We start from the raw sequence: 116,451 nt of genomic DNA on the forward strand, positions 1-116,451 counted from the left end.
GATTTGGGTACCGCGGCGCATCCCCTCCGTGCTGCTGCCACAGCCAGAAGGGCAGGTGGCAGGGGCGCAGAGCAGCAGCGGGCTGGCCACCCCGTGGGGCGCTCACCGAGCCGCTCCGGCACGTCCCCCCGCGGCGCCCGGCCACGAGCACCCCAGCGCCGGCCGGCCGGGGTGCTGCTGCCTGCCGATGGTAGCACCCTTCCCAGATTCCAGACCATTCCCTGCTGTTCCCATGGCAACCTGTGACCTCACTAAATTCCTTGGAGATCTTCCAACATTTTCAGCCGAAACAAAGCTAATTAACACCATTTTCCTGGTTCCCCCCCTGCTCTGCAGAGGCTCTCCTCGTGCCAGTCCCTGGCTACTCGCTGCTCCGTGGCAGCAGCTCCGCGATGCGGGCAGGCATCAGGCTCACCCGCAGGTCTCACGCGCACCCATCACTGTGGCCTCTGACCAACTCCTGCTGGGCTCCTGCTGCTGCCAGCGGCGCCCAACTGGGACATCTAGGCACGGCAGCGGCCTTACCAGGGTACCCTGAAGAGGAGAGGGTCGGGAGAGGGAGGGTGCTGCCGAAGGGTGCCAATACCTCGGTGTGCAGATCGGGGACTGCGGTGTGCGAGGACTAGGAGGTCGGCCCGCGCCGCACGGCAGGGAGGGCCAACGTTCGGCACTGGGCCGGGCATGGAGGGAACCTCCCAGGGACAGCAGGGCAGCAGGGGTCCCGCGGAGGAAGGGGGTGCCCAGGGGTGGCTGGGTGCGCCTGGCCCCTGCGCTGCGCAGTGCCGAACCAGCGCGGCTGGGAGGCCCCGGCCAGCTGGGCGTCCCACCAGGTCCAGGAGCCGGCCTGGCCCGGGGGTCCCCCTTGGCCTGGGGGGGGTGCCTCATTCAGGGGTCCCATCCAGCCCAGAGGTCACACTCGGCCTGGGTCCTGCTTGGCTCAGGCATCCCTCCTGACATGGGAGTCATGTTCGAGCCAGCAGTCCTGCTCAGACCAGGGTCTCCCCCAGCCCAGGGGTCCTGCTCAGCCCTGGGTTCCTGCTCGGCCCAAGGGTCTCGTGCGGCCTGGAGACCTGCTTGGTCCAGGGACCCCACTCAGTCCGGAGTCCTGCCTGGTGCGGGGTCTCGCCCGACCTGGGCGTCCCTCTGGACCTGGTGTCCCTCTCCACCCAGAGGTCCTGCTTGGCCCAGTGTCCCACCCAACCTGGAGGTCCCTCCCGGACGGGGGGCTCCGCTTGTCCTGGAACCCTGCTTGCCCCGGGGATCCCGTTTGGCCAATGTCCCTCCCGGCGCGGGGGTCCCCCCCGGCTCCCGGTGCGCGGAGCGGGCGAGCGGCGCTCGGCGGCAGCGCGTGTCTGCGAGCGGCAGCGCCGACCCCGCCGGCCGCGCGGTGCGGAGCGGTGCGGAGCGGTGCGGAGCGGAGCCGCCGCCGCCCGCTGTGCCCCGGGGGGGGGGGGGGCGCGGCGGGGCCGCCCCCGCAGCCGGCGGCACGGCGAGCCCCGGCGCGGAGGGGCGCCCGGCGCCGCCGTCCGCGGTGCCGGCGTTGGCTCCGGCGGGGCGGCACCACATGACCCGCCGGGCGGGGGACGGGGCTGCCCCGGCAGAGCCGCCGCCGCCGCCGCGGGGGGCGAGCGCTGCGCGGGCGCCGCGGCGGGGCTCGGCCGCGGCACGAGCGGCGCCGGCGGCCGCCGGCTCTGCGGGCGCGGCTGATGCGGGCGCGGGCGCGGGGGCTGCGGCTGCTCGCCAGGGACCCGCCCGCCGGCTCCGCGGCGGCGACCATGTGAGGCGCTGGCGGTGCCCACCACGATGCAGAAAGGGATGCGGCTCAATGACGGGCACGTCACCTACCTGGGGCTGCTGGCGAAGAAGGACGGCGCCAGGAAGGGCTATCTGAGCAAGAGGAGCTCCGACAACACAAAATGGCACACCAAGTGGTTCGCGCTGCTGCAGAACATGCTCTTCTACTTCGAGACCGACTCCAGCTCCAGGCCCTCCGGGCTCTACCTGCTCGAGGGCTGCGTCTGCGACCGGGCACCCTCTCCCAAGCCCTCCCTCTCGGCCAAAGACTCCCTGGAGAAGCAGGTACGTGGGACGGGGCCCCGCCACACGGAGGGGGGAAGCCCTGGCCGCGACCCCGCTCTCCCCCTCCCCCGCACCGCAGCCGAGGGGCACCGCGCTGCCGGCGCCCGCGGCCCCTTTCCCCACCGCTCCGGGGTCTCGCTGCAGCCCCGCCCGCCGCCGGGACCTTCCCCACGCGTGACCGGGGCCGAGGGCGAGCCGGGGCCGCGCCGCGAGGATGCCGCGGCCCGCGGAGGGGCTCTCCGCGCGGCCCGTGCGCCGCGCTCCCCCCGCGCCGGCGACCTCCCTAGTTAGCGGGGAGCCGGGCACTGCCCGGGGAGGCCCCCCCCGGCCCCCCATCACGGCTAATTAGCCGCGGTTAATTAGGCGGCTCGGTGCGGCGCGGGGGCGCCCCCCGGCGGCCGCGGGCCGCGCCGTTCCGCAGCGGAGCCGGTTGCCCCACGCGTGTCCGCGGCGCAGCCCCGTGGGAGCGGGTTCCCCGCGCGGCGCTGCGGCCCGGCAAGTTTTACCCCGCGAGGCCGCGGGGGGAGACGGGGCTGTGGCGTGGACGGGGCCGCCGGGCCGCAGCAGGATGGCTGGCGAGTTGGCTTTCAGGATTTCACGGCCGAAGCAAAGTCCTTAAATAGGTGTTTGCGCGTGTGGACGAGGGGGTGGGAGTTTTCTCCTCCGTGGCAGCAGGCTCAGCTCGGCCCCGGTGTTTATGAAGATGCTGGCAGGGAAATGCGAATCCCCAAACACCGCGCAGCGCCCGCAGCTTCGGAAATGGATATGCTGGGCGCAGCACAGGGGGAGGCGCGGGGCCTTGTTTCCACCCGGATTTTGCTCAGGTCGTGCTTCTTGCCCATGCCATTTAGTGCTTGGGTCACGGGCACGGCTGGAAGAGCAGCACTTCTGGCTGCCCAGGTCGTGGGGAGAGCAGAGCCTAGTGCTCCACATGCCACATGCAACGTTTTACTTGTCTGCAGTGCTTACCGCCAGATGCTAATATCTGCAGGTGGAAATTGCACTGAAAATCAAATGCGTTAGGAGACCCTTGCAGAATGCAGGTCCCCCTGGGCTCCCTCGCTGTGCCTCAGGACCGGGCAGCCCAGAAGGCAATACGTAACAGACCTCGGAGCAGATTTCTGCACCTGCATACACCTTTCGCAAGTGTGCGGGGTGGCACCGAGCAGCATTGCCTGAAATGTTAGAAACCTCTGGTCGGTCTGTCTAGGTGTCATTTGCTGGCGTTTTGGGTGCATCTAAATGCTCGGGCAGTAGAGATATGTATGCCAGGTGACAGTGGGATAGGAAGGACAGGTTTTCAGCCTGGGAATGCAAATAAATCTCTGCCCGTCACTGCCGTAGTTTCCAAAATCACCTCCAGTCTAATGAACGTAGACAGGAGCTGGCTTATTGCAGCTGAATTCACCCCTCAAACGCTGCACCTTGAGTGCAGCAGCACACCAAGCTGAATGCCCGTGCCCGAGAAGGTACAGTAAAGCCCTTTGTGAAGATTAGCTAGTGTTGTTTTCTCATCGCTCAAAGCCCAGGCTGTGTGCTTGTAGGAGTCACACATTTTGGGTCCAGCTCTGCAGCTCTTGCATAATTTTTGCCTAAGCAGAACTCCCCGTGAAATGCTTGCGAGCACTGCCTGAAGGACTGCAGGACAGGACCCCAGAGAGACCGGTGGAGCCAAGTGACTGGATATAGGGATATGAGCCACTTTTAATTAATTGACGCTGGCTAACCATGGCATGCTCAGCTCTCTGAAAAGCCCTGCTGTGACAGCAAGGCAGTGCAATACCACCAGGATCACTGGACTATTTCACTATGCAGATTGAAATACCCTTTTTTTGGCAACAGCTGTGCCTTCTAGCAGCCCTAGTCTTGCACTGGAGCAGCCTCCCGCTACTTACCTGAGCGCTTACCAGAGCAGCCACGGGTGCGCGTCTGCACGGGTGGGGGCCACCGCTGCCCTGTGCTGGCACACGCATCCCTTCAGATAGCAGCGCAATAGATGCTGTTCGGCGTTCCTTGCCGGGCTTAAATCAAGCTCGCCAGCCCCATTCTCACTCTTCCTGTTGATACAGGAGGAATTTTACATCACGTAAACATTACAGGGAGGATGTCACAATCTCTTCTGATTTCTGAGTGCACCTGGAAGAATTATCCTCAGTGTAAATGGGGGATTGCTGTCACAACGCAGTAAGATCCTGCCAGATCTTCCTTCACACTAAATATTTACAAGGCCATTGATCTGCACTGATTTACAAAGGTTTAGCATCTGGCTCATAATTTTCTATAATTCATTGGGACAAATTTAAATGAAAGTGCTCAAGCACTTGAATGCCCATTGCTTTGCAAACTAATTAATTGCATACCAGATGAGATAAGCAGCAGAATATTTATGGTGCAGATCTGCAACACTGTCTGTCCAGGACAGTGAGAGCAAGAAAATGGCTAGCAAAGCCTGCAGGTTTCAGAAAGAAAGGTGTCACAGTTCTGCAAAACAATGTTTTCTTCCAACTCACCTGGCACAGAGACATGTTTAGCATCGCCGCTCTTTGAAAGGAAGGTTCTGAGGAAATTTCTAGCAATGCCACTGATCACCATTAATTGTCTTCTGAGGACGTTTATCCAACTAGACAGTTACAGCTCAAACTGTGAGGACAGTATTCCCTTCAGCAGAGGAGTTTCAGATTTAGATTCCTTCTTAACTGGAGTAAAACCTGAAAGGTTTCAAATTCTCCACAAAGGAGAAATTTTTAAAAATGAGTCTTTGACAAATACCCTCTTTTTTGAAGTTCAAATATTTTGCTTTGCTGTGGGGCATCTTTCCTAGGAACGCAGTGCATTTGTAGCATACATCATATATGAGACTAAGGGGACGAAGTTATTTGAAAACTGAAACGCTAAGCGGGGGATTCGGACACCTCTGGAAACTTTCTTTTCTGTTTATGTTCTGCTTTTCCTGAGGTTAAATTTCCTTCGAATCAGTTGCCGTTCGCAGACTGTTGTAACCTGGGGCGGGCCCCGGCGGCGGAGGAGGCTCTGCCCCGCGGGGCCGCTGGGGCTGCGCCGTGGCGGTGGGGCGCGGGGTGCGTCTCGGCGCCGGCGCGTCCCCTGCACGGCCGCGGCACGTGGCAGCGGGGTCCCCTCGCCACGGGGGAGCCCGGCGGGGCTCTGCCCTCGGGCCGTGGAGCGTGGCGCAGCGCAGCACCTCTCGGCCTTCTCCTCCGCGGGGCTCCGCCGTCGGGCCCCTCCCCGGGGTCGGACCTCCTCCCCGAGCCGGGCAGCGGGCGTCGCAGCCGGGCTTGCCGCCCAGACCAGGATCGGGGGCGGATATCCAGGCTGCACCCTCGTGCCGTGAGCTATTCTTAACCAGCAGCCCTCTGAGTCTCAGACGAGAGCCAACATGACGCTGAGTCAAGTGGTAGCGCTGAGCAAAACCCTTGACTTGAAACTCAGAAGCACTCCGAAGCGACGAGTCTTTTTTTTCCCCACAAAGCCTAGGCTGCTTTTGTGAACGTACAGTAGATAACTGCAGATTTTTTATCATCTCTAAAGATTTTACCAATGATAAAATTTATTGTCTGTGCTCTCAGGGAGGCAGTGGCGACTCAAGGAAACATTTTGCAATATGATGAAAAGCTGAAGATGGGCCGGTCAGGGTTGAAGTGCTTGGCCTTGCTTTCCAGCCTGATGGCCAGAGGGCTTGTAGAAACTGCTCCTACCAGCACTTCTGGGAATGAGACCATCTGCCACCCCCAGAGTGCATCCAGCCCTGGCCCTGCTCATGCTCCCTGCACGGGGACATCTCCCCGGCAGGACGCGGTGCAGCAGCCCGGCGTGTCCCTGCATGGGGACATCTCCCCGGCAGGACATTGTGCAGCAGCCCGGCGTGTCCCTGCACGGGGACATCTCCCCAGTAGGACGCGGTGCAGCAGCCCGGCGTGTCCCTGCACGGGGACGTCTCCCCAGTAGGACGCGGTGCAGCAGCCCGGCGTGTCCCTGCATGGGGACATCTCCCCAGCAGGACGTTGTGCAGCAGCCCAGCGTGTCTCTGCATGGGGACGTCTCCCCAGTAGGACGCGGTGCAGCAGCCCGGCATGTCCCTGCATGGGGACGTCTCCCCAGCAGGACGTTGTGCAGCAGCCCGGCGTGTCCCTGCATGGGGACGTCTCCCCAGCAGGACGTTGTGCAGCAGCCCAGCGTGTCCCTGCACGGGGACATCTCCCCGGCAGGACGCGGTGCAGCAGCCCGGCGTGTCCCTGCACGGGGACGTCTTCCCAGCAGGACGTTGTGCAGCAGCCCGGCGTGTCCCTGCATGGGGACATCTCCCCAGCAGGACGCGGCGCAGCAGCCCGGCGTGTCCCTGCACGGGGACGTCTCCCCGGCAGGACGCTGCGCAGCAGCCCGGCGTGTCCCTGCACGGGGACATCTCCCCGGCAGGATGCGGCGCAGCAGCCCGGCGTGTCCCTGCACGGGGACGTCTCCCCAGTAGGACGCGGTGCAGCAGCCCGGCGTGTCCCTGCACGGGGACATCTCCCCGGCAGGACGCGGCGCAGCAGCCCGGCGTGTCCCTGCATGGGGACGTCTCCCCAGTAGGACCCGGTGCAGCAGCCCGGCGTGTCCCTGCACGGGGACGTCTCCCCGGCAGGACGCGGTGCAGCAGCCCGGCGTGTCCCTGCATGGGGACGTCTCCCCAGTAGGACGTGGTGCAGCAGCCCGGCGTGTCCCTGCACGGGGACATCTCCCCGGCAGGACGCGGTGCAGCAGCCCGGCGTGTCCCTGCATGGGGACGTCTCCCCAGTAGGACGCGGTGCAGCAGCCCGGCGTGTCCCTGCACGGGGACATCTCCCCGGCAGGACGCGGCGCAGCAGCCCGGCGTGTCCCTGCATGGGGACGTCTCCCCGGCAGGACGCGGTGCAGCAGCCCGGCGTGTCCCTGCATGGGGACGTCTCCCCAGTAGGACGTTGTGCAGCAGCCCGGCGTGTCCCTGCACGGGGACATCTCCCCGGCAGGACGCGGTGCAGCAGCCCGGCGTGTCCCTGCATGGGGACGTCTCCCCGGCAGGACGCGGTGCAGCAGCCCGGCGTGTCCCTGCATGGGGACGTCTCCCCAGTAGGACGTGGTGCAGCAGCCCGGCGTGTCCCTGCACGGGGACATCTCCCCGGCAGGACACGGCGCAGCAGCCCGGCGTGTCCCTGCACGGGGACGTCTCCCCGGCAGGACGCGGCGCAGCAGCCCGGCGTGTCCCTGCACGGGGACGTCTCCCCAGCAGGACATTGTGCAGCAGCCCAGCGTGTCCCTGCACGGGGACATCTCCCCGGCAGGACGCGGCGCAGCAGCCCGGCGTGTCCCTGCACGGGGACGTCTCCCCGGCAGGACGCGGCGCAGCAGCCCGGCGTGTCCCTGCACGGGGACGTCTCCCTGGCAGGACGTTGTGCAGCAGCCCGGCGTGTCCCTGCACGGGGACGTCTCCCCGGCAGGACGCGGCGCAGCAGCCCGGCGTGTCCCTGCACGGGGACGTCTCCCCGGCAGGACGTTGTGCAGCAGCCCGGCGTGTCCCTGCACGGGGACGTCTCCCCAGTAGGACGTGGTGCAGCAGCCCAGCGTGTCCCTGCACGGGGACATCTCCCCGGCAGGACGCGGTGCAGCAGCCCGGCGTGTCCCTGCACGGGGACATCTCCCCGGCAGGACGCGGTGCAGCAGCCCGGCGTGTCCCTGCACGGGGACGTCTCCCCGGCAGGACGCGGTGCAGCAGCCCGGCGTGTCCCTGCATGGGGACGTCTCCCCAGTAGGACGCGGTGCAGCAGTCCGGCGTGTCCCTGCATGGGGACGTCTCCCCGGCAGGACGTTGTGCAGCAGCCCGGCGTGTCCCTGCACGGGGACGTCTCCCCGGCAGGACGCGGTGCAGCAGCCCGGCGTGTCCCTGCATGGGGACGTCTCCCCGGCAGGACGTTGTGCAGCAGCCCGGCGTGTCCCTGCACGGGGACATCTCCCCGGCAGGACGCGGCGCAGCAGCCCGGCGTGTCCCTGCACGGGGACATCTCCCCAGCAGGACGTTGTGCAGCAGCCCGGCGTGTCCCTGCACGGGGACGTCTCCCCGGCAGGACGTTGTGCAGCAGCCCGGCGTGTCCCTGCACGGGGACATCTCCCCAGCAGGACGTTGTGCAGCAGCCCAGCGTGTCCCTGCACGGGGACATCTCCCCGGCAGGACGCGGTGCAGCAGCCCAGCGTGTCCCTGCATGGGGACGTCTCCCCGGCAGGACGCGGTGCAGCAGCCCGGCGTGTCCCTGCACGGGGACGTCTCCCCGGCAGGACGCGGCGCAGCAGCCCGGCGTGTCCCTGCACGGGGACATCTCCCCGGCAGGACGCGGTGCAGCAGCCCAGCGTGTCCCTGCATGGGGACGTCTCCCCGGCAGGACGCGGTGCAGCAGCCCGGCGTGTCCCTGCATGGGGACGTCTCCCCGGCAGGACGCGGCGCAGCAGCCCAGCGTGTCCCTGCATGGGGACGTCTCCCCAGCAGGACGTTGTGCAGCAGCCCGGCGTGTCCCTGCATGGGGACGTCTCCCCAGTAGGACGCGGTGCAGCAGCCCAGCGTGTCCCTGCACGGGGACGTCTCCCCGGCAGGACGCGGCGCAGCAGCCCGGCGTGTCCCTGTCCCAGGGCTCTCGTGCGCGGCGCTCTGAATCCAGCTGCAGCAGCCAGGTTTCTGCCCAGGACGTGCTGTGCCGGGAAGGCACCCTGCGCCTCATGTTCTAGAAACCTCCGATTTGTCTTCTGGGGCGCCTGAGCGTGCTGCCGGCTGGTTCCTGTCTTCCTCATTATTCAGCTGCTGCTGATTCGGGGAAAGGGCAGTGACACAACGTGATCTGTGCGACTGATCGCGATGAAGCCGTGTTGCTCTGAGCCGAGCACCCGACACTGGTAGCTGGCTACGTCTTTGGATGCAAAACTTCCCCGGATTTGTCATGTAAATCCGAATAAGGAAATTTTTGAAAATTGTGGCCTTCTTACAGGTGTTCTGCAAACAAAGCTAAAGTCTTTGATTAAATTAGTCTCTCAGCAGTAAACATAATGCAGCTGATAGGGATGATAAAGCACGTTGCAGGCTGAAAGCCAAGCCTGAAGTTGTATTTATTGCCACCTGTAACTCAGCTGCAGTTCAGGCCTCTGTGGTCAGTGAGGACTGGAGCAAAGTTTGCAGGGCTTGTGGACTAATCAGCGCAAGGTATGTTAAACATCCTAATCCCCTGCTACTGTTCAGGGCAGTATTTTTTTTAAATGTTGACAGATAGCTTTTTAAAAGGCTCCGATCCACCATAGTCACGATGTCACCAGAAACGCGAGTTCTGTGCTCTCGCAGAGCTGCCCTTGTCTATGGGTGTCGTTCCAAGTGCAGGTCGCTGTTGTGTGGTCGACAGTAAACATCTAGATGTCCCAAGCACCAGAGAGGTGCCACTGTTAAACGCTTTTCTGAGATTCTGCAGATCCAGAGTTCTTAGTTATCGTAAGATCAGATACTTAATCTCCAATTTCCAGAGTTTCTGCAGCTGGATGCTTAATTAATGCTTAATTTGGAGTAGGGAGAATATTATTGGATAAGCTGTCGGGCTGTCAGAGTGTTGAGGAGAAGGTGTTGCGTTTTTGCATCAAAACCCTTAGTTGAAGTAATAACAAAATATTTTTTGGCATACTGGAGTTGCCAAAGACCAGGAGTCAGCGAGCTTGGTGTGTGATAAATGAAAACGGCTGAGTGTTTTCACATAAGAGAGATGAACAAAAACCCAAAAAATGAAACAGCATTCAAAAGTCAGGAGGGACTTTTCTCAAAATGAATTATTTTTGGAAAAATTTATGGACCATTTCTGACTAAGAGATCTCTTGGCTTAAAGAATGCTGTTTGGCTCTGCCCATCAGCTTAATCCCCCTTGATTTGTTCGTTCGGGTCTTTGCCTTGACAGCCTGCCTGTTATTCCGTTGGGACTTTATAGCCTTTAAATTAAAACTTTTTCTAGGCTCAGGTGCTTTTACCCATTTCTGCAACAAGATGAGCACGGCAGCAACTCGGCCTTCGCACCAGGAGCGCTCAAACCTCAATGTATCCGCGGGAGATCTGAATTTCTGAACAGAAGTCACAATTTGTGGATTTAAACCTGTGCTAATGGCGAATTTGCACGTTTTCCCGCTAGCTTTCGAGGTCTGAACCCGAGGCCTCTCCTCTTCTTCAAACGCCCTCGCCCAACCGAGCCGTGAGGCCGGCGAGGCGGCGGGGCGAAAGCGAGCGGGGGTCCCCCGGGGCTCGCACGCGCGGCCGTGAGCGGCGGAGCTGCCGGCCATCGCGCCCTCCCGGCGCCGCGGGCTGGAGGTCGGCGAGGGCGAAAGCCGCCGTCTCGTCTCCTCCCTCGCCCTTTCCGTCAGCCGCGGTCGGCGGGACGAGCGGAGCGGGAGCCTCCCGTGCGCGGCCGCCTGCTCGGGGCACGCCGCTGGAAACGGGGCGGGTTGTGCCGGTGCCGCCGCGGTCTTGCTCTGCGTGGCCGGGCCGCGTTCCCAGGCCGGAGCCAGACAAGATGCTGGACGCCCGGAGCGGCCGGTCCGCGGGGAGGGAGCGGGGCGCGTCCGGGCGCCGCGGGGCTCCGCAGCCCTCGCTCGCGGCCCCGGAGCCGAGCAGAGGCGAGTCCCGGACCTCTGCAGCGTCCGGCTCTCCCAAACGGCCCTCGGTGAAGCCAGAGCGCCCTAGGCAGACGCAGCTGCGTTGGGGCCTGGGCTGGGGGCTGCACCCGCGGCCCCGCGGCCGGGGCCGGCAGCGAGAGCGGGGCGAACGGCGGAGCCAGCCTTTTCCAGCCGCTTTCTCCTTCGCTCGCGTGGCCTCACGGCGCGTTACCGGTTTCCTGGGAAACGGCAGGGAAGTGCAGGAACAGCACAGACCTGAAGCCGGTGCCGGTGCCGCCGCGCTTACCATCAGTGCCGGTGCTGTAAATGTCAAGGGAGGCTAAATATAGCTGCTGCATCGCGCCGTGCCGGGCGCCGTGCCGGGGCGCCGTGCCACAGTCCGTGCCGAGGCCCATGCTGTGGTCCGTGCCGGGGCACCGTGCCAAGGTCCATGCTGTGGTCCATGCCGGGGCACCGTGCCAAGGTCCGTGCTGTGGTCCATGTTGTGGTCCATGCCGGGGCACCGTGCCAAGGTCCATGCTGTGGTCCATGCTGTGGTCCGTGCCGGGGCACCGTGCCAAGGTCCGTGCCAAGGCACTGTGTCAAGATCTGTGCAAAGGTCCGTGCCAAGGCCCATGCTGTGGTCCGTGCCGGGGCACCGTGCCAAATTCCATGTTGTGGTCCATGCCGGGGCACCGTGCCAAGGTCCGTGCTGTGGTCCATGTTGTGGTCCATGCCGGGGCGCCATGCCAAGGTCCGTGCCAAGGTCCGTGCCAAGGCACTGTGTCAAGATCTGTGCAAAGGTCCGTGCCAAGGCCCATGCTGTGGTCCGTGCCGGGGCACCGTGCCAAGGTCCATGCTGTGGTCCATGTTGTGGTCCATGCCGGGGCACCGTGCCAAGGTCCGTGCTGTGGTCCATGTTGTGGTCCATGCCGGGGCGCCGTGCCAAGGTCCGTGCCAAGGCACTGTGTCAAGATCTGTGCAAAGGTCCGTGCCGAGGCCCATGCTGTGGTCCGTGCCGGGGCACCGTGCCAAGGTCCATGCTGAGGTCCATGCTGTGGTCCATGCTGTGGTCCGTGCCGGAGCACCGTGCCAAGGTCCATGCTGTGGTCCATGCTGTGGTCCGTGCCGGGGCACCATGCCAAGGTCCATGCTGTGGTCCATGCTGGGGCACCGTGCCAAGGTCCATGTTGTGGTCCATGTTGTGGTCCATGTTGTGGTCCATGTTGTGGTCCATGCTGGGGCACCGTGCCAAGGTCTGTGCCAAGGTCCGTGCCAAGGCACTGTGTCAAGATCTGTGCAAAGGTCCGTGCCATGGTCCGTGCCGTGGTTCGTGCTGGGGGTCCATGCCATGGTCCGTGCCAAGGTCCGTGCTGGGGGTCCATGGCAAGGTTGGTGCCAGGGCGCTGTGCCAGCTCCATGCCAGCTCCGTGCAGGCCCCTGCGCCCGGCAGACAGGACAAGGCTCCCGCGGGGCCGGCCCGGGCAGCTCCTTGCTCTTCTGCTGGGACGCAGCTCTCACACCCCAGGAGCGGCCGTGGCAGGCTGGGGCCTCGCACCCGGTGCTCAGCTGCCGAGGGAGCCGAGCCTGGCCGGGCCCGGCGCCGAGCGCCGCTCCCTTCCCGCCTGGCCGACGCCGGGACGCCGGGGGCTCCGGGGGCTCCGCGGCGCCTGGGGCTGGGCGAGCGAGCGGCGAGCGACGGCGCGTTGCCTTTGCTCTCGCAGCATTACTTCACCGTGAATTTCAACCACGAGAACCAGAAGCCGCTGGAGCTGAGGACGGAGGACGCCAAGGACTGCGACGAGTGGGTCGCGGCCATCGCTCGCGCCAGGTACCGGCCTCGGCGAGCGCGCGGCCGGCGGGAGGGGGCCGCAGTCCAGCCCCCGCGCTCGGCGTCCCGGGCGAGTTCCGTCCAAACGGCAAAGCCGCCCGGGAACGCTCTGGCCAAGCTCGCGCTTTCCAGCGCGGAAATGTCACGGCCGCCCCGCGCGCGCCGGCGGTTCCTCCGGGCAGCGGCGGCGGTTCCTGCCGGAGACGCTCCGGGCTGCGGCGCGGCGCCGGGAGCACCACCGCTGCGCCGCGACCCGGCGCGAGCACCCTCCGCAGCCGCCCGCCGCGCTCGCGAGACGGCCTGCGGCACGGCGGCCTGCCTCTCGCTGAGCTGTTGGAGGGTGATAGGGGCGGAAAATTTGGCCTCTGATACTTTTAGCATCCTACCGGTTCCTTAAAACTTGCATTCGGACTCAGCTTTAATCCTCGCGTGAGATTCGAAACCTCTTCAATCGCATCAGTTCTGAGCAGAGTCAGGGCTGCTCCCGAGCTGCGAGAGCCGTCTGCAGCTTCGTCCACTGCTGCGGGGGCTGCGAGCGCGGGAGGGGGCTGCACGGGAGGGGGCTGCACGGGAGGGGGCTGCATGCTGGGGGCTGCAAGCGCAGGAAGGGGCTGCACAGGAGGGGGCTGCGTGCAGGGGGTTGCATGGGAGGGGGCTGCATGCAGGGGTCTGCACGGGAGCGGGCTGCATGGGAGGGGGCTGCGAGCACAGGAAGGGGCTGCATGGGAGGGGGCTGTGAGCGCAGGAAGGGGCTGCACAGGAGGGGGCTGTGTGCAGGGGGTTGCATGGGAGGGGGCTGCATGCAGGAGTCTGCACGGGAGCGGGCTGCATGGGAGGGGGCTGCGTGCACGGGAGGGGGCTGCACGGGAGGGGGCTGCGTGCAGGGGGCTGCACAGGACGGGGCTGCGTGCAGCGGGCTGCGTGCAGGGGGCTGCACAGGGGCTGCGCGGGGCCGGAGCGCGCTGACGGCGGCGCGGGCTCACAGTTACAGGAACCTGGCTACGGAGCACGAGGCTTTGATGCAGAAGTACCTCCATTTACTCCAGATCGTGGAAACAGAGAAGACTGTTGCCAAGCAACTTAGACAACAGATCGAGGACGGGGAAATTGAGATCGAGCGCCTGAAAGCCGAGGTGAGGAGCGGGGCCAGGGGCGGGCTCGGGAAGCGCCGGGAAAGGCCCCGTCGCCGGTCCCCTGCTTCGGAGGTGGGTGGTGGGGGAGAGATGGAGACTCCTTGGTTTTTGCCCACTTTATTTTTAGCGTGGGTGACGTGGTAGGACACCCCGCTCTGTGCTGCCTCGCTGGCATTAAAGCCAGCCGGGTAGCCCAAAGGCAGGGGAGCGAAAGGGAAGAAAGAGGCACCCGCATCGCCCCGGGGCCCCGTGGGCCTCCCCGGGAGGAGAGCAGCTTCGCGGGAGGGCCGGGTGCCGCCGGCCGCGCGCTCGGCCGAGCGGCGTCCCCGACGCTGCCCCGCGCCGGCAGCACGCGCCGCGCCGCGCCGGCTCCCTCGCCTTGCTAGACACGAGCGCGGCCGTTTCCCCGTGCCGAAACGGCGCGTGCTGGGAGCCGGCCTAATTACGGCCCGTTCCTGCTCTTAGTCCGGCCTGGGTCAAGTTTTCAGTCGTGCTTCTGCACCGGGGTTAAGGCATCGGTGCTGCCTATTGACGCTTCCAGTCGAGAAAAAGCAGGAGGCGCGTACGGACCCGGGAGCCAGCGGAGGGCTTACGGATTGAAACGCGGGCAGCCGATAATCCAGGGCCTGGCAAAGGGCTGCAGTTAATTAGCATTTTCCTGTGCTCAAATACATTTGACTTCACCTTGTGTTGGGATTTTTTATTTTTCTCCTCTGCATTCTTTGAAGTAGAGATCAGATAATCAGCTTCTCCTTTAAAGTGCAAATTTTGATTACTCGATTAAAAAAAAAGAAAACATAGAGCAATATAAACAAAAAAAAAAATACAAAATGCAGCCCTTTTGGCTGATAAATAGGCAGCACGGGAAACAGCTGAAGCCTCAGTCCCATCCCTGGGAAGAGTCATTTCCAGCCATTAGCTGATAGGGACTCCACAATAATTTCATTTAGTTTTAAATAAGCTGTGTTTGACGAGCCCTAATCGTTAATTAATTAGGGCCTCGCACCGGGGCGCGGCCGGAGCAGCCCCTACCTGCGTCCGCCCTCTCCAGGCGACCGTGTCCCGTCCTCGTCTCGTCTCCTTTCCAGCAGTTCAGACACCGAGGAAGCAGCACGCGCTCCAGCTGCCTCACGATTGCTATTGCTCTCAATTCCCAGCGTAGCTTAGAAGCAGGATTCCCGTGCTGAAACATGTCTTAATTAAAACTTTCCTTTTGTTTCTTCCCTTCTCTCCAAAACTGGACTTTTTTTCCCCCGGGAAAGTACTCTTTGAGAGTTGTTTTCATTATTTTCTGTCGAATCAAAGTTCACGCTTTTCCTGGTTTTATTTTTCAAATGGGACGTTTTCCTTTTTTCCTCTTTCTTCCCCTTTCCTGTGGCTTTAGAAACGGTTCAAGTGGGGCGGAGGGTGAGAGAAGGAGCGGGGAGAAGGGGGAGGCGCCGCACAGCAGGAATTCAAATCCTCCGAACCAGGGGGGGTCAAGCAAACGTGCTGGAAAGCTGGGACTAACTCAGAGTTCGTCCCTGCCTGCAAGCTCTGGGGTGAAAACGCCTTCAGATTTCCCTGCCGCTTGCTTTCCGCCCGTTCTTCGTCCGCTCGCCCGCGCGGGCTCTGGGGGAGCAGCGCGTGGTGCCGGCAGCGTGCCCGGCCGCAGCGGTGCAGCCGCCGCTCGGAGGGGCGAGCGCGCCGAGCCCCCCTCGCCGACGCGTCTCTCGCTCGGGTCCCCTCGCGACGTCTCCTCGAGGGCAGAGTCGGCCCCGCGCGTCGCCGCACGTGTGGCTGAACGCGGAGCCGCTCCGCTGTCCCAGCCCCTGCGCCAGGAGCCCAGGAGCCCGTGCACCCACGCGCCCCCACGCTCACGCACCCCCGCACCCAGGAGCCCCCGAACCCCTGCGCCTACGAGCCCACGCGCCCCTGTGCCCATGCACCCACGCGCTCATGCGCCCACGAGCCCCTGCGCCCATGAGCCCCCGCGCCCACGAGCCCGCGCGCCCCTGCAGACCCATGCCCATGCGCCCCCGCGCCCCCACGCTCACGCACCCCCGCATCCAGGAGCCCCCGAACCCCCGCGCCCACGAGCCCGCGCGCCCCCGCAGCCCCATGCCCATGCACCCACGCGCCCCCACGCTCACGCACCCCCACACCCAGGAGCCCCCGAACCCCCGCGCCCACGAGCCCGCGCGCCCCCGCAGCCCCATGCCCACGCGCCCCCGCGCCCATGCACCCACGCGCCCCCGCGCCCCCGCGCTCTGTGCCTGCAGATCGCCGCCCTGCTCAAGGACAACGAGCGCATCCAGTCCGGCCAGGGCAGCGCGCCCGGCGACGACGACAGCGACATCAGGAAGATCAAGAAGGTCGGTGGCGGGCGCGCGAGGCCGGGCCGGAGGGCGCGCCGGAGCGTGCTGCGGCTGGCGCAGCGCCGCGGGCGTCCCGCGCCGTGCCGGCCGCGCACCGCCGCTCGTCCCCGCAGGTGCAGAGCTTCCTGCGCGGCTGGCTCTGCCGGCGGAAGTGGAAGACGATCATCCAGGACTACATCAGGTCGCCGCACGCCGACAGCATGCGCAAGAGGAACCAGGTGGTGTTCAGCATGCTGGAGGCCGAGGCCGAGTACGTGCAGCAGCTGCACATCCTGGTCAACAACTTCCTGCGGCCCCTGCGCATGGCCGCCAGCTCCAAGAAGCCGCCCATCACCCACGACGACGTCAGCAGCATCTTCCTCAACAGGTGAGCACGCGGCGAGGGCAGGGTGGTGCCCGCGGGCCCGGGGGCAGCCTGTGGGCGCCGCTGGGGCTGGGGGTGAGGGGGCGGGTGGCACCTCTCCCACGGCACGCCGGAGCCGCCCCGGCGCGCGCGGGGACGCATCGCTCGGCGCCAGCTCGGGCAGAGCTGAGACGGTGCCACGTGCGTCACCAGCACTCGCCAGGCTCAGCAGCGCCTGCGCCCGCCGGGTCCCACGGCAGCACGGGCACGGCGGCGAGCCCGGTCGGTCCGACCTGGGGCTGCGGGGCCAGGGGTGCGTCGTCGTCGGGGAGCAGAGCCGGCCACCGCGGCCCCGGGTGCATGGTACTGCATGGCCGTGGGGTGCAGGGCCCTCACGGTGTGGGAACGTCATGGGGCAGAGCAGCCCCGGCAGCCGCGGGTGCACGGCGCCGCACCGCCGTGGGGCGCAGGGCCCGTCATTGCACGGGAGCGTCGTGGGGCAGAGCAGCCCCGGCAGCCCCGGGTGCACGGCGCCGCACCGCCGTGGGGTGCAGGGCCCGTCATTGCACGGGAGCGTCGTGGGGCAGAGCAGCCCCGGCAGCCGCGGGTGCATGGTGCCGCACCGCCGTGGGGTGCAGGGCCCGTCATTGCACGGGAGCGTCGTGGGGCAGAGCAGCCCCGGCAGCCCCGGGTGCACGGCGCCGCACCGCCGTGGGGTGCAGGGCCCGTCATTGCACGGGAGCGTCGTGGGGCAGAGCAGCCCCGGCAGCCCCGGGTGCACGGTGCCGCACCGCCGTGGGGTGCAGGGCCCGTCATTGCACGGGAGCGTCGTGGGGCAGAGCAGCCCCGGCAGCCCCGGGTGCACGGTGCCGCACCGCCGTGGGGTGCAGGGCCCGTCATTGCACGGGAGCGTCGTGGGGCAGAGCAGCCCCGGCAGCCCCGGGTGCACGGTGCCGCACCGCCGTGGGGTGCAGGGCCCGTCATTGCACGGGAGCGTCGTGGGGCAGAGCAGCCCCGGCAGCCGCGGGTGCACGGTGCCGCACCGCCGTGGGCCGCAGGGCCCGTCATTGCACGGGAGCGTCGTGGGGCAGAGCAGCCCCGGCAGCCCCGGGTGCACGGTGCCGCACCGCCGTGGGGCGCAGGGCCCGTCATTGCACGGGAGCGTCGTGGGGCAGAGCAGCCCCGGCAGCCCCGGGTGCACGGTGCCGCACCGCCGTGGGCCGCAGGGCCCGTCATTGCACGGGAGCGTCGTGGGGCAGAGCAGCCCCGGCAGCCCCGGGTGCACGGTACCGCACCGCCGTGGGGCGCAGGGCCCGTCATTGCACGGGAGCGTCGTGGGGCAGAGCAGCCCCGGCAGCCCCGGGTGCACGGCGCCGCACCGCCGTGGGGTGCAGGGCCCGTCATTGCACGGGAGCGTCGTGGGGCAGAGCAGCCCCGGCAGCCCCGGGTGCACGGTACCGCACCGCCGTGGGCCGCAGGGCCCGTCATTGCACGGGAGCGTCGTGGGGCAGAGCAGCCCCGGCAGCCCCGGGTGCACGGTGCCGCACCGCCGTGGGGTGCAGGGCCCGTCATTGCACGGGAGCGTCGTGGGGCAGAGCAGCCCCGGCAGCCCCGGGTGCACGGCGCCGCACCGCCGTGGGGTGCACGGCCCGTCATTGCACGGGAGCGTCGTGGGGCAGAGCAGCCCCGGCAGCCCCGGGTGCACGGCGCCGCACCGCCGTGGGGTGCAGGGCCCGTCATTGCACGGGAGCGTCGTGGGGCAGAGCAGCCCCGGCAGCCCCGGGTGCACGGTACCGCACCGCCGTGGGGTGCAGGGCCCGTCATTGCACGGGAGCGTCGTGGGGCAGAGCAGCCCCGGCAGCCCCGGGTGCACGGTGCCGCACCGCCGTGGGGCGCAGGGCCCGTCATTGCACGGGAGCGTCGTGGGGCAGAGCAGCCCCGGCAGCCCCGGGTGCACGGTGCAGCACCGCCGTGGGGCGCAGGGCCCGTCATTGCACGGGAGCGTCGTGGGGCAGAGCAGCCCCGGCAGCCCCGGGTGCACGGTGCCGCACCGCCGTGGGGTGCAGGGCCCGTCATTGCACGGGAGCGTCGTGGGGCAGAGCAGCCCCGGCAGCCCCGGGTGCACGGTGCCGCACCGCCGTGGGGTGCAGGGCCCGTCATTGCACGGGAGCGTCGTGGGGCAGAGCAGCCCCGGCAGCCCCGGGTGCACGGTGCCGCACCGCCGTGGGGCGCAGGGCCCGTCATTGCACGGGAGCGTCGTGGGGCAGAGCAGCCCCGGCAGCCCCGGGTGCACGGTGCCGCACCGCCGTGGGGTGCACGGCCCGTCATTGCACGGGAGCGTCGTGGGGCAGAGCAGCCCCGGCAGCCGCGGGTGCACGGTGCCGCACCGCCGTGGGGTGCAGGGCCCGTCATTGCACGGGAGCGTCGTGGGGCAGAGCAGCCCCGGCAGCCCCGGGTGCACGGTGCCGCACCGCCGTGGGGTGCAGGGCCCGTCATTGCACGGGAGCGTCGTGGGGCAGAGCAGCCCCGGCAGCCCCGGGTGCACGGTGCCGCACCGCCGTGGGGTGCAGGGCCCGTCATTGCACGGGAGCGTCGTGGGGCAGAGCAGCCCCGGCAGCCCCGGGTGCACGGTGCCGCACCGCCGTGGGGTGCAGGGCCCGTCATTGCACGGGAGCGTCGTGGGGCAGAGCAGCCCCGGCAGCCCCGGGTGCACGGTGCCGCACCGCCGTGGGGCGCAGGGCCGCCGCTGCACGGCGTGGCAGCTCCTGCCCTGGCCTCTGCCCGCCACGCGCCCGTGCGAGCGTGCCCCGGGCCGGCTTTCGGTGCCCCGCCGGCCCCGCCGGTCCTTGTGCGAAGGGTTTGGCTAATCCTTACTGCGCTGTCCCAGCAAGCCGCGGCCGGCTTCGAAGGGCAGCGGAGAGCAATGCGTCTGCAGGGCCCAAAGCGTTTGCGGGGCGTGAGGAGCCCTGCGACGGCCCGGGGGGAGCCGGGGGCCGCCCGGGAGGCGCAGCGATCGCGCCGGGCTCCAGCCCGCCGGGGCACGAGGCAGGGGAGGCGCCCGGGGCGCGCAGGGGTGATCTGCCGACTGCCGGAAGCCGGCCGGACCCGCCGCCTCGCTGTCGGCGGGCGGAGGTGAGCGGCGGGTCCGGCTGCCGTCGCGCGTGGCCGAAGGGAGCAGGAGCGGTACCCGAGGGCAAAGCCCGGCTACCGTCCAGCCGCGGCGGGGGGAGCGGGGGTGCGCCCGGCGCTGGGCACCGAGCCCCCGGCGCGCTTTGGCCGCCTTCGCGGCCCCTCTCCGCCAAGGGGGCCGGAGGGCGAGGGCTCTTCTGCCGGCGGGGAGGGCGGCTTCGGGGCCGGAGAGGAGCCGGCGCGCGCCCGCGGCTCGTTTGCGGGCGCGCGCCTGGAGCAGCGCTCACGGCACAGCCGCGCTCCTGCCGGAGCTCCTTGGCTTCCTCCTGCCCCTCCCGGGGGATAGCTTCCTTGGTTACTCCTGCTTTGCTTCTTGTTCATCTGCCTCTTCCCCTCTTGGTTTTTCCTTCAGTGAAACAATCATGTTCTTGCACCAAATCTTTTACCAAGGCCTGAAAGCAAGAATATCCAGCTGGCCGACGCTCGTGCTGGGTGAGTGCGTGACGCCTCTTCGGCGCGTTTCGTTCTCCGCGCTCTGGTCCAAACCCTGCCGGTGCTGTTCTTCCCCACGAAACTTCGCGGGCCTTCTTGCTGCTCGGCTGTAGCAGCGAAACGCGTTGCACGGAGCGCTGCCGGCAGCCTCCGCGAGGCTTATTAGCGTCGCTCGCAGAGGCAAGGACCAGCTCAAAAAGGACGGGAAGGAGAACAGCTCCTCGGGGTTCCTAATTCTGCACGCTAGCGAAAGGGCGCTGCTCTGTGCCCGGGAAACTGTTCTGGTGCCGAGAGCATCGGAGCGTTGTCGGGCAGATCCTGCTGTGGTTGGTGGCACAGTAGACGTCGGGAGGTGCCCGCCGGGTACCTTGTCCCTGCGGGAGCGGAGCCCCGACCGGGGCCGGTGTCTGGGGCAGCCAGGCGGTGCGGACGCGGGGCCCGTGGGCGAGGGCGGCGGGGCCGGCCGGGCGCGGGGCGCGGGCTCGGAGCGGCGCGTTAACCTCCGCGCCGCGGCCTGTCTGCTCGCAGCCGACCTCTTTGACATCCTGCTGCCCATGCTGAACATCTACCAGGAGTTCGTGAGGAACCACCAGTACAGCCTGCAGATCCTGGCGCACTGCAAGCAGAACCGCGACTTCGACAAGCTGCTGAAGCACTACGAGGCCAAGCCGGACTGCGAGGAGAGGACCCTGGAGACCTTCCTGACCTACCCCATGTTCCAGGTGACCGCCGGCGCCCGGCCGCGGGACGGCGGGACGGTGGGGACGCGGGCGCCTCACCGGCGCTCCCCGCCGCGCAGATCCCCAGGTACATCCTGACGCTGCACGAGCTGCTGGCTCACACCCCGCACGAGCACGTGGAGAGGAACAGCCTGGATTACGCCAAGTCCAAGCTGGAGGAGCTGTCCAGGTGAGACCGCGGCCAAGATCTCCCCCTTCCCGAGACTTTCCCCAGCAGGCCACGAAACCAGGCAGCGTGGCTAGGATGGAGCAAAATTGCCCAAAGCTGCCCAGCCCCGAGGCCGTTCACGAGAAGAAGCCCCGTCCCCTTCTCTGTTCCTCGCGGACCGGGACACTATGGTGAACTTGGGACGTTCCCATTTGGTGAAGAGGGGGAAACCGTCCGCCCTGACTCCGCATCCTGTGATTTCCCAGCTAGGACAGAAATGCAAGACGCATATGCGCTTCAGTGCTTGGAAACCTGGCAGGATGGTCCAGGCTGATTTGCAGGGTATCTCCCGAGCTCTGGCGTGCGCCTTTATTTATACAGATGAACATACTAATTTTCTGGATATTCCTTCATTTTTGATCTTACCTAAAGCAGCGCCTCCGGTGTGTTAAGAGGCATCTGCTGGGAAGAGTCCTGCAAATTTCATCCAGGCTCTGATGTGCTCTTCTCCTCCTTTAGGATAATGCACGATGAAGTCAGTGAGACGGAAAACATCCGAAAAAATCTGGCAATTGAGAGGATGATTATTGAAGGATGTGAAATTCTGCTGGACACCAGCCAGACCTTTGTGAGACAAGGTACCGTGCCGCCGTCGCTTCTCCCACGGTTAGCCAAAGCCCGGCGGAGCCCCGTCCTTCTCCGTGCCGCTCCGTCCGCGGCACGGCGCGGCGAGCTGCAAAATTAGAAAATACACCCCGTTTTTCATTTCCCTCTGCTCCGAAGCTCCCGGCGCGCGGCAGCTCCGGTGCCGTGTCGCAGGCGGGGGCGGGTGCTGGGGGCTTCCCGCCCCCGGCCCAGCTCTGTGCCGGAGCGGCGCGCGGCCGGGTTGGGATGGGACGGGTCGGGTCGGGACGGGTCGGGACGGGAACGGCGCTCCTCTCTCGCAGGGTCGCTCATCCAAGTGCCCATGTCGGAGAAGGGGAAGATTACGCGGGGGCGGCTGGGCTCGCTCTCGCTGAGGAAGGAGGGCGAGAGGCAGTGCTTCCTCTTCTCCAAGCACCTGATCATCTGCACCCGCGGCTCCGGGGGCAAGCTGCACTTGACCAAGGTGCGAGCCTCTCCCGCCTCGTCCCGGCTCTCGGTGCCCCTTCAACTCCCCAGCTTTAGCGTAGGCTGCCTTCCGAAGGGCAATGCAGGTTTGAGGGTGGTCAACGTTTTTGGCCAATTTCAAGCTTGCAATTGCAGCCTGGGCTTGTACATAACACTGCGAGGCTTCTCGAGGCCGTTCCCAAGACTCACGCTCTCGTTGGTGGAAGTTTTGCGGTTAATTGAGCAAGAATCTTAGAGAAATTGTTCATTACTGGCATTAAATTACCAGTTTGAAAAATTACAGTCCATGGTGACGAGTTGATAATTACAACAACAGACTTTGGGGAAATTTAATTTAAAGCTCATATTAAATAATTTATAAACAAATTCGTCGATCAGTTATACAAGGGAAATTGCAATATCCTAGCACTTAGTGACTGCTTTTCTGCCCGCCAGAGCACCGGCTGCGCTGCCGGGGGGTGCGTGCAGCAGCACCAAGCCTTCGCGCGCGGGAACGGGGGGCCCGGCGCGGGAACGGGGGCCCCGGCACGGGAACGGGGGCCGGCGCAGCCGTGGTCGGACCGCGGTGGCCTGGCCGGAGGAGCCGGGAGGCTGCAGCCCTCCTCCTCCTCATCATCCTTGGCGTGCGGGGTGCGCGCGTGCCGGCGCACGCTCGGGGCTCGTCTCTGCGGCGCCGTGACCCTGGCTCCCGTCCCCCCAGAACGGCGTCATCTCCCTCATCGACTGCACCCTGGTAGAGGAGCAGGAGAGCACCGACGAGGACGGTAGGTGCCGGGGCGTCCGGGAACGCGCTGCTGCCGCGAGGGCCGGGTCTGAGCTCGGGACGGCGCGCGGAGCCGCCCTGGGCTCGCCCGCCAGACCGCCGGCGGCCCTGGGCGCAGGGAGGGGGTTCCCTCGCCCGCGCCCTCCCGTCCCCGCGCCGGCTCCGGGTGCCGCTCCTCCCTGGCTGGAGACGGCAGCGGACAGCCGACGCTGCGGCCTCGCTGGGGACCCTCGCGATTAGTCCGCAGGGCGTAAAACCAGCGCGGAGCAGCTCGCGGAGCCAATTCAAACACCAGATAGATTCAAGGAAGTCGTGATGTACTGGCTGGATTTAATTAAGTAAATTATTTACTGTGAGCAAAACACATGCACATCTAGGCAAATACAATCAGCCTAAGGCAGCCCGTGAACGTCAGGAAACCGTGCAGGGGTTCTCCAGCCGCTCCTGCTTCGTTACAGCTTTTGTCATAAAAAAGCGAGGGTTTCTACTTCTTGTCCTTATTAAAAGTTTTTGAGCAAAAATAATGCAGAGCTGGCTCCTCCCAGCGCCAGCCGGTGCTCCGGCGTGGGGCCAGCAGCACGGCCGCCCCGCTCCTGCGATGGGCAGGTCGCGTTTCCGAACGCAGAGCTTTGCCCAGCAAACCTGCCGTGTCCTTGCCATGAGCAACCTGCAGACCGCGACGAGCTTGCGAAACCCTTGCTAAAAGCTGTTCCGGAGGGAGGGCGTAAATCTTCCCAGAGTCACTGTGCTTGTTCTTTCTATGCCGAAGCAAAAGCATCCGGGCAAGACATAGACCATCTGGATTTCAAAATTGTGGTGGAGCCAAAAGATTCCTCGTCCTTTACGGTTATCCTGGTGGCGTCGTCCAGGCAGGAGAAGGCCGCGTGGACCAGCGACATCAGCCAGGTAGGACGGACGGAGCGGCCGCGGGGAGCGGGCGCAGGAGAGCGGCCGCGAAGTTCCCCTGCTCTGGTGTGGAAATTCCTGCCTCTGCCAGCGGCGCGCTTGCAGCCCCGCTCGGGCGGGCACGGCGGGTGCCCCCAGCAAGGACGCGTGCTGCCCGGGTGCAGACGCCGGCTCCCCTGGCCCCGCGCCGAGGGCGTCCGAGCGCTGCCCGGGGGAACGGGCCCGTCCTCCGGCAGCTTCCTCAGCCCCAGCCCTCGTGTTTCCAGTGCGTGGATAACATTCGCTGCAACGGCCTCATGATGAACGCCTTCGAGGAGAACTCCAAGGTCACCGTTCCCCAGATGATCAAGTAAGCGCGCCTGGCCCGGCTCCGGCGTGCGGCCGCCCCGACCTCCCCCGGCGCCCGGTGTCTCGGCTTGCGGCGGGACCGCAGACACGTGCTAGCGGTCGGGGCGGGCAAGGCCGCCCCGGAGGGCCGCCGGGTCCGCTGAGCCTGGCGGGTTTTGCTTTGCGCCTAGGGCAGCGCTTCGGCGCGCGGTTCCGAACGCGGGGGAGCGCGTCTTCGCGCGCGGGTGTCCCCCGGCGCCGGGCGGACGGGGGTCGGTCGCTTCGCTTCTGTTCTGCGAACGTCTGCCTGCTGAGCGCGGGGGAATAGCCGGACCGTGTCGGGGGCCGACCTCCTCGCTTTCCCCGCGAGCGTTCGCCCCGGGCGCCACGCGGGCACCCCCGTACCAGCGGCGCCGGGGAGCCTCGGCCCTGCGCCGCGCTGCCCGCCGCCTCCCGGGGACGCAGCTGGGCTGGGCGGCGCTGGCTTTCGTTCCAGGCTGGAACCACACATGTCTCGTTTCTCTGCAGGTCTGATGCCAGCTTGTATTGTGATGATGTTGACATTAGGTTCAGTAAAACGATGAATTCCTGCAAGGTCCTGCAGATCCGCTATGCAAGCGTGGAACGGCTCTTGGAGAGGCTGACGGACCTGCGGTTCCTGAGCATTGACTTTCTGAACACGTTTCTGCACTCGTACCGCGTGTTCACCACCGCCCTGGTCGTCCTCGACAAGCTCATCACGATCTACAAGAAGCCCATCAGCGCCATCCCCGCACGGTGAGGCCGCGCCGGGGCCGCCCGCGGCGCGCTCTGCCCCCGGCCGCTGCCCGGTGCGCGGCGGGGCGCGAGCCGCAGCGCAGAGCTCCTGCTGCCCGCCCTGCGTCTGCCTCACGGCTCGCCCCGTCTCCGATCCAGCTCCCTGGAGCTCCTGTTCGCGAACAGCCAGAACAGCAAGCTGCTCTACGGCGAGCCGCCCAAGTCCCCCAGGGCCAACCGCAAGTTCTCCTCTCCTCCCCCGCTCTCCATCAGCAAGTCCTCGTCCCCCAGCAGGAGGAGGAAGCTCTCGCTCAACATCCCCATCATCACGGGCGGGAAGGCGCTGGACCTCGCCGCCCTCAGCTGCTCCTCCAACGGCTACGCAAGCGTGTACTCCTCCATGGCGCCCTTCAGCAAGACGACTCTGGACATAAACAAACTCTACGTGTCCAGCAACTACCCCAATAAAATCGCCGACGAAGGGGAAGCGGCCTCGGACAAGCAGGAGGAGCCGCTCGGGAGCAAGCCGAGCGAGCCGCCGCGGGCCGGGGGTGAGCCGGAGCCTCCGGCGTGCGGAGGGGACGGCGCTGCCGCCGCGGAGCAGCCGCCGGGCGCCGCGCCCGCGGCTCCGGGGCAGCGCGGCCGAGCGGACGCGGGGCTGCGGCGCGCGCCTTCGCGGTGGCGGTCTCCCACGGGTTCCTCGTCCCCGCAGGCTCGGACGTCTCCGTCAGGGAAGAGTCTGACACTGACCCGAACCAGAGCGACGACGCGGAAGCCGAAGCCTCCCCGACAAAGTCCCCGACTACTCCGAAGTCCATCAAGTGCAAGAATCCGTCGGGTACGGCGCGCCTGCGGCCCGGGGCTCCGCGCGGGGCGCTCCTGCCGCGCGCGGAGTTAAGGCCGGGCGCGTGCGAGGAGGAGCGGGGCCGTGCCGGGCGCCGTCGCGGTCCTCCGCACCGGCGTCGCAGGGTGCCGATGCCCCCTCTCCCCCTGCCCCAGATTTCTCCTTGTTTTCCTACAACAACGGCGTCGTCGTGACGTCCTGCCGGGAGCTCGACGGCAACCGCAGCGCCCTGTCGGCCGCCTCCGCCTTCGCCATCGCCACGGCCGGCGCCAACGAGGGCACCCCGGCCAAGGAGAAGTACCGGCGGATGTCCCTGGCCAGCGCGGGTGGGCCGAGCCCCGCGGCGCGGGGGCGGGCGGGCGGGCGCCCCGCGGGCTCTCGGGGCCGCCCGCAGCCGTGCCATGCGACCTGTGCCGATTGCAGGCTTTCCGGCCGAGCAGCGCAACGGGGACAAGGAGTTCGTGATCCGCAGGGCGGCCACCAACCGGGTGCTCAACGTGCTGCGGCACTGGGTCTCCAAGCACGCGCAGGTGCGCGGTGCCGCCGCGGCCCGGCCGAGCGCCGCGGCTCGCGCGCGGCCCCAGCCCCGGCCCCGGCCGAGCGCCGCCTCGCCGGAAAGTGTGAGCGCGCCTGTTTTGGCAGGACTTCGAGAGCAACGAGGAGCTGAAGTTCAGAGTGATCGGCTTCCTGGAGGAGGTCATCCACGATCCCGAGCTCCTCACCCAGGAGAGGAAAGCGGCGGCCAACATCATACGGTAAAGGGCTCCCGGCGCGGGCACGCTCGTGCCGGGCTCCCGGCCCCGTCCGGCTCTTGCCCAGGGTAAAAGCCGGCACCAAATCTCTCTGACGAGCTCAGGCAGTGGGTGCCGGCGCGGGGCTGCGCGCGCCCCTCGCCGCGGCGTCGGGGCAGAGCCTCCTGGCTGCGCGGCGGCGTGCCCGCTGCCCGCTCTGGCCCCGCTCTCGGCGGGTTCCCCCCTCGCTCGCTCCGGCCGCGGCTCCGCGGTGCCCGGCGCGCCTGCTCCGCGGCCGCGCGCCCCTCCTGCTCCCCCCGCCGCAGCAGCTCCGTCTCTCCCTGCCGCAGGACTCTGACGCAGGAGGATCCCGGAGACAACCAGATAACCCTGGAGGAGGTGGTGCAGCTGGTAAACGCCCTCGCCGCGCTCCGCCCCGCCGCGGCGCTCGTCGCGGTGGCCGCGGAGCTGCGGAGCTTTGTTTTTCTTGTATGAAACGTGAAAGAACGAAGAAACCTTGCCGAGCTCTCGCCTAACCCGCCCTGCGCGTTGCCGGTGTCCCTTAGGCTGAGGGCGTCAAAGCCGAACCTTTCGAAAGCCACTCGGCTCTGGAAATAGCAGAGCAGCTCACCTTGCTCGATCACCTGGTCTTTAAGAAGATCCCCTACGAGTAAGCGCAGCCCCCGTGAGCCCGGCGCCTTTCGTTGCCCGTGGCGGGCGCCCGGCCCGGCCCGGCCCCGGCCCCGGCCCCGGGGACGCCCTGCCGCCGCGCTGCCCTCCCGCAGCGTCCCGAGCCGGACGCGCCGTCCCGCCCGGCCAGAGCTGGGCGGCTGCCGGGCGGTCGGAAACAAGCGTCCGAGCGAACGCCGTGGCTTGCAGGGAGTTCTTCGGGCAAGGCTGGATGAAGCTGGAGAAGAACGAAAGGACCCCTTACATCATGAAAAACACGAAACACTTCAATGACGTGAGTACGGGCGCCGGCGGGGCCGGGGCGAGGGGCCGGGGCACCGTCAGCGCCACTGCTTGGGATTTGCCAGCGGTATTTCACACCCTCCTCTGCTGAATGTTTTAATGCTGCTTTCAGGAAATGCAAAGTGCCGGCAGATAGAGCTGGTGCAGATATACTTGCTCCTTCCTGGAGCTGGTGCAGTGAAGGGAAATTTTTAAAAGCTTATTTGAGGACGGAAGGTAGGTACTGGCTCCCGACGGTGTTCGCAGGAGCGCCCCTGCCACGGGGACAGTGACTGCTCTCTTCCCAAAGGTCAGTAACTTGATCGCATCTGAGATCCTGCGGAACGAGGAGATCAACGCCAGAGTGAGCGCCATAGAGAAGTGGGTGGCGGTGGCGGACATCTGCCGGTGCCTGCACAACTACAACGCGGTGCTGGAGATCACCTCCTCCCTGAACCGCAGCGCGATCTTCCGCCTGAAGAAAACGTGGCTCAAGGTCTCCAAGCAGGTAGGGGCGCGTGGGCTGGGCCGCCTAGCAGGAGGGCTGCACGGGCACGGCTTGAAAGGCCGTGTGAAAACGCATCCCACCCGGGCGCAGGGAGCCCACGCGGGGCCCCGAACACGGCGCATCCCACCGGGGCGCAGGGAGCCCACGCGGGACCCCGAACATGGCGCATCCCACCCGGGCGCAGGGAGCCCACGCGGGGCCCCGAACACGGCGCATCCCACCGGGGCGCAGGGAACCCACGTGGGGCCCCGAACACGGCGCATCCCACCCGGGCGCAGGGAACCCACGCGGGGCCCCGAACACGGCGCATCCCACCCGGGCGCAGGGAACCCACGCGGGGCCCCGAACACGGCGCATCCCACCCGGGCGCAGGGAGCCCACGCGGGGCCCCGAACACGGCGCATCCCACCGGGGCGCAGGGAGCCCACGCGGGGCCCCGAACACGGCGCATCCCACCGGGGCGCAGGGAGCCCACGCGGGGCCCCGAACACGGCACATCCCACCGGGGCGCAGGGAGCCCACGCGGGACCCCGAACATGGCGCATCCCACCGGGGCGCAGGGAGCCCACGCGGGGCCCCGAACACGGCGCATCCCCCGTGGGCGCAGGGAGCCCACGCGGGACCCCAAACACAGCACATCCCCCGTGGGCGCAGGGAACCCACGCGGGACCCCGAACACGGCACATCCCACCGGGGCGCAGGGAGCCCACGCGGGGCCCCAAACACGGCGCATCCCCCGTGGGCGCAGGGAGCCCACGCGGGACCCCAAACACAGCACATCCCCCGTGGGCGCAGGGAGCCCACGCGGGACCCTGAACACGGCACATCCCCCGTGGGCGCAGGGAGCCCACGCGGGGCCCCGAACACGGCGCATCCCCCGTGGGCGCAGGGAGCCCACGCGGGACCCCAAACACGGCGCATCCCACCGGGGCGCAGGGAGCCCACGCGGGACCCTGAACACGGCGCATCCCCCGTGGGCGCAGGGAGCCCACGTGGGACCCTGAACACAGCACATCCCCCGTGGGCGCAGGGAGCCCACGCGGGACCCTGAACACGGCACATCCCCCGTGGGCGCAGGGAGCCCACGCGGGGCCCCGAACACGGCGCATCTCCCGTGGGCGCAGGGAGCCCACGCGGGGCCCCGAACACGGCGCATCCCACCGGGGCGCAGGGAGCCCACGTGGGACCCTGAACACGGCACATCCCCCGTGGGCGCAGGGAGCCCACGCGGGACCCTGAACACGGCGCATCCCCCGTGGGCGCAGGGAGCCCACGCGGGACCCTGAACACGGCGCATCCCCCGTGGGCGCAGGGAGCCCACGCGGGGCCCCGGCGCACGAGGCTGCATTCGGAGGACTGGTCGGCTCTGCTCGTCCTGTGGCTTTTGCCGGAGCAGCGGCGATTCGGGGCGGAGCGGGCGAGGGCGGCGGCTGGGGCTGCCCCAGCCGAGGGAATCGCCGGGCCCGTCTGCGGCGGCGGCTCCGCAGGCTGCGCGCCGCTGCCTGGGAGAAGAGCCGGGACTGTCCCCGTCCCCCAGGGCCTGCTCCTAGTGACGCTCTGCTTTGGGTTTCTTGCAGACGAAGGCTCTGATCGATAAGCTGCAAAAGCTCGTGTCCTCAGAGGGCAGGTTTAAGAACCTGAGGGAAGCGCTGAAGAAGTAAGTGTGGGACGGCGGTCGCCCGCGGCGGCCGGGGCCGGGAAGGCAGGAACCCGGCGGGGGGCTGACGCCCGCGGCCAGGCCCCGGTCCCCAGGCGGCTGCGGCGGCCCGCGAGCCCTGGCGAGCTCAGAGCGAGGACTTTTCCTTCCTTCCTTCCATCCATCTATCCATCCTCCCTTCCTTCCATCCACTCATCCGTCTGCCCATGCTTCCTTCCTTCCATCCATCTATCCATCCTCCCTTCCTTCCATCCACTCATCCGTCTGCCCATGCTTCCTTCCTTCCATCCATCTATCCATCCTCCCTTCCTTCCATCCACTCATCCGTCTGCCCATGCTTCCTTCCTTCCATCCATCTATCCATCCTCCCTTCCTTCCATCCACTCATCCGTCTGCCCATGCTTCCTTCCTTCCATCCATCTATCCATCCTCCCTTCCTTCCATCCACTCATCCGTCTGCCCATGCTTCCTTCCTTCCATCCATCTATCCATCCTCCCTTCCTTCCATCCACTCATCCGTCTGCCCATGCTTCCTTCCTTCCATCCATCTATCCATCCTCCCTTCCTTCCATCCACTCATCCGTCTGCCCATGCTTCCTTCCTTCCATCCATCTATCCATCCTCCCTTCCTTCCATCCACTCATCCGTCTGCCCATGCTTCCTTCCTTCCATCCATCTATCCATCCTCCCTTCCTTCCATCCACTCATCCGTCTGCCCATGCTTCCTTCCTTCCATCCATCTATCCATCCTCCCTTCCTTCCATCCACTCATCCGTCTGCCCATGCTTCCTTCCTTCCATCCATCTATCCATCCTCCCTTCCTTCCATCCACTCATCCGTCTGTCCATCCTTCCTCCCTTCCTTCCTCTCATCCTGACGCGCTGATGAAGCTGCGACCCTCCTTGCGTCCCTTACCTGGGAATGTACCTGACCGACCTGGCGTTCATAGAGGAGGGGACGCCCAACTACACCGAGGACGGCCTGGTGAACTTCTCCAAGATGCGCATGGTGAGCTCGGCGGCTGCGCGGAGTGGCGCAGGGCTGGCTCTGCGCGGCGGCCCCGGACGTTTTCCTGGGTGGCCGCGCTCTGCCGTGGCTCAGAAGCGCGGCGAGGACTGAGCGGCCGTGCCGGGCACGAGGGCGTCGCGGCGGCGGCTGTACCGTGACGGGTGTCTCCGCTTGCTCTCCGGACAGATTTCGCACATCATAAGAGAGATCCGGCAGTTCCAGCAAACCTCCTACAAGATCGAGCACCAGGCCAAGGTAGGGCCCCCCGCCATCCTTCTCCTCCTCCTCCTCCTCCTCCTCGGTGCGGAGCCAGGCTCCCCGCTCCGGCGCCCCGCTGCAGCTCGGCCCCGAGTCCCGGCGGGAGGGACCCGGCGGCGCCTGTAGCCAGTCCGGCGTGGAAACGCCACCAGCGGCGGGCGCGGGGAGAGGCGGGGGCGACGGAGGCTCCCGCCTGCAAGGTGCCTCCGTGCCGAGCGGGAAGGGGCCGGCGGCCGCCGCAGCCTCCGCCCCGCCGCGCGCTGCTGAAGTCCCTGCCGCCTCCGCGGGCACTAGCGCTCGGCGCCCGCCGGAGCAGCCCGCCGCTCCGGGGAGCGCGCCGGAAAAGAGCCGATTCCAGCCGTAACGGGAGGAGCGGCGTGCCGCGGGGCACGGCTGCGGAGCCGCGCGTCCCTGGAAAGGCAGAGCCGCGCCAGGGCTCCCGAGGAGGCTCCGGAGCGCGCGGGGCAGAGGCCGGAGCCGCAGGTCGTGGCTGGAATCCGCTTTACCGAGCGTGGGGCGGCGGCCAGCCGGAACGCCGCAGCCCGGGGGCGGCCTCGTCCGCTCCGCTCCTCCTTGCGGACGGGCTGTCGAGCAGCGCAGGTCCCGTGCTGTGCTGTGCTGTGCTGTGCTGCTCCGTGCCGTGCCGCACTGTGCTGTACCGTGCCATGCCATGCCGTGCCACGCCGTACTGTACCATGCTGTGCCACACTGCACCACGCTGTGCCATGCCACGCCACGCCATGCTGCACCGTGCCGTGCCACGCCATGCCGTGCCACGCCACACTGTGCCATGCCGTACTGCACCATGCTGTGCCACACTGCACCACGCTGTGCCATGCCACGCCACACCATGCTGCACCGTGCCGTGCCATGCCATGCCGTGCCACGCCACACTGTGCCATGCCGTACTGCACCATGCTGTGCCACACTGCACCACGCTGTGCCATGCCACGCCACACCATGCTGCACCGTGCCGTGCCATGCCATGCCGTGCAGCCCCAACCTGCAGAGCAGAGAGCATGCCAGCTCCAGGACACTGGCTCCATGCCCGCCTCTCCCGTTTAGCCGGTCTCCTCTTCCCCCCGTTACTGCCACGCTGCTGGAAGTTGCTTTGGAAGCAGCTTAGAGGCTACGGGGAGGTGGCACGGGTCAGAAATAGATAAGACCTGGGGAGACTCTGGTGAGTGAGGGGCCGCGGCGCTTGTCTGGGAGGCGAAGGCTGCTGGCAGATGCTGCTGCTAGCGACCCGGACAGGCGTTTGGAACAAATCTCCCGGGAAGCGTTAGCTCCTGTCACTGCGGGCAGATTTCCCAGCCCCGCAGCGGCATTCCTGCAGGAAGAGGAACAGACGATCCCCACCGAAACGATAACTTAATCGTCAGGATTTTGTGTTCTCACAGGAGAGAACTCTGTGGATGGCAAAAACAGTGTCACAGAGGAAAACTAGGCGAGAAAAACAGAAGAGCAACTGAGCACAATGCAAAAACGTGCAATCTGTGGATGAGATAAGCACGTGCAACGTCTGTGTCCGTTGACAGGAACTGCAGGCGCTGCCCCACGGTTCAGCTCCAACTCCTCCTTACTGCCGGAGGCGGCGTCATTTCCTAATTTCAGCATTTCTCATTAGCTTCAAAGAGAAGCAAAGGTGAGTCCTAACCGTTACTGGTTTGACTCTGTAATTTTTCCAGGTGACACAGTATTTGTTGGACCAGTCGTCCGTGATGGATGAAGAAACTCTGTATGAAGCTTCCCTGCGAATAGAGCCCAAGCTGCCTTCCTGAGTCTGGACCAGTGGCCGTGGATGCTAGTGTACACACGCTATACCATACTGTATATATGTTTGTTCATGTTGGACGCCCTAGAGTGACTTCCAAGTATGTGTTTCTCCAGGAAAACCGAACCTCTCGTTACTAGACCACAGTAGAACCTGCATAGAGTTTCCTGCATCATTTAAGGTTTCATGCATAGACACTTTAGCTGGAGTCCCAGTTTCTTTAAAATGATGTTAATTTTGTCATTTGTTCTCACGGGGCGGGGGCTGGGGACAGCTGGCGTAGCAGGATTTACGCAAACCGCTCCGCGTCCCCGGCTGCGGCAAGCCGTGCGCCCCGCGGCATGCTCTCGCGCCCGCCGCAGCCAGCCGCGCGCGGGCCGGAGCAAGCGGATGACGACGCGTGTTCCCGCTCGACTGTAACATCGTGTGGAACAGCTTTTGCTCACAAGGATGATATCAACAGTTGTATCACTGGGCAAACTGTGTAGAGCAGTAGAACAGTATAAATTAAAGTCTACCCCGTTCTGTGAAGCCGCCCTCTCTTTCTCTGCCACCAAAGCCTGCCCCGGTAACCCCGCGTAGACCGGGTAAGGAAGGGCAGGGAAGCTCGCTGCGTGTGAACCGCACAGCTCTGTCTCTATTGCTGCCCAGAGTTCATTGTAAGTAGGGAAAATGAAAACGTATCTTTCACTATTTTAGCTGCATACTACTCATTACAAGCTTCTGTTGATATGCTCTAAATCTGTATACCTTGTGACCACTATCAGTAACATGATGTAGAATTAGAAAAACTGACCAAGTGTTTTTATTACATATACTGTAATCCTGTCTAACCACCTTCTAGCAGGAATATAGTAATGTAGTGCTTATTCTGTGAATATTACCATGTATTTTTTACATTGTACAGTATATAAACACAGTTTAACTTTAAAGTGGCAGGCATGCTCCACTATAACAAACAGAAAACTTTTGCTGTAAGCAATATCTTGTGGTATGAGAATTCTATTTCAAGCCCTAAAATATTTCAACTTACAGCTTGTTTGGAAAAATATTTCCATTTTTGTAAAAATATATGTTTCCTGATTACCTCTTGCTAATAAATCTATTCTATCTCAGGGTGAACGAGGACTTGTGACATTTTAATCAGCCTGACTTAAGCGATTTTAAGTGTCGGCTCTGCGGATGCTCTTATCCGCCGTGGCTCTTTGGGACAAACGCCGGCCCGAGCGCTCGCTCCTCTCGGGCTGCTCGTCCGGCCGTGCAGGGCTTCGGGGCAACGGGACCCCGGGTCTCCGCTCAGCGCAGAGCAAAACTTGGAGCGTTTCCAGCTGCAGGTGCAACAGCGGGGCCGCGACTTGCGGGGGGGCGGGAGAGGCGCTTTCGACCAACCCCGGCTCCCGAAAGGAGCTTTCCGGCACGCTTTCGATACGTTTGCAGGGGGGCTCTTTGCTCGGGGCAGCGTCCGCTCCCGCGGGGCCGGGCCGGGCCGGGCCGGGGCGCGCAGGGTTCAGCGGCGCCGCAGGGCCGGTCTTCTCCGCCTCCGGCGCCGCCCTGCCGCCGCTCCGCCCCGGCTCGGCGCTGCGCGGCACGGCTCGGCTCGGCTCGGCCCGGCTCGGCCATGCGCTGGGCCCTGCTGCTGGCCGCGGCCGCGCTGCTGGCGCCCGCCGCCGCCGCGGCGCCCGCCGCGCGAGGTAAGGGGCACCGGGAGGGGGCCGTGGCCCGGCCCGGCTCGGCTCGGCCCGGGCCGGGGCCGCCGCTGACATCCCTCCCCTCTCTCCCCGCAGAGGAGCTGCTCTTCCAGGCCTGGATGGTGCAGGTAAAGCGCGGGGCCGGGCCGGGGCGGCGGGGCTGCGGCCCGGCCGTCCCCGTGGAGCCCCGGGGGGGCGGCGGAGCGGCCCGCGGCTCCGGCGGGGCTGGTGCCCGCTTGGACACGGGGCTCTCGGCTGGGCGCCGGGATCGACACAGGAAACGTTTCAGCGGGAAGGAAACTGTCAGCGAGAGGGTTCGCGGCGGGCGGCGGCCGGAGCGCCCGAGCAGCCCGCTGCCGACGGCGGGGGCAGCGCCGGCCGCGGCCCCCGGGAGCAGAGCGCGGAGTGCCCGGCCCCGCAGCAGCGGGGCTCGGGCCGGGGCCAGGGCGCTTCCCCTCCGCTCTGCCGAGCGCACGGCCGGGGGTTGCGTCCGCCTTGGGCAGTTAGGCAGAGTCGGGGCCGGGAAGAGCCGCTGCCCCGGCTCGGGGAGGCGGCTCCTGTGGGGGCCCCGGGGCGGGAGGCTGATGGGGTTAAACTGTGGCCTGGGGTTTTCTCTGAACTGCTTTGAGGGGTTCCCCCCCCCCAGGAAAGTGCAGTCGAGTTTCAGCATGAGGCAGCAGTTGATGCATTTTCACTTCTGTTTTGTCACTGTCTTTCACTCTTGTGTCTGTGTTACTAGAATAACAAGAAGTACGGTTTGGAGGAGTATTACCACAGGCTGCAGATCTTTGTCAACAATAAAAGGCAAATCGATAAGCACAATGCTGGGAATCACACGTTTGAAAGTAGGAACTAACATTTTTTTTAATTTGCCAGTCTGATCTTTTGGTTTTGTTTTGACTCAGTTCCTCAGTGAATTAAACATTTTATTTCTCCTTTTTTAGTGGGTCTGAACCAATTTTCAGATATGACGTTCACAGAATTTAAAAAAATGTATCTGTGGAGTGAACCGCAGGTAAATCATTGTCTGAATCCCTCGTGAGCACTGCTGACTCCGCGTGCGTGTCGAGGGCAGGGAGGCCGTGTGTCCGACGGGACTTTAGACCCCGTGCTACCAGCCTGGCGGGCAGGCGGGCACCGTGTAGCATTCTGTGCCGTGCAGGTCGCACACGTAGGATGGCATCTGATTGCTCCTGCCTTGCCTTAAACACCCTGTCCTAAGCCAGAGCGCGGCGGTGGCCGTGCTGGGGCAGACAGGCTCCATCGGGGAAGCGCCCTGTCCCTCCCTGGCCGTGGCTGTAGTGAACGCATGGGGGAGAGTAAGAGGGAGGTGAGTTCCCTCCCGGCGCCATGGCTTTCAGGCTTTCAGCCATCCCTGGCTCTTCACTGTGGCTCTGGCATCTGCTTTTAGTTTTGCAGGTTTGTCTATGTTTTTATAGCTAGACCTACAGTCTGATCCTGACTGCCCTGGGTTTTAGGATTGCATTGAGCAACTCCAGCCTCTGCGCACTTTAATGTGGGTTGTTAATGCTCCTGCCAGGGTTGGGTCCACATCTGCAAAGCCAGCAGCTTTGCAGACCTGCTCTAGCGACTGGTTTGCGGCCACCCGGGGCCGCACACGTGGTGCTGGCGCAGCGCTGCCTCCGCCCCGGGCAGAGCGGTCGTCTGCTGGCTCCCTTCTCCCTGGCCTGCGGGGCTGCTTATCGCAACCCTCCTGCTGGCTTGCAGAACTGCTCAGCCACGAAGGGGAACTTCCTGCGCAGCTCTGGGCCGTATCCTGACTCTATTGACTGGAGGAAGAAGGGAAATTACGTGACTCCTGTGAAAAACCAGGTAAGGCACTTGTCTCATCTGCAGTGCACCACGAGCCACTGCCTGGCCTCGGCTGGTTGCTGGATCCTGGCAGGGTGGGAGAGGGTAACGCTCTGAGGGCACGGTGCTGAGTGCCAAGGGATGAGCCATGCCCAGGCTTGGCTGGGTGCTGAGGAGGAAGCGCACGGGGGTCTGCATGCCCACAGAGCAAGCAGGACCTCCCCGGGGAGCCTCTCCGTGGCGCAGGTTCAGCGCTGAGCTCGGGGGAAAGCGGGTGCCCAAGAGGCTGGAGGGGGCTGAGGGGGCCTGTGGGTTCTCCGTGCTCCTGGGCAGGGGGCTGAGCAGAGGATGCAGCTGAGGTGCACTAGAGGCCGGCCACCGCCGGCTCGGGGGGCTGTGCACCGCGCTGCCACGGCCGGGGGTGTTGGAGGCGGCTCGCGGCGCTCCGCTGCGCGCTGTGCGCTACTTCCTCTCTGAATCTCAACTCAGGGCCCCTGTGGGAGCTGCTGGACCTTTTCTACCACGGGGTGTCTGGAGTCTGCAATTGCTATAGCAACGGGAAAACTCTTGTCTCTGGTAAGAGCTTTTGCCTCGCTGCGCGGTGCTGGCAAACCCTGCCTGCCTGCAGGCGACGTGCTGGGGCTGGCCGCAGGCTGCCGCGCGGGCAGCCCCGGGGCTCGTGCCGGGAGCCTGGCCGTCCAGCTGCGGCCCTGCACGTGTGGCTGCGCTCGCCACGGCTGGCCCTGAAACTTGCGGCTCCTCGTAAACTGAGCAAAGCTGCTGTGCAAGCACGGAGTCTCCGTGTCTCTCAGGGTGCGTCTGTCCCCATCTGCTCTCAGGGGTCTGAGCGCCTTGTTGCCCTGTGCTTGGGCAGAGCCTTTCTCAGAGATGGAGGCAGCAGGGGCTGAGCGTCATGGGCTGACAAATCCCTGCTGCTGCAAGCAGGCGTTGTGACTTGGAGCCCTCTCTGTTGCTGCCACCCAGCACGTAAACAGCCTCTAGGAACTCCTTGCTGCAAAACAAATTCCTAAAAATAAAATGTTGTGATACTCTTTACTTAGAGACTTTCACAATGATTTATATTCTTGAAGAACCAGAAAGGGAGTGGCCATTTATATGACATGCCAGAATATCTGAGGTTTGGGTATAAATGTTAAACTTGACCTTTTGAAAGGGATCTCACCCGTTTGTGTGAGTGTGAGGCAACCTCCAACCAAACTTGGAAGGAATGCATCTTTCAGCCAACGCGTGCTGTAATTGCCTACTCCAGGTTCATGGTATCGTCCTTTGATACCTTTCCTTGGGGAGGAGCAGTATAGGTCTGTCCAGTCTCATGATTCATAATTGCACAAGGTGAATGACCATTTGTACGGACAAAACCAGCACCCAGTGTTGTGTTGCCTGCCATGCATGTTGAATTCTGTCTCTTGTATTCGGAATGCAGTTGTTTGAATATATACTGACTGAAAAACTTCTTTGTAGGCGGAACAGCAATTAGTTGATTGTGCTCAGGCTTTTAACAACCATGGCTGCAGTGGGTAAGTATTCTAAAGTAGTAAAGTCTAGAAATAAGAATAGCGTAAGCTCCATGATTGACAGCCTTTCTCAAGATCTAGTACTAAGATCCTTCCAGGTCTTAGAATGTTTTTTTGTTTTGTTTCTCTCAGCTGAGAAGTGTCAGGGAAAACATTTTTTTTTAATTTTGTTTTGTTGTGTTTGCTTGTTTTGATTTCACCCTCCTAGAGGTTAAAATGTTTCACTAAATCTAAAATATTTCCTAGCCCTTATTGTTCCTTTTGTTTATTACATTTTTTTCCTGATACTCATTTTGTTACAATATCTTCAGATATTACAGTCATGGGTATCTACACAGCTAGTTTTTAATACTCTGAAGAAGAGCAAGAAAAGTTCTATCAATTGCTCTACTTATGGGTCATGCACATCTTGTGGTGCTTTAAGAAACCCACAGAAACCTCTGCTTCCTCTTTGGTAAATTCCTACTGTCATTGCTAAAAGAAGAGGAGATAGAGCTTTCTGAAATCTTCTGTCTTCTGTAAGATAAGTGGTCCATGAGGAATGCTCAGAGAGCCATGCAAACCTATTCTTGGTGGGGTTTTTTTTTTGTTTTTGTTTTTTGTTTTTTTTTTTTTTTTAAGAGACTCCTCACTTTCTCAGTCTTGTCCTTGTGAATGCATCCTCATCATGCTTCCCTTCTATTGCCTCTGCAAGATCCACTCCATGGAGATGGCAGAGGAGGGGAGCAGCTTCTTGCTGAAGATTGTCAGTCTGTTGTCATCCCCCTACTAGGTAGCCAGGGACCCTGGCTGTAGCATCCAGTCTGCAGGGCGGGCACAGATTACAAGAAAAGGTTTTCTGCCTTCTTTAGGCTTCTGCATTGGTGTTTGCCCCTGGGGACTAGACTCCCCTGCAGAATGAGAGACTCCCATGCCCGTGTAGGACCATACCAAACAGGGTGATGGATTAGGCCAGAAGGTCCCAGGTAGGAAGACAGTGAGGGAACAGACTGGAATTCATGCTTTTAGGGGGTTAGAATACACAGCCCATCCTTCCCCTTCTTCCCACTTCAGTGGGAGGGGAAGGGAGACCGCAATAGTTGTGGGTTTGCTCTACAGCAGCTGCTGTGTTACTGTCCTAATTCATCTACATTCTGGCTGTGTTGTTTTGCAGGGGCCTGCCAAGCCAAGCGTTTGAATACATACTGTATAACAAAGGGCTCATGGGGGAGGACACCTACCCATACCGGGCTGAGGTATTCTCACCAGCACAGCTCAGTCATATTTCTACATCAGCTGAACAGGGTCCAAGGCAGGCTCTTAACGCCCTCCTTTGTGTTTGCGCAGAATGGCACGTGCAAGTTCCAGCCGGACAAGGCTATCGCTTTTGTCAAAGATGTTGTCAATATCACGGAGGTAAGTCCCGGCCGGTTAAACCTCCAAACTTCCAGGGTGTTAACACTGTGCCAGGCTTGAGCTTGGGTGTGCTCAGAGGCCCCTCACTAACTTACTGTTTGCCTGTGTTTTCAAGTTACCTGTGATATGCATGGATTGCTCTTGCTGCTGGCATCTCTCATGCCAGGGTTCAGCTCTGTATATCCATGCTAAGCATCAGAGCAGCAATGCTGAAGACTGCTTAGGTGGTCTCACTGCACAGCTCTTCTCAGCCAAGAGCAGCTCCGTTTTGCTGTTTGGAAGAGCTCTTGTGCTGCCAGAGGGTGGGCTAGGCCAGCAGGTGGGGAAGGCTGTACCTGTGGTTTTGTCCCTGAGTCACAAGGGTGTCTGCTCCCACCTTTCTGCAGCATGATGCTCCCACGCTAGGTTTGCACCGAGCTCTGCCAAACTTAGAGGGCACCCATAAAGCACACAACCATCTCAGTGCCTCCAAGGACATATCTGCACGGCGCAGCGCAGGACAGTGTAGTGATGCTGGCTAGCTCTCAAAGCTGTTCTCACCTGGTTTATATTGCTTGGCAGGACCGCTTTGCATTCCTGACTGCACTGGTCAGGGCTAGCTTGCTTCTTTTGCCTTAGGTACTCAGAGTGCTGCTGCTTCTTTCTGAAGGTGGCACCAACAAAGTGCTGTGGTCAAAATACAGGCCCTATGGCCTTTGCTGCCAGCTTTCTCCAGACCTTAAAAAATTCTTGGCTCTTGTCCTTCAATACTTGTGAGATGCACCTGAGTCCTTGCAAGCAGAAGGCCAGGATTGGCCACCCCATCTGTGCTCTGACTGCTGGTCTGGGGGTTCCTGGCAGGTCGCAGTGTGATTGGGAGTTAAATGACACTGGAATCCTCTTCCTGCAGTATGATGAGGCTGGCATGGTCGAAGCAGTGGGGAAGCACAACCCAGTGAGCTTTGCATTTGAGGTGACGAGTGACTTCATGCACTACAGAAAAGGAGTCTATTCAAAGTGAGTGTTTCTGAACCTGGGAGATGGGATAAAGTGTAGGCCTGGAATCACTGGCATCTCTATTTCTCCTTGTGTGGATTTTCTTTGTGGCACTGGACACAGGGACTCAACCATACTCTACTATTTCCTTTTAAATAGAAAATAGAAAATAAAAGTAAATAGGGCTTTAAAATACTGATTTCCCAGGGAGATGAGAAGGCAGCACAGGGAAGAGAGTACATTGTATTTGCAAGCAGTTTAATGCTAGGAGCCAGTCCAAACTCAAGACCAGACTGTGTGTGTGCAACTGCCAGAGGGTGGTTCTGGAAGCTCAGCACATCGGTATTACGAGCTTCGGAGAACCTTCTGCAGCCCTGTAGCAAAGCTGTGGGAAACTTACCCCTGTGCTTATGTACGCATCTGTATTTGCGAACTACGAGTGGGTCAGTGGCAGGGTTCATCAGGTCAGCCCAGGGGTTGCAGCTAACATGTCTACTTTACTTAGGGAAGACTAGATAAATTAAGTTTTACATGGGACCCATGCAGCTCTTCTCATGTTAAACCCAGACAGGGTGTGTTTGAGCTGCATAGCTGCATTCATGCTGCATTGCCCCTGAGCTTGTATGCTCGCAGAACGCGCAGAAGGCAGGTCTGTGGGTACATCATGCAAATCCTGTAGGTGCTTACCTGCTTTTGTGCATCCAGACCTGTAAGTAAAGCAGCAGAGGTGAAAAATTTGTTTGCGACGTGAAGTGACCTAGTAGGAAAATGTCTCCAGTGTTGTGTCAGTTCTATAGCCAAGGCAAAAAGCTACTTAAAAGGCTGATTAGGACATTTTGGAAAGACTTTGGAAATGACTGTGACCGGATAGATTAATTTCTATTAGGCAAGAACAGGGAAAAATGCATGTTTGGGGAGAACCAGAAAAATACTTTAGAGTAATGAATCCTCAGTCACGTAGAACTGCAGGGAGAATTAAACTAAGCATCTAAGCATGAGTGATCTGCCCCAGGGAGCTGCAAGGAAAAGAGTAGGCAGCACTGTGAATTCAAGTGGCTTTCCTGTTGCAATAAACAAAATAATCTCAAAGTTTACTGCCAGCAACAGGCAGCTGCAGGAGATGATCAAGGTATTTTGTAATAGGATTCCAGTTTGAGGAACAACATCAAGTGAAGGTATCACGTAGATTTATTGTCAAATATGGATTTAGAGTAAAAGTACATAAAATAATTAGTGCTCAGCCTATGTTCCACAGGCCAACTATTAACAGATTCAAGAAAAATAAATGTCTTGTATGGATTATTGATCTTTATAGTGATCTGCAAACTGAAAATGTTTGAGAACAGCTGATCTAGAGATGGAAGCTTGTACCCTGGAAGCTTTACATCAGACAAAAGCTTTCATCAAGTGAAATTTTTAAAAGGCAGAAATTCAAGGAAATACAAGGAAATGTGTCTCTGGACTCAAGAACTTGCTGTTCAGTATGTCAGATACCAAGAACATAACATGGTTAAAACTTTATTGAACATTCTTGTGGATAACAAACGAAACCAAAGTTGCAGTTGGACCATGAAATTTGGGGCAGAATAAGCCATTATTGGATGCAATAAGAGCTTTTGTTTTTCACTGCAAAAATTTTCTCTACCCATTTTTTTTTCATTGTAACTTGTGTTTGATAATATTGGTATTAATTCAGAACAAAAGACCTGACTGGGTGTGCAGATCAAATGTCTTTATAGCCCAATGCCCTGACTTCAGATACAGCCAATAATTATTTTTTAGTGAGAAAACAGAGCAGTGGATGTTTTTCTTGGCATCTCTCTCTAGTTTCCACAATTAGAAGTTAACATTATACATTAGTTTTTTACATAATTGGAGTGCAGTCAGGAACGCTGGCTAATCCATGATTAATTATAGGCTGGTTTTTCCCATAATAATTCTGCACTATTTTTCCTCTTGTTTGCAGCTCAAGATGCAAGCACACTCCCGACAAGGTGAACCATGCTGTCCTAGCTGTGGGGTATGGAGAAGAAAATGGGACTCCTTACTGGATTGTTAAGAACTCCTGGGGCCCACTATGGGGCATGGATGGGTAAGCAGACCCCCAACTCTACTGGATGCATCATGGTCCATCTGTATCTAGTAAAGAAATAATCTGTCATATGCATCAGTCTCCCGATCAGCCACCTTCATCAGTCTCCTTTTATTCTCAAGCTGAAATTTGGCAGTGCTGTTTTAGAGGCCAGTGAGATTACCTGAGCCTTGGCAGTGAGCGACAAAGCTCTAAAAACTGCTCCAAGTGTGACTGGTTAGATCAGAACCATGGAGCAATACATCTGCTAACGTTACCACAGATGTGGCCTGCAAGTGCAGAGCTGCTGTATATTTGATTCACCTGGCTGTCAGGGAACTGGCACAATAGAGCCAGTGCCACTTCTGTGGGTTAGAAGAACAGAGGAAAAGAAGCATGTGCCAGCGGAGAGTTTTCACACCAGCTATCCAGGAGCTTGCATATTTCCAGCTGTAAGTGAAATTTTATAGAGCTGGGTACTAACTTTGGTAGCTTTGGATCTAAAGGGGACAGGGAATGGCATTTCCTGGTTAAGTAATTTATAAATGAGATCACTGCACTTAGTAATTCTGTATTTGTTCCTTGCACTGGCATGAGAAAAGAATTTACGTTTATATACATAATGACAGCAGTTGCCTTATAGAATCATAGAATGGAAAGGTTGGAAGGGACCTCTGGAAATCATCTAGTCCAACCCTCAGCATAGCCCATACAGGGATTGAACCTGCGACCTTGGCATTAGCAGCACCACGCTCTAACCAACTGAGCTTATGCCTGTGTCAGTTGTACTATTCTGCTGAAGAATGAGCAAGGAACGTTCACTCATACATGTTTGCTTTTTCTTTCTTTTTTTTTTTTTTTCTTAAGGTACTTCCTTATTGAACGTGGCAAGAATATGTGTGGTCTGGCCGCTTGTGCATCTTATCCAATTCCTCAGGTGTAAGAGGGGAGCGCAGGCTGGTGAAGGCAGCCACTGAAACGTGAACAACTCATTGTATAGGAATTTCTAAATGCTAAAATAAACAATCTGAAGAAAAACAAAGAACAAAATCAGTTGAAATTTGTTCCATGCAGGTAGATTCCTCTGCTTGCACAAAGCTTCTTACAGCAGGTAGATCTATGCCGTCTTCCGTATTCCCCAGCCCAAAGCAAGCATGCAAGCCTGAACGGACCTTCCAGGTCTGAGAGCCAGAAGCTCCTGTCTTCTCATCCCAGTGCAATGCCCTTATTGTGTACCTGGCTCTCTCTGCACTAACACAGGGCACGAACCATCTACTGAGATAGGATGTTGTTGAGGGGAGGGTGGCCGATTAGATCAGAGAGCACTTTGAACATGCAAAGGCCAAGCAGTTGTTATCAGACAAATTTTGCCAGTCCAGTTTTGAGACGCTGTGGCAACATTTACCCCATTTCTAAGGTGACTGTTCCTGCTCACCAGACCTAACTTAAGGGGATTTTTCTAATTTCTTCGAAGGCAATTTTTCTTTTCAATTCAGAAAGTGATGTGATTAAGTTTTAATCTATTTTCATTGAATATTTTAGTATTTTTGTAAAGAATTTGGTTGTATTAATGAAAATACTGAAGAAAGGGGTGATTTTTCTTTTAGGAATCAAGGCATGAGCTATAAGTTTAAAAGCATGCAGTTTTGAGAGAAGCCCTGACACCAGTAGGGGGCATTTCTGTTAAATATTATTTCATGTTAAAGTATTGCTACTGACTTATTACAGTGTACTATCGGAGAAAATAAAAACGACTTGTCGCTTGTGCTACAGCTTTCTTTCCTCTCCCTCCCTCCCTCCCGCCTTACAGAGGTGTTAACCAGTTATACTATGAAGCGCAGGGGAGGCTGCACTAACGTCCGAAGTTCTGGCTTTCTGGTTACGAACCAGTATCGACTCCTTCGTCGGGAACAGCGCCTGCGGGGCGCCGGGCTCCAGAAGCACGGGCTGGCGAAAGATTAACGGTTGAAAGCGTGCTTCAGGCTGCGGGGGCACCATGCCCGGGCGGCGGGGGGCGACGGCCCGCCGCGCTCCACGGCGAGGGGCAGCCCCGAGGCGCCGCGTCTCCCCGCCCGGGCTCCTCCTCTCACAAGCGCCGGCGGCTGCGCGGGGCAGCGGGCACCGCCCGCCATTTTGTGAGGCGGAGCGGAGCGGCGCCGCCACGCCCCGGAAGCGGAAGCGCTGCGGCCACTTCCGCTCCCGCGGCCTCCGGCCAATGGGGAGGCGCGCGGCGGCGGCTCGGCGCCGAATGCGAAGGCGGCGCGCGGCGGGCGCGGGGCGGCGCGGCGGGCGCGGCGCGGAGGGCGCCCCCCGGCGGCGGGGCGGCGCGCCATGGCCGCCCTGCCCCAGAACAACCTCCGCGAGCAGCTGCGGCTCCACTCGGCCCGCGGCGGCCTCCGCGCGCCGCCCGCCGCGCGGCACCGGCCCGCGTGAGTCCTCCCCGCCCCCCCCCCCCGGCCCGGTACCGGCGCCTCGGCCCGGCCCGGCCCGGCCCGGCGCGGCGCGGCGCCCCCGGGAGAGCGCCGCGAGCGGCGGCTCGCGCGGAGGAGGGACGGTCCCGGCCCGGTCCCCCCGGCCCAGTCCCTGTCCCGGCCGAACCCCAGTCCCTGGCGCGGTCTCTAGCCCGATAGGCCCGGTCCCTAGTGCTGGTGCCGGTCCCGGTCCCGTCGCGGCTGGTCTCTCTCGCGATCCCGGCCCGTAGCACGCGCGGTCTCCCCACCTCGGTGCTGCTCTCCCGCCTGCTTAAAGTAGTTGTGGCTTTAAATGAAAAATACGTGTAATTCCCAGGAGTGTGGAGACGCTCAGAAAAACTAACAGCGTGATCTCGTCTTTCCAGAGGTTTTACATTCAAGAAAAGAGTCTCGCCAGCCAGCGCCCCGTCCAGAGAGTGCCTTGGCACGCCGAGTGCTTCAGCGCTGAAGGATAAGGATGTTAATACTTCACTAGCCAAAACCTTCTCGTCCCTTATTACATCCAAGGATAAGAAAATAAAAACTCAAGACTTCTCTCCAAAGGCATCTGGTGGGCAGGAGTTAAAGCCATCCTGCGCAAGCCAGGCACTTGCAGATTCCTTGGAGGGTCTCCAGCAAGTTTTGAAAGACGTACCTACGTCTGGAAGGAGGACTGGCCGTGCCCCCTCGCAGGAGACTGACCCCCGTCGTTTGGCTGATTCTGTTATTACCATAGAAGATGAATGGGATGATATAGATGACTTTGATTTGTCAGGAATTGATAAGAAATATTCCAGACCAATTTTATCCCCTAAAGGTCAGGCAAGTGGGAAGACTCCCCAAAGACCACATTTCTCTCTGAACAAGCCGTCAAGGTCACCTGGGACCGTGACAAATGACACGGCACCTTTAAAGCACAGCACTTCTGAGCATAATGAAACACCTCTTGATGATGAGCAACAGTGTTTATCTCAGGGGTCTTTGATTTGTCTTGGGGATGAAGTTCCCTGCAACAGTAACAAGACTGCAGGTGAGGATTTTCAAGAGAAGTTATCTGCAGAAATTTCACATGATGAAGAGGCTCATGCAGGTAATGGTTTATTTTAAAGTACTGCTAGTTTAGGAGAAAATACATATGTTCATGTTTGGTCATAAGGACTTGGTTTTTTTCAGATATGTAGATTTTACATAGTTCTTAGTGAAGTCAGAGGGAGTTGCTCTTATACTGGAAAAGTGGTCTTTGGTACGTGGATTTTGTTTCAGAAAGTAATGTTTGCCAAATTGCAGCAGCTCAGAGTGGAGCACTTTCCCTGTGGCAAAAGTAGTTGCAGTGGTGCTACTGAAGTTGCAAGATGCTCCGGATGAGATATCACAAATAAATAGCAATAATCTGTAGGGGCGTTATAAAAAGAACGGCACTTCTGTAATTCATGCAAATGAGACCTAAAATCATCTTATACCTAAATGTAATGATGAGAAATACTAAACAACAAAAAGATTCATAGTCATTTAAAAATTGATTATGACTGAAAAGTTCAAAAAATCAGAGTACTTTCTTTGCCGCTGTGTTCCATTTAACAGGTAAGACATACAAAATAGAAAAGCTAAGTTTTTGAAACTTTTGATCATTACTTTTATTAATATATGTTTATACAACTGAATAATACTATTTTCTGATGCTACTGTTACACTAAATAGGGAACAGCAGAGAAGAGTTTCTGAAATCCATGTGTTTTTTTTTTTAAGGCTATCCTGTTACTTTTTTTCCTTTTTCTGTGAAATAAATTAAAATAGATTAATGATATTGGCCTTACTTAGTAGGACTTGTCTTACAAGGTGTTATATATGTGGATTTATCTTCTAATTCCAGTATAGGGACTGTACTACTTATTGAAGCTTTCTAGTGTTGTAATTACACTCTTTTAATATAACTTAGTATTTAATGTAACAATGGTTTTCTGTAAAATTTCTAATAGGAAAATAAACCTCAAAAAAGCTTGAAGAAGCTATTTTTTTTCTTTTGACAGAGAGAGGTAATTATAGGCAGGCTATATAAGTTTTATGCTTAGAGGTTTTTGTGCTTGTTTGGGTTTTTTTTGTTCACTTATTTACTTAGAGGTTTTGTTGAAGAGTGAGAAAATGGGAACAGTAACGATATCATTGTCCTTTAAATTTTAGAAACTGCATTAAGCTACTGCTTTGAAATCTGGGTAGTATTTTTCTGTATTTTTCTAGTTGCATTCTGTTTATACCAGAATGAGTTTACAGTGCTACCAGCAATATTAATATAATTCTTTCAGCTGCTGATGTTAAAAACAAGAATGGCAAAAGCCAGGAGCTAAGCAATGGGGAGAAGAACAGCCAGCCAGAACTGGATGAGATCGACAATGAGCCATTCGCCAGCATCGAACTTGAAGAGGAGGATTACTGCGATATCGTTCCACCCTCCCCAGAGGAAGAGTTGCCTTCCTTCTCACCTTCCATAAAAAGCATTAGGTAAAACAAAGTTCACTGATAAAACTGTGTGTCATCTGGAGTGATCAAAAAACCTTACCAAAACAGACATAAGAACTAGTGCATGTTGAAAAATTATGATTGAGTTGATAGTTTGTGATTGTGGCTTTTCAGATTAGCAGTTCACAGCTGCTGTTAATGTCTTATGAAATACACTTTTAAAGACCAATGTTTAAGGTGGCTTTTGTTTCAGAAGAAGCAGTTATTTTTCCTTTCATAGTGTGTGGGGGAAAGTGTTTCATGAACAAGGCTTTACAAGTTGGTATGCAGCAGGAGTGACTAACTGCTCAGCTACTTGAATTTTAACTGCCTTTTGAGAAATTTATTTGTTGATCCATTACACATGCCTCAAGTGCTGTTTTTCTAAAAGATAAACATCTCTTTGGAAATGCTTTGATTTATAGAAACAAGTATGTTAATAACTTTTCATTTTAATATCAGCAGTATTTTCAAAGACTCTCCTACTGGTGGAAGATCAACAACTCCTAGCGTTGAGTCTAAGCCCGAGAACAATGCCACAAAGCAGCCTATTGCTGAAACCAGTGCTGAGGATGCAGGTATCGGAAACATTTTGAAATTTTATCCCTTAGGTTTTGGGTATGATGTGAAACTTCTTTTTCTCCTAAGTATTTCTCGTAATTTGAGGTAATTAGCTAACAACGACCAGGACAAGGAAGCAGGGGACTGAGTCTTGTACAGAATTTTCAGATGTTGTCTTACTGTTTAATTTAGATATACATTACGTAGATTCAAAAGTGCTGTCCGATTCTGATTCCTGGATTGTCGGTACTATACAGGATATGCGACAGACTTCCCTTTCAGCACTTAAAAGCACGGACATGCCAAATAGTTCCTGAAGTTGGCTATAAGACAAAGAAATTTCACTCTAAGCAAATTTGAGCTGTTTTAGTGTTTCCATTTGATTCCTACGGGTACTGACTTTGGGAAATACTGAACTAAAATGTATCCAAGTTTGACTCCCAGAACAAAAAGTTACTAAGTGTAGATATGAAACATGATTTTAAGACTGCAAATTCAGACTTTACTTTCAGCTGTATAGATGTGCTTTTCAACAGGATCATTTAAAATTTGTGCTTATGAATGCCCAAAGTAGTGCTAAAAATATGCATAATGATGCTGTTCCAGAGATAAAGTTAGCTGAGTTCCATTTCCTTATAATTTAGTATACATGTAGCAAATTTTTGATAAATTTTGACCCTTAGCTTGTTGCAAGAGGCAATATTCCTACTATCATAGTAAGTCAGAGTTAAGAAAGAGTAGCAGAGGCCAGAATTTAGTCTGAGGAACCACACTTCTGATAGCAGTTTGAGGTACAGTGCAATTCATTGTCAAAATCCAGATAGTTTGTAATGGCACCGAATTTGGAAGTTATTGAGATGACAAATACTAACTTCCATGTCTGTGAGATTTTTTTTTTAAGGCATCACCTAGACTAGAATTGCAACATATGTGTTGTTGAAATGTATTCTTATGTTTTGGGGGAAAGGTAGTTTGAGATAAGTTGACTATGTAGATTTGAGTGATTTTTTTTTTTTTTTGATAATAAATCGGAAAACACTGTTAAAAGGTTTGGAAATTATATATAGATGGTTAATTAAAAGGCAAAGATGAAAATATGTAGCTTAACCAAATTTACTCATACAAAACCAGTTAAAGCAAATTATTTAGACTTGCAATTTACTCTATTTTTTGATAGAATGATATCATCTTATTCTAATAAAAGTTAGTAATACTATATGCTGAAATGCGTTACATTTTGCAGATAAAGGCTTGCATTTGGAACAGCAACTCTACAGTGTCATGGATGATATTTGTAAATTGGTAGATGCCATTCCAGTTCATGAGCTTACGTATCTGTCATGTGCAAAAGAACTTCTTCAGCACAGAGATCTCAGGTACATTTTAATCAACAACCTTTAGTATTTGCATGTTTTGCGTGAAGCAGTATATGCCTGTAGGTGTCTCCATCGCACTGGATAGATGGTACAGAGTGATTTTTTAAAGGCTTAAAATTACTCACCAAATAAAGTTTAAAAAAATCCAAGAACATGCTGAAAGTATTAAGATTTTCAGTATTATGCCAAAAGAGTTGAAGAAGGAATCCAATTCTATATTCAAGATGAGGCGCAGATAGTCCCGAATCTTTTTTATGGAAGGCAGCTAGCACCAGATGCTTCCAAAGAAGCAGGGTAATGTAGTATAATCTGTCCTCCCTTTTTGGGTTCTTCGTGATTTCTTATAACCTGAGAGATTGATTTATTATTCCCTCTGAGACTTTCTATTGCTGATTATAGTGATTGTTATTACTACTAATATCCATAAAAAAAAGTCATTTTTCAGTTTGAATATTTCTATTGCCATCTGCTTCTATAACTTCAGTTAAAGTCATGTCAGCTAATGACACAATATGCAGAGAAAGTACTAAGATTTTTTTTTTATTGGACTGGGACTATATGCTTTTATTAAATATATTCTGTAAAATTAACTTATCTTGTTTCCTCTTATTACAGTAGTCAGTCGTAGTCTTTAGAAAGCACATACAAGTATAATTTAGCTTATGCCTTTTAAATTCTTTAAGTTTTGTGCCTTCAAAAAATTCTTTGTGCTCTACCTTGCCTGCATAAGTTCTTCACTATTAGGGATTCTTATATTTTAATATCTGCCATGAATATATAATTATTTTCAGATTTTCAGATAAATTCTGGTGTTATTCTCTGTTGCCTAGATGTGTTTTAAGTTTTTTTTTTAAAAAAAAGTAGTTGCAGAAAATACAACCTAATGGCCAAATGCTAATATTTTGAAGAGGGGAAAAAGGGACAGAATTTTTTTATGTATGCTGTAAAACTTGTTTTGTTGTTACTTGTGACTGAGATATTTATTTTCCTTCTTCCTTTCTTTTCTGTCCCTGCCAGGAGAAAATTGTTAGCGAATTCTATCGAGTTGAACAAAAGTAGCATAAACATTGTTTTTGCTAGAACAGGGAAGCCAGGTGTGGGACAGGGCACTGCTACAGATCATGATACTGCTGTTTGTTCTGGCTCTAACTGTAGCTTAAGTTCTGATGGAAACGCAAAAAAATCCACAAAACTTCCATCTATGTTTTCTGGGACTGTTAATTCAAGCAATTTTTCTACAAAGAAATTTCAAATATATGATGCTTTGGATAGCTCATATGCTTCAAAGCAAACTGTTTGGGATGTCCCCTGCCCAGAAACTACAGAACTTTCTTCTTCCAAGATAAATGTCAAAGAAAGAACTTCCCTCAACCTTCATTCTGAGACATCTTTCAACAATAGCTGGTGTGAAAAAACAGCGAGGAGAAACGATGGAAACTGGCATCTGTCTGAGAGGCCTATTACAAGCACGGCTTTGAAAGTTCACAACAAAGCTCCTACTGGCAGTAATGTAGAAGATAGTTTAGATATAAGGGATACAGACTTTGATCTTGATCATTTTGATATTGATGATTTTGATGAGAGTTGGGAGAATTCAGTGAATGTTTCGGCACCTGAAAAGCCATCTACACCATTGTATCAGCCAGTCAGGGAAGGGCCACCTGCTAAATCGCTATTGTCGAAGATCATTTCAACAGCCAAAGGATCTGCTCTTGTTTCAAATCCCACTGTTCCAAGATCAAGCTTCTTCATGGCAGCTAAAAACTCTTCAGGTAAATTGTGCTAACTGCGATTATTATCTTATCCTTTATTAATTTATTTTAAAAATCTAAAGCTAAATAACTTATCTGTAGGTGACACCAGTGCATTTTGTTTCTGTGGAACTTTCTCTTGGGGTCTCTTTGCAAAGTCGTCATTGTAGGATATTCTTTGTCTGAGTGATGTCAAATTTTTCAAATACTTATTTGCCATGGCGATTTAAGGCTCCTAGGAAGGTGAAGCTGCTAAAATTGGAAGCTAGCATTTTGTGGTTAATTAATAACCATGCAATTGTTAATTCAAAGCTGTACAATAGTTTTTGAATAAACAGAAACAATGTTCAGATATAGATGTTTGTTTGAAGAAACCTAATCCCCGGTAGACAGGTGTAGCTCAGTATTTCCTGTGATTGCTGTTGGAACAGGGGAGATAAGAGCACTCAAGTCAAGTTTCAGTACAGTTTAAAGTAGCTTTAAGGAATGTACTGTAAGGGATGTACTGCAATTTGATATTGTAACTTTAAGTACATTTTCTTTGTCTACTAGATTCACTTGTTAATAATCCAGCACTAGAACGTTTCAGGGGTATGAAATTTTCCCATTCTGAAGAAATGATGAATATATTTCACAAGAAGTTTGGTTTGCACTATTTCCGGACAAACCAGCTGGAAGCCATCAATGCTGCTCTTCTGGGTGAAGATTGTTTCATCTTAATGCCCACTGGTATGTATCTACAAATATCATGCATCTGGAGTTTTTTGAGGTCTGGTGCACATTTGAGAAGTGAAGATCTGAAACTTGTTTTGCAAGGTCCACGGAAAGCTTTTTCTCTCTCTATGCCTTTATGGAGGCTATCTTATATTGTGTTGCTTGAATTTTGTGGATGCAAGATTTCTGAAATTTTGTATGCACTATAGTATTTTGAAAGTGAAGGTGATCTCATGTGTGCCTTCCATAATATATCACTCTAACTCTTTTGTAACCTACAAATATCAATAAACTTTTATGAATAATTGTTTTTGATGTTCCTGAAAGTGCTGTGAAATGTGAACTAAGAAATAGGACTCCCCTTTCCACTGCTTCTCCATCTCTGCCTGTCTTTCCCGTCTATATCTAATATATGTTATGTTCTGTCTAACCCTTACAGGTGGTGGTAAAAGTTTGTGCTACCAGTTACCAGCATGCGTCTCTACTGGAGTCACTATTGTTATCTCTCCATTGAGGTCGCTGATAATTGATCAAGTTCAGAAACTGAAGACTTTAGATGTAAGTTCAAACAGGTTATTTAATCAGTTAAGCTGCAAGTAAGTGGATTAGAAATCTGAAAATTTATAATGAGTCTTATGCCTCTCAAATATGAACTACAAAAAGTAATTAGTTGGAAGCTGTAGGAAGATCTAAATTAGATGAGCTAGAAATTATTGACAGTTGAACCGCTAAATTTATTGACAGATATATATATATGTGTGTGTGTGTGCGCATGTGTGTATTCACTATTGGAGTTTTCAAATAACAAAAAATACAGATGCCTGAGTCTTAATTTCTGAGACTTATATTTAGGTATAAATAGGAGTGATCTGGCTCAAAAAAAAGAAAGGAGTATTAAGAATTCCTGACGTAGGAAGGTTCTGGGGATGCTAAGTATTTCTGGAAAAATAGTACACAGAGGAAAGAGCAGCAAGTTCAGAAGGTATACGCTCCTGAAGTTGTCTGGTTATGAACTGCTTTTGTTTCAGGGAAGTGTCTCTTTTATCAACAAAGGTAGATAATGCATTTTAGGGGAAAAATACAGAGAAGTTTTGGGGTGTGAGACCAAAGGAACTATGATGCTGGCTTTCTGAAGCTGCAACAAATCCTTCCCTCATCAGTAAGTCTCTGATAATCTGAGTAGATGTGGCCTTTGAATAGTTGTCTGCCACGTAATGACTGCTCCAGAATTCTGTGCTTTGGCCAAGCTCTTCACTGTTTTTTTTTTTTTTTTTTTTGGTGTTGTGAGGGTGCCACGGCTGTAAAAGTTAGTTAAACTCCCTTTGAGACTTCTGGGAATTCGCATATACTGGAGGAATTCCCTCTGTGGTGCTGCAGCTATCTCCTGAAGGGGAACAAGAGACAGGCAGAACTGGCTCTATTGTTGTGGTTGGTTGTATTCAGGGGCCTAGTCTTATGTCATTTTTGTCCTTAGGATACAATTCCTTTGTTACTATTCAGCATGAATAGTAAGTTATACTTTTAAATTTAATATTAAATTGCTTCTCTGAGATGCATTCAATCTCTTCTGACACAATATTATTGTATGATTGTATGCCTGTGGGCACTGTTATTGAGGGTATTTATCATGGTTTTGTGATTCCTGGAAACTTAGTTTCTTATCTTAAGATCTGTGTTTGCTTTCTGAATTCAGTCTAAACCTTGTAGTGTATTGAGCGATAAACAAGCGTCGCTTCTTTTTTCTTTACTCGAAAGAGTACAAAAAAAATAGATGACTCCCCTACATCACTAATTGGTCTGTTGGTAAAATTGGGAGCAGAAGAACAGAATTTGGGTTATAGTCTCTTGGCTTTATTAATAGAAAAATTCTCTGATGCCTGCAGTATGCTAGAGGTTTAAATGTTATCTATAATTAATATTTTCAATGCTTCTTTCAGTAGTTTTCCTTGATGAGAATAAATGCATATGCTTTTCATCTGGTTTATAGCTAGATAGCAGGACTATTTATTGGAGATATTACTGTCTTTAGCACATGTTAAAACTTAATACTTCTCTTGTATTGTGTAGATTGCTGCCACATACCTGACTGGTGATATAACAGATGCGGATGCTTCAAAAATATATATGCAGTTGTCAAAAAAAGATCCTGTAATAAAACTTCTGTATGTTACTCCTGAGAAGGTTTGTACTTAATCTGAATTTTAAAGCCATGGAGGCAACAATAGGAAGATTACTATAGAGGATTGAGGGGAAAAAATTAAACTTACACAGTAGGCTTCTAGCAAAAAAGAAAAGGGGGGGAAGTAAACACTTTTAGAGAATTCAGCGAGACTCTGTACAGATGTAATTAATGTCAGTCAAAGAAAAAAAAACAAAAATAATCAACCAAGAATGAAAATTGACTGTGAATCTGCAGTGTTTAAAATCAAAACCCCCATGCCCATCCTTTTCAATATATCCTAATACATCTTAGAAAATAGGATCTTTGCATAGCTGATCCTAGAATCTTATGGCAATACCACATCAGCAGCTTTGTTGTCCATTAAAATGAGGCTGATCGCCATCACTTCTAGTTTCTATGAAGCTTTACTATGTAGTCAAAAGTAATTTTGGTGTACAGAACAACTGCTTCTGTATTTTTAGTCAGTTAGAGTGACACTGTGCCTTTTTTTTAATGCCATTCTTGTATACCTAGGTTTGTGCAAGTGGCCGTCTTATGTCTGCCCTGGAAAATTTATATGACAGGAAACTGCTGTCACGTTTTGTCATTGATGAGGCTCACTGTGTCAGTCAGGTAAACACCTTTATTTTTTTAATGGCAAAAAATGTAATTGGAGCATCTTACTCAGTGATATTTAAATTTCTGTTTTTAAACTAGTGGGGTCATGATTTTCGAAAAGACTACAAGCGTCTGAATATGCTCCGCAAGAAGTTTCACTCTGTTCCTATGATGGCTCTTACTGCCACTGCTAATCCCAGAGTACAAAAAGATATTCAGAATCAGCTTGAGATGCTAAAACCACAAGTGTAAGTTGTTCAGCAGTTTCATGAAACAATTTGTATGAGTTGTAGAGTATCTTTGATGTGGAAAATTTATGAAAGAAGGAAAAGCATTAAAGACCCTTCTGAAGTGGTTTTATAGTTGTATCTGATTTAATGAGAATGTATATGTGGAAGTTAATGTCTCTCAAATGCAAAATATTAAATTGAGGAGGGGAAAAAGAACTTTTGAAACTCTTTCTGTCATAGTTAGAGAAACTCCTTAAAATAACATCTTGAAATTTTGACTGTCATTGACAAGATGTGAAAGTTGTATTATAGGGTGCTTTTCACGAGAATGCTGGAAAACCCCAAATGTTGGAGGTACGTTTTTTAACTAACATTGGAAGTAACAAGTAATGAAGTTACCATTGGGATCTGGATTGTATTGTAGCATTTTCATTGTATATGGTGAAAAGGAAAATGCTTCTGTTTTATTATAAATTCTTTATTCTAGAAATATATTTCAGGGTAGAAGATAAAAGAGGTAATGCTATTCTGCAAATTTGAAAGGTTTGATGTGAATGCAAATATTTAAAAATGAAAATGAAGGGCAAGCAAATCATTGTGTGCTTGCTAGATTTACAAGTATTTTTTTTTTCCTTCATGACTTGCATGGTGCCATGTGGTTTTCTTTTTTCACAACTGTAGGAAAAATGCAGGAGTGTTTCACCTGAAGTAATTTCAGATCTAAGTTGTGTGAAATGAATCTCAGTAGGGCTAAGTGGAACAATAATTCCTTTGCAAACACACAGAACAAATAGTAGCTACTTGAATTTGAGAGATTCCAGTAAGTTCTGAGCTTGTTGAAAGATTATTGCACCTTAAAACTGACCAGCACTAATGAAATACCGGGTTTTAGGTTTACAATGAGCTTCAACAGGCATAACTTGAAATACGATGTACTGCCCAAGAAGCCAAAAAAGGTGGCAATGGATTGTTTAGAATGGATCAGAAAACATCATCCGTGTGAGTACTGAGCAATATAATGTTCTTGTATGCATTTTTATCAACTACTTTTTAAAACAGGAAAAGCATTTATAATACTATAAACCCCCCCAAACTTATGCCGCCTTGAAACTGCTAATGTATTTAGAAGAACAAATGGGAGACAGAAATATATTGCTAAGAGTGGGAATTGGGTTTACAGATATCGTAAAGTTAGGATGTCAAGTTAAGATGAAAAAGATGATTATGGTGATACTCTTGAGTAATCGTTCTGGAGATTGTCAGATCCTTTAGTGTTGTGTCTTCTGAATATAAAGGTCTTCTAATATCCCTAAGTTTTGCTTGATTCTGCTGACGTGCTTAGCTGTGGTTCCTCTTGAAGACATTTCCAGTGACTCTTGTCTATTTAGACTGTCTTGGAATTGTACAGACCTGGCTGCTGGGAATCAACTACAGCAGCAGGTCTTCATTTATGGATTTTAAATTTCTCAGATTGCATGGTATTGAGCAGGAAATTTCGTGATCTCACCCCACAAAAAAACATGGAGTCAAGTGAGGAGAAATTAACAAAAACATATGGTGTTTAAAAAAAATCACTTCTCTATAAACAATTGCTCTTACCAACCTCTCTCTATTGGAATAAATGTATTCTTTTAAGTGAGTGAAAGGGAAGAAAGCACAAATCTTTTTTATATTTGCAGATGATTCTGGAATAATTTATTGCCTTTCACGGCATGAATGTGACACAACAGCTGCCATTCTGCAGAAGGAAGGTCTTGCTGCACTTGCCTATCATGCTGGCCTCACTGACTCCAACAGAGATCTTGTACAGAAAAAGTGGATTAATCAAGAAGGATGCCAGGTAAAAGAAAAGCATATGAAAAAAAAACATAATAGAATTTAGAAAACTTTTATCCCTGTTAATCTAGAAAATGAAAACAAAGATTTGTAGCGTTTTCGCCAAATTAGATACAATATGAAACAACTGATCCATCAAAACATGTTAGCATTATTTTTATTGAGAATTTTACAAACCTAAGGCTGCAGGACTGCACTGAAGTATGACACCTGGAGAGGAAGAAAAGGAGCTGCATGAGAATTGTGCAACAGCTGTAGGCTGCTGCTGCTGAAATTTATGTCAAGTCTCCAGAATTCTTATTTTTCAATTTGTCTTGGATAACTTTTCAAAGAAGCAGAGATTTTTGCTATTTTGTACTCTTCTTGCATTACAATTTCAATTCTACGTTGTGCACAGTTTCATAAGTCTGATTACATATCTCTTTTTTGTGTATAGTTCTCCATAAAGCTTTCAGGCTTTTATATAACAAATTATTATTTCTGTTGTAGGTTATATGTGCAACAATTGCCTTTGGAATGGGAATTGATAAACCTGATGTACGCTATGTTATCCATGCTTCACTCCCTAAATCTATAGAAGGTTATTATCAAGAATCTGGCAGAGCTGGACGAGATGGTGAAATGTCTCACTGTCTGCTTTTCTACAGTTACAGTGATGTAACCAGACTTAGAAGACTAATACTAAGTAAGTGAAATCTTGTATTTGTAACTTAGTAACACAATAGTAAACAAATTACTTAGTCTTGGTCTCTTTTATTTAGATTGTTTTATTTTATCATTTAGAAGCACAATGTGTTGTATTGTATTGCAAAGATGGGAGAATCCTGCGTCTTCATTTTATTATTTACTTGAGTCAATTTCTGCACTGAAATATTCTTGTGATTTGTACTCAATTTTAATCAAAGCCGGTTGTTTACATATAGCTGTCTCCTGATTTTTGTTATTCGAGGTTACTCTTCCCTTCTCTGTTCTTTAAAACTTGAGGTAAAAACCTGTACTAGCTTTGTTTTGTCTCAGCAAATTAGTACAGAATAAAGTACTTTATTGCTTCAGAAAAGTGTATCTGATAATATCTAAAAGGACAGAAGTGCAGATATAACAAATAAAATTGAATTTATTGTGTTTCAGTGGAAAAAGATGGAAACGCTCACACAAGACAGACCCACTTTAACAACCTGTATAGTATGGTTCATTACTGTGAGAATGTTGTTGACTGCCGGAGAATTCAGCTTTTGGCCTACTTTGGGGAAACTAACTTCAATCCTAACTTTTGTAAAGATCATCCAGAAGTAACTTGTGATAACTGCAGTAGAAAGAAGGTAAAAAAAAAAAATATGGCTCTTATTTATAGGGTCATTAAAATGATTTTTGTATAGTTGCCTTAAAAAATACTAACATTACATTTGTGAAGGTAAATAGAGAAAATGAATGATGTGTTTTTAATTTTGGGGATGCTGGATGCTTTGAATTCATTCTAGGATTTATCCTTGAGCAGAATTACACCACCTATCCATGGACTTGAGCTCTATTTCTGAGAGAGAAGTACTGATGAGGTATAAGGGTGTTCCTCTAGTGTGGCTTCTTGGGGAATAGTGTCTACTGGAGGGAGGAACTAATGCAAGATCCACTGGATAGCTAAAGGAAAACTGTATATTCTGATGTATTCAAGGCTGCTTTGTGCTGCTTTGTAGCATGTAGTATGGAGATATTCAAGGCCCGCTTGGATGCAACCCTGTCTAACATGCTCTGGGTGACCCTGCTGAGCAGGGAGGTTGGACTAGATGATCTCCAGAGGTCCCTTCCAACCTTACCGATTCTATGGGTGTGCCATATTAGGGGATGGATACTGCTTGGAGGGGGTCCAAAGAGCAGCGTTTGTGTGTCAAGCTTTAAAACAACCTAGCAAGTAGTATGAACAGGAATGGAACAGAAAATAGTTGTTGAAGTGGCTATCAAATAGTTGCTTCACCTCCTGCTGTTCTTGCATAGGTTTTTAGACCATATTTGATTATCTGATCTTTTCAGAAAAAAAGAAATACACTCAAAAACAAGGATTTGATAATTTTAGGTACGAAATTGGGTATTCTGGGCATTTTAAGTTTTTTTAGCTGGGATTGTTTGCTTGTTTCTTTGTTTTAAAGGCATTGTGCTCCAGCACTTGGAAAGCTTCGTACTTCAATCTGATATTTAAACTGAGTAGAGCTGAAAGGACCCAAATGATAAAGGTCCTAGCATCATCACAGGGCTAGTGAGATCCCATTTTTACACATGGGGAAAACTATGGGGAAGGCTACTGATATCTATAAACTAGATCAGTATTACTATCACTGAGGATGTTGCTTCTCAGTCCTGTGTTTGAATCATTACCCTACACATCTGTGATTGTAGTAAAAATTGGCTATGATGATCTGTATTCAGTCTAGTCTCATTTTAATGTGTATTGGAAGTATAAATTCTAGTGCATTGCAGCAGAATACTTACAGGAATGCTTTAAAAACAATTAAGCATGATTACTAGTACTCACTCAGCAATCTTGCTGCTCATTTTATAAAATGAACGTTGTAGAAATTACATGCAATCATTTGGAATGTCTTTATCTTGCATTTTCAGAGTATTACCTAATCCAGAATTCATTTGACTATGTGATATCACTGTATATGTACTAACTAGGAAATAGCTGTTTCTGTGTTTGAAACAAAATTAATTTATGCCTAGAAAAAGCTTACTAATGAAACAAGTCAGTAGCAACTTGCATTAGAATAGAACCAAATCACTTTCTTTTCCTAATCGAGTCTATTTGAATAGGATTACAAATCAAGAAATGTAACAGATGAAGTGAAAAGCATTATAAGATTTGTACAGGAGCATTGTGGACAAATGGGAGGAATAAATGGGAAGAGAAATACAGGTTCTGGAAAATACACACTGAATATGATGGTTGACATTTTCTTAGGTAAGTACTGTTAGACTTGCTGCATCATGTCTTGATAAGCATCAGCATGTCCATGTAGCATCAAGAAAGATTTAAAAATAAGATATATTTGGCAAAATTGTCTTTCTGAGGAGCCTCTAGGTGGTAAGTGACCCAAAATAAATGAGACTAAAGTTTTAATTGCTTTCAGGTGGCCATAGTGCTAGTATTAACTTTCTAGTGGAATTTGGAGTTTCTAGTGCTTTTTTGGGGGGAGGGGAATGGGAGAGGGGTTTGTGCCTAGACTATGGAATGTCAGGTGGTAGTCTTCCACAAGTCTGCAGATACATACGTATGTAGGCTTTCTTATTGCAGGGTAATCCTGTTACTCCTATTGCACAGGTACAAAGAGTGCGAAGATTCAGTCTGGAATTTTTGGGAAAGGTGCTGCCTACTCAAGACATAATGTTGAAAGACTGTTTAGAAAACTTGTCCTGGACAAGATTCTGGATGAAGACTTGTATATCACAGCTAATGACCAAGCTGTAGCATATGTAATTCTAGGAGAGAAAGCACAGCCTGTGCTAGATGGGTTACTACAGGTAAGGAACATGCTACAGGTTTTATACAGAATATAGTCTAGGGTAGTTTAAGTATAATTTGCCTACAAATTGATGTAATGGAGCTAATCTTTAGCAGATGCAGGGAATGGAATGCAACAAGCCTTATTTCTACTCTAGTATTCTAATAATGCTGTGAGGCAAAGGTAGATTTCAGAGGATAGAGGAGGCTTGAATCCTTCTTTTCTTCTCCCTTCCACTTCATTCCATCTTAACAAGAAAAATAAGTTAGGACCAACACATAAAGAGCTAGCGGAGAAGAGAAAGAACAGCACTACCTTCTCCTGCATTTTCTGCTCTGTTTTTTTCCCTAGTAACTGGTGACCTCTGGAGGCAAATGCACTTCAAGAAGGTTCATTGAAACAGTCCCAAAGTTGCTTGAAGCAATGTCCTTCCACACTAGTGCAGTATCTGGAGAACAGCCCTCAGCATTAGACCCAGTGGCCTCTACTCAAAGCTAGCTGTGTTGGGTTTTCAGTTTTGTTTTTGTTCCCCCCTGCCCTCCTCCCTGTTAGTATACTCACTTTACTAGTTCTTTGTAGAAGATGCTTAAGGGGAGTTGAGAATTACTGCTTTATGAAGTAACTTATAGAAAAAAGCTCATTTTAAAAAATATATACTGCATAAATAGAATTTTTTTTTGGTTCAGTTGAACAGTATGTTTTGGTTTTTTTCCACTATTCTCCTGTGTAATTAATCAGTCTTCTAATGATGGTTCTGCAGTAACTCCCCTGATGAATGTTGATTGGTTTATTTTAACAGGTGGAGTTCCATGAAACAGAAAGTGCCAGTACCATTAGAAAGCAAAGGGCTTCTGTGACAAAAATGTCACAGCGAGAAGAGATGGTTAAAAAGTGCCTTGGGGAACTTACAGACACATGCAAAACTCTTGGGAAAGTGTTTGATGTGCATTACTTCAACATTTTCAGTACTTCAACTCTCAAGAAAATAGCAGGTAAGGTCAACTTTTTGCTACTTGGAACCTCTACAGGTAGCAGACTGCTTGTGCAGTTGGAGCCTTTTCTGGTAGAAAATCTACAGTTTCTAACATCTTCAGTGGACCAGTTTAAATATACATAAGTAAGTCCCATGGAAATAGCTGACACAGCATAGATTCCACAGAGATGTGTTTTGTGCTGTAGCAGGTTGATGGTGTTCCTGCTGGTCAGGTACAGTAGAGAGCCAAGTATTCATACTGCAAAATAAACTTTGAAGCTGTTTTAGAGCAATCTTCTTCACTAGTTTTTGTGCTATCCAACTAGAAGTAAATGTATAGAATAAAGTCTTCTTTTTCTTGGGAACTTAGTGCATACCATGGCACTAGAAGGAATGAATTTCCTCCAGAATATTCTACTATGATCTCTCTTAAAACCTGTGGCTGAGGTAATAAGTAATGCTCTAGTTACCATTGCTTATTGAATACCTGAAACAAATTTTAAAGCGTTTGAGACTTTGTTCACTTGGTCTGCAGGTGTGAACTTCTAATTCCATTGTTCCTAAAGGAACACCTATGTTCTTCTTTTAACAGAATTTCAAAAATGCATCTCTGAACACTACTTTTTAACTTATCTGAATTTTCTTATTTCATCCAGTGTTATCTCATCTTAAACACTTCTTTTTGATGTATCTAATTTGTATTTTGTTCTATTTTATTTATTTATAGAAACCTTGTCATCTGATGTGGAGGTTTTGCTGCAGGTTGATGGTGTCACAGAAGATAAACTGGAAAAATATGGTGCAGAAATAATTAAAGTGATGAATAAGTACTCTGACTGGACGCTACCAGGTTTAGTATCATTTGTACCTATAAATGTGTTCTGCTATTTAATACCCTTCCTCCTTCTGTGTTAGAAGCTCCACTAAAAAGTTACCTTGTTTTAAACACAAATCATTAACTTATGCTATTCAGTATTTACAAAGAGGGAACAACTGCCTGTTTTCAGAGCGTACAAAGGTCTTTAGTGAGGAAATAATAGAGAAAATTTGGCATAGCTTTAAAAGGCTAGTGAGAGGTAAACAAAAACTAAACAGACTCCTGCTTTGCTCATTACCTGCCAGTTATTGGGATTTGTATAATAACCTTAATTATACTGAAACTTCTAACCTTGAAGTTAAGTCTAGCACTTTTTTTATATGCTTCCACTTGTGTCAACTATATATGGGGTAGTGTTGTAGCATGACAAGTAATCTGTAACCATTGCCTTTTAGGGCTCATAGGAATTGAGGTTAACAAGTCCAGGTCTGCAATGACTACTCCTTACTCGAATGTAAGGAGCCTTCAAAAATAAGTGTTAAAAAAGCTATCAGGTCAGAATGATTGTGTTTTACAGTGCCTTTGCACAGTTATAACTTAAAACACAATGTGCAGCTCAATTTAGCCCTGAGATTAACAAATATAGTAACTTAGTGTGAGCATAGCACTGTAGCCTGTGTTGTAATTCAAATATTTAATACAGCTTGGCTATTAGATTTGACACTGTGGCCTGCAATATTGAAGTGATTTATAGTTGCATTTAAGCTGGCCATTCTTTGTTATTGCAGTATTAATAGCTGCAGCTGTTAAGTATGTGTCTACAATCCTAACTTTTTAAAAAAGTATTTTATTTTACTGCATGTGCAAAGAATCATATCTCTCTTGATCATGACTAATTAAGAAGGAGCTCTTAGCTGTCTATCTGTGCTTGCTTTTTTTAAAAAAAAAAAAAAAAGAAGAAGAAGAAGAAGTTGCTGTATTTGGCAGTATTATTGTAGTATTCTTGTCCAGCTGATACAGAAAAGAGTATAAAGGCAGAAAGCCCAGTGTTACTAACGTAGTTTAGGCAAGAAACCAAGCTTGAGAAAATAGTGCTGGCTGGTATTCTTGTATGTCATGATGAGCGAAACCAAAATAGCGTATTGTCTTTACCTTGCACCAACCTAAGAAATGTCTTTATATGATCCCAGAGCATTACGAGGATAAAAGCAGTGCAAAAAGGTTTTTGAACGAGAAGGACAGAAGTTTGGTAAAATTAGTGTGTTCTAACTGATAGTTCTGACCGACTCAGGCAATGTCTTGTTTTCATTGATTTTTAATTCATTGTCTGTAGATGATGCCGCCTGCCAAAGCGGGGACACAGCTACAGGAAGCACTGGAACACTTGAGAGTGATGAAGAACCAGAAGATATAGTTACAACTTCAAGTTATTTTTGCAATAAGACAAACCAAGGAAAGAAAAGGAAAAGGCTGCCAAACTTCAGAGAATCCAAGAGGAAAAAGTCAAATAATGGTGGTAGTCAGCAGTTTCATTCCAAAAGGTACGTTGCTTATGGTTAGTTCTAGTTCAATAAAGTTAATTTGGGGCTGTTCGGTATGGTGCACTACCATGCCAGTTCTGCTAATGCCAATGTTTACCATTGTTACTCTGCTGCAATGCAAAATCTTTATTTCCCAGAAGCTAACATATTAGACACAGTACTTCTCAATTTACATCAGAAGTAGAAGCTGCTGCAGAAATAAGCCATGATTTTATGATTTACCTTTCCACTATTTGAAATTTTAGTATGCAAGGCAAATTAGAGGTGTACAGTCATTCTTCTCGCTCACCTGGAATTAGATTACAAGATAATCTTTGAAGTTTGATTACAGTGGATTGGTTTTTTTCGTAACTGGTGTGTCCTCTTTGCTGTCTGTATGAATGTAGTTTTTCTTCTCACTCCTGCTGGGCTGTTTGTGAAGCATAACTATGCTTATGTTATTGCTCTTAAACTGATGCAAATTTACATTGGCAATGCAGTTTACTACATCATGCACAAAAGGAAGCATAGTCCACGGCTTTGCAAGTTCTGTATGAAGGGTAGCTGTTCAGTATTGATTTTACACTTCTACTGTGAAGAAATATTTTAAGTTATTTCACAGTTTGGAGGCAGAGACTGTGTGTTACTTAAATTAGAGTAAACCACAATATAATGGTTAAAGTTCCTTTAAAACTTCTACTAAAGCAGAGTCAATGGCAAAACGAACTCATGTAAAAGTGTTGGTATAGTTGATTCCTCTTAATAATCTGAATTATGTTCTGATGTTGGATGATGTTTTAGTATGTCATGCCCACAAATAATTATTTTAAAAGACTCTAAATTAGAAATTAGGAAATTAAATATAGGGAAATGTTAATTTTAAAATATAAGGAAGCTGGAAAGCACAGGTGTTACCTGGACAATCTTAACTCTGCCCTAATTATGTCAGCGGACAAAAACTTTCTTAACACAAGCTTTATTCACAATTCCTTTCAGCAGCATTGCTGTCCTTTCCCTAAAATAATTATTTGAATAATGCAGTGGTTGCAAAGACAATACTCCCCAATTCCTTTTGGCAATACATTTGTGTTTTATTTTTGTGTTGACAATTGCTTCCCAAAGACTATACTCAAGTTATAAAGAGCTAATGTGTAGCCATAAATATCGTAGCCTAGCTCGTGTGAAAGAAGCATAATTTAGCAGACAATGGTATTTTTCCTTTTTGACTGAACTTGAAAAGATATTTGTGCTTAGCCTCTAAAAATTACCTTTATCCAAGTACAAGACATTGCATACCTCAGCTGAGAACAAGAACAAGGAATGATACTAAAGTTATCCTGGTAGCTGGTGGTAAATCCTCTACTTTGGTTTTCTATCACTTTCTGTTTAAAATGCTTCTAGTGAAAAGTGATATTTAGAAATCGTCCTTCTTTTGTCTTTCCTGACCGCCACAGATTAAACAGTCACATTAAATTTCAGGGTGCTGGTGTTGTCCTGCCATGATAATTATTAACAAACTGACCGGATCCTGTACTTGAAAATGCAGACAGCTTAAAACTTCCAGGATTTGATGGAATATTTGAGTTTCAGTGCACTGTCCCTTGTTAATTCAGAGCTTCTGCCTCTGATTGCAACATGCAAGGCAAAACTTGCATCAAGATCATAAACTCTGGGTCAGGAGCCTCATCTTACTTGATATTCTAAGGTAGATCTATCACCAACCCATCACAGGGTAGTGAAAGAGCCAGGCTGGACCTCATCCTTAGAGATGAAGTCCTTATTTTATTAGTTCACTTGTTATTCCTGTATAGTTTTGTAACTCAAGTAGTAACAGTCTGTGCTGAAGGTTCATACTTTGAAACATGATGATCGATCACTGAGAAGGAAGCAAAAGGAAAAAGGATAACGGCCGAGGAACTTCCACCCTCCCTAAATGCTCTTTAAAAATAGGAGGGAGGAAAATGATATCAGAAAACACCAGCAAAAATTTCTTATTTGGCTTTTATAGTCATGCCTTTTAAACATATGCCAGGCTTATAGCTTCTTCTGCAAAAAAGGAAGCAAGTTAGAGTTGCTAATACTGTGATACTGTCACACCACACAACTGTAACCCTTTTTCCCCTGCACCTGGAAAGTCTACCTCACTTGCTATATGAGACAGAACATGAGATGCAGAAGAGCAGTTATGCAGGCAACCTGAAATCTTGTATTTCTTAAGTCATTCTTTTAGTGGGGTTTTATGCAATGTATAGATACCACAGAAATTGCGTTATATTTCAGCATGGAAGAGCTCAGGTCGTTCACAAGAGTAACACAGTGTGCTCTCCAAGATACGCAGCAAATGCCCCAGTTGAAGTTGTGCCTATTTCTGAAGACTATTAAGTTTTCCCAATACATATATTAATGACTTTTTATATCTTTATTGTTGTTATCAAAAAGAATATATGATCTACTTTATTTCAAACTCATTTTTTTCTGCTGCTGTTTGTTTTTTTTTCAAGTGTTTTTTTTCTCTGCCCCATTTTTCCTTTCTGGTCTTTTGATTTTGCAGTAAATAGCAGCTCCCAGCTCAGTAGGTTTTACTCCCACCCTTTTCACCTTCCCTTCTACTAAAATTCTAGTCATTAAATGCTGTTGACCCTGAAGTGTCATTTAAAGTTAATACTCTAATTGGATTAATAGGAGTCAGGTTGGTTCAGCATTCTGTGTCCATGTTTCAGGCTGCCTTTCACCCTTAGGCAGATGTCAGAGTAACAACTGCACTTGATTTACATTTCAAAGGTATTTATGCTGCCATGTTTATTAGAAACCTTCTTTTAATGAAAATACAGTATTCTGGAAAATCTAACTGCTATGCAACCATGTAAATACACGATGGGCAGGGAATGTGGAAGTAAACCAGATGTTTGACACATTCAAATTTACAATGCGTTAATATACTGTAAATACTATAATAGTGTAATTTCTCTCTAAATTTTGGTTACAGCAAGTACAGAAGGACCAAAAAGACATCCAGCTCCAAGGCTCCAGCTTCATCTGGCTATAGTTCAGCATCATACAGTGTTAGTGTCATGCAGGGAACTGGTGGAAAACTGGGGATTATGGCACCCCCAAAACCCAAAACCAGACAATTCCTTCAGCCTTCGTATTCAATATTGTAACTAGTAAATGTAAATACTGTATAAAAGTGTACCATTAAGATGTAATCATTTTTGTTAACCTTTCATTTGCTAAGCGTTACTGAAATAATGTGTACATTTTGTCAAATACAGAAGTGTGTGTTAAATAAATGTTTTTAGACTCCGAAGTTTATTTGGAACTTCCTTCTTGCTAAGTATGAGCATTATAAACAAACATGAGTTCTTATTAGTTTTAGAAGCCCTAGCCTTTCCATTGCAATGATTATTTTAAGCCTGCTTTACAGCTAACTTGGGTACACTTAAGATCACAAATCAAAAGCAGTTAGTGGAGCTGTGAATTGTAAAGATGTGCTTGTAGAGGACATTCCTCATTGCCTCCGTTCTCAGTTGCATAAGTAGTTCAGAGCTAGATAGTTGAACTGTTCCTAGGAAATTTAACTCTGGGGATGCCAAGCTTACATATCCAATGTAATTTAAGTTCTGTAGGGTGCAATTTTTGCCTCAGATATTGGGGCTAGAGACGTGCTGGGAAGCTAGGTGTGGACAGAAGCTGTGGAGCTACTGCTTAGTGAAGGGCGTGTGCTTTGCTCTTGGCTTCCCTTTTCCCACCTTGCACGCGGTAATCCTTGGGTGTGCCGAGCAGGGGTTCCGATATGCACGTTTCTGCAGGTGTGTGTGTTCAAACGCAGAGCAGAGCACATTCTGAAGGATCCGTTTGCTTCATTGCCTGTGAAACACAGGCGTGGAGGATTTCTTCAGCTCATCTGAGCAATGAGTCCGTGATAGCTAGTCTAATTTTATTACCCATCTTAGGTGAATTTGGCGTACCCAAGACTCTTTCAATTAATCTTACTGTTAAAAACACGCACTTCCCTCCCGAACGTGTCAGGCTGTAGTTTTGCCCTACGCCGGCCTGCGCCGCGGCTCGGCGCCGGGAAGGGCCGGCTCGGCTCGGCTCCGGGCTGCGAGCGGGGCCGGGCCGCGCCAGGCCGGGGCCTCCGCGGCCTCCGGCGGGAGGCGGCGCCCGGCGGGAGGCGGGCCGCGGGCGGGAGCGCGGCCCCCGGCGGGAGGCGGGCCGCAGGCCGCGGGCGGGAGCCCCTCGCCGGAGCGGGAAGCGGCCGCTCCGCCCCGCCGAGCCGCGTCCCGCCGCCCGCCATGGCGCTCTCGCAGCCGGGCGCCGCCGAGGCTGAGGAGCCGTCGCCGCGCAGCCGCCAGCAGATGCAGGTCGGGCCCGGCACGCAGCCCGCCGCGGCCGCCGTGCGCAGCGCCGAGCACGCGGCGCCGGGGAGCGGGCCTGGGGCGGTGGGCCGGGATGGGGGAGCGGGGCCGCGCGGGGAGGGCGGGAATGGCGCTGTGAGGAGAAGGAGGGATGGAGGGACCCGGGCCGCGAGGGGAGGGGAGGAATGGAGGGACCCGGGCCGCGAGGGGAGGGCGGGAATGGAGGGACCCGGGCCATGAGGGAGGCGGGATGGGGGGACCCGGGCCGTGAGGGGAGGGGAGGAATGGAGGGACCCGGGCCGCGAGGAGAAGGCGGGATGGGGGGACCCGGGCCGTGAGGGGAGGGGAGGAATGGAGGGACCCGGGCCGGGAGGGGAGGGGGAAGAATGGAGCGACCCGGGCCGGGAGGGGAGGGCGGGAATGGAGGGACCCGGGCCGGGAGGGGAGGGGAGGAATGGAGGGACCCGGGCCGCGAGGGGAGGGCGGGAATGGAGGGACCCGGGCCGTGAGGAGAAGGCGGGATGGGGGGACCCGGGCCGTGAGGAGAAGGCGGGATGGGGGGACCCGGGCCGGGAGGGGAGGGGGAAGAATGGAGGGACCCGGGCCGGGAGGGGAGGGCGGGAATGGAGGGACCCGGGCCGTGAGGAGAGGGGGAAGAATGGAGCGACCCGGGCCGTGAGGGAGGCGGGATGGGGGGACCCGGGCCGTGAGGAGAAGGCGGGAATGGAGGGACCCGGGCCGTGAGGGAGGCGGGATGGGGGGACCCGGGCCGTGAGGGGAGGGGGAAGAATGGAGCGACCCGGGCCGTGAGGGGAGGGGGAAGAATGGAGCGACCCGGGCCGTGAGGGAGGCGGGATGGGGGGACCCGGGCCGTGAGGAGAAGGCGGAAATGGAGGGACCCGGGCCGGGGGTCGCCGCGGGAAGGGCCGCGCCGATCTCGCCGCCTCCCGCCGCAGGAGCGCACCCCGCCGGGCGGCGCCGAGCCGCGGCCGAGCGCCGGGCGGGCCGAGCGCGGCGCGGGCGCGGCGCGGCAGCTGCGCGTCCTCCTCACGCCGCTCGCCGTGGCGGGCCGCCGCCTGCCCCAGAAGCGCCTGCTGGCGGCCTACGCGGGCGGCGGCGCGGGCAAGAGGCTCTGCCTGGGGCCGCCGAGCCCCGCCGGCCCGGAGGGCCTGGGGGATGTGGACAGCGACGGGAGCGACGCGGGAGACGCTGCCCCGGTGAGTAGCGGCGCCTCCCGCCCGCTCCCGCTGTCCCCGAGCAGCAGTGCGCTGGCGACCGCTCGTGCGGCTGCGGAAGCGGCTGTTCCGCAGCGCGCGGGACGCGCCCGCGTTGCGGTCGTCGAAGCAGAGTTGCAAGAGACTACGCTGCTGGGCGCTGCTGGACTGCGTTTTACCCTCCCAGGGTGCCTAAAGGATGAGCAAATGTGTATAAAACCCTGGAAGCAAAACCACAGATGTTGCGTGCTGATTGCCATCTTCCAGGGTCCTTTATGGATCAGTAATAGGCGCAGTCATAGGAGCTGAATGTTTTTTCAGTGCTCATTTATATAAAATTATCTCTTCAGATTGTCTAATCCACTTTACCAGCTATACGATATAAAAACGATCTAAGACTGCATTCTATTTACGTACCATATGTGCCTTACTGGTAAAGTTTTGTCAAATAGCTTCACTTTATTAAATGTCTGTTTTAGTTCTAGGAAAATCTGAGGAACTAGCCCTTTCTGTATAATTTATGCTAGTAATAACTTCTGTGATGCAATCTAGTAGTTAGGTAGACAAAGGTGTTAGTATTGATGTACAGTTACTCCAGTTTGGTTTTGTTGTCGTTGATTATGAATATATTGAACCACAGACACTCATAATTTAGAGACTCACTTCTCAGAAGTCTGAGACATCTCTAGCATGCTACCTGTTGTTATAGTAATTGGTTTTCCTTTTTGTAGGATGAATCTTCACAATTATCAGCCTATGAAAGGAAAAGACTAAAGAACATTACAGAAAATGCTAAATTCTTTGCCTCTCTAAAGCTGCATGAGGTTTGTATACATTTTGACTGCAGTCAATACTCTCTCTCAGTAATTGCTATGTAGGAAGCTACCCATCGTTCTAACAGACAGTTCCTCCCTAACAGAGACAAGTATGTGAGGAAAGCCATGAAAACTTCCAAAGTCACCAGGACTACTCTGCCTGAATTATTCTCTAAAGCATTTTTTTTATGTTGCTACTAGATTTTTTTTTAAGAGGGGAAATCGTTAGTTAGATTTATAAGAAGTTAGGGGAAAAAATCCATTTATGCAATATTCTGTAAACCCAACCCATACTAGTATGAGTGCACTCAGAGCCTCTGACCCTGTAGGACCAGATGCAGTGGCTCTTAGGTAACCAAACACACACATAATCTGCTTTCATATGATGGTGCTTGTGTTTGTGTTCTGGGTAATGTTACTGGCTGTACATGCACCATCCTGCTTGCTTGTTTTAACGTGTATTCCTGCCTCTTCAGGTGCACTGGCATTCTCCATCCAGGTGATTGAGCACTTGCATTTTAGTCTCAACACGTGCACATTACCTGGTTGCCTAACTGAAAGACCACAGAGCCTTAAAGGCACCATGTATGACAGGTCTCAGGTTGTCAGGACAGTTTAGCTCATAGTCCTGTGCCTGAGAGGCTCTTGGGAAAGAAGCTTGCAGGACTTGGGCAGCTAGAATCCTTCCCCCATATAAGATCCAGTCTGGGTCATAGGTCGGACACATATGTTGTAATTCTGTCTGTTTTGGAGAGAGAGTTTAAAAAGTTAAAGTAATAAAATTTTAAATGTTATCTGAATTAGTGGATCCAATTCTGCACTACTTCTCTCTCCTAGTTTTTTAAAACTCGTAATATATTCCTTTTCTGGCAGCAGTGAGTGAACTCCTTCCTCAAATGGCTACATATTTACTTGATTATTACTAGACTGCAAGACGTGGTTGGGCCTGTCTGGGAGACAATAAGACTTTTTACCACCAAGACTCATACTTGAGTAAAAGTAATACCTCTTCTAGTTATTGTAAGAGAGGACAGTAAAGACAAGGAATATCTGACTGCAGTCACAGCAGTGACTGCATAGTGATGAAGAATAGCAAAGGGAGCTGTAGAAAGCTCAATTACTCAATTCAATTCAGCTCAATTCAATTAGAAGCATTCTAGTTGTGATGATATCGTGTACTGTATGGGCTGCCAAAACTGAGAAGCAGGTAAATCATTTTGTGCCAGGTTTCCTGTTGCTTTGGGTAGAGTAGTGTTGGTGCAATGGTCTTACTGGTGGGTATGTCTAAACTGCACTTTGGTGAAGTTTCCTGACTGCAGCATAGACATTCTTGTGTAGCATTTTAGACCTCTTCCTGTCTGTGTACACACACAAATACTGACGTTAGATTTCAAGCTTTTTCTTCATAGCTGCCTGTGAAGAAGCAGCGTTTTGGACAAAAGCTGAATGTGTGTTTTTATCTGTTTTATTGTATGACTGCCTGTAGTGTTTTTGATTTGATTCTTTTGACATTGCAACATACCTGTGTCTTTCTTGGAGTCTAAATGAGCTGAGTAGTGCATGTCTTTAAAATGTAATAGAGAAAAGATTGTGGGTGGAGGCCTCTAGTTACAGATTCTACTTTAAATGTTGCTATCTGGTACATAACATTTAGAGTATTTGCTTTGCTTCATTAAAAAAACATCTACAGAACATCCAGACAAGCTATGCTATTTTCCTATACGCTGCGCACAGAAATTAGGGAATTCTTGCTGGTACATGGAAGACTAGTGCAAAGCAGAAATAGCACAGCTTGATATTTAAATATCCTTTTTTATTATTTATATTGTAAATAATTACAATATAGCTTATTACAGAATTTAGATAATTTTATTTTGTGCAGGCTGTTCTTTTATGCTTGTTACATACTTAGTTTTTTTTCTGCTTTTCAAGTCAGCTGCAAGACTTCACAAAATTGCATCTAAAGTACAATCTCACACCACCAAAAGGTAAAAATAACTCTATATGAGATTTGTATCGTTGTTCCTTTGTTGTGTCTTTGCTGGCGAGAAGTCCCTCTCTAAAGTGATATCTGAGTAACTGATAATTTTAAGGTCTGTAAATTCATGAAAAGCTAGATCTCTAGGTAGAGTTTCTTCCCTGCTGTCCTTCAGGAAAAAAAAGGGCTGTATAAATATTTTATCAAATTACAGAAGTTATTCTTTATTTATATTAAGGTATTCCAAGTACAGTTTTTTTTTCTTACACTGTTTTGCATAATGGTTAAAGGAAAAGAAATGTTAAATAATGAAAATGAATAATAAGGGGAATGGGAAAGAAGGAGAAGAAAGAAAGAGATAAAGGAGAGAAAAGATAACTAGTATGAATAGAAGAACAGACTTTGCAATGCCAAGCAAAGCAGGAAGAAGCTTAAGTACAGAATAGAGTTGTATACATGATGAAAGAAAGTAGAAAAAGAAGACTAGACTAATAAATAGAAATATGATGGAGAGGGCTGGGAAGAAAAGCAGCAGTGGCAGGATGCATTAGAAGTGGGGAAAAATGTAATATGTATTTATTGCTAAGTAAAAAAAAGCTTTATTTTTTGCTCTTTGTTGCTGTCATTGAAAGAGAAATTAATCACGACATTCATAGGGTGAATCAAAACCATTTATGTTATAAATATGGGGCAAGGTATTAGAACTATGTATCTGAACCTATTTTGTGGTCTTCTGCTTAACTGTAGAGAGCTTATTTTAATTGTGTATGTAATTCTGAAATGTTTCAATTCTTCTAGGGCTAAGCCAAAAAAGACAGAAGATGAACCAGTACGTCGAAGATCTATGCGTTTACAAAGAATAGACCCATCAGGAGTTCCAATGCCAGAAACACCTGCCAAGCCCGAAGCAGAGGAATATGTAAGATGGGGAAGGGTTAAAGGAGACATGCATATACAGAAAGCTTCATAGAAACAGGATAGCCATGTTAAGTGCTTTGAAGTGCTGGTGAACTTGACTGATGCTACTTGTCATTACTAGGCTTTTTCTAAAACCTGTAGCCATTTGGGAAATTGTTACACAATATTAGTAATAAAGGGTAAATTCTTTCATCCTCAAGCATCTTAAATAGGAGGCTTCTCATGTCCTCTCTGAAAGTTGGTCAATATTCTACGACTCAGACTGATGAAACGGTATGGTTTTGGATGATCTGTAGGATCTTGAGGTAAAACATTATGCATTTTTCAACAGCCCATGTGTTCTGAGCAGCTGTAAATTCCAAATTTTATTACTCTGTTTTAATGTTACTTCACTGTAACTTTTGATACAGTTTATTTTTCTTTGAAATATTTACTGCCTTATTTGAAGTAGTTATATAGCAACAAGTAAAAATTCTATTGCATTGAGAGATGGAAATTTAAATCTTCCACATTGCTGCAGAATAAAGGTATCTCTCTTTAATACAGTTCTTGAAGATAAAGCTTGTGGAGTATCAGGAAGGAGAGGAAAAATTATGGAGCAGCTGTTTGTCTTTGCTGTTGTGTGCAACAAAATTCTATTAATCTTTTCTATAAGATATTTTGATACAGACCTTTGTTTTTATATCATGTATTCTCAGAATATCTTGTGTGTAGAAAGTTAACAATTCACCCTATTCGTAGTCTTAGCTGATTTAAGTTATGAAAATTACTAATACCGTTCCAGCCTCGAGTTCCAGCTGGACCTCTGTTGATGGTTCCAGAAAATCAGATGGAGAACAGTAAGTTGACAGAGGAATTCTTGACTATGTGGACAAGGATAAGTGAGGTATTACTAGTTTTAATTAATTATTTTTTAATAACATAATTTGAGTTCTAAGTAATCTAATCCTGATAGCTATCTATTTTCCTTTCTATCTGTAGGCAAAATTTAATGATACTGAAAAGTGTACATGTGACGTGGAAAGGTAATCTGAAAACAACAGCTAAAATCTAGGTACTGTCTAGTTCATTCTTTCTTGTCTTGAATAACTAATATCTTAATGATGTCTAGATACCAGGCCAGCCTGAACAGTATGACCCTCAGTGAAGAAAACGTTAAAAAGGTTGTGAAAAATCGAATATATTCTATGGCTATCCATCCTTCTGAAAGCACCATCTTTGTGGCAGCTGGAGACAAGTTTGGGCAGATTGGTCTCTGGAATGTTGTAAGTTGCTTGTGTGCTCTTTACCTGGCATAGCTGTTTATTGCAGGATGGGGCAACACACAGATGGGGCACAACCTGCAATGGCATTTTGTCGGGCTTCCAATAGTGTTATGTGCTTTTCCTACTCTTACAAGTAACACCAGGGGGTCTATTAATTTGAGGCTCACTACAGTTGCTTGAGAGGTTTGTCTGGTCCTTGGCAAGCCCTAGTTTAATGGAAGGAGAAGGTTGCACTTAATTTTATGGAGGAGAAGGGAAGAAAACAAGTCACTGGCAGAAAGAATATTATCAGCAAGCACTAAAATTACAATTCACTGTTGAAAGATTCAGGGCCTAGTTATAGTACTTGGGTAACAATACCATAATTAATTTTTGGAGAAGGAGGGGAGATGCATGCACATGTATTTGAATTTTTTTGCGTTTGTATGATTTTTTGATAGTTTCAGAAAGTCACTGTTGTTTCAGAAGGCAGAAATAAATTTTTTTTGCCAATGTATGTTTGCATATATTTACACATATTGTTTCTGAAAAATAGCTTAGCATTTGAGGCTTTGAAAACTTTGGGTAGCTTTGCAGATGGTCTTACCATGGTTTTTGAATTGTCTTAGTCCTGAAAAAAGAATTTTTGTCCCTGTCTTACATCTTTACAACCTCCTCCCAGTCTTCTACTATAATCCCCTGTCATCCAAATGTGCTTCTTGTAATCCACATAAATGCAAACTTTCCTTTCATTCTTTGCAATGCTGTTAACCTCTCCTTTAGAATCTGTTTTGAGTCATTTCTGCTTTGACAGCTTCAGGAAATTGGTCAGCTAACTTTAGCTATGAGACTTTTATTCAGTTCTAAAAAAGTTTAAATGTTCCTTACAATTTAGAAAGCTCAAATTGTGCAGATGCTGTTACTACCTGCAAAGGACTGTGATGTGACTGGTAGATTAACATCTCTGAATGCTACAAGCTCTCTTTGTGGTTTTCGGAAGGCATTTCAGGTGGTAGCCTAGCTACATTAAAGCTGCCTTTTTCCCCCTTGCTTTTTCTTTTTTATTTTCCTGAAGTGAGTTGGACTTCACCATATTTAGGAGCAGAGTAACTGTTGTGGAATGAATTAGTACTTGTTCCAAAATGGACTCTTCCATTTCTTTTAAAATGTCACAGCTGCAATGTTGTCAATATTATAAGGGAAGATACAGGTTATTTATAATTTACATTCAATTTAGGATAACGTAATTTAGCTTTAGCTTAGAATTACGTAATTAACATAATTCTAGTATATAGATACTCTGTATGAATGACATGTACATCTGTTTGGTCTTCAGCAAGGAATTCAGATGTAACTGAGAAAACAATTCTGTCAGTTTAAAAAAAAAGCAAAATATTGATACCAGATGCTCATAGCCAGATACAGTATTGATGGCTGTAATGACACAGAATTGTACTTAGATTACAGCAAGAAGTTGCAGTTTTTGCTGTTTAAGAAATAGAATTCTGAAATTGAATGAAAAATCTTATTAGTCTTTTGAGCTGAAGTATTTGCATAGTGGTGAAAATGGTACCAGAAGGGAAACCCAAGCCTGGCAGTGGTAGTGTGTTGAATAGTCTGTGTGAGGACAGTTATCTCTTTCATGCAAAGGTGGAGTTCCCTTTGTAAGATGTGAGCCTGGGCAAGCTGTGTTGATTTGCGCTGCTGGTCCTACAGAAGCAGTCTTGCTGCCAGTGTTAGCTATTCTGATTCCCAGCACCTTCACATACGCTACTGGTTCCTCTCTACAGTTATTCAGAGTAGACTGAGAACGCTTGCAAAATAGAGACTTTAATTTGAAAATTGTAGTAATTAAGAGAAATAATCATAATGGTTAGCATCTGTGTCCATCAAATCTCAATTGTTTTTCAGAACTGTAAGACTGAAGAAGGAGCACGTGTCTTTATTCCACATAATTATCCAGTCAGCTGCATGTATTTTTCTCCATTTAATCCTGCTCACTTGCTGTCTCTGAGCTACGATAGTCTACGATGTGGTGATGTTACTAGAGCTGTCTTTGATGAGGTACGTGTTCCCTTGGTTATACTGCAGATTCCTTAGAAATCTCTCAGCATGTACTCCTATGAGGTCCTGTTCTCACCGTACCTAAATTATTATTTGTCAGTTGTTTTGTTAACAAGAAAGCTGAAAATTCCATTTCTACAAGGATACATGAAGTAAACTTTAATTAAACATTATAAACGTGGAGAGGGTTACTAGTCAATAAACAATAGTCACAGCTTGGGCGCTCCCAATTTCCTTCCTGCAGAGGCAGTTGCAATTTCATACTGAAATTAATTTCATATCTCCTTACTTAAGCAATATATGCCTCTTTCCTTTTTGAAAAGAATGCTTTTTAAAGATAGCAAATGCAAACAATTTGAAGAACAAAATCTTACCAAAAGCTATCATAAAACTCATGAGTTGACTTTGTTCTTCTCAGGCTCGAAGTGAGCCAATGCTGTGAGTGATTGTTGCAAGTTGGACAGAATAATTAAGGCGCTTCTTGATGCTTGCTTGCTTGCTCTGTTTATTTTTTGATAGATACGTCTGCATTGATCAGATCTCCAACATTAGAAAATATAATAGGCTACAACAATTTGTAGCTTTTTTTACAAACTGTTTGCAAACAGTGTAGTCTTTTAGGGGTCTGCAGGCTGGTCAGCTGCTTAGAAAATACCTGCTATTGGTTATTCAGGAAGTTCTAGGGGTTTCTTACAGACTTTTAAAGGCTTGCACGAGTGTGTTGTGTGTTGAGGGGTCTTGGGAGAGAACTGCAGTTTCTCTGCTCTGCTTACCTTATGCCAAATTACATGGCCATGTGATATCTGTAGGAGTATTGGAAAGAACAAAGCTGTTAATGGGGAGAGTCTCTGCTCACCTAGAAAGAGCTGAAACATGGAAATTCTCCTGCAGCATTGTTATAGTTCTGGCTAATCACTGATTTGAGGAGAAATTGCGATGGAATAAGGTGACTTGACATGTTGAATCTGACCTCCTTGCCCCAAATTTTAGGAAGTCGAATTCATACTTGTGCACTCAGTGTAAGGTTTCTGTAGCACTGGAGAAAGGAGTATGGTTATTATTCCTCGTTCAGTGTGGACTCAAGGATAAGAGCCACTGGATTATTGAAATGTGGAGATGTTAGAATCTTGTAAAAGTTTTGGAGTATGTTGTTTTTCATTTGCTTTGTTTTGGATGGTTAATTATCTCCTCTGTGAAAAGCATACAAGTTTTATAGAAAGGTTACCTAAATGAAGAGCTAAGACTAGAGCTATGAAATTAGGTAGTCTTCATTAGTATTTTTAGTATATTAAAAAGTGAAAGTATGAAATTTACATCCTGTAAAGTATTCTGGTGGTTATGAAAAACAGTGTATTTACTAGCATAATGTCAGTTTCATTTTGACCTTTTCTTTGCTCAGATATGCAGAAGTGAAGAAAGCTTTTCTTCCTTTGATTTTTTGGAAGATAATGCCTCCACTGTAATAGTAGGACACTGGGATGGTGATGTCACTGTTGTGGACAGACGAACTCCAGGAACATCTTCAGAGCTTTCTGCAAACATTGGCTTCAAAAGAACGAGGACAGTCCATGTTCACCCAGTGAATAAGCAGTATTTCCTTGCTGCTGGCTCAGTGTATGTACTTCAGAACAAACTGCAGTTATTCTATGCTTTAAGTGTTTGCATTTGCATTGGTTTTTGCAAGAAGGCTAAAAAAGGCATGTTTGGAGAGCAGGATCGGCTGCTGATGAGGAAGACAATTTATCAGCCTTAGTAGATAGTCAAGACTTTCTGATCTTTTTAGAAAACAATTTTTTTTCTAGTCAGAAATAAAATGTTGTTCTTTGACTTCTCTTCGCCTTTTGGTAATGGGTTTGAAATAATCTTATGAGTTGTTGAGTTTTTGACAGAAGGTCACAGCTTGCGGGGGTGGGGGAGGGTTGCTGTGTTGTTGATCTGTGGTATTTTTACTGCTCCCATCCTTTGGAGCCAGTGGCCTTTGTAGTTGAGTTTGTTAATATGCATTGATGAAATCAGGTTCTAAATACAACTTGTGTAAAACCTATACTGATCTCTTGAGGGTTTTTTGATAACTAGAAAATAAAAATACAAGATGTTGTCTTTGACTGTCACCTTGCAAAGTGTTCTTTGTGGTGTGTGTTACAGGGATGTTTGTATTTTTGATGTTCGATACCTGAAATCTAATGGGAACAAGCCGGTGAGCTCTCTTGATGGACACACAAAAAGTGTTGCTTCTGCATATTTCTCACCTGTAACTGGAAACAGAGTAGTGACAGTGTGTGCTGATGATAAGCTGAGGTAAGAAGGTGTGGGAAGGAATAATCTTTATGGAAAATACAACTAGTGTGACTTTTTCTTCCCTCTTGCCTGCAGTACACATCATTGAGAACATTTTATCCTTATCATTTTTTATTAGACTTTCTTGTATAGACATTTTTAATGTTGTATGATTTTTCTTTGATTTTTTTTTCTTAATTCCTTTTTTCCTTTAGAATGCTTAACAGGGAACAGTAATATATTAAGGTGCTCTTAAATTAAATGAATGGCTAATGAATATGAACACAGTTAAAATGCTTATAAAAATGCTTATAAACTGATTTTTTTTGACTGTTGTAACTTACAAAAGATCTACTGTTTTTCATGCTTTTTAAGTTTCCTGCTGTTTGATGATTAAAACTGCATTGGTGCTGTGAGCTGTATTTTTAGAGACCTATTTTTTTCTACATTGTCATTTTGTGACCATAGTTTAGGTTATCTAACCATGTAAATATGTGGTTGCCTCTGTATATTGGCTGTATAGATGTTTAAAAGTCCTAAACTGCACCAAAGAATAGTAGATACAAAATGAGAGGCCTAGTTAATGCCAAGCTGAAAATCAGGCCCTATACAGATTGCATGTATTTTTAAAAGACAGGATAATTACATGCATTCTGGAAAGAATGGGCATATGGTATGATCGTCATAGTATTATGTTTTGTCTGGAAATTTTATTTCTTTTTTCCCTTTTCACATACACAGGAAAAAAGTTCTTCTACATGAGTGTAACATTTCTTTTTTTCTGTGGTGTATTTACAGTAGCCATTTGAAGATTTGTTCTCAAAATTATGATCCATAGTACCTCTGGTTAAGAAAAGTGTAAATCCTTGATGCTAAAATAGAAAGAGTATAACAATACAAAATGGATATGAGTTAACCAGAATGTTTGTGCTCAGCAGAATGGAGAATAATGGACAGAGAATCATTTATTCACTTGGAGGGTGGGGAGGGAAAGGAGAAAAGAAAAAGCAGCTTTTAACTTAGCAGCTTTTGACTTGCTGAATTCCTTGACTTAAGGTGTAGGATATCTAAAAGTTTATAGGGGCTGAAGGAGACCTCAGAATGAGAGATCTGTTGATGGTTTCTCAGTAAACAGAGCTCACACCTGGCTCAGGAGGTCCTGACACTGGAAACTCTTAATGGTGGGACTTTACTATTGTGTATGTTTGCCCTTCTCTTGCATTCTTCCCTAGGCATTCTTTTTGTGCAGTGACAAAATAGACAAGATATTGGGCTAGAGGAACCTTTGGTATGTCTTAGTAAGCCATTCTTGTTCTTGTCTTAAAATAGCTTTTGGATAGGATGACATTCAATTCTAGTTAAATACTCTTTTTTGAATGGATTTGCTTTTAATAATTGCAGTTAGAATGTGAATGCTTATATCCAAGTTAGATGTCTGTGTGCTTTTTATGGTATTTCAGAATCTTGTGTTGTCTTGTATGAGCTGACTTTTGCATACTGTTTTTTGAGGAAAAGTCTGCCTTCTTTTAACAAACACGTGCATTTTATTAATATGCTACTTTATTTTAAAGGACCTATGACACCCGCTGTTTATCATCTACTGTTGCAGTTCTCAGTACTGTCAGGTAAGCTAAATGTGCTGGGGACCAAAGATTTAGCCCTCTATGAGAGTTCTTTGCAAGTGTAGTTGTGGCACATGTGATAGATAAAAAGCATGGCGTTGCGTTTCCAGACAACGTCGTAGTTGACTGTTCATATAAGAGCAGCCACAATACTCTCTTACACTGAAATCTTGCACTTGTCCTCATAGTTGCCTAAAATCACTTTTGTTTGTAAAGCACAACTTGTACGTAGCCTGATTTGAGTCTATAAAGTGTATAGGGAAGCTTTAATATCTTCCATTTAATGGGAACAGATCATTTTGTGATTTTTGAAATGTGTTTTGTTTCAGACTGCTTTTTCATTTTTTTTTAATATCACAAGGTTACTTTTTTAGTGGTAAAAAATATGTTTTTGAGTAGTCTTAACGTTTGTAAAACTATTTTGTGCACTAGAAGGGTGAATCATGTTAGGTTTGGATCTCTAACAAACTAGAACTAGATCAGTAACAGGTTTGAAAATTCTTGATCTGTTGTGTATCAAGCCACTTGATGCATCTTTTTGGTCCTATTTTTACTAGTATATGCAACCATCAAGTGTAAATACTTCAACAAATAATCATTTTTTTGAAGTATGCTTTGCTATATCGTCTTGCTTTATTATGTTTTTGTTGCATCACTTTGGATCTGAGTAGCACCATCTGTCAAGTGCTGATGGTTTAGAAGATGAGAAAGATGGGTTTAAGCAGATGTGGCATAAATGACAATTTAAAAAATACTGAATCCAACAAGAAAAATATTTATCCCTTTCTTTTTCTCTCTTTATTTTTCTGAAGACATAACAATAACACAGGACGCTGGTTAACTAGATTCAGAGCAATATGGGACCCTAAACAGGAAGACTGCTTTGTGGTGGGCAGTATGGCACGTCCAAGACAAATAGAAATCTTCCAGGATACTGGAAAATTGTTGCACTCTTTTTATAATGTTGATTACCTTGGTTCTGTTTGTTCCATTAATGTTGTTCATCCCACTAAGAATATCTTGGTGGGTGGCAACTCCAGTGGTCGCCTTCATGTGTTCAAAGAATGAAAAAAGTTGCTCAGATCTTTTTTTTTTTTTTTTTTTTTTTTACTTTTGCATAAAATGTGTTTAATCTGTGTTAAACCTTTTCTAAGCTAACTATTTTCTCAGGACAAAAGTGTATTTTAAAAGCTTTAAAATAAAACTTCTAAACTATATCTAGTCTTTTCTTCTTTAATTAAAAAAGATATTAATGCTACAGCCAGTGATAATTGTTTGTATCAAAATAATGTTTTTTCCCAAATACATAAGCCATATTTCAAAAAAGAAGAAAAGGAAAAAAATATCTATAGGATGCTTGTTGAATATATGAGATACTTCTTTTTAATGACCTTAATTATATAAGCTGGAGCACTCATTCTTTACCAGTTCGTGTGTGTCATGTTTATAATCTTCCTTAAGGTCAGTAAGTATTCAGTATCAATGTCTTCAATAAAACTTGTCAGTTAAGATGTCGCATATCTCATTAAGTCCTTCCTGGACTTAATAGGCAGAGCTGCTTTGTGGGTTGATGCTATTAGACATGTTGGCTAAAGAAGCTATATGGTTATGAGTTGAACACAGCAATTGTCAGGGTGTATGCAGGATCATAGCACAACCACTTTAATGATATTCAGAGACAACGTTAAAGAGGAAGTAGTCTTGGGCCAGTCGTCATGCAGTACATGCTTCTAAGCTACCATTTCTCCACCTGTAAGCCCATGTGAGGAGGAGGACCCTGTTATACCAGATGATGAGGTTCAGTAGACCTTTTAGTCAAAATTTTGTCATTGACGTGTGTCAGTGTCGCTGACAACAAATGCATTTTTAAACATAAAATACTTAGAGGTAGCTACCACTTTTATAAGCCAATGTTTAATGTGCTTCTAGTGCTGACAAGTGGGTCCTGCAAGAACCGGACACTGTAAGGTCACTTTGAGGCCAAGGTTTTGCAGTAAGTGCAACAGCTAATGTAGTTTTCCTTTGCTCTAAAAGCAGCAATTCCGCTGTAGAAAATCTAAATGTATCCGTCTCATTTTGGTAAAATCAGCTTACTGCTTGCAATTGCACACTGACACTTGTAGCAGGAAGCTCATGTTCCTTCTTTATAATGGGCATAACCTTATTTCCTGAAGTCAGAATTGTGAGAGACTCTCAGTCCTCTGCCACTGCTGTTAGTTTCAGCAGAAATTAAGTTTTTTTTTGTTTTTTTTTTTTTTTGTTTTTTAACTGTGATATACAGGCCCTGGTTAATAGCATCCTCAGCAGAAGAGACTGGGCAGATCAGAGCGGGATGGGTGTTTGTTTCTAATTTGCAAGATGCATCTTCATGCTCTCCCGTGTCAGCTTCCGTCACAGCAGCAGTGCATGTTTCTAAAGAAGCCTGCAACACCCTTTGATTCAGTTAAACATATTGTAAAGTACAGCAGATTTTAGACTATAAGTAACTGAAGGTAGACTCTTTCAGAGGCAGGTAGAGACCCAAGTTGCTGCAATGAAATTTGCTCCCAGATCGTGCTTGTGGATGTTTGAGATTTCAGTGAGTGGGATGCTAAAAGGCCAAATTCCTCATAGATGTTTTGAACTGAGGTACAGTTTTTCTCAAGTAAAAAACTTATTGACACCACAAGTACACAAATTTTGTGATTTATCTCAGACAAAAATACCAACTCTTGTTTTCATGATATTTAAATATTTATTTAAATTTAAAAATACTTTTCATGGCACCAATGATTTTATGCTAACTAAGATATTGAATATGTAGAAAAAGGTACATTTTGAAGGAAAATGTAACTTACAGTATTTGGCACATGAAAGGTTAATTTCTAGATTTTTTATGAAAACTAAGAAATTCACATTTTCAGGTATTTTACCGTCTACTGCTTAAAGATGCAGTATGCTATTAAGAGATTTCTTCTTATATAAGAATCTGTGGAAACAACATTTTAATATAAAGACAGGTAAAACAGGTAGTGAAACACAAGACGTAACATGGAACATACAGGAAAAACACAACAAAAAAGTTATCAGTTCTCATGGTTTTACGGTAAAATGCTGGGTGAAAACTGCAGAGGTAAACTAGGTTTGGCATTTATAGCTATTCTAAAAGTAAGCTGATGTAGAAGATTTTTTTTTTCAAGGTCAATACTTCCTATATTGTATTTTGTTTTAAAGGAAGATGTCTAATGTACAAAGTATTCAGAGCTGAATGTGCTGTTCTGACGTTACACCAGTAGCATTAGCGATTAAAACAATGGAATACTGCATCTTTAACCTGGGATGAAAAATGTCAAGTTTGAGACTATCACTCACTGCATAGAAACACCATTTACTACAGACTGAGGTAGGAACACTACACTAAAAGTTAATTTAGCTATGTTGCATAAAACAGTATATCATGTAAAAATCTATCCTTCATCTCCTGGCAGCATTCATAACATAATCTATCTTTTAGAGAGTTATTAATCGTATGCAAAATCCTTTTCCGCTTTTGTGATAATCAGATGGCTATGGCTAGGTCTTCAGCGGTGAGACACAACTGCTTTATTTTCCTTGTTTTTTTTTTCCCCTGACAGTCAGTAGTTAAAGTGGACTTTATTTATTGCAGTGACAAGCTATCAAAGTCCAGCTGACTTTCCATAATTCTCTCTCTCTCAAGTTTCTTTGTCGCGCTCTCTTGCCAGGTGTCAGATCGCTAGGTTGGGACAGAACTCACAACTGACCTCGGCGAGGATGGGCGCACACCCTGCACGCTCGCGCCCTTCGCTGCAGGCTCAAACGTGTGCGCGGTGATAGATGGTGGTGTGCTCAAAGACAAGAACATGAAAATCAGGCTTTTAAAACTGCAGTTATGGCCCCAGCTTACATAAAATCTCTCCCTGAGATGAAATAAAACTTGCTCATCTGTTTTTCGTTTTCTTTGTTAAATATGTCCAACTTCTCAATAAAAACGTAATAGAACTAGCTTTTATTGCTCCCTTTGTAAGTAGATTGTTATGCTTCCCAGCTAACTAAAGATTCCAGTGTTCATGTTGCAAGTCAAATGAATTAGTTTATGCATTTTTGCTTGAGGATGGATAGATTAGTGGTTGCCCATTGGCTTCTTTCTTTTCAGTGTTACCTCTACTTCTGTAGTTCTGTCCTTTTTACCTTCAGCAAAGTGATAAAACTATAGCTCCAGTCTTTATTCCATAATTAGTTGTGGGTTAATCATCTGATGTTAGGAATCCAGTCAACAAAAATGTTTATTCCCAAACCATTTGCTCAACTTGAATCACTTTGTACAGCGCGCTGTGTTCACCCAATCCATAAAGTAAAAAAAGATTTGATTAGATTCAATAACAAAATAGCATTTTGTTGTTAAAATATATGTTGAAACAGTCTCTCTTTTTTTTTTTTTTTTGTACAAAACAAGTACAACTTTCTGAGGCTAAATGTCTGTCTAATAAATCCAATGTGGTTACTGGTGGCTGCGCACTCGGACTTTGTCGACCGTAGTCGAGTGCGTTCGTCTACCGACTGCGGGACTGGCGCCCCGCTCGCGCAGGGCTGACACCTCTGTGATGAAGCGCCGCACCGGGGAGCGCTAGACGGTCAAGGTTTAGAAAAAGTCGCAAAAGGCTGAGTTTGTAGAGTAGGCTAAATCGTCACGGTCACTTTCCTACGCTACGTGAAGGAATAGACTTACACCACCACGGCTCTACTTCGCGCCTGTCGTGTGTGCCAACACCAGCTCGCACGGGACTAAACTGAATCCGGATCTGCTCCAGTTAAAATTAAACCACGAATTGCCACTTATGAAACTCTGGTTAGCAAGGCGTAATCGCTGTAAAGCAGTGCCTTTACGGTGCTGGCGCTGTGCACAGTGGCAGAGTTGATAAAGTAACAATACACGAGTGTTTAAGTTACAACTCAGTAGCACCATTACTGAAGCTCCTGCATAATACAATATCTCGAGAATCTCAGCTGCTGGCTGATGCTAATACAATAATCAGTAGTAATAGTAAAATAAATTCCTCTCTTTATTTGATACTTCCAAAGTATTACACGCATCTATGAAAAAAAATCAAAATTAAAAACTTAAATTTTCCTGCTGGCTCCAAGATAGGAGACGGAACGGCTGAGTATGCTAGGAAAGAGGGTCTGTAAGGAAATGTGTTTGATCTGGCATGAGTCTATCCCTTTCTTCGTCTTGGAAAGACACGTCCTAGGTCGCACTGTACTCTGAGTCATGAAAGAAGGATTATTGTATGTGCCGATGGTGCCACAAGGGGTCCCATTTGCTGGGAACGGGCAGCAGGTATCTTCTGAGTCCACCTGGCTAGTTATTTGGAGACTCCTGCCTTCAGGTGTCAATGAGCAGGTTTACCACGGAGCGGATTTTGCAGGCAAACCATCGCCTGAGGGGACAAAAGTATTGATAATGGAACTGTTCAAACTCGGGGGTCTGGCGAATATCACGGAAAAAGGCAGTGTCAAGGTCAGACTCAGTAAGGATGATCAGGAGAAGGAGCAAAACAAAGAGGAGTCCAACTGTCACAAGGAGCAAACGGAGGACACTTAAAACAAACTTATTCACCTGTTCCGCTTGTGTCCCGCCAGCGCCAGCAGCGCCCTGGCACAAGGCCCTGAACTCGCCGCCCAGCGCCTCCGCCTCGGCCGCGGTGGGCGTGTTGGCTTCGGACTCCTTCTCCTCCTCGATGCTGCACGGGGCGCCGTTGATCTGCCGGGCGAGCAGCAGCAGCTCCAGGCTGTGCTCCGCCACCGGCGTGGGCAGCACGCTGTCCGCCGGGCTGTAGTTCTCGTCCGCGATGACGGCCACGCGCTCGCTGCTCTCGGCGCGGCCGCTCCTCGCCTGCGGCACGAAGGCGTCTCCGTGGGAGGCCGAGCGCACCGGGGTCGAGTGGGCGCTGTCGCGCAGCGACTCCAGGCCTGGCCGGGGGGGACGACAGCAAAGGGGGGGAGGAACAGCTTTATTGCGGCCGGGCGGAGAAGCGGCCGCCGCGCGCTGCCCGGCCGGGGACCGCGGGGCGTACGGAGGCGCTGGGCTGCCCGGCCCCTCCGGAGCGAGCGCTGCAGCGGCGCCGGCTCCCGCCGCGCTCAGCCCCGGCGAGCGCCCGAACCCCGCAGCTTTCCTCCGCGAAACGGCCCCGGCAAAACCCGCGCCAAGGCGCTGCCGCAGCCACAGCCCGGCGGGGATCAACCCCGGGAGCAAGCGGCTCACGGCTGGCAGTTACCAGCAGCTCTGATTTCTACTCATCCACTACAGAAGACATTACACACACGGACACGAGCTGAAGAAACATTCCCGGGCTGCATTCCCCAGTGCCCGGGGCAGCTCCCGGGCACATTCCCGAGCTGCATTCCCCAGTGCCCGGGGCAGCTCCCGGGCACATTCCTGAGCTGCATTCCCCAGACCAGGGGCAGCTCCCGGGCACATTCCTGAGCTGCATTCCCCAGTGCCTGGGGCAGCTCCCGGGCGCATTCCTGAGCTGCATTCCCCAGTGCCCGGGGCAGCTCCCGGGCACATTCCTGAGCTGCATTCCCCAGTGCCCGGGGCAGCTCCCCGGCACATTCCCGAGCTGCATTCCCCAGTGCCCGGGGCAGCTCCTGGGCACATTCCCGAGCTGCATTCCCCAGTGCCTGGGGCAGCTCCCGGGCACATTCCTGAGCTGCATTCCCCAGTGCCCGGGGCAGCTCCCGGGCACATTCCTGAGCTGCATTCCCCAGACCAGGGGCAGCTCCTGGGCACATTCCCGTGCTGCATTCCCCAGACCAGGGGCAGCTCCTGGGCACATTCCCGAGCTGCATTCCCCAGACCAGGGGCAGCTCCCGGGCACATTCCCGAGCTGCATTCCCCAGTGCCCGGGGCAGCTCCCGGGCACATTCCTGAGCTGCATTCCCCAGACCAGGGGCAGCTCCCGGGCACATTCCCGTGCTGCATTCCCCAGACCAGGGGCAGCTCCTGGGCACATTCCCGAGCTGCATTCCCCAGTGCCCGGGGCAGCTCCCGGGCACATTCCCGAGCTGCATTCCCCAGTGCCCGGGGCAGCTCCCGGGCACATTCCTGAGCTGCATTCCCCAGTGCCTGGGGCAGCTCCCGGGCACATTCCTGAGCTGCATTCCCCAGACCAGGGGCAGCTCCTGGGCACATTCCCGAGCTGCATTCCCCAGTGCCCGGGGCAGCTCCTGGGCACATTCCCGAGCTGCATTCCCCAGTGCCCGGGGCAGCTCCCGGGCACATTCCTGAGCTGCATTCCCCAGTGCCCGGGGCAGCTCCCGGGCACATTCCCGAGCTGCATTCCCCAGTGCCCGGGGCAGCTCCCGGGCACATTCCTGAGCTGCATTCCCCAGTGCCCGGGGCAGCTCCCCGGCACATTCCCGTGCTGCATTCCCCAGTGCCCGGGGCAGCTCCCGGGCACATTCCTGAGCTGCATTCCCCAGTGCCCGGGGCAGCTCCTGGGCACATTCCCGAGCTGCATTCCCCAGTGCCCGGGGCAGCTCCTGGGCACATTCCCGAGCTGCATTCCCCAGTGCCCGGGGCAGCTCCCGGGCACATTCCCGTGCTGCATTCCCCAGTGCCCGGGGCAGCTCCTGGGCACATTCCTGAGCTGCATTCCCCAGTGCCCGGGGCAGCTCCCCGGCACATTCCTGAGCTGCATTCCCCAGACCAGGGGCAGCTCCTGGGCACATTCCCGAGCTGCATTCCCCAGTGCCCGGGGCAGCTCCCGGGCACATTCCCGTGCTGCATTCCCCAGTGCCCGGGGCAGCTCCCGGGCACATTCCCGAGCTGCATTCCCCAGTGCCCGGGGCAGCTCCCGGGCACATTCCTGAGCTGCATTCCCCAGTGCCCGGGGCAGCTCCCGGGCACATTCCTGAGCTGCATTCCCCAGACCAGGGGCAGCTCCTGGGCACATTCCCGAGCTGCATTTCCCAGTGCCCGGGGCAGCTCCCCGGCACATTCCCGAGCTGCATTCCCCAGTGCCCGGGGCAGCTCCCGGGCACATTCCCGAGCTGCATTCCCCAGTGCCCGGGGCAGCTCCCGGGCACATTCCCAAGCTGCATTCCCCAGTGCCCGGGGCATCTCCCCGGCACATTCCCGTGCTGCATTCCCCAGACCAGGGGCAGCTCCTGGGCACATTCCCGTGCTGCATTCCCCAGACCAAGGGCAGCTCCTGGGCACATTCCCGAGCTGCATTCCCCAGTGCCCGGGGCAGCTCCTGGGCACATTCCCGAGCTGCATTCCCCAGTGCCCGGGGCAGATCCCGGGCAGATTCCCGAGCTGCATTCCCCAGACCAGGGGCAGCTCCCGGGCACATTCCCGTGCTGCATTCCCCAGACCAGGGGCAGCTCCCGGGGACGCATCCCCGTGCTGAGTGACCGCCGGCGCCGTGCACAGAGCTGCCCAAACCTCCCCGCTGTCTCCTCGCTCCAAGCCCCCCTGAGCACTGTAAACCTGGGCAGAGCGGGGCCCGGCGCCGGCAGCGGCGCGTTACCTGGGGCGGGCGCGGGGGCCACGACCTGCACCCGGGGCCCCAGGCCCAGCACGCGGACCCGCACGTCCCGGCAGCAGCGGTTGACGAGCCGCAGGCGGACGTTGACTTTGGTCTTAATCTTCACGAGGCTCCGCACCATGGTGGCCGGGGCGCGCGGGCCCCTCCGGCGCTGTCCGGGCTCCCGCTCTGCCGCGGCGCCCAGCGAGGCGCCGGTGACGGAAAGCAGCGGGCGGGCAGCGAGGGGCGGGCGGCAGCAGGGCACGCTGCCGAAGCCGGGGCGGCTCCAGGGGCAACCCCGGCTGCTTTACGTGCACGGGCTGCGGTCAGACCGGCAGCACTCCGGCTCCTCCCGCTCTGCTCGGACCCAGCTTGCTTGAGGAGTTTTTCAAGCAGGTTTTATTTGTTTTTCGGGTGAATTCAGTATTTTGAAGTGACGAGCAAGGCGCACTGGCTCGCTCGGGACGGGCGCTATGGGGGTTATTTCAAAGCAGGGCACAACTCACCTCCCGCCCGGGCTAGAGGCATTAATATAACCTACAGTCTTCTCTGCTGTACTTCAGAACTAATACAGATTGCACTGCTAAGAAATTCCCCTCTGTTTTCCTTCTGCACTGGAGGCATCTGGTCTGTATGGGCCTCACTTTGCCCTTGCTCAGCTATTAGCCCCTGAGCAGCAAAATCAACGGTTAGAGCTGTCAAACACTTCTTTAAGAACCCCAAAACATACTTCAGGAATCGCTTCCTTCCCCTTCTTTCACACATAAGTACGAGGGATAAAAAAAAAAAAAAAAAAACTGATTTTCTGCCAGTTCTTTGGTTATAGACTAATATTCCTTTGCCCTCGGTAAGAGCTGCTCTGAAGGCAGACCCGCATCTCAGCTGTGCTAATGCACCAGGGACGACTTCAGCTCTCCACGGCTGAGAGCGAGATCGAGGGAAGGGCCAGATCTTTCCTGCAAATAGTCCGTCAAATAAAAATTAAATCATTTGGTGGTGTCTCTATTTCCTTTTCTTTAAATATTTTAGGAAATGAGTTTGCTGGCAAGACTCTCTAAATTCAGAGGCACGTCGGGGAATCCTACATAAAGACGTGTTTTCAGCAGTGGGGAGCGGGGTCCCGGCGGGACGCGCCTGCAGCCCACCCGGCTGGGGCGCGCGGCTCCCCGCGGCTCGAGCAGCAAATAAACCCGAGAAATTCGGACGCGGTCCACAGCAAACGTCCAGCGAGGAGAGGCGAGCACGCGGGGCAGCTGCAGCGACTATCTACTGAGCGCAGCTTTGGGCAGTTACAAGCTGCGCTCTAGGGAGAGGTCAAAACGTTAACGCCGAGCGCGGTTTCTGGTGGGAAACGCGGTCGCTCGGGCCACGGGCTCCGCCGGGAAGGGCCCCGGTCTGGGCGGCAGTGCCGGGGGCGCTCCCCCCCCCAAGGCGCCGCGGCCCGCCCCGTCCCGCCACGCCGCCCCCCCTTACCTTCCATGATGGAGATGTGCACGGCTCTCCTCCGCGTCCGCGGCACGCTGCTCAGCCGGGGCCCGTGGGTGATGGACGGGCAGCTGCGGCTGGGCACCAGCCCGGCCCTGCGGGCAGAGAGCGGGCAGGCGGCTCGAGGGGGGCATCCACCGGGCCGGGGGGGGGGGGTCCCGCCGAGGGCTCGCACCACGCCGGCGCACGGGGCTCGGGCCCGGCCGGGCCCCTCGGGGGCGAGCGGAGACCCCGGGACCACCCCCCCTCCACCCCCCGCTTGCAGCGGGCCCCGCTGCACGGGGCGGCTCTTGGCGCGCAGACCGACCGCTGGCGAGCGCGCGCGACGCACCGGCACGCGCGTGCCCCGGCCCCCCAGGCGTCCAGGCTCCGGCTGCCGTCCCCCGACGCCGAGGGACGGGGTCCCCAAACCCCCCCGCCCGGCCGAGGCGCCGCTCCCGGGCGCTCACCTGTGTATTTCCGGAGGTTCCCGCTTGATCTTGGCGCTGGACTCCATCACCTCCTTCGCAACGCGGCCGCTGCAGGAGGTTCAAGAAGAGCAGCCGTGACGGCGCGCAGCGACCCGGCCGGCCCGCCCGCCCCACCGAGCGGCGGCTCCCGGACCGCGCGGCTCTGCCGCGCCCCACGCCGCCCCGGCGCCCGGCGGACAGCGGGAGCATTCACTGCCCGCACGCGCTGCTGCGGGTACGCGACGACCAGGGAAGTGCCGGCTCGCGCCTCCGCCATCACTTTTTGCTTCTCCTGGCGCGTCTCGCGCTTTGGAGCTACTTCTCCGAGGAAGGCGACGAGCCGAGGGCGTCGCAGGACGCCCGTGCAAGCCAGGAGGGAGCCGGCCGTGCGCGCCCTGCGGCTGGGGACGCTCTGAGGCCCCTCGCCCAGCCCGCGCCCAGCCCGCCGCTCGGGGCCAGAGGGAACACCGCCCTTCGGGAACGGGAACGATTCGTTCTCCTCCTTACCAAGAGAAAAAGCCCCAACGGAACAAGCCGGACAACCCCAAGGCCTGTCCCCGCCCCGACAAGGCGCCGCAGCGCAGGGCGCTGCAGAGAGGCAGGAGGCAGCATCGGGGACGAGGCAGCATCGGGGACGAGGCAGCATCGGGGACGATGCCTCGCTGCGCTGGCGAGGCCGCGATGGGAGCACCCTCCTGCAGCGACCCGCTCCCCGAGCCGGAGGAGCGGGCGAAAACAGCCAGTAACGGCCGCAACCTACCTGTATCGGAACCGGCTTCCTTTGAAGAACAAGTTGCTGCTGGACACAGTTCGGACCTGGCTTGACTTCTCCAACCTGGAAGGGCATCGGCAGGCGCGTGACGGCGCTGCGGCTGCGGCCGCGGGCTCGGCCGGGCGCGGGGCGGCGCGCAGCCCGCCCTTCGGCTGCTCTCGGGTTTAATACACTTTGCCGGCGATTAGTATCGACCGCTTCGCTGATCCTATTAGAGCACCGACCGCCGCGGCCCCGCGCGGCGCGCGCGATGGGTTAGCTGCCGCCACGTTCTGCCTCAGCGGACTGCACGAACCGCCCGCAGCCGCCGGGCTGGCACGCTTTCCGGCTCAGCCGGCAGCAGGAAGGGCACGGCAGCGGAACGGCTCCGAGCCCAGCCGCCCCCGGGATGGCAGGCAGCAGCCTGGCGCGGCGGGCACCCCCCGAGCACCGAGCTCCCGGGGTCCCGCGCGCCCCGGGGTCCCGCGCGGACGCGCTGCCCGGTGAGCGGGGCGCTCGCCAGGTCCGCCGCGCGCAGCCCGACGCTGCTCCTACACGAGCCCGCTGCTAACGCAGCCGCTGCGGGAGAACGGGGCCCGCGGGAGACGGCTGGCGAGGGGCCTCCTGCCCCGGGAGCGGCGGAGCGGGGAGGCAGCACGGCCCCGGGCTCCCTGCCTTCGCGAGCCGCCCGCGCGCAGCGGGAGCTAACGAGAGCGCGAAGGCGCCGGCTCAAGCGCCGCCAGGGCTCAGCGGAGGGGGAGCGGGTGGCGCGGGTTGGCTCTGCCGTCTGGTGAGATAAGGCTATTTAAAGATAGGTGCTGTGACCAGGAAACTGCCGATGAGGCTGGCCTGGTCCCCGTCCAAGGAGAAGGGGGACGTGGGGACACGGGGTCCGGCTCTGCAGCCAGGAATGCCGCGGGAGGGGCTCGCGGCCGCGGGGGACGCGGGCATCGCGCGGCAGCACGCGCGCGCGGGCTGAAGCTGCAAGGACACTGAAACCCTTCCCACAACCTCTGCCTCAAAGGGCAAGGAGGAGTCTAGACGCACAGACCACCCCCCATCAGCCCGCAGACCCCCACGTCTCTGCACGCAGCTTTGGACGGAAATACACACAAAACACGGGCAGCGATGGCGCTTTGTCCCCCTCATCCCAGGAGAACCAACCTATTATCCCACAGAGCAACAAATACTCGGTGCTTCCACTGAATTCATAGTCCATTCTACTGGATGCATAATCCAGTGGTGATTTACTAACATTATTAATCATAAAAAGATTTGTAAAGCAATATTGCAATTTCATTTCATGTTAATAAGAAATGAAACCTGCTGATTGCAGCTGCTGATTGCAGTATTCCCAAAGAGAATACATTACACACTACATCTTACATCTTTCTGATTAAAATAAAACTCATTATAAAATACAAAGCAGTCTATTTTTAAGCAAAACACAGAGCAATATGGTAAAATCAAAATGTTCCTCCTGATAGCTCCCTGGTTTTCAGGTAGACAGTCTAGTCCACAACCTATTCTGCAACCTGCTCTGCCCTACAGTCTGACCCTTTTGAGGCAGCCTAACTAGCCAAACAGGAACAGAACAGAAAACTGACTTATTATCACAAAAAGGGAGCCACGGTTTTCCGTCTTTTGAGAAGGAATAGTGATTGCACTCTAAAATCTTCCCTGCTCCTAGTTCTTTGCAGATACTCCCTTTCTGCCACTTTGAGCTATTTAGAGGTTGGGAACCAGAGCGCACGAACGCGGGACGCTTACTCAGGGACTGGCGCCCTCGGGCTTCAGCGGTGCGAGCCAAGAGCCTGATGTACACGGGGATGATACCAACCCACGGAGAAATACATAACACAAAATAAAACACACACCTAAATGTCCTTGCACTTACTTGTAAAAAGCTTGGTTTTCTATCCCACACTTCCAGAGATGTTTGCAGGCTTCTGGTGTTGGAGCGAAGTATGTAAGAACGATTTTCTTTTCCTACAGAAAAGAAAAGGAAGTCCATGCAGAAAAAAGTGAGTGCTGACCAACAGGCAGTATGTCGGAAATGTGGCTGGATGCCAGGGCTGCAGGAGCTGAAAAATTGCATTTATAAGGTGAAAACCCTCCTCCAGAACCACTTAAAGGACATGGAAAACTTTCAAAAACTGACTGACGCCCTTGCAAAAGCACCTAATGCAATTGATGGGGAGACAAGCACATCAGGAACCTGTCACCCGCTTTATTCACCGACACCCAGCTTATCTGCATTTCTGAGTGTCCAGAAATACATTTTAAAAAAGAACGACGATTGCGTAACTATGTTCAGTAAGTCCCAAGATAAGAAAATGTGCACTCACCTCTTTCTGACTTACATACAAATAGAACGTCTTCCCCTCAAATTTCATTTTGGTCACCTCATTCCTGAAAGGAGAGAACGTGCATGTTCCGGGCTGCCTCGGCCATCACCCCAGCAGATCACCGCTAACGCACGGCCCCCACGCAGCGGAACCGGATCGGGTAATATGCACAATGTCAGCCAGATTCTTTGTCGGAAGCTCAAAGGCAACAGGTATTTTAAGGATGGTAGTTGGAGCAGTTTTAAAACCACATGTTTTCAATTCATCGAAAGTGTAACGCGGTGGTAAGTGGACTCCTGGCTAGGAAACCAGCAGCTGTAAACGGGGAACATCTCAGGATGAAGTGTGATTCTCAGTGGGGTGTCCAAGAGTCACTGGAGAACTTTGCTTACAACATATGTGCACCGTCTGGATGAGAGTATCAGATGTGAGATACCACACTTAGCTGATGAGGCCAAAATTTGAGATACAGCAAAGAATGAGGAACAATGCGACCAGATTCAGAGGGGTTGAGGGGCGGCTTTCGGGTGACTCTGCCAATACACGGACGATGCGGCTTAATGCAGACAAATGCAGAAAATAATAAGTCTGGGGGCAACAAACCAAATATAGAGAGTACATATTACACGGAACAGTCATGCAGCGTACTGACCAGGAAAGGGGCTTAGGGGTTATTGCAGAAAAATCCTTGGAGCCATCAGCCCAGTGTATGGCTGCAGTAAAAAAGGCAAACAGGATACTGGGATACATCAACAGCGGGATAGGGTACAAACAAGAGAAGTGACACCGTAACTGCACATGGCCCGCTCCGCTCGGGCCGCCCGCTCCGAGGAGAGCCCCGCTGCGCTGGGGCGCGCGCCGGGACAGCCGGCAACCGGCAGCGCCCGAGCGCGCCCGGCCTCCGTGCGCCGCGAGCGGCGAGCTCTCCTCTTGCGTCCGCAAAGTCTCCAAGCGCGACAGCCGCCTCGCGCGCGCCTCGCCTCGGGCGGGAGTTGTTTCCTGCCTTTACCTGGTGCTGCCATTCCCGCCTGCACGGCGAGCGCTTTCCGCGGCCGAGGCGCGCTCGCGCAGCGCAGCAGCCCGGCAGAGCGCACGCTCCGCGGCAGCGGCCCGCCGCACGCGCGCGTGCACGCCGCTCGCACGCCGCTCGCACGCACCCACACCGCGCCTGGCAGACGCCAAGCAAATGCACACCACGTGCGAGCACCGCGTGTGAGCAGCACGTGCAAGCAGCACGTGCGAGCACCACGTGCGAGGAGCATGTGTGAGCACCGCGTGTGAGCACCGCGTGCAAGCACCACGTGCGAGGAGCATGTGTGAGCACCGCGTGCAAGCAGCACGCCAGCCGCTCCCGGGAGCGCCCAGCCGTGGTTTCACAACGCACGTGCACGCAGCGGCGCACGGACCCCACCTGGGGCCTCAGCTCCCCCTACGGCAGAAGCACTGGGAGGCTTTCAAGGAGCATCGGATAGCATTAAGGGGCTACGACGGCAGGGAATTTTATTTTATTTTTTTGAGAACAGCTGTATTTCATGGTCAATGCCATCAGCCACACTGAGGAACTGTGCGAAAAACGACAAACGGGTGCAATGGGTTTGGGAGCTAAGAGAAGGTCTCGCACGGGGACGGCCAGGAAAAGGGGCCCCGTCTTCGCTGCAGAGCGGGCTGCGAACCGCTGAGCTGCCGCGGCTCCACCGGCGCGGAGGGCTCCGACACGGCCCAGCGACCGCGGCGGAGGGGACGCCCGCCACATCCCCTCTAGTCCCGGGAACGTAACGATTTCGCCCTTGCCCCGGCTCGGATTGACACCACCAGGCTGGCTTCAAACCGAGTTTTAAATCTAGCAAGCCCAAAGCAGCCAGAGCGGCCTCCACGTCGGCTGCGCGAGCGTGCCCGGCGCTCTGCGGCGCGGGGCCGCGGGCAGAGCAGCGGCGCTGCCAGCACAGGCGGCCGCACGGGCAGGTGCAGGCTGCAGTGACCTCGCCTGCCACAGAGCCCCGCGCTCTGTCCGTCTGGCCGCTGCGGTGACGGCCACGCGAGGCGCAGCGTGCCCCGGCCCCCGCTTCGGGGGCGCGCGGGGCAAGGGAAGCTCCCCAACGCACGTCCTTGGTGGACGGGGCGGGAGCGCCGGCCCGGGAGCCGCCCCGGAGCCGCAGGCGGCCGCAGCCCGGGCGCAGCCGCCCGCCGCAGCCCCGGAGCCGCCCCGGAGCCGCAGGCGGCCGCAGCCCGGGCGCAGCCGCCCGCCGCAGCCCCGGAGCCGCCCCGGAGCCGCAGGCGGCCGCAGCCCGGGCGCAGCCGCCCGCCGCAGCCCCGGAGCCGCCCCGGAGCCGCAGGCGGCCGCAGCCTCCCGGCGCCGGCCGGATCCGCGCGCCCCGCAGGCGAGCCGCCCCGTGCCGGGCGCGGGGGGCCCGGAGAGCTGCGGGCAGACGGGAGGCACCAGCGAGGCCGTCAGAGCAGCAGGCACGCCGGGACGCGGGACGGACGTTTCCGGGCAGGGCGCACCCGGGTGCGAGGGGCAGACCCCCCCCCGCCCCCGACGGGCACCGGCGTCCCTGGGCTCGGCCGCGCAGCGGGCGCGGGAGCCGGCGCAAACGCCCGCCGGCACGGGACGCCCCTTCCAGCGTCGGGCCCCTCGGGCCCTTCTCCTCCGAGCCTCCCCGGCCAGGACCGAGCCCCGAGCCCCAGCCACGACGCGGGGACCCGGGTGCGCGCCCCCTCCCCTCCCCGGACCTGTAGCCCCTTCCCCACGGCTGCCCGTTCACGCCCGGAGGAACGCGCCCAGCGCCGGCATCGCCCAGCACCCCGCTGCCGGCAGCAGCTCCCCGGGACGTCCCGGGGCGCCGAGCGCGATGCTCGTCCCTCCACCGCTCTCCTCGCAAGCGAGGGGGCACAAACGAGCCGGCGGGAGCTGCTTAAAGCCGGCAGGACGGACTGGCGTGCCACGGCAAAGCCGGGAGAACTCACCATTTGATGAAGTGAACTCTCTTGTTTCCCTGCAGAACAACAAACCCGAAAGGAGTGAAGGCCAAAAACGCCGCGTTGCCTGACACGTCCTGGAAGACAGTAACGGCTTCTCATCACAATGTTGCAGAGCTAGCAAAGCCTACGAGTCAATAGCAATCCTCAGCCCTAAATTAGGTGGCATTAATGACTCCTCGGTTTTAGTTTTGCCAGCAGAACAGTTCTTGACAGTTTTATTTAGACCGTGGTATCTTGCATATATTTTGGGATCTGCAGCAGCATAAAAGAATAGGCTGGTCCAGCAGAATTAATGAGGAAAAAATGCAGCGTAACTCCCGGCTCCAGCAGTCTTATCGATTTACTAGTAAGTAACAAACTGAAGACAGTGCCCTGCATACCACCAATTCTTTCACTAATAAGTAAACTGCAAAACAGTAAAAACCTGTTAAACTTTCGACTCCCTCAGATCTCTGCACGGCATTTATAGCCAGTGCAGCTGGCCAGCGTCAAGACAGTTTAAAACCAGCAATTAGCGTCATGTACAGAGCAAGTCAGCAGCTTAATTTAATCATAACATCTAGACTCTGGGGAAGGTATCGCTAACTGTTTGGGTGCTCATGCAAAAAACAGATATACACTGAATTTCAACAGTATTACGGAGCAATTGGGGCTGCTCAGTAGTTGCTCAGATTCACTCTGGTTTTTGCTTAGACACTAGATGTTTGACCCACACTCTGACTTCCCTAGAAGGATGCTGAGCCGAACGAAATCTGCACGTCATGGGTCAGCACAAGACACGGTATTTCTGGCGCATTTGGCAAAAAAGCAGACAAAGAATTTTACAGCTGATGTTACCACAGCTTGTGTTTTGCTTGGTGCCTGCACTCCTCTAGCCCGGGTCATGCGAGTTGCTTGTGAATTACATCTAAAACAACAGCGGCTTGGTGCAAGTGGAAACTTAGAAAGTCTTAGAAGCCTACTAAAACGATGGCATAGAAACAAGGTCAATTCTTTCACGTTAAATTACTTTCTACTATGGAGCTACAGCCACCATCTGTCATGTCTCCCACAGCAAAGCCCCATTTCAGACCACAGAAAGTCGTGGATTTCCTTCCTCTCTCCGTTCAGGGTTACAGCTCTCCCACTCGGCTTCCTCCGATGCAGCATCCACTGATCTAACCCGGAGGCAGGAGACTTTTGCTTTGATTTTCGATTTCCGCACGCGTAGCCCAGTGCTCCGGGTCTTCGTCTCCAGGCTCGCTACACAGAGGCAGCTACCTGAACGTACATGTCAAGCTGCGCAGGCAGCTAGTTTTCCTGATTAGATCTTCAGAATTTGAGTAGTGAGCAAATTGGTTTTAAATCCAGATTAGATCAAAATCCATCTTAATCTGTCAAGAGTAACCGGCCAAAAGCAAAGAGCCCTGGACCTCAATCCAATATCCTGTATAAAACAAGACATAAATCCCCAAACTAATCATGCCTGAGATGCAACAGACATGTCTTGAGGAAGAAGAAAGATCTCCATGTGTCTTTGCAGAAAGCAGGTTACTGTTTTCAGCAGTGGCAGCACCGCTGTCTACGCTGCACAGCAAAGGCGACGAGCAGACCACAGTCACCGTCGCAGCTCGAGACCTGGCCGGCCAAAGCGCTTTTCTCCACGCCGCTCCTTCCCAAGGCTGCAGGCTGGTCGCGCGGCTCCGCGTGCCTCCGGGACGGGGAGCCGGCCCCGACCTCCCCTGCTGCAGAGACACCGCCCTGCAGAGCCGCTCGAGGGCCTCGACCGCGGTGGAACGATCGAGACCGAAACACGACGACTGTACAAAAAATTTGATAAACTAAAAAAAGAGGGGGGGGGGGAAGCTAAACATAGAAGTCACTGAAAGGAAATGGTCTGCATTAACAAGAATTCAGTCCAGCATTTTTGAAATGTTTTAAATATTAAATACACTATCTGTGCGTTAGCACCATTTCTGTCAGTCATCAGATCTCTGGGCAGCTCAGAATGACACACGCTTTCGTGCAGCACAGCCCAGTTTTAATGTTGCTCTGATTCACATCGGATGTTTAAGGCAGCTGGAAAACTTTCAGGAAAGAGAAAACTAGAGGAACTCCAGAGGAGTGATACGCTCCTTCCAGAGCATTGAACTGGGTGCCATCATCAGGACCAGGCTGCGTTGCAAACAGATCTGGGATTGTGGGGCTACCGTTCAGTGCAACAAATGCGATTTCCATGGTAGGAAGCAGGGCTGCTGCCTCCTGCTCTGACGGCTGACCCCCACCGAGAGCCGCCAGACTCGGGCAAGGGAAAGCTGCTGACTGCTCCCAGGCGTCTGCCTGTCCATGAAACGCTTTTGCCATGAACAGTTGACACTTTTCCAATGGGCTTTCTTGCAAGTGATAAGATGCATAGATTTAATTTTCACTTTTCTTCTATTATCAGCTCCTAACTCACAGAAGCAACCTGTTCCCCGGTAGCTACAAACAAGCTGCAGCCCTGCTAGCCCACTAGAGCAAGGTGCTGCAGCAGCTCCCCGCAGCACCAGGGACGTGGGGTGCACGGGGGATGTGGGGTGCACCAGGGACGTGGGGTGCACGGGGGGTGTGGGGCGCACCAGGGGAAGCGAGGTGCACCGGGAACGTGGGGTGCACTGGGGACGTGGGGTGCCCCAGGGATGCAGGATGCACTGGGGATGCAGAGTGCACCAGGGACGTGGTGTGCGCCAGGGACACGGCACGCACCGGGAACGCAGGGCACCGCCACCCACGCACCTGCACAGAGCCTGCCGCCAGCCCAGGAGCACACGGCCCTCCCTGCCTCGGGGGCACTCTGCTCCAGAAAGGAAATCTTGAACGAAAACGCAAAACCCAGAGCGAAGACTCCAGCGAAGAGGATTCCTTGAGCATCTTTCAAAGCCCCCACCAGGCTGGTCCGATTAGACTCGCCTGGTTCGTTGGCACGTTGACAAGATGCAGGTGAAACATGCTGAGATCAGCAGTAGGTGGAAAGGGCTGAGGTAGGTGTGTTCAGTCCAAGACGTCTTGTTAACGCACTTAGCCAAGCGTAACCAAGCCAGTATGCTAAAAGAGGTAGTTTTTAACCCCTAAGGTAACTTCTCCTTTCTGTCTCCAAATTCACGGTGCCTCTCTGTAAAGGGAAAGCAACTCTGCAACTTCCTCCGAGCAGCAACTTCCTGCTCCTGGGCAGCCCCCGTTTCTGCCCAACACGGCGCCGCATCTGCCCAGCGGAGCCCAGGCAGGACTCTCCTGCTGCCGGCCAGGGCCGCGGCAGAACCCCGTCCGCCTTCGCTCACCGCTGCCCCGCGCCTCCCGCAGCGGGTCCTCCCCGATCCTCCCAGCCTGCCACACGCCTTCGAGCTAAGAGCTGATCTTTATTTATTTTACTGCACCTCTCTCGCTGTTCCCATCCCTCTCAAGAGGACCATTAATGTGGATTCTGGTCAGAAAGCAGAACGCTCCCTGCCTGAACTTCACCAGCTAATCAGAAAACGAGGCAGCAACTCTCCCAGAGCCCCTTCCCTCGGCGACGGCCACACATCCAGCATCAGGCTGCCGGCGTAGCTGGCTTCGGTGTTTCCTCTGCTGTAGCTACAGCCGTGGACCCGAGGCCTTAATCAGAATTTGAAATAGCAGCAGGGAGCAGGATTTTACTGCCTCTTTCAAGAACCTGCGAGCCTGACGGCGGGCCAGCCGCTTCTGCTGGCGTCTGCACGCGAGGTGGCGGGTGTCTCGCCCCGGCGCCGCGGCCCCGGGGCTCAGCGCGGGCGGCACGGCTGTTCCTGCCTTCTTGCAGGGTTTCCATTCTGCTCACGTCTGACCCAGCTCCTTCCGCGCCCAGGGGTACGAAGCCTGCTTGCCCCCGTACGCCGCAGAGCGGATCGAATAAATCCCCCCCCCCGCACCGGCAGCACGCTCGGGAGCTCTGAGGTCGGCCCGGTGCCAGGCAGCTTTTGCACCCCGGGTGGGGAAAGTGTGCCCTGCGCCGGCCTCTTGGCACCCAAAATGCCGGTGGGGCGACGGGCTGCCGCCGCCTGCTCGGCGAGGGACCGTGCGCAGGTCTGAAGAGGCGGCGGGGAAGGAGCGGGGCAGAGCCCCGGGCGGCAAGGGGCGTCAGCGCGGCGAGCGCCGAGCGAGGCTCTGCCGCGGGGCTCCCCGCCGCGGCCGAGCGCGCGGGGCCCCCGCGCCCTCTCCTCGCGAGCCGGCGTGGGAGCCGGGCGGTCCGGACGCGCGGCTGGACGCCAGGCAGCCGCGGCAGCCCGGCCGAGAGCCGGCGCCGGGGGGCCGGAGAGCAACGGGGCCGGCCGGGCTTGCAGCCCGCGGGAGGCGGCTTCCTTCGGGAGACGGGCAGCGAGGGGCAGACCCGCACAGCTCACTTAAAAACCCTGGATGGCCACGGAGTAGACACTTCCCTTAGAGTAAAATTCTCTGTCTGCTTGGCGTCCCACGTCCATCTGCACGCGATGGGACTATAAGGGGCCACACAGCGCCCAGTGCAACGACCTACGCAGTCAGTAAAGAGCGTTTCAAACAGAAAACTAGATTACTGACCGGGGAAGAATATACAGCTAGACTGTCTCTGGAGATTAATAGTTGCTGGTTTCTCAGACATATTACTGACCTTGTTATTGCCTCAAAATTACACGCTTTTGCAAAAGACGATTGGCTATTGTCTTTTACGGTTGTCCGCATACGAAAACACTTTCCTATAGCTTCCTTAAACGCTCTTACGGATGAATTTCAGAGTAGTTGTCCTCCTTGCTTCCCTCAGTGCACATATTTGCGTTTTAAGCTATTTAAGTCTAGGCAAAGGACTGCTGGCTCTGCTGAAGAGAGCAGCACCCACCGAGCTGCTCTCAGCACATGCCACATAGTATGGCTCTGTCAATGCCAAAACCTGCTGGCAGATGATAAATTGCTGCACTTGGAACCAATCAGTGGTACCTCTGCAACTTGCTACTAGCTAGAGTGAAAAATCTAGCAAAAAAATAGCTTTCTGAAAACAATTTTACCTTGCAAGGGTGTGGGTCAACTCCATAGGTCTCCAGAGTCTGGGCTTTCCGCAGAAAATTTAACTCTGAAGTAGCTGGTGTCTGACCACTAGCAGAGGAAAAAGAAGCAAAAAGAAAGTTCTCCATGAAAGACACGAATGGGAAAGGCAGTCGTCAGCTTCACGGTTTCCGTTAACAGGAGGCATCGGTCACGGCGCGTTAGAGCTGCATCAGCTAGCGCAATCAGCCTGAAGCAGGAAACGGGCATCGAAAGCTCGTCCTTTCTCCTTTCCTGCCGGCTTGGTTTAGCAGGAGATATGCCAAGCCAGCAGCACGGAAAGGACCAGAATCAAGGAGCATCTGCAAAATTTAGGGTCGAATTAAATATATGCAGCACAGGCATCTACCAGCATTTCTTCACCTAGGGACGAAAGGGGAGTTTTACGGGCAGAAGGCAGCACAACCGCATCACGAAACCGCAGGCTCTGCTGGATTTCGGAGGCGCTGGAGACTCGGGGAGATGGACCACCCGCCAGGACCGGGGGCACAGGTCACGGCCAGGCCCCGGACGGCGCAGCCGGGCGCCGCGGCTCAGCCTCACGTCCCGGCCCCCGGGACGCCCACCGCCCTCCCCGCGTGCAGGGTGCTTTCCTGCAGAGTTTGCTGCAGTGCCTCTAACTGAATACGACAAAACGGTCTTGCTTAAAGACATGCTTTCAAGACTATTTTTCTTGATGCATGTGAATAACGCCACCACGAGAACGTCTGACGGTCAGCTTTACCTCACACACGACAGGAGGTGCGAAAGGAGGTGCAGCCGCCCCGCAGCAGGACGGAAAGCCCTGCGCAGGGACGAGAGCAGCACGCCAACAACCCTCACATCAGTCAACTTTCCCGTCCCCTTGAAAGAAAAGTGCGTGCTATGCTGCAGCGCTGACTTTACCTCAGTTCTGTTTTGTGAATCTCTGCAATTTTCCTTTCCAGCTTTTCTGAATGTTTAGGGAAAAACTGGAACTTGGAGCTGTAGCCTTCTGGGTGCTTGCCCGGGTCGTAGTCCCCAATCTCCGCTGGTAAAAGAAAGGACAGATGAGTAACAAAGCGAGCAGCGCTTGCTGTTCTGCCCGCGATGGTCGCGGGAGGGCAGCCGGGCGCCGAGGGCCGGGGCGCGCGGAGGCTCGAGACGGGAGAAGGGGGCGGCAGCGCGGGAGCCGGGCCGGCGGCGGGGCTCGGCGGGGCTCGGCGGGAGCGGGCAGCGGGGAGCGGGCAGCGCCGAGCACCGGGCCTCCCCGCCGCGCCGCGTCGTTCCCAAGGCGTTAACTGGGCCCAACTGGTCGCACCGCGTGCTTGGGAATCACGCGCGAGCTGATGGTCACCGTCCCAAACTTGCTAATTCCTCGAATTATTTGCCAAATGTTTCCCATGAGCTGTTCCGGTCCCAGAGCAAGCTCGAGCGCAGCCCGCTGCGGCCGCCCCGCGCGACGGCGGCTCGCGGTCCTGCTCGCCCCGGCCCGGCGCGCGCCGTCGCGGCCCGGACACCCCCGCTGCGGCAGAAAACCGCTCAAAACCAGCGGTTAACGGGGCGTGGGTTCAGTGGGAGAGCGTTTACTGGAAGGCGTTTCTGCAGTGTTAGTGCAGCTCGACTGTGTTTCGCCTGCTGGTGAGAAAAATACAGGGAGCGGCTCTGCACGATGGCAAAACTCAGGACCTTTCCCTGGCTGTAACAAGAACATTGCCAAAATAAAAACTGCATTCCTGCCACCTCCTGCAGCACAGCCACGAGACGGCCTGCAGGAAAGGAAACAGATCTAGAAATTGCCCCGGACTGGCACAGCTTCTGCTGTTCTTTAACATCAAGCGAAATGAAGCAGTGATTAATGGGACGAAAACTATACTAACGTCACTCCAGGAGTCCAGGGCACTCAGGGAACACTCTCTGTAGCCACCAATCCCTACAACGAAATGCTAGAGGCACCTCGCTCAGTCCAATCCATCTTCTTCCAAACCCAGAATACAAAACCAGCCCGGCCTGCTTGGAAACACAGCAGCAAACGAATTCTGCTCACCCAGTGGATGCAACTGGGCCTGGAAAAAAATTACTTAGTTGGAAACCTCTAAACTGACATTGAGAAAAGCTCCTTTGGCTTTTTAGGTACGGTGAGGGAGCGCTGGCTGGAGGACCGTAGTGACGGGGTCCACGCTCGCAGTGCCCGCTGCGCCCGGGGCAGCAGGGCTGGTGGCAGGACTTCGTATCGGGACTTCCCTGCGGGGCTCGATCCCTGCTCGCAGGAAACCCGCCGCAACCCTCGGCCCGCGGAGCGCAGCGCAAGGCGCCCTGCAAAGCTGGGGAAAAAACCAGCCAAAACGGCTTTTTCCTTGAAGCAGGCTGAAGGTGAACAGGCAGCTCCTCCTCTCTCCTTCCACCACCCTCTGGGACCCAGCCAGTAATTACATCTGAATTTGACTCCAGCTGTGTAAAAGGGGAGGGAAAAAAAGGAGAGACGAGGAAAAAGAACGGCGCTCTTTCAGCCGAAGGAGGCCGTTCCGCGCGCCGCAGCAGCACGCTCCTCAGCTGCGCATCTCCTCCCGCGGTCTACTGGGACCCAGGAGCTGCAGCCTCTCGCGCTGGGAGCGAAAGGACCTTGCTCTGATTTAATTCCCTCCAGCCTCAGGTCCTAAGTGAAATGTAGAGGTTACATTAATTTTTATGGCTCCTGCTTAAAGCGCTAGAAGAGGGGAAATAAGCTGGCACTACGAAATAACTCAAAAATGCTCCGGAAAGTTGAAATTTGTCTTTTCTGATTTCTCAGGCACATCTACCTAAATCATCCCAGGATTATGACTACATATATCAAGGGCCTCAGAAGGGAGTACGAGTAAAGTGCGGAGTCCTGTGCCCGTGGGCTAGGAAGCCTGCAGGGGCTGAGCGGCACGGCCGGAGCTTCACCGGCTCCAGCATCGCGGTTCTTCAGCTGGGAGCACTGGGGAAGGCTGTGCTAAGACCCGGCGGGCCGAGGGTCTGCACTCAGCCAGCGCCCGCGCAGCCTCGCTGACCAAAGCGCTCAGCAGCAGGAAACGAGCCCGTGCGAGGATGCGTTCGTCCGTTCTGAAGTCAGCACAAGTGCACTTCGCTCGGATCCCTCTTCACGACTGCAAAGTGCCGGGGCTCGCCGGACGGTCCCAGGCAGTGAGAGCGCCGTGCCGCGGGTCTCTCTCAGTGCGTCTCTTTGGCCTTAACGAAGCGGAGCATCCAGCACAGGCTCAGAGCACGCGCACGAGAAGTCACCCTGAAGCAGCGCAGAGCACTCCGCATCCACACGGCCCCACGAGCCCGCAGCTGCCGCCGACGGCCAGTGCCCGGGAAGCAGCCGGCTTCACCAGCGGGCCTCGGCAGAGCGGCCTGAGCGCGCCGTGCCCCGCGGCTGCAGCCGGGGCAACTGGGTTCCTCCGACGTTTCTCATCTTCCCGTGGTTGGGAGAGAATTTTCTGTGCGGCAAACAGTTTAGATCTAGGGAGGTTTCTCTGAATTGTACTGAATTCCCCCTGGAAATGCTGAATATCGTAGTTTTCTGACTAGACTAAGGTGGTACAGCTGGCAGATGCGGGTGTTCGTGGTTATAGCAAGCGACCTGGAAGCCGCGAGCCACCTCGCCGGTCCCGCGGTGCCCGGCAGCGCGCACAGTGCCCGCTGCAGGGAGCTGCGGCGCTTTCGTGGAGTGCTCTGCGCTCCGTGCGTGCAAGCCGCCGGACAAGCGCAGAGCCTGGAAACGCGCTACCTCAGCCACGGGGCCGAGCTGCTGCTGACCTGGATCCAGGTAGAACAACTCTGAGAGACCAGATGGCAGAGTGGTTGTTTCTGGTGCAATTCAGATCACAATATCAACTCTAACTCTCTTTTAGACCAACACAGTACGACGCAAGTACAATCTCGAAGCATGAGCTCTGCCTTGGCTAGATGACATTTTTATTCCAGGTGCAGTGATCTGTTGTAAGTGAAATAAATGTAATCAGTACTTAGCATGAAAAGCAAATTTATCTTGTCTAAAAGCATTACCTTGAAGGATATAGGCGGCTAACAGAGCAGCATCTGAAGTCTTGCAGAGAAGACGGCCATGGTAGAGGTCTCTCTTGATCTGCAGGAAGACTAAATACCTGAAGACAGAAGAGATATTCCATTCATTAAGCAAAGTTTAAATTACCTAAGCAGGCAATTTAGATGTGGAATATCTACACAAGACACTTGCACTAACATTTCTCTCCAAGCCATCCAAGACATTACATTTGCCCAGACTTAACAAGTGCTAATTACTAGGCAGCTCCCCTTTAAGTTCTTGGGCTCAGATTTAGGTATTTCACTGCCTTCAGAAGCATCTTGCACTTGCCTATCTCTATGTCCATGCACCAAAGCCCCGTAAGAAGATAAACAAAATATGCTGGAAAAATTATATATTTGAATAAATATATCTGAATAAACTTAAACCTAAGTAACAGTCTGGGCTGAGTCATGTGGCAATGCATTTGGGAAAACCTAGATAAAATGTAAGTCATACAGTTAAGCAGCAAAATGGAAATTGGAGTGCTCAGGGATATGTTTAAACGCTCAGACTTGCTCTCCGCAATATCTCAGTCACGCTTGATTTCTCAAGACCATTTTCATGATGACAAAACCCACTAATTTTCACAGATAAAATATATTAAAGATAAATCCAGCCATTAAGGACTGCTCGGCCCGTCTCGTGGCACAAGAGGGAAGGGGATGCTCAGCCCGAGCTCCAGCCGCGGCGGCGGAGCCGCTGTGCCCGCACCGCACCCGGGTCTCGCCCGGCGCGGTGCCGACGGCCGACCCAGCGCCGGGCGGACGGCACAGGGCACCGCTCCTCCAGGGCAGGCGCAGCGAACGGGCGGAGCAGAAGGTCGCCTGGCAGTAATAAAGATGAGCTAATCCCTCACTCACGAAGAGGAGAACAGTCTTCTAACTACCCACTTAATTGCCTCCGGAGGACGGGCAATCCGGAATGAGTTAGCAGCCCCGACTTCCAGTGATCAGGATTTTCTAAACAGCAGCAGCTAACATAAAAGAAAATAATACGCAGCAGCGGCAGCCCTCGGTCCGCAGGAACTGATGAAGACAAATGGGTCTGGCAGGGAAACTTGACCAAAGTTCAGACCTGCTGCTGCTGCCGCCCAGTGCTCTAGGAGAAGGAAAAACGAGGGACGTGCTCATGTTCGACCGAATCATAGACAATAAAATCTTGCTGCTGCAGACCAGGCTGTGGTTACACAAGCATGCATCCAGCACTTGACCGGGGGGAAACAGTTCTGCCAGCAAAAACTGCTAACAACCTGGTTCAGTAAAACACCTTTCCTGCAGAGAGACTATTTTCGAAGACACAGAGCGAGAGGCGAAGCATCCCGAGGAGCCGCCGGGCTGACGGAGCAGGCGCTCGGACGAAGCCGGCTGCGTGCTAACGCTAACCATGTCCCAGGAGCCTCCCGGGTCACGACTGCCACCCGGCTCAACGCGGCACAGCGTCCGCAGAGCCCCACCGCAGGCAACCCACAGTGCACGAAGTCCTTCTCTCCCCTTCCAAGCATCCAGCACCTCAAGCCTCTTTTCATTATGCATTTTTTCCCCTTAAAATAGTGATGAGGAACCCCACACACACACATACACAGATAAAATATTTACCAATAAAAGGCAACAGCCAGAAAAAGATTCAAAAACCTTGCTGGGCTTAGACCTCTGCAGTTTGCCAAGCAATTTTTGGATGTGTTGTAGGTTGCTTATACCTTAAAAATATCCATCTTGAGAGGGGACTTTTCCAGGACAGAGCCTGGGCTGTGCGACGAGGCCACCCTTTGAGTGTTCACGAAGGAAAACGGTGCAAAATATTTACGAGCTTGAGAACTGCCAGAGCCACAGCTCCGGAATTCCCCCTGCCACTCTGCTCCTCTTCAGGCAGAATTCAGCAAGAGCTTGACTTGCCCGGGCTCGGAGCTACTCCCTCCTCCTTTCCCTGTCCTTCCTTCCCTCCGTGTTCTTCCATTTCCCCGCTGCAGGGGGACCTGTAGCCCTAGCAAAGCGAATTCACTCTGCTGATGAGCACCCAGGCAGGAGCCTAGCCATGGCTTTTCTTTCCTTGAAACCAAGTTTTGTTGGACTGCCTCCGCAGAGCAGATCTCCTTGGACCACTGGCAGAAGGAATAACAGATTTACATGCCCACACAAGGCAAAGCTCTCATACAGACGTAAAACTATTTTATCTTGGTAATAACGTAGAGTCCACCTGGCCCTGGACTCAATGCAAAGTGATGCTGCCTCTTTCGCACTGCTGTTTTTGCACCTGCCCTTGGTCAAGTTTCCATTCTCCACAAGTATAAACCTGTAAACTGCATTTCAATTTTCCTTATTGTACTTGACAACTGCAGATGTTTGTTAATCTCTGATTAAAGAAAAGAAATATCATTAACATATTGTATGCATAGTTTAATGCCTACAATAGCTGTCATTATTCAGAGGAGATGTCTTTGGCCATTTCACATTTAAATTAAGGCCTAATGACTGCATAGTGATGCTCATCCTAGGAGTTAATATAAAATCTGCAAACTAAAGGAAGTCTTTAAGAAAAACAAGAAGATGTATCCCTGTGAAATACACTTTTGTGAGTCTCCCAGAAGGTGTCTGTACAAAAAAACCCAAATCAATCACATCCAAGAAAGCTGATCACAGGGCATGCCCTGGTAGCACAGAAATACTCTATGAACGTTTGCTTTCCTCCTAACGTGCCCCTGCTGCAGGCCTGGCAGTCAGACTAGGCACGGGCTGGCCCTGTACTACTTTCTCAGACTTCCAAACAACAGCCAAGGTTTGGGGTTTTGTTGTTGTTGTTCTTTCTGTGAAGCACAACTGAAGCTCTCATTAGTTCTGTACTAATCATCATAAGGAAAGCAAACTCCAGAAAACTGTTTTTTGACACATCTCACCATGCTTGACTTTTTGTTTTCTAACTCATTTGTCCAACAAAAACATAGAGAGCTTATTAATGCAAAACTAAACTAAAAAACTGAGCCTAGATATATTATAAATACACTGTATAAAACAGCAAAATCCCAAAGATTCTTCCTCATTTGCCGCCTGCAAAAATAGATTGAAAATCCAAAGACTAAAATCCTGGAATATATTTAGCTCTTCCAATAAGCCTACTTAATCCTTGATGTGCTTAGCAAGGACCTTAACTATTCATTTAGAATATTTAATGACACACGGAGCATGTGTTCTGTGATTCTTCAAATGCCACTGGAAAAATAACACGCCAGCTTTGTGGGGCCTGGATGTTTAAGAGAGATTTAGAGCTACACATCTTCAGGCCATTGAATCTAATCAAGTCTGAGTGAATGACACACGATATTTGTCACCGTTTGATGGCTATTCAGGGCCAAAAGAAGATGAGGTTGGTGGTCCTTTAATTTGCAGTAGCTGACTATCCGCAGTGCAAAATGACATTTATAGTCTGCTTTGAAGTTAGAAGAGAAAGTTTCTGCTTCCCCCCCCCCCTCTTTTTTTGAAGAAACACAAACAGAGGGCTTCCTTCCTTAGGAACATCAACGTACTGCCTCTGACCGCAGCACATGCCGCACGTATAAGCAAAGGAAGAGGGGAGCATTGCTGCTGCACACAAAAAATAATGTTTTTTAACACATCCTAATATGCACCCAAACTGGTTTGTTTACAAAGACCTGCTCATCTGCATTACCTGCAATACTTACATGTCTATTTTTCAAAGATATGACCTCAGGAGGTTTGTGTCCTTTAACATAGGAAAACTAGATCCAGGGCATAATCAGGGAAAAAAAACATATCCATTTTCATTCCTTCATATGTGGTTTTTCTGGATCATCTTACTAGCCTTGATTTTAACTAAATAAACCTGTAAATTAATAAAAACAGAGAGGAGAGTGAAATACTTGACTCCTAGACAGCTTGTTATGAGAATCACCCAGCCCCTGGGCCATGGTGATCCAGCTCCAAATGGAGAGCAGCCAGCAATTCTTTACCCCCAAATAGTTTTGGATCCTTTGAACTGATTAGATAAGTTTCTTAGAGGTCTACAAATGGCCACACTCCAGGAGCGAGTAAATGGAGCTTCTAAGGCATAAATAATCAGGCAAGGTCTGTTTTGAAGCCTTTGCTGATAAAGGACATCCTTTGCTTCCTGCCCGGCCTGCCACCTCGACCCTGGCACGTCAGCAGATGGGATATGCACACTAGGCATCACGGCCAGCAAAAAGCAGCCAAATAGTCTTAAAATTATTACCATGGCGAAACTTAGCCTAACAGAGCTAAGCAACAGACGCTGCAAAAGCTTTTCAATCAGGCTGCCAAAGCCTTCTTCACCCTTGCACTTCGTGGTCCCCCCTACAACACTGTGAGCAGCCACCGCCTCACAGACACATTGGAGGTCCCAAGTTTACAGCGCAGAGCTCACGGATGGCAAAAGGTTCCCAGTTCAGCCAGGTGCTGCCCTAAGCCAGAAGCTCCTGCATGGTTCAAGGAAGGTGCCTTCAAATGCAAATCTCCCAGAGTGTAGAAGAAAGCCCAGGAGACGGTGCTGAGTTACACTGTGGAGTCGGTGCCACAAATGCTGGGTACGTCCAAAATGTGCATTCATCAAGAAACCCTCTCTGGCTCAGGAAACCGTTGGCCACAGCCCACCAGAGACTGGCAAAGCACACTGGAAAGCATCATTGTATTCTTGTTTCTTCTTTCCTAATTATATCCTGGGCCACGGACAGAGACATGATATAAGGCGATATGATCATCTGGGCTGATCCCTCTGGCCATCTGCATTTTCAGTGTTATAGAGTCACTTAAAACTCCCTTGATCTAGGTGAGAATCCAGATGATGGCAGAGCAGTTAAGGTGCCTCCACCATTCGGAAAGGAAGCTCCAGTTCTGAAAAAAATTTGGAAAATATCCAAGGCCAGTTTAAGAATTCACTTCCAGCTTTGCTTTAAAAGGTGACTGCAGAGGCAACGACCCACAACTGAGCACCGCCTCGGCAGGGCTCACGGGCTGCTGCAGCCCACGACGGCGCTTCCCGCTGCCCCAGCCCTCGCCAAGACCCAGCCACGGGCAGCCGGGTTCGGCGTCGCTCCACAACATCCCCGCAGACAGCGAGCCAGTGCGAGAGCCTTCGCGGTGTCTAACACACCAGCAGCATGGCGAACAGGCAAGTTCCCTTTTCCTTTCTGTAGCAGAATTTGGGAAAAAATGCATACGTGGTGTCAGATGTCACTTCAGCCCTCCGAGCTCTCCCGGTCCTGGGGAGCTGGACGCTCCCGCTGCACGTGGAGGCCCCCAGGGCTAAAGATCCAGGCACGGTCTGCACCCTCTCGCTACACCTTGCTCACGCACTGCCTTTCGTGCTTGGTCCTTATCCTTCCCTGCAAAATCCCCCACGCTCACCTGCCAACAGCGATAACAAATTTTATTTCAGCATTTCATGGAATCTGCCCTCCCAAGACCTGTCACGTCTGGCAGTTCGGGAGCGAAGCTGCCGCTGCCTGATCAGCAGGCGACAGGCAGTGCCGCCGCTTTAGGAGCAGAGTCACAGCCCCGGCGCCAGCAGGTTCCAGCGCTCGGAGCCACGCGGACGCTGGCGCGACTCGTCTGGAGTCAGCAGGGTCCAGGCGGAGCGGGTCTGCCTCCGGACGGCTGCAAACCCTCGCGGCCGCGCTGCCTGGCTAGAAGAGAACCTGCAAACCGTCGGGCCTGCGCCGACTGATCTGCGGAAGGAGAACCCGCGTTACGGCTGCTGAAGGGAGGCTGTACGGCAGCTCCGGGACAGGCGCGCACGCAGCCCCGTCCCCGCCCGGAGCGTCCGGGCCGCGAGCGCTGCCAGCAGCGCCAGGCGTCCTGCCTTGCAAATAAACGACCGCCCCTGTCCCCGGCACGCAGGCGACGGCAGGACGCCCCCCCGCCGTGGCGATACCCTTGACGTTTTCGCTGCAAAGTGCCCAGCGAAGGCCTGGACCTGGGGGCATCCGGGGGACCCGGAGGACACGAGTGCCCCGGGGCTTCTCCTCGCAGGTCTCGTACGAGCAGCACTGACAGACACCGGCACCCGCAGCAACTCTGCGACCCCCCCGGAAGGGGCACAAGCCGCATCTGACTCAACCGGCAGAAAGAACAGAATTGAAACCTTTGTTTCCCTGCATTTTGCCACACCGGTGTTTTATTACTCTTCTATCTAACAAACCCCAGACCTTGCAAAGGCAGAAATAATGGCAAAAAGATCGCAGAGAGAAATTCAGAAATTTTTAGCAAAATTGTTCACCCAGCTTTCCCAGGCAGGAGAGCCGAAGCTCCGCGCAGGCTGGGGAAAGCTTGTGCTGTTTTGGTGCTGAAATTCACAGTCCTATTTTGTTGCCCAAGACTTCGGCGAGTTTTCACCCAGTGCTCTTCACACCACGCTTATCCGCCCTTCCTTCTGGACGGAAAAGCAGCGTGAAGAGCCCCTAAAGATAGAAACCCGATGGAGGCAGCGTCAAGTTTTTGAATCACAGTTTATCATCCATTTCCTCTAACGCTTAGAAAGGGATGTAACTAATCACTTCCAGGGGACTTCAAGGAAACTAGAGACACTCAGACCCTTGAAAACAGCTTAGCACACGTAGTACCAGTCTGAGCGGTGGATGTATTCAAGCGGCTGTGTTAATAACATCTTTCTTTAGGATGTGGAAAGAATACTGGAAGTCAAACCGGGCTCTCAGGTGAATCGCTGCTCCTGCCTGGACCCAAAGCGGTAACACCGCTCTCCGGCACTGCCCAAGACTGGCGATTCCGAGCGGGGAGGCAGAGACTTTGCGAAGTTACAGGGACCGGCAACACGCGCGGTGCAGAGCGGGACTCGGCCTGCCTCGGCAGGGAGCTACGAAGTTGCGATGGCCTGGACGTTACTAGGAAATACGCCGCTCCGCTCTGGAAACTTGGTCGCCTGAGCCACCTGCGGCGGAAGATCGAGTCGGGGAAACAAATCAAGACCTAACGATCCAAACCAGGCACACTGGCTCTGGAAGCTACTAACACACACGTGGAGTATTTTACACTCTTTCCCAGTTGTGACAGTTCAGACATATACAAGCTTGTTTAGAAATACCTAACATTACACGGCTGCTGCGCTAACTCGAATATAAAATAAAACTGCAGGGTTTGGTCCTGCAAGCACCCTTACCCCTCACCAGACCCTTCGGGAACCCGGCGCCCCTTGGCAGGCGGCCGGTTTCGTGGCTGGCTAGTTCAGCTACGGGCCAGTGCTCTTTCTTACCTGGTTATTTCCTCCTTCAGAGCAGCAGGGTCCGTGGGATAAAACTTCACGCGAAAGCACATGGTGAACGGCGGCTGGGCTGCAGGGAAAACAGCGATGCCACGGTCACACCAGAGGTTCTGTCCGCTTTGTCCTCCAGCAATCCCCCACCCGAGCCGGAAGAAGAGGCAGCGTCCTGCCCCGGGCGGGCTGCCGGCGGGGACGGGCCCCGCAGCCCCCGCGGGCACCCCGCGCCGGCGCCCGCGGGAGGAGAGCCCGGGCACGTCGCGCGCGCGCCAGAACAGACGCTCCCCGGGCCCCCTCGAAAGCGCCCGTGCTGCTAAACGCATCTCTGTGCTTGCAAAGCCTCGTTTTGCTCAGTCAGGTCATTCACTTACTGGCGTCATGCAGGCAGCCTGCAGGGTTTCTGCAGGTTTCCCATATGCAGAATGGAGTATTTACAGCTGTGATCATTGTGTGACCTACGGAGAGCTATTTCGCTTTCGACCAGACAGAAGAGCTTTACGGATAATCAAAAAGGCCCATTTTCTAAATGATGTGCAGGGGATTCACTCCAGAGCCGAACGAGTGGCGAAAATGGAAATACGTGTAAAATTAAGGGACCATGCATCATCTCCGCAGGGGATGTTTTGATACACACCGAAAGCCATACTTACCCCTCATCTGCTTCACCACTGACTTTGTAAATTCCAACCAATGCTGAAACAAAAAAGAAGGGAATTAAAATAACTCACCAACCAACATTTTTAATTAATAACGTTGCCTCTTCAGGGCAGAATTAAAGAAACAAAAAATCCTGCTTAAAATAAGAGCGTATTTTATGGAAGGATCCCTGAGCCGTACACAAGTCTGCACAACCGCTGTCCCGGGTGCCCAACGCCCCGGGCGCCCCGGCGAGCGCTGGGTCCCCCCCGCGGCCCCGCTGGGGCTGGCGTGATGCCGAACCAGAGCTCCTTCGTCAGCCCCAGGCAGAGGCTGCTTCTGCCGGCGGAGCTCCGTGCGAAGCAGCCGCTCTCCGGGAGGAATTTTCCCTTGCTCAACAAGACTCAACGTCCCAAGGTCAAGTGTAGTTTTCTATTAGTGACGACAAATTGGACAAGTTACACACCAAAAGTATCTTCTTCAGCCTGAGCACCCTCCTGCCATCCATTAGCCTGTCTGAATACCTCTGCATAGCAGCAAGCTGAATAAGAAATCACAGTGAGAAGACAAAGTATTTTTGCCAACGGGTCTAATCCCCACGTGTTGAAATCATCTTTGACTGGTGTCACATCCTGGCACGTACGTTTTCCATGGTGTACATGAAAGAGTGCATGACCTGGCCACTTCAATACACAATTTTCAAAGCGTAAATCAAAACCGTGCAGACCTTGTATGCAAAAAAAGCATAAAGCAAACTCTCCACTTGCTAATCGCCCTGGAGAATACGGAGCTACCCCGGGGGTTTGCCCAATTTCTTGCTGACTTCCAAGCAGCAGTCTCTCAGACGAGTGCTGTTCTCAGGGATTTGCTCTTGTTTTGTGTCACCGAAGGGCCGCACAGACTGGAGCGTGCAATTAGCATGATTCGGCAGGGAATGGTGTTTGCCACGCAACAGTCTGGAACAAGGGATTGAAATCGCCCAACCTAACCTCAACAAAAACCAGACTCTGTAATCATAACATGACATGAGGAAGGTTAAGTTTGAGCCCGTATTTCTGAAATTATACTTCTATGCCTTCAAAAAGAAACCATTAAGTTCTGCCTGCAGCAAAGTCTTTGCAGTCGTTGCTACTTTGATTTGACAGCATTTGAGAAGACACATTTACGAAAATAAAAGTACTTCTTCAACCAGTAAGTGCCTTCACATGCCTGCAAGTTGGAAAGAGGTAACCCAAAAATACCAAAGCAAAACAACTGACTACAACTAAGGTAAAGGCCAGTTAGCACAAAGGTGGCCCGTTTCTTGGCGGCTCGTCTCTCATGTCTCACCCCCGGGATCTGGAAGATGATGAACAGCGTAGAGGCAGAATTCCTTTGTCACAGGGTTTACTGGAAAGTCTGAAATCAAAGTAACTGGAGGGAAATTTTGTAGGAACTGACATGTGGTATCAGGCCAAAGAGAAGGCGAGGTTGTGCCCCGCCTGGCAGCAGCGGGTCCCCAACGCTCAGGCAAGGGGTGCCAGGAAGAGGGGAGGGCTCCTGCCCAGAACACCCGCCCACGTCCAGGAACGGCAGGTTGGGGACCACGGTCCCCTCCAGACCCCTGCTGCGTTGTGAAGAAGCAGCGCTGCCTTTTGGGCTGAACTGGAAGAGTTTTGGTCCCAGCATGAGGGATCTCTGACAGAGGCAAAACAGAACCGCCAGGGAAATAACTGATAAGGAGGAAGGATTTTTTTCTCTTTTTCTTCACTTCTCAAACCTCTCTCCTGTCCACAGCCCTGTGCTCTCTAGACACCTCTCGCTTGCAGCAGTCCTAGGACAGCGCATGGCCACGGTTAAAAAACAACGCGTTTTCAGGAGCCATCGCATGCCGTTCCGGCACAAACCCCGGCTGCGCCCGGAGCGCGCCGCAGGCTGGGGCCACGTTTCCTGCATCGCGGGAGCGCTCCTCCTCCACTGCCCCAGCCCACCGGGGCCGGGCGGGATACGGCCCCACTGCACGGGTGGCTTCCGCAGTCCCTCCCGCCCTCCACGCGTCAGGTCCGGCAGGCGGCAGAGCAAAGGCACGTCATTTCCGAATAAGAAATATTTAGTTGTGCACCAGAAATAATGGACTGAAGAGACAGCTTAATTCATCACTGGCTTAAACGTAGCACTTTTAACTAAGAAAACTTAAAGCCCGGTCAGCTCTTTGACAGGAAAACGCCCCATGAGCAGCCGGGACAGGGCTGGTTCTCACGTCAGAGGGATCTCCCCAGCGCCAGCGCAGAACGAGCGCGTCCTGCGGTGCTGCTCCAAGCCCCAGCGAGGGCCCTCGCGGAACTCTCACTCTCGGCCTGAACCGAATCAGCTCATTTACAGGCCAAGAAGAGCACCGATGAAAGGACTCGGCCTCCGCGGCTCCTCGCTTCCTTTCCTCGGGCGGCTTTCACGCGTCTGCTGGAGGCAGTCGCTGCCCACTGGTCTGGGGGCTTTACACCTAGAACGTACCAGAGCACCGGGCAGGATCCTAGCCTTGACTTTCTGACAGCTCTACACTTGGCAGAGCCAAATGTCCCCTCCTTGCGCCAAATGACGTAACATTTCAGACCAGTCAAAACACGGACCTTGTGTTCGCCATCTAGCCATTTGCTTCCATCAGGAAAAGATGCTCTGAGAAAAAAAACAAGCCTCACCTACCCCATGTAGCAACTGTGCTGAGAGATTTTCATGATCGCTGTGCAGCGCCTGGTGAATGCAGATTTCAGCACAGCGCTCTCTCTTCAGTGACCATGCCCAGAGAGACAATGCATAATAATGCATTATGTACAGTGTTTTATTTGTACATATATTTAAAGAGGCTATTCACCAGAAAGCATGAAAACAAAGAGTCAACAGAAGTGGAGTGGCAGTTAACGATCAGTCAGAATCACTGCAAGAAAAACGCTGCTCTCCAGCATTTAAGAGCCACTACTTTACAGTCTATTACAAATTCAGCAGCCCCCTCAAATGAGGTTATTCATCAGTGTCGACAACAAATTCAAGCCGGCGATTCTGGAAAGACTGGAGAAAGAAGACAGAAGGGGAGAGAGCACAGAAAACACAGGTCGGAGAGCACGGGCAGCGCTGGGAGCCTGCTGGCCGGGAGAGCCCACCAAAGGCAGGAGGACTGCCCAGCTGCTGGCCGTCAGCAGTTTAGCAGTGTGGGACCCAGGAGGGGAAAGGCCACCGCTAAGAGCAAGAAAAGCCACGCGGGAGTCGGCGTGGGGCTCCAGAAGCGCAGGAGGAGGAGAGCAGCACCCTTCCCGCCCCGCCAGCAGCCACCCGGCACGGGGCCCTTTGCTCTGCAGCAGCTGCTTCTCATCAGACACGCTGGAAGGCGCCTTGAGGAGCAGAACCTACCGCTGTGGTGCCTTATATTGGCCAGCAGAAATTCAACACAAGACTGGTATTAATAGTTGTGTTTGTACTGTTGGAATGCTTTCAATCCACAAATTTCAGGCACTCTAATGGCAAAGAATGGTTTAACA

General features: G+C 52.8%; 5 protein-coding genes and 1 long non-coding RNA gene across 11 annotated transcripts in view; 5 read left to right on the forward strand and 1 right to left on the reverse strand.

Annotated features, from left to right (window-relative positions):
- The first annotated feature begins 1,803 nt into the window (after window positions 1-1,803).
- RASGRF1 (Ras protein specific guanine nucleotide releasing factor 1) lies at window positions 1,804-32,499 on the forward strand. 3 transcript variants are annotated; one of them, XM_062583713.1, is made up of 28 exons: window positions 1,804-2,079; window positions 12,441-12,547; window positions 13,533-13,680; window positions 15,942-16,034; window positions 16,151-16,404; window positions 19,922-20,001; window positions 20,530-20,723; window positions 20,801-20,910; window positions 21,409-21,527; window positions 21,837-21,997; window positions 22,700-22,763; window positions 23,532-23,668; window positions 23,935-24,017; window positions 24,324-24,330; window positions 24,492-24,772; window positions 24,911-25,281; window positions 25,464-25,589; window positions 25,751-25,921; window positions 26,019-26,125; window positions 26,238-26,350; window positions 26,677-26,737; window positions 26,893-26,996; window positions 27,206-27,290; window positions 27,588-27,785; window positions 29,363-29,442; window positions 30,333-30,450; window positions 30,637-30,705; window positions 32,397-32,499. In XM_062583713.1, exons 1-28 carry the CDS (start codon window positions 1,804-1,806, stop codon window positions 32,487-32,489), a joined length of 3,810 nt encoding a protein of 1,269 aa, XP_062439697.1. In that variant the 3' UTR covers window positions 32,490-32,499. The 3 variants fall into 3 exon arrangements, with proteins under 3 accessions (XP_062439697.1, XP_062439696.1, XP_062439698.1); XM_062583712.1 differs by lacking the exon at window positions 24,324-24,330 and having other exon boundaries at window positions 20,530-20,759; window positions 24,524-24,772; XM_062583714.1 differs by lacking the exon at window positions 24,324-24,330 and having other exon boundaries at window positions 24,524-24,772.
- A 1,598-nt stretch (window positions 32,500-34,097) lies between these two features.
- CTSH (cathepsin H) lies at window positions 34,098-43,709 on the forward strand. The gene is made up of 12 exons (XM_062584104.1): window positions 34,098-34,173; window positions 34,267-34,298; window positions 34,910-35,015; window positions 35,115-35,185; window positions 35,899-36,003; window positions 36,472-36,558; window positions 37,465-37,520; window positions 38,671-38,752; window positions 38,844-38,912; window positions 39,802-39,908; window positions 41,854-41,979; window positions 42,826-43,709. The coding sequence occupies exons 1-12, from the start codon at window positions 34,101-34,103 to the stop codon at window positions 42,899-42,901; spliced, it is 990 nt and encodes a 329-aa protein (XP_062440088.1). The 5' UTR covers window positions 34,098-34,100; the 3' UTR covers window positions 42,902-43,709.
- Window positions 43,710-44,289: 580 nt separating this feature from the next.
- On the forward strand, window positions 44,290-66,259 carry BLM (BLM RecQ like helicase). Of its 2 annotated transcripts, none has more exons than XM_062584206.1 (21): window positions 44,290-44,387; window positions 44,795-45,498; window positions 46,709-46,904; window positions 47,364-47,479; window positions 48,706-48,838; window positions 49,856-50,610; window positions 51,142-51,318; window positions 51,743-51,861; window positions 53,371-53,484; window positions 53,999-54,097; window positions 54,182-54,330; window positions 55,205-55,311; window positions 55,992-56,152; window positions 56,638-56,833; window positions 57,277-57,467; window positions 58,954-59,101; window positions 59,462-59,661; window positions 60,442-60,634; window positions 61,343-61,465; window positions 62,766-62,973; window positions 65,939-66,259. In XM_062584206.1, the coding sequence occupies exons 1-21, from the start codon at window positions 44,290-44,292 to the stop codon at window positions 66,111-66,113; spliced, it is 4,362 nt and encodes a 1,453-aa protein (XP_062440190.1). In that variant the 3' UTR covers window positions 66,114-66,259. The 2 variants fall into 2 exon arrangements, with proteins under 2 accessions (XP_062440190.1, XP_062440191.1); XM_062584207.1 differs by having other exon boundaries at window positions 47,367-47,479.
- A 988-nt stretch (window positions 66,260-67,247) lies between these two features.
- Window positions 67,248-80,659, forward strand: WDR76 (WD repeat domain 76). Its single transcript, XM_062583996.1, has 13 exons — window positions 67,248-67,316; window positions 68,345-68,527; window positions 69,256-69,348; window positions 71,272-71,327; window positions 72,116-72,236; window positions 73,020-73,121; window positions 73,217-73,260; window positions 73,347-73,500; window positions 75,391-75,543; window positions 76,943-77,157; window positions 77,689-77,841; window positions 79,392-79,445; window positions 80,255-80,659. Exons 1-13 carry the CDS (start codon window positions 67,248-67,250, stop codon window positions 80,508-80,510), a joined length of 1,653 nt encoding a protein of 550 aa, XP_062439980.1. The 3' UTR covers window positions 80,511-80,659.
- Window positions 80,660-84,484: 3,825 nt separating this feature from the next.
- FRMD5 (FERM domain containing 5) overlaps window positions 84,485-116,451 on the reverse strand; it is a 102,907-nt gene continuing 70,940 nt past the window's right edge. The window contains exons 3-15 of one of the 3 annotated variants that reach the window (XM_062583421.1): window positions 112,957-112,999; window positions 112,301-112,379; window positions 105,028-105,125; window positions 101,920-102,043; window positions 100,998-101,085; window positions 95,971-96,059; window positions 93,007-93,070; window positions 92,556-92,647; window positions 90,668-90,742; window positions 89,908-89,976; window positions 89,447-89,553; window positions 85,060-85,412; window positions 84,485-84,880 (exon numbers count right to left, since the gene is read on the reverse strand). In XM_062583421.1, the coding sequence (XP_062439405.1) occupies window positions 84,833-84,880; window positions 85,060-85,412; window positions 89,447-89,553; window positions 89,908-89,976; window positions 90,668-90,742; window positions 92,556-92,647; window positions 93,007-93,070; window positions 95,971-96,059; window positions 100,998-101,085; window positions 101,920-102,043; window positions 105,028-105,125; window positions 112,301-112,379; window positions 112,957-112,999 (1,329 nt within the window). In that variant the 3' untranslated portion in view covers window positions 84,485-84,832. Of the gene's footprint in view, window positions 85,413-88,349; window positions 88,930-89,446; window positions 89,554-89,907; window positions 89,977-90,667; window positions 90,743-92,555; window positions 92,648-93,006; window positions 93,071-95,970; window positions 96,060-100,997; window positions 101,086-101,919; window positions 102,044-105,027; window positions 105,126-112,300; window positions 112,380-112,956; window positions 113,000-116,451 lie in introns of those variants that run through there. The other 2 variants (XM_062583419.1, XM_062583420.1) reach the window with 2 other exon arrangements.
- Window positions 93,032-97,931, forward strand: LOC134144484 (uncharacterized). The gene is made up of 2 exons (XR_009959393.1): window positions 93,032-93,166; window positions 96,006-97,931. It is a non-coding gene; the product is annotated as an uncharacterized LOC134144484 (long non-coding RNA).

This window comes from Rhea pennata, chromosome 10 (genome assembly GCF_028389875.1).
Source record: "Rhea pennata isolate bPtePen1 chromosome 10, bPtePen1.pri, whole genome shotgun sequence".
In the NCBI taxonomy this organism is placed as follows: Eukaryota; Metazoa; Chordata; class Aves; order Rheiformes; family Rheidae; genus Rhea; species Rhea pennata.

Excerpts from the sequence above, each read along its gene's own strand:
- WDR76 (XM_062583996.1), top strand. The coding sequence starts at position 67,248 with ATGGCGCTCTCGCAGCCGGGCGCCGCCGAGGCTGAGGAGCCGTCGCCG. Across the intron at positions 67,317-68,344 it reads GCAGCCGCCAGCAGATGCAG|CTGCGCGTCCTCCTCACGCC; the intron begins GTCGGGCCCGGC and ends GCGGCGCGGCAG. Across the intron at positions 73,261-73,346 it reads TGTACATGTGACGTGGAAAG|ATACCAGGCCAGCCTGAACA; the intron begins GTAATCTGAAAA and ends AATGATGTCTAG.
- RASGRF1 (XM_062583713.1), top strand. The coding sequence starts at position 1,804 with ATGCAGAAAGGGATGCGGCTCAATGACGGGCACGTCACCTACCTGGGG. Across the intron at positions 21,528-21,836 it reads CCAGACCTTTGTGAGACAAG|GGTCGCTCATCCAAGTGCCC; the intron begins GTACCGTGCCGC and ends CCTCTCTCGCAG. Across the intron at positions 21,998-22,699 it reads GCAAGCTGCACTTGACCAAG|AACGGCGTCATCTCCCTCAT; the intron begins GTGCGAGCCTCT and ends CCGTCCCCCCAG.
- CTSH (XM_062584104.1), top strand. The coding sequence starts at position 34,101 with ATGCGCTGGGCCCTGCTGCTGGCCGCGGCCGCGCTGCTGGCGCCCGCC. Across the intron at positions 34,299-34,909 it reads TCCAGGCCTGGATGGTGCAG|AATAACAAGAAGTACGGTTT; the intron begins GTAAAGCGCGGG and ends CTGTGTTACTAG. Across the intron at positions 36,004-36,471 it reads TGACTCCTGTGAAAAACCAG|GGCCCCTGTGGGAGCTGCTG; the intron begins GTAAGGCACTTG and ends ATCTCAACTCAG.
- BLM (XM_062584206.1), top strand. The coding sequence starts at position 44,290 with ATGGCCGCCCTGCCCCAGAACAACCTCCGCGAGCAGCTGCGGCTCCAC. Across the intron at positions 46,905-47,363 it reads CCTTCCATAAAAAGCATTAG|CAGTATTTTCAAAGACTCTC; the intron begins GTAAAACAAAGT and ends TTTTAATATCAG. Across the intron at positions 50,611-51,141 it reads GGCAGCTAAAAACTCTTCAG|ATTCACTTGTTAATAATCCA; the intron begins GTAAATTGTGCT and ends TTTGTCTACTAG.